Below are 144,179 nucleotides of genomic sequence, written 5' to 3' on the forward strand. Positions count from 1 at the left end.
ATTGCCTGTCACTTGTTCGCAATCCAAACTAAAGCTGTTACTGCTATGTGCCCATTATATATTTATCTTCTATATAGAGCTGTTCTATAGTTACATGTCCTATAGGGCTGTTATGGGGCTTCCCAGATGGTGCTGGTGGTAAAGAACCTGCCTGCCAGTGCAGGAGACATAAGAGATGTGGGTTCGATCCCTGGGTCAGGAAGATCCCCTGGAGGAACCCACTCCACTATTCTTGCCTGGAGAATTGCACGGACAGGGGAGCCTGGCAGGCCACAGTCCACAGGGTCGCAAAGAGTCAGACATGACTGAAGCAACTTTACACACACACACACACAGGGCTGTTACACAGTTACATGTTAGATGCATGCTAAGTTGCTCCAGTCATGTCCTATTTTTTGCAACCCTATGGACTATAGTCCACTAACCTGCAGATGGTGACTGCAGCCATGAAATTAAAAGACACTTGCTCCTTGGAAGAAAAGCTGCAACAAATCTAGACAGCATATAAAAAAGCAGCAAGATTAGTTTGCCAGCAAAGGTCCATATAGTCAAAGCTATGGTTTTTCCAGTAGTCATTTATGGATCTGAGTTGGACCACAGAGAAGGCTGAGCACTGAAGAAATTGATGCTTTTGAACTGTGTGTTGGAGAAGACTCTTGAGAGTCCCTTGAACTGCAAGATCAGTCAATCCTAAAGGAAATCAACCCTGAATATTCATTGGAATGACTGATGCTGAAGCTGAAACTCCAATACTTGGGCCACTTGGGGTGAAGAGCCGGCTCGTTTGAAAAGACCCTGATGCTGAGAAAGATTGAAGGTGGGAGGAGAAGGGGACGACAGAGGACAAGATGGTTGGATGACATCACTGACTCAATGGACACAAGTTTGAGCAAGCTCCGGGAGATGGTGATGGACAAGGAAGCCTGGTGTGCTGCAGTGCATGGGGTCACAAAGAGTTGGACACGACTGAGCGACTGAACCACATCGGTCAAGAATTACCCATGCGGAGGAGGTATTGGCAAAATGATGAACACCCAAGCCAAGTCTTCTGGTGACCCGAATGGCATGCCTTCTTTTAGAAACAAGTGTCTGGGGAAACCGAGGCACGTGTTTCCTCTTGGCTTTAAAGACCCGGTGTAGCCCATGTGCCTTGAAGACTGGGGACAGACAGACTCAGGTTTGAGTTTTAAGGTAATGAGGGAACTTGGGGGAGGACAAGGCAGAGATGGTGTTTGTCATCAGCAAGATGAAGACTTAGGTCTGAGGATTTCCTAGTTCTGTGCACACAACTACACCCCATGCAGGGCGGGATTCATTACTTGGAAGAAACAGAGAAAGCAGGAGGAATTCATCCTTAAGTCAGAGGTTCCCAAACTCTCTCAATACCTTCAGTGCTTCTGATTTTTTTCACTGCACCCCTCAGGCAAAATAAATAAGCCAACAATTCTGCACATTATAACAACTTATTGACCAGAGATGTATTAATATGTCTTTTATTACCCAAACATTACTGACTGGAGTGTTTCAGTATTCATTTACATAAAAAAATTGCTGGCCACAGGCATTAGTTTCTGCAAAAATCTCCCAATCAATAATGTGTTAAGTAGCATATGTTCAAACGACTTAATTATGATTTATATCTTAGCAGCTTAGGAGCTGCTTGGAAAAAATATATAAATTCAAAGAAAAAAATATTTTTATTTCATTCTTACATAACCACACTTAGTAGGATGTGTGTGCCTGCCTGTTGGGCACAACACAACGTTTTGAACTTTAGGAATCAGATTGGACACGCCACATTAATTGTGATGCAGTACTTGCTTTTCTTTCTGCAACAGCTAAAATCCTCAGCTTCACAAAGAAATTAACCTAATAGAGAGGAATGTGCTGCTGCCGCTGCTAAGTCGCTTCAGTCGTGTCCGACTCTGTGCGACCCCGTAGACGGCAGCCCACCAGGCGCCCCCCGTCCCTGGGATTCTCCAGGCAGGAACACTGGAGTGGGTTGCCATTTCCTTCTCCAGTGCATGAGAGTGAAAGTGAAGTTGCTCAGTCGTGTCCGACTCTCAGCGACCCCATGGACTGCAGCCTACCAGGCTCCTCCGTCCATGGGATTCTCCAGGCAAGAGTCCTGGAGTGGGTGCCATTGCCTTCTCCCAGAGAGGAATGTAGCACCATTGAATAATCGTGAACTACCTTGAGCTAGCAGTTCACGCTGTGTCCAGCAGATGTTGCTCTATTTCCCTCACAAGTTAAACCGATGCTCCGTGGTCACAGCGCACAAGTCTGGAACCACAGAGAAACACTTAACAAAAGGAGTAGATGAAATAAAAGCCCCGTGAAGTGACTGCTGTCTGTACCCAAAGGACCAGGAAAGAGGAAGCTGAGCAGGACACAGTGCTTTTGACAGCACCCGCCCTATTCCAGATACTGAGGCCAGAGGCGGATGGCTCTCCCCAGGGTAAAGCGATGGGAGATCCACTCTCTGCGGATGGAAACTGCAGGACAAGAAGAGCGGGACCCTTAAGGCGACGTGGCTGGGACCCGCCCAGACCACATCGTTCTTATTCTCAAAGTCAGGAGACCGCCCTGACCGCACATGCTCAGAAAAGGCTCCGTGAGCCTATTATACAGAGTGAAGTAAGCCGGAAAGAAAAACACCAGTACATTATACTAACGCATATATATGGAATTTAGAAAGATGGCAGCGATAACCCTGTATGCGAGACAGCAAGAGAGACACAGGTGTACTGAACAGTCTTTTGGACTCTGTGGGAGAGGGCGAGGGCGGGATGATATGGGAGAATGGCATTGAAACATGTAAAGTATCACATGTGAAACGAATCGCCAGTCCAGGTTTGATGCATGATACAGGATGCTCGGGGCTGGTGCACTGGGATGACCCAGAGGGATGGGATGGGGAGGGAGTTGGGAGGGGGGTTCAGGATGGGGAACACATGTACACCCATGGCAGATTCAAGTCAATGTATGGCAAAACCAATACAATGTTGTGAAGTAAAATAAATAAATAATTTAAATAAAAAATTTTAAAAAAAGAAAGAAAAGGCTCTGTGCAGGCCAAAGGGGAGTTACGTCAAGGGATGTTCTACCCAGACATCTTTTGGGTAAAATCCATCTTGGTTAAGAGGTGTGTGTGCACTTATGGGAGGATCCTGAAATATGCCAAATATGGACTGGGAACCAGGCAAATCAAAATGATTGGCCAAAGGAAACCCAGAAGAAATGCCCCATTAAAGTAATTCAAACCACTAGTCAAAGCTATGGTTTTTCCAGTAGTCATGTATGGATGTGAGAGTTGGACTATAAAGAAAGCTGAGCGCCAAAGAATTGGCACTCTTGAACTGTGGTGTTGGAGAAGACTCTTGAGAGTCCCTTGAACTGCAAGGAGATCCAACAGGTCCATCCTAAAGGAGATCAGTCCTGGGTGTTCACTGGAAAGACTGATGGTAAAGCTGAAACTCCAATACTTTGGCCACCTGATGCAAAGAACTGACTCATTTGAAAAGACCCTGATGCTGGGAAAGATTGAAGGTGGGAGGAGATGGGGATGACAGAGGACTAGATAGTTGGATGGCATCACCAACTGGATGGATGAGTTTGAGTAAACTTTTGGAGTTGGTGATGGGAGGTGACAGGGAGGCCTGGTTTGCTGCAGTCCATGGGGTTGCAAAGAATCAGATACGGCTGAGTGACTGAACTGAACTGAAACCACTACGAGGGCAAGACTCCGCAACTCTCTCCCTGACTCTGCCCATGTGTCTATCCACACATACTGTATTCTTTTTTTCCTCTTAATAAATAACTTGCTTCACTGCTTTCCGTCTTTGTGGGAATTCTTTTCTGCAGAGCCAAAGGGCCAGGGCCCTTGTCACTGACCACTGGACTAGTGGCTAGGATCTGGTGCTTTCTCCAGGATGACCCAGCCTCAAGCTCTGGCTGGGAACCCAAGCCCTGCTCGAAGCTGTTGCAGGCCAAGGCCACCTGAGATCAATACCACAAGTAAATCACACTGTTTCCTCTCTCCCCTGGGTCCCCTGCCAGTGTGGACTATGCCCTGTCCTCTAGTAAAGAGTGGACACGCCTCCCCCTCCCTACCAGCCCAGGGGTAAAGTGTCCACAGATTGAGGCTGGTGTCCAGACTTTCACCAAATGGGAAACTATTAATAACAGCCAAGGTAGAAGATTTAAAGAGGAACTAGGAAAAAAGTGTCCAGAATATATGAAAACATTACTCATCCCCCAAGAACCAGGAGCATGTCATCTCACTTCAGTGAGAAAAGACAAGAATCTGTGCAAGATTTTTTTTTTTTTATTGATTTGTTTTTTTTTTTTTCTTCCATTTATTTTTATTTGTTGGAGGCTAATTACTTTACAACATTGCAGTGGTTTTTGTCATACATTGAAATGAATTAGCCATGGATTTACATGTATTCCCCATCCCGGTCCCCCCTCCCACCTCCCTCTCCACCCCATCCCTCTGGGTCTTCCCAGTGCACCAGGCCTGAGCACTTGTCTCATGCATCCAACCTGGGCTGGTGATCTGTTTCACCCTAGATATACATGTTTCGATGCTGTTCTCTTGAAACATCCCACCCTCGCCTTCTCCCACAGAGTCCACAAGTCTGTTCTATACATCTGAGTCTCTTTTTCTTTTTTTGCATATGAGGTTATTGTTACCATATTTCTAAATTCCATATATATGTGTTAGTATACTGTAATGGTCTTTATCTTTCTGGCTTACTTCGCTCTGTATAATGGGTTCCAGTTTCACCCATCTCATTAGAACTGATTCAAATGAATTCTTTTTGATGGCTGAGTAATATTCCATGGTGTATATGTACCACAGCTTCCTCATCCATTCGTCTGCTGATGGGCATCTAGGTTGCTTCCATGACCTGGCTATTATAAACAGTGCTGCGATGAACATTGGGGTGCACGTGTCTGTTTCAGATCTGGTTTCCTCAGTGTGTATGCCTAGAAGTGGTATTGCTGGGTCATATGGCAGATCTATTTCCAGCTTTTTAAGGAATCTCCACACTGTTTTCAATAGTGGCTGTACTAATTTGCATTCCCACCAACAGTGTAAGAGGGTTCCCTTTTCTCCACACCCTCTCCAGCATTTATTGCTTGTAGACTTTTGGATAGCAGCCATCCTGACTGGTGTATAATGGTACCTCATTGTGGTTTTGATTTGCATTTCTCTGATAATGAGTGATGTTGAGCATCTTTTCCTGTGTTTTTTTGCCATCCGTATGTCTTCCTTGGAGAAATGTCTGTTTAGTTCTTTGTGCAAGATTTTAAAGCAGCCATCATAAAATTGCTCCAGTGAACAATTAGAAGCACTCTTGCAACAAATGAAAAAATGAAGACAGAAAAGAAATAGACGATAAAAAAATCATGAAAAATATTTTGCCGGAAAAATTCAATTAAAAAGCTCATTGAATGGGCTCAGTAGCAAAAAATGCAAATGACCAAAGAATCAGTGAGAAATTCCCAAACAGGATACACCCAAAGAAATTCATGCCAAGATACACCATCATAAAAATTTTGAAAACTAAAAACAGAAAAATATTGAAAGCACTCTCTGCTGTCCAAACCCTCCAATGAATCCCCATCTTATTCAAAGAAGGAAAAGGCCATACAACAACCTCCAAGGCCCTGCATGATCTGGCTGTCTACTAACCTTCCAAATTCATCTTATATTTCTCTTCCTTTGACTACACACTCTAGCCACGCTGGCCTCCTTTCTGTCCCTTGAATGTTCCAGATATGCATTCACCTAGGGCCCTTGCTCTATTTATTCCCCTTCTCGGAAATCTCCTTCCCCAAATATTTGTTGAATTAATTGAATGACTAGAGTGATAAAATGAGAATATCCACATGACACATTCTAAAAGGCATCCATTCTTTCACTAAAATATCCTACACTGGCTTCCCCAGTGCACAACTATGGAAAACAGTATGGAGCTTCCTCAGAAACTTAAAAATAGGAATACCATACAATCCAGCATTTCTACTTCTAGATATTTATCCATAGAAAATGAAAACACTCATTTGAAACTATGTTTGCTGCAGTATTGTTCACGATAGCCAAGACAGGGAAAGAACCTAAACGTCCATTGATGGATAAATGGGTAAAGAAAACGTGAGATATTTATACATATACATACATATATTTCAGTCATTAAAAAAAATGAAATCTTGCCATTTGTGACAACATGGATAGAACTTGAGGGTGTTATACTAAGTGAAATAAAAAGTGAAAGTAAAGTCACTCAGTTGTGTCTGATTCTTAGCGACCCCCATGGACTGTAGCCTGCCAGGCTCCTCCATCCATGGGGTTTTCCAGGCAAGAATACTAGAGTGGGTTGCCATTTCTTTCTCCTGGGATCTTCCTGACCCAGGGATCGAACCCGGGTCTGCCGCACTGCAGACAGACTCTACCATCTGAGCCACCAGGGAATCCCAAGTGAAATAAGTCAGATGGAAAAAGACACAAGTATATGATCTTACCCACAGGTGGAATCTAAAACCAAGCAAACAAACAGAAACCAGTCTTGGAGGCTGTCTGAGATATGAGATGGGGTGTGGATGAAATGGGCGAAAGGGGTCAAGAAAACTCCAAAAGGAGGAGGGGGTAGTTGGGGGAAAGCAATTCTGTTACTTGTAGCAAACAGTGATAACTTGGGGACTTCCCTGGTAGTCCAGTGGCTAAGACTCTGAGCTCCCAATGCGGGGGGCCCGGGTTTGATCCCTGTTCAGGGAACTGGATCCCACATGCTGCAACTAAGTTTGCATACTGCAACTAAAGATCCTGCGTGCCGCAGTGAAGACCCAGCACAGCCAGATCAATCAATCAATCAATAAAATGCTTTTTTTTTTTAAGTGATAGCTTGATACAACTTAAAGTTCCACTTCTTCTAAAATTCATAGTCCCCTTAAGGGAGAACATACTGACCACCAAATTTGTATATTTTCACTGACGTCATTTTAAGACTCAAAAATTTCATATATATTTGCTAGTTTAAAAAACTGTCAAAGGACTCTCTGATTTTTCTGCACAACGTATAAACCATCCCATGGCTTTCGCAGCAACTCAGATATTCCCTCTAAGTACACAGAAAAGCACAATACTATGTCTTTGCCAACTGATTAGTAGATTTAGAACATGCATTTCATCATAGGATTACAAGAATTATTACAAAATAAGCCATATCACTTCTCCTTGCTGACAAAAATAGACTGGAACTCTGGAAAGGAAAGTGTGCCCTTCATCCAAGAATCCCAACCGATTGTGAGTGCCTGCTCAGTAAATTTACCAGGACTCAGCATTGCTCTGTGTTCATCCAAAGTTAACATGTCATCAGTTCTTCAAAACTCACCTGTTGCTGCAATATCATTTTCCAAAGGGAGTAAATACGTTGCAGCGTACATTCTAAACACCATATAATACCATCCTGATGGACAACGCAGAGCCTTGTGACCAGACCACAAGTGACCATTTCATTAGGGAACTCCTGTTCCCATGGATATGGGAGAAAGTTCATCAGCCAACACCGATCAAGCACCAGGCACGCTTGATATACTTTATGTCATTTACTCTTCATGTGGACCCTAGCATTACCACTCCCATTTTATAGATGAGGAAACTGAGGTTCAAAATTTCACCAAAACTTGGCCAAAAAAGAAAAAGTGAACGTGTTACTCAGTCATGTCCGACTCTTTGCGACCCCATGGACTGTAGCCTGCCAGGTTCCTCTGTCCATGGGATTCTCTGGGCAAGAATACTGGAGTGGGTAGCCATTCCCTTCTCCAGGGGATCTTCCTGACCCAGAGAATGAACCTGGGTCTCTTGCATTGCAGGCAAATTCTTTACCATCTGAGCCATCGGGAAAGCCAAAGTCATCAATCAATGGGCAGCATCCGAGTTCTACCCCCAGTCTAATTCCAAAGCTTGATCTCTAATGCGTTGAATCTCCAATTCGTTAGAGAACAGGATACACAATTCACATTAGCTTTAAAGATCAGGTATGAGATTCCAAAAGCAGCTACTTGAGGCTGTGTTTCCAGACAGACACAAGGGCAGGCACTCTGGGAGCTTCAGTCTCCTCTTGGCCCCTCTTTGAACTTCCTCACGGTCTTGTTTTTCCAAAACCACTGTTCCTTCCTAGCTGGCCAGCTGAAGCAAATGGGAAAGTAGAAAGGCACAGAACTGCCAGCCAGGGGCCTTGGGGTCACACCCAACTCCGTTACTATGTCTGAACTTCCCTGGGTTTTTCTGTTGTAAAATCAGAGCTCTGTCCTAGGTTAGCAGTTTCCCTTATGTGAGCCTGAATAAAAGCTACTTGACATTTTGAGCTGGCAGAACCTCAGCTGTCTCCTCCTAACCTAAGATACCATGACGGGCGTGAATTCTCACCAAGCCCTTCTCGACAGCTCACGCCAGCCCACCGCGATCTCTTTCTTCTCTGAATTCATGGCTCATTACCTACCATGGACAATGCTGCCCTGACATTTACAGGTCCCAGGGCAAGAATGCAAGGCCCACATACCCTTTGTCTAAATACGTAAAAGTTATCAATCAAACTAACAAGCTGTGAGACAAAACATGTTCTAGCCTTCAAGGTAACAAATAAATCTTCATAAAGCCTGGGCTTAAATCTAGAATTCCCAGACTTCACGGGGATCTGCTTGGGAAAATGGAGAGGGGGCACTCTTGGCTCATGGCCCCTCAGCCCTCCTGTCCCCACTCGGCTCTGTTCTCACAAGGAAGAACAACATCACACTTGCGGGTGTGGACACAGCACAATGCAAGCTCTGTCAGCCTTCCCCAGCACACACACAAATACACAGAGTGGTCCCTTGCCCGCTGTTGCGTCCTGCCACGTGTGTTCATTCCCTGGAGAGGAGCCTTGGAAAAAAACACATCTGGACCTGAGGGTTGGCTCGGGACCGTGGGGAGGGGTATTCTGGAGTCCAGGGAACCCCCCCCACCGCACGTGCAGAAGGTGGGTGGGTAGCTCCCCTGCCACACAGCGGGCACGCCTTCCCTGAAAGGTGGGCTCTGGGTGCAAGAAAACCAGGCCCTCTGAGTCCTGGGTGCAGAGCAGGGGACTCTCTTGCTGGAGACTCGAAGGCTTGCTGCAGTTATTGATGGAGATGTCACCAATAACTTTGGGACATTCCTTTCATTCTTGCTTTATCTCCCCTTATCTTCCCCTTGTCAGATAAGATCTTTAGGCAGTTTTGCTTCCTGTGGGTCCCAGCCTTTTTTCTACCTACCAGGTATAGGTAAGAGAATTGGATCTTTTACTTCCAGACTACTAACAGGGTTTCCTTTGCAGAAAGCCTCTTCTCTTGCAAGGTTCCTTATTTCACACGTATACAGAATTCTAGAAATCCAGGCTACTACTGCTGGTGGCTCAGATGGTAAAAAATCTGCCTGCACTGCGGGAGACCCAGGTTCCATCCCTAGGTCAGGAAGATCCCCTGGAGAAGGGAATGGCAAACCACTCCAGTATTCTTGCCTGGAAAATTCCAAGGACAGAGGACCTGGTAGGCTATAATCCATGGGGTCCCAAAGAGTTGGGCATGACTGAGTGACTAACAATTTCACACTCGCTCTCAGGAACCCAGTGTATCCTCAGCCATTCAGATTTTCATAGTCTAAAAGTATTTCCTCTCCACTTCATCTTCAAGTTGACTTTCTAACTTAGATTGTTGTTTATTGTAGCCAGATTTCTCTAGTATATTCATCACAGGAATATTCATGACAATCTTTGAAACAATGTATGTCCACGTAGGGCTTCTCCAGTGGCTCACTGGAAAAGAATCCGCCTGCAATGCAGGAGACACGGGTTCGATCCCTGGGTTGGGAAGATCCCCTGGAGAAGGAAAAGAGCCTGACATGACTGAGTGACTGAGCACATGTCCACGTAGGTGTTTCTGTGGCTCCTGGATGTATGGCTCTTCAGCCAGATATGGGATCCTTGGAGTCCAGCCTTTTTTAGCAGCAGTTCATAAATACTATCTAACTGTCTCCCAGCCTCAAGTGATGACAAACGAGACAGTCAACACTGCTCCAGATCTCTTCTGTGGTAAGTTTCTTACACTTTAGCTCAGAAGCTTTTCTGATCTGTAAGGAAGGAGTCCAACAGAGGGTGAGGGGAAAACGGGCAAGGTCCTTGTACATCCGAATCCTGGCAGGTCCCAAGGGAAAATATGGAAGTCCAGTAGCCCAGCAGCTATTTTGCCCTGAAGTAGCTGAGCGAGGAAGAGAGGCACAGAGGTTGCCATCTTCCCAGAAAACCCACTACATTGACGGCACTTTTTTTGGCCTCGACGCACAGCAGGGGATCTTAGTTCCCCTACCAGGGGTTGAACCTGCGACCCCTGCAGTGGAAAAGGCCTAACCACTGAACTGCCAAGGAAGTTCTACAACACTTGTTAAAGTACCTATTAAATCTTGAAGGACTCTGACAGATCACCACCACGCCCCCCCCCCCCACCATGGTGCCATTCCCTAGTCATATACCATAAACAATATGGTAGTGTTCTTTTCATCCACAACTTCACAATTGTCAGATAACTGTCAAACTTTGAAATTTTTCCCATCTAATGAGTATGAAATGGTATCTCACTGTTATTGTTTAGATATCTTTATCAAGATAGCATTGAACACGATAAGTCACATATTCTTAAACTGTACAGTTTTTGAAGGTTGACACAATTTGATACCCATGAAACCATCACCACAAACAAAATAATGAACATAACCAACACTCCCCCAAAATTTCCTTCTGCTTTTAAAACAATCTCTCCATCCTGCCTTTCCTCACCCACTCCACACCTGTTTTGCAGGAACCCACTAACCTGCTTTCTGACAAGATAGATTAGTTTGCATCCTGTAGAATTATATGTAAATGAATTAATTAGTTTGAGATTCATCTGTGACGTTGCATGCATCCATTGCTCATTCCATCTTACTGCTAAGTAAGTACTCTGCCGAATGAATATACCATAATTTATTTATTCACCTATTGTTAAACATGAGAGTCATGCTTGGGGCTTCCCAGGTGGCGCTAATGGTAAATAATCCACCTGCCAATATAGGAGGTGCAAGAGACCCGGGTTCAATTCCTGGGTCAGGAAGATCCCCTGGAGTAGGGAATGGCAACACATTCCAGGACTCTGGCCTGAAGTATCTCATGGACAAAGGAACCTGGGGCACTACAGTCCATAGGGTCACAAAGAATCAGACACAGCACAGAATAGTATCTAGTTTTGGGCTACTCCAAATAAAATTGCTATGGGCATGAATGTAGAAATCTTTGTATAAATGTATTCCTTCATTCCACTTATGTGAACTCCTAAGCTGGATTTGATGTCAGACCTACGTTTGACATTTTAGTAAACTGTCGAGCTACCTGGGCTTGTTCTGGGTTCCCCCTCCCTCCTCTATTGCCTTGATGCAGATGTGGAAACTGAGGCTCAAAGTTTCAGTGCGTGTTTGTAGTCTCTCAGTTGTGTCTGACTCTTTGCAATCCTGTGGACTGTGGCCCACCAGGCTCCTCTGTCCGTGGGATCCTCCAGGCAAGAATACTGGAGTGGGTTGCCATTCCCGCCAGGGGATCTTCCCGACCCAGGGATGGAACCTGGGACTCCTGCGTTGCAGATGGATTCTTTACCATCTGAGCTATCAGGGAAGCCCATCAAAGTTTCAGTAACATGGCCAAAGTCACCAATTAATGGACACATCTGAATTCTATCCCCAGTTAATTCCAAAACCTCACTAGAGAATGGGATACGCAAGTCACGTTATTTTTAAAGACTGGGTATGAGATTTCAAAGGCAGTTACTTTAAATGGCAACCCACTCCAGTACTCTTGCCTGGAAAATTCCACGGACAGAGGAGCCTGGTAGACTACAGTCCGTGGGGTCGCAAAGAGTCAGACATGACCGAGCGACTTCCCTTTCTTTCCAGACACAGAGGGAAGGCACTCTGGGAGCTTCAGTCTCCTCTCGGCCCCTCTTTGAACTACCACACACTCCTGTTTTTCCAAAGCTGCTGTTCCTTCCCAGATGGGCAGCTGAAGCAAATGGGAAAGCAGAAAGGCACAGAACTGCGGCCAGGGACTAGTGACCAGCTCTGTCACTATCTGCCGAACCTCCCTGGGTTTTTTTCTATCACAAAATAAGAGCACTGTACTGGGTTAATGGTTCCCCCACGTGAGCCTAAAGAAAAGATTCCTTTTTGGCTGGCATAGTCTCATCTGTCTCCTCTTTTCTAAAATACCATGACCGGCAGTGAGTTCTCACCAAGCCTTTCTCGACAGCCTACACCAGCCCACCGCTCTCTCTCTCTCTCCTCTGAATTCATGGCTCCTTGTCTGCACTGACAAGGCTGCCCTGACGTTGACCGGGCCCGAGTGAATCGCAGGACTCACTGCTCTTGCTTTCCGCCTCTCTGGGATCGCTTCTTTTGTGGCCTGATGTTCAGAGTATTGGGAACCACTGTTTCCTACAGGTCACCCAGTTTTCTGTTGTTTCAGGCAGATGGGTAAATTCAATCCTCATTACTCCATCTTGACCAAATGCAGAAAAGTACCTTTTCCAAAGCCATACATTTGTCTCTTTTGCACTTGATCTTAGCCAAAAGGCTGAGAAGTGATATTTTTGTCACTCTTTTAAAAAATAATGAATACGTTTAAGGCTACAAGTTTTCCAGTGAATGTTTTTTTCAAAATCCTTCAGATTTTGGATGCTTAGTTCCTTTTCTGCTCATTTGAATGGTTTCTAATTTCTGCTTTGTTTTGTTACTTAACCTATTGTCTAAAACAGGGGTCCCCAGCCTCCAGGATGTAATGCCTGATGATCTGAGGTGGACCTGATGTAGTGATAGAAAAAAGTCACCCACAAACCATCCCCTACTCAGTCCGTGGAAAAACTGCCTTCCACAAATCAGTCCCTGGTGCCAAAAAGGTTGAGGACCACTAGACTAAAAGACTGGAGTGGGTTGTCATTTCCTCCCTCGGGGAATCTTGCCGACCCAGAGATCGAACCGGAGTCTCATGTCTCCTGCATTAGCAGGCAGGTTCTTTACCACTAGAACCACCTGGGAAGTCCATTATAAAACATGCCTCAAGTTTCAGAGAGCAGTGCAGTGAGTCTCTGGGTGCTGTTTCCCCAGATTCAGTAGTTATCAAGATTTTTCCACATTTATTTCATCTATGCATATCTGTTTTCCTTTGTTGTTGCTGTTAAAAGTATTTTCAAGAGAATCCTAAACAACATGTCATTTCCCTCCAGCATATTTTACTCCCTACAACAGAAAAACATTTTGTTCTTTAACCACAGTGTTATTATCACACCTAATAAAATTAATAGTAATTATTCAGAACCATTTTATGATCAAGGTCTCCTGATTATCTCAGAATATTTATACACATTGTTTATTTAAAACAGGATCAAGAGACTTCCTTCCTCCCGTGGTTGAGACGCCGCACTTCCAGTGCCTCTACTCCAGGGCACACTGGTTCGATTCCGGGTCAGGGAACTAAGATCCCACATGCCAAGCGTGACAGGGCCAAGAAAGAGGAAAAATAAATCTTTTGCAGACTGAATCAGAGTCCCTTCATTACATTTGGGGGTTGTGATTTTTAAGGCTCTTTTGATCAGACTGAACCCTCCCTCTTCCTCCTTTCCCCTGCTGTTGGCTTGTCCAATAAGCCAGTCTGGTTGTCCTGCAGAATGTCCCACATTCTGGTTTTATCTAACTTCTTTTCTATTTCCCTGTATGTCGTCTACTTCACTGTAGAGACTTGATTAGGTTCAGGCTGGACTTCTTTTTGGCATGTATGTGTTACGGTTGGTGCTGTGTGCCTCATATCACATTACATCTGGAGGCACCTAATGTCGGGTTTCTATTTTCAGAGATGCTAAGGTTGATCAAAGGATTTGGGTGGTGACAGCCTGATCGCTCCATTAGAGCTCCCCACCAATCACGGGTCAAGTGACATCCTTTGCTGACTGTTTTCTGACTCAACTATGAGGGGTGACAAAGCGTTCCTTTCCTATCATTTCTTACGTATGTGTTAGGTGGGAAGTGAAAGTGTCCGTCGGTCAGTCCTGTCTGACCCTCTGCAACCGCCTGGACTGTAGCCCGCCAGGCTCCTCGGTCCATGGGATTCTGCAGGCAAGAAGACTGGAGTGGGCAGTCATTCCCTTCTCCAGGGGATCTCCCCAACCCAGGGACTGAACCCGGGTCACCTGCATTGCAGGCAGATTCTTTACTCTCTGAGCCACCAAGGAAATTGGAATTCTAGTATTAGCTAGAATTCCTCTGTAAATAAAAACTGTCATTCTTCAGTTAGGGCTATCTGACTATCCAAAGGGTGAGGTAGGTGTGTAATTCTTTCCTTCTAATTGCCAATTTTCAGAGTAAGAAACTGGTGCCCTCAGACAAAACCCCAATTGCAAAAACTACATGCACCCCTACATTCACAGCAACACGGCTCACAATACCCGAGACAAGGAAGCAGCCTGAATGGCCACTGACAGATGAATGCATAAAGCAGATGTGGTGTATATACATGTGCACACACACACACAGCCATGAAACAGAAATGAAAAATGCCGTTTGCAGCGACATAGATGCACCTAGAGAGTATCACGCTAAGTGAGGTAAGTCAGACAGAGACAGGTAAATATCATATGTCACTTACATGTGAACATAAAATATGACACAAGTGAACTTATCTACAAAACAGAAACAGACTCACAAACACAGAGAACAGACTTCCGGTTGCCAAGGGGCTCAGATGGGCCGGGAGGTTGGGCTGAGCAGATGCAAACTATTACATACAGAACGGATGAGCAACACGCTCCTCCTGCACGGCACAGAGATCTCTAGTCAACATCCCATGACAGACCAGGATGGAAAACATGGAAAAGAATACGTATGTGTAACCGAGTCATTCTACAGCAGAAATTAACACAACATGATCGACCAGCTATTCTTCAGTTTAAACAAAAGCAAGAAGAGCAATGGGCGCCCTGGTACTTCCAATGATGTGCAGTGAGCTGGGTCTCCTTTCATTGTCTCTCTTCCATGGATCCATTCAACTGGTTGAATTGATTGAATATTTATTTCTTATTCATTCCCTGATTGTGCCCCTCCGTGAGTTGAGGGCCCCCTAGAGCCAACAGCTTCAGGGATGAGGTGGGGGTGAGGGGTAAAAATTCTGCCAAAGAGCCAGTGGCCACTTTGTCTCGGAAAGCTATGATGCTGCTGGGGCAAGTCCTTCGCAAGCAAACCTTGTTGGGCTCTCCCCACCTGCAGCCACTGAATTCCAGTTTACTGCCTTTGGATGGGAATATCAGCCTTGAGAGTCACCTGGTTTCCGTGAGAGCCCAAGAGCCCAGGAGCTGCTCTTCAAAAGGAGGGGTTGGGGGAGGGGGTTGCATCAAGGAGTGACAAGTTCAAAACCCCCGGGGGTGCCCCTGAGTAGGGGCTCCTCTCTTTGCCCAAGACTCCATTGCCAATAATCATTAGTCACAGAGACTTCTATTAATAGCTCCGCCCAGTCCAAAGGCCGTCCCCAAGGGAAGCAGTCTTCCTCTGAGTGGCCAGAATCATTCTCTCTGGCACTCATGGGATTGAAAGGGCAAGGACCTAACATGTCCAGATGTAAAAGCATCTATGCCAGCAACAGTCATTAACTTCATACCTTGTTAGAGACACATAAACTCAATATCCTTGCTGAAAGGGACCTTTGCAGGTATCCGTTTCTGCTTGGGTCAGGTCAGAGGAAAGAAACCACACATTAATTTAACAGGGCATGTTCAACGCAGAGAATTAATAGCTCTAACAGGAGATTGGGATAACGAGGCATTGGCTATTAAGAAAAGAGCAAAAAGCCTGTAGAAACAGCGAATACAGGGAGCAGCTGCTACCCTTAGGGCTGGGACGGGACCCCCTTTTCCCCACTTACCTCCATTGATGGGGCTGAAACCCACATCTTGTTGAGAGGGCAGGGCCCCAGCAAGCCTGGTGGGAGAGAAGTTGCTAGGGTTGGTGCTGGTCATATTCCTTGGAAGTCTGCCCTAGAGGGTGCCAGGGAAAGGTGCTTCCGGGGAAGCACTGAGCTACAAAGCTGTCCAAGGAGGTCGGCGGGGAGGGGGGCACACTGCTCCCCCTGGTGCTGCTGACTGCAGCGGCCCTCGCACAGAGCAGCAGAGGGGCTTTGAGCTCAGCAGAAGCTGGGGCCTGGGGAGGCCACGTGCGCTGAAGGAGCCAAACCGGGAGGTCCTCTGGGCGGAGCCAGCACACCTGGGCCAGGAGGCCGACCCTGTCCGCCTGCGCCGTCTACTGGCAAAGGGTAGCATTGTTCCCGCCGGCAAAGGAACTGCGTTTAAGGAACCCACAGCTATCTTCAAAGAGCAGGCAAAAAAAAAGGGTGCATTTCCCTGGTGGCTCGGATTGTAAGGCGTCTACCTGTAATGCGGGAGACCTAGGTTCGATCCCTGGGTCGGGAAGATCCCCTGGAGAAGGGGAATAGCAACCCATTCCGGTATTCTTGCCTGGAAAATTCCATGGATGCAGGAGCCTGGTAGGCTACGGTCCATGGCGTTGCAAAGAGTCAGACACAGACTGAGCAACTTCACTGGTTCACTGGGATGGAACTGAAAGGCAGGAAGCCTGTGATTGGCACAGTTCACCTGTTGAAAGGGACGGTTCCTTGTATCAATATTACGAAAAAACTCCAGAAACACATTCTTCCCAGGTGGTAAAGGACCCGCCTGCCCATGCAGGAGATACAAGAGATGCGGGTTCCATCCCTGGGATGGGAAGATCCCCTGGAGGAGGACATGGCAACCCACTCCAGTGTTCTTGCCTGGAGAATCCCAAGGACAGAGGAGCCTGGCAGGCTACAGTCCATAGGGTCGCAAAGAGTTGGACATGACTGAAGTGACTTAGCACGCACGGACGCCAGAAGCAAATACAATAAAAGGTTTTGTTAAAATTTTAAGTAGTGGGACTTTGGTATTTATTATATCTGTTTTATAACTTTCTAGATATTTTAAGCTTAGCAAAGAAAAGTCCTGGTGAGAAAAAGTGATTGATATACTACTTCAGCTTGAGAACCGTTGAGCTGGTAGATAAATCCCTCTGTACTCTGCTGTGCTAAGTCGCTTCAGTTGTGTTTGACTCTTTTCAACCTCATGGACTGTAGCCCACCAGACTCCTCTGTTCGAGGGGTTCTCCAAGCATAATCCCTCTACATTTAAAGAAACTGATGTACATCAACTTTGTAAACATGTAGGATCTGAATTCTGTTGAAGACACAAGAGATAACTTGTTCCCATCATTTATTCATTGTGTCATTTTCGCTTTGTCACTCAGTCATGTCTGATCTTTGCAACCCCATGGACTATAGCCTGCCAGACTCCTCTGTCCATGGGATTCTCCAGGCAAGAATATGGGAGTGGGTTGCCATGCCCTCCTCCAGGGGATCGAACCCAGGTCTCCTGCTTTGCAGGCAGATTCCTTATTAATTGAGCCACCAGGGAAGCCCATTACTTATTCATACTTTAATTTATTCCTTAAACCTTTAAGAGCATCTCTTCCATGATGATAATCATCCCAGCCCCCAGCCCTCAGTTTCCTCACAGTCGAGGGGGCAAGAGATAAAATCTTGGCTAGTTGAAGTGGACCAAAATGGAAGAGAATGCAAGAGAGGTTTATACTCAGAAAGAGTTTTGGAAGTTCTCCTGGTACCAGGATGCCTGAATGGTACTGAAGGAAATAATAAGAATTATCTAGGAGAGAATTGTTCAGAGAGAAAAGCAACTGTTTAAAAAAACAAAGAATCTAGCTCAGTATTTCACCTATAAGTTAATTAAACCAAGAGAGTGGAAAGATGTATACTCTAAATAAGAAGCATCCAAAATATAAAAATGAGATTGATATATTCTAAATAAAATGAGTGATAAGTTGGAGGGAGTTGAAGCAATTATAAATGGTCTATGATCCTACAGCTCTGACTGTGCCAGAACAATTAAGAGAAAGAGAGACAGAGAGAGAAGCTAAATTTGGGACACAATTTTCTGACCATCTGCAACGCCAGAGGTTTTTAAATGGTGGGGATAACTCAGCATGTGCTTTGGACTGGAACGAGCACATTCTGGGACAGCTAACACATACATCTTTCATGAAATGTGCATTTTATCACCTTCATCTTCTGAGTGAAAGAGAGCATTTGCATATTCTCTCCTGTCTATCTTGGGCTTCTCAAAGAGATACCACAAGATCAGATCGATGTTTTCCACATATGTGTAACTGAGTATTTCCGATCGTATTGTCTATGTGTTGAGGCATCCTGCAACTCCTTTCCTTTGGGAGTAGTCACTGTGTTGTTCCAATATCTAGAGTGATTCATATGTCTGGAATGAAAAGATGATCCCGGACCGGTTCCACTGATAATGCCACCCTACTGCTGTGCTGGGCAGATGACCAAGACTGTAACCGAATCAGCTGATCTCTTGACACATGTGTAAAGCACTTAAGCTGCCCTGCAATTCGGGGTTTCAACTTGCACCAACTTGATGATTGAATTCTGATTTCTGCTCAGGGTTTTCTATTAAGCATTGTGAGAAGGGATTAGCAAAAGATCGACTTGTGAAATTTTTTTCTCAAAGAAAACTAAAATGGAACCCACCCTGTATTGTCATTTAAGTCTCTTAACTGAAGTGTTAAATCTTGAGGGTTTTCATTGCCATTTTGGGCTTTAAATCAATAATTTTATTGTTTAGGGCCGTTGGAGGTTCACAGCATAGCTGAGGAGTAAGTGCAAAGAGTTCCCGTATGCCCCCCACGTGCACAGTCTCCATCAACATTCCCACCAGGATGGTCCCTTTGTGACAGATCTATGAACCTGCACCAAAACATCAGCCTCACCTAAAGTCCATAGTTTACGTTAGCATTCGTTCTTAGAGTTGTACGTTCCATCAATTTTGACAAATCCATGATGATGTGTACTCACCATGATAGCATCAAACAGAATAATTTCATGCCCTAAATACCCTATGTGCTTAATTCTTTTTCATTCCTACCTTTCCTTTAGCCCCTGACAGCCACTGATCTTTTTTACTATAGTTTTGCCTTTTCTAGAATGCTACATATTTGGAATCATACAGTACATAGACTTTTCAAATTGGCTTCATCCACCTAGTAATATGCATTTCAGATTCCTCTATGTCCTTTTTTTTTTTTTTAGCTCATTTCTTTTTAGCACTGAAGAATGTATTCCATTATTTGGATGGGTTACAATTTTTTTATCCATTCATCTCTTGCTTCCAAGTTCCGCAATTAAGAGTTTATGAGTAAAGCAACTATCAACATCCATGTGAAGTTTTTTTTTTTGTGTGTGTGTAGACATACATTTTCAAGTGCTTTGGGTAAACCAAAGAGCAAGGCTGTTGGATCCAATGGTAAGAGTACGTTTAGTTTTCTAAGAAAGCACCAAACGGTCTTCCAAAATGGCTGTACCATTTTGCATCGTCACCAGCAGTGACTGAGGATTCATGTGGCTTCACATTTCTACCAGCACTTGCTGTTGCCAGTGTTCTGGAATTTGGTCATTCTAACAGGGGGATAGAGGTATCTCAGTGTTGTTCTAATTAGCATTTCCCTGATGATGTCCTCAAACTACCCCACAATTGCACTCATCTCACACGCTAGTAAAGTAATGCTCAAAATTCTCCAAGCCAGGCTTCAGCAACACATGAATCGTGAACTTCCAGATGCTCAAGCTGGTTTTAGAAAAGGCAGAGGAACCAGAGATCAAATTGCCAACATCCGCTGGATCATCGAAAAAGCAAGAGAGTTCCAGAAAAACATCTATTTCTGCTTTATTGACTATGCCAAAGCATTTGACTGTGTGGATCACATAAACTGTGGAAAATTCTTCAAGAGACAGAAATACCAGACCACCTGACCTGCCTCTTGAGAAACCTGTATGCAGGTCAGGAAGCAACAGTTAGAACTGGACATGGAAAACCAGACTGGTTCCAAATAGGAAAAGGAGTACACCAAGGCTGTATATTGTCACACTGCTTATTTAACTTCTATGCAGAGTACATCATGAGAAATGCTGGGCTGGAAGAAGCACAAGCTGGAATCAAGATTGCTGGGAGAAATATCAATAACCTCAGATATGCAGATGATACCACCCTTATGGCAGAAAGTGAAGAAGAATTAAAGAGCCTCCTGATGAAAGTGAAAGAGGAGAGTGAAAAAGTTGACTACAAGCTCAGCATTCAGAAAACTAAGATCATGGTATCCAGTCCCATCACTTCATGGCAAATAGATGGGGAAACAGTAGAAACAGTGGCAGACTTTATCTTTTTGGGCTCCAAAATCACTGCAGATGGTGACTGAAGCCATGAAATTAAAAGATGCTTGCTCCTTGGAAGAAAAGTTATGACCAACCTAGACAGCTTATTAAAAAGCAGAGACATTACTTTGTCAACAAAGGTTCATCTAGTCAAAGCTATAGTTTTTCCAGTAGTTATGTATGGATGTGAGAGTTGGACTATAAAGAAAGCTGAGTGCCAAAGAATTGATGCTTTTGAACTGTGGTGTTGGAGAAGACTCTTGAGAGTCCCTTGGACTGCAAGGAGATCCAACCAGTCAATCCTAAAGGGAATCAGTCCTGGGTGTTCATTGGAAGGACTGATGCTGAAGCTGAAACTCCAAATACTTTGGCCACCTGATGCCAAGAGCTGACTCATTGGAAAAGACCCTGATGCTGGGAAAGATTGAAGGCAGGAGGAAAAGGGGACGACAAAGGATGAGATGGTTGGATGGCATCATCGACTTGATGGACATGGGTTTGGGTGGACTCCGGGAGCTGGTGATGGACAGGGAGGCCTGGTGTGCTTCGGTTCATGGGGTCACAAAGAGTCAGACACGACTGAACGACTGAACTGAACTGATGATGTACGATGTGGAACATCTTTTCATATGATTATTAGCCATCTGTGTACCTTCTTTGGTGAAGTGTCTGTGAAGGGCTTTGGCCCATTTTTAAATCAGGTTGCTCATTTTCTTACTGTTGAATTTTAAGAGTTCTTTGTACAGTTTAGATCACAGTCCTTTGTCAAATGTATCTTTTTTAGATATATCTTTTGCAATTATTTTCTCTCCATCTGTGGTCTGTCTTGTTCTCTGGATATATATTTGCCCTTTGCAGAGTGGAAGTTTTAATTTGAATGGGGTCCAGCTTATCAATTATTTCTTTCGTGGAGGAAGTTTTATTTGACCCATTGTTTTGCTTTTTACTCTGATAAATGTTGCTGTCCTATAAGTTTGCTGCTGCCCTTGAAAGAATGTTTAATGGAATTCCTCCTAGGCTACCATCCCCTGTTTTTGATGCTATTTTTGTGCATCTCACAAAATTGCTATGAGCATCAAATGAGATGAGGTGTATGAGTAGGTTTTGAAAACTGAAAATTGTACCTGTGTCAGGTGGTATTACTAGTCTCTTGGTAGCACACACATTTGTTTTCCTTTGGCCAATGGGTTATATACATGACACCAATTAAAAAGATACTGAGTTCTTATTACCATTGACAACACCATTTGGAATCTAAGAAATGAGCCAGTAAATACTTCCCAGATGGCGCTAGTGGTAAAGAATCCACCTGCGAAGGCAGGCGATAGATGTAAAGGATGCAGGTTCGATCCCTGGGTTGGGAAGATCCCCTGGAGGAGGAAATGGACACCCGCTCCAGGATTCTTGCCTGGAGAATCCCATGGACAGAGCAGCCTGGGGCGGCTAGAGTCTATGGGGTTGCAAAGAGCGGGACATGACTGAGCACACACTCAAATGTCATCTTTCATTCCAGAGATTGTCAGCGCTCACCCTCCTACTGAGAGAATGGGTCTGTTCCAGGGCCTTCTGTCTCTGAAGGCACCCAGAATTACTTTGTGATTTTGCGTGATTTTCCCCGTTTACTTTTTTTTTCCCCCGTTTACTTTCATTTTCTGCTTCTGGATTTTTCTTTCCATTTATTTTGATACAAGCAAATAAAAGTGTGGTACACTTTAACTGAGTAAGTGAAGACAAGAAAAGAAAATAGAGAATATGTGAAGCTCCTAAAGTTTCAGTTTTCTTGCTGAAATTCTAGTCACCAGCTGTAGAAAGAGCAGTGTCATTTTTGGCAAATGTCTTAACGAGGCGGTTTACCACAGCTCCTGTTTATGCCACTTAAATGGGAGCATTTATCTGGAGCTGGTTTTCCACTAACTATACGGAAAGATCTTGAAAGAGACGGTTTCCCAGAACATCTTCAAAAGGTTTATCCCTTGGTTCCTGATCATTTTTGTTATATTGTAAATGGCATATTTTAAAAAGTATGCTTTCTAAAATTTTGTGGTTAGCATATGACATGGTTTTTGTACATGGTCTTGCACAAACTTAAACTCTTTCAATAGTTCTAACAGTTTGTTGATAGAATGTATAGACTAATCCATATTGAAAATCCTTCTGTATGAAATTTCTTTCTTCCTTTCCAACCACAATGCCTCTGATTTCATTTCCTTGCTTTTATTGTACTGTGCAAACCAGGAGCACATGGCTGAACAGGAAAAGTGATTGCCGACACCTTTCTTATCTCCATCTTTGTCACTTCCCTCCATTTAATGTAATCTGTGCTGAGGGCAGAGGATCCATTTTATCATGTTCATGACGTTCCCTTGCTTTTGCGTGCGCGCTCAGGCACTTCAGTCGTGTTCGACTCTTTGCCGCCCCATCGACTGTAGCCCACCAGGCTCCTCTGTCCACCGGTTTTCCCAGGCAAGGAGACTGGAGTGGGTTGCCATGCCCTCCTCCAGGGGATCTTCCCACCCAGGGATCGAAGCCACATCTCCTGAGTCTCCTGCATTGTAGGCGGATTCCTCACTGCTGAGCCAGCGGGGAAGCCCAGTGAAATATTACTCAGTCATAAAGAAAAGAATGAAATAACACCATTCACAGCAGCTTGGATGAGCCTAGAGATTTTCACAGTAAGTGAAGTAAGTCAGACAGAAAAAGAGAAATGCTATATGATATCCCTTATGTGCAGAATCTGAAAGGACATAATGCAAATGAGCTTGTTTACAAAACAGAAACAAACTCACAGTGAACAAACATATGGTTCCCAAGGGAGAAGGACGGGGGAGTGGGCTACATAGGCAGTCTGGGAGGGACATGTACACACTGCTAGGTTTAAGGTGGATCACCAACAAGGACCTCCTGTAGAACGCAGGGAACTCTGCTCAGGGTCATGTGGCGCCTGGATGGGAGGGGAGTTTGGGGGAGAGCGGATCCAGGTATATGTATGGCTGAGTCCCTTCGCTGCTCACCTGACACTATCATAACATTGTTAATGGGCTACGTGTTCGTGCGTGTGTGCTCAGCCGCTTCAGTTGTGTCCAACCCTTTGTGACCCTGCAGACTGTGGCCCCTGGCTCCTCTGTCCATGGGATTCTCCAGGCAAGAATACTGGAGTGGGTTGCCATGCCTCCTTGTTAACTGGCTAGCAGTTCAGTTCAGTCGCTCAGTCGTGTCTGACTCTTTGCGACCCCTTGGAGCACGCCAGAGGGTCTGCAGCATGCCAGGCTTCCCTGTCCATTACCAACTCCTGAAGCCTGCTCAAACTCATGTCCATTGAGTCGGTAACGCTATCCAACCATCTTATCCTCTGTCATCCCCTCCTCCTCCTGCCTTCAATCTTTCCCAGCATCACAGTCTTTTCAGATGAGTCAGTTCTTCGCATCAGGTGGCCAAAGTATTGGAGTTTCAGCTTCAGCATCAGTCCTTCCAATGAATATTCAGGACTGATTTCCTTTAGGATGGACTGGTTGGATCTCCTTGCAGTCCGAGGGACTCTCAAGAGCCTTCTCCAACACCACAGTTCAAAAGCATCAGTTCTTCAGTGCTCAGCTTTCTTTATAGTTCAACTCTCAAAACTATAGCTTTGAGTAGACAGACTTTTGTCAGCAAAGTAATGTTTCAGGTTTTTAACATGCTGTCTAGGTGGGTCATAGCTTTTCTTCCAAGGAGCAAGTGTCTTTTAATTTCATGGCTGCAGTCACCATCTGCAGTGATTTTGGAGCCCCAAAAAACAAAGTCTGTCACTGTTCCCGCTGTTTCCCCATCTATTTGCCATGAAGTGATGGGACTGGATGCCAGCATCTTAGTTTTCTGAATGTTGAGTTTTAACATTTAACTGGCTATAAATTCATATTTATATTTTCCATTCAACTGGCTATACTCCAATATAAAATAAAAAGTTTAAAAAAGAGATTTTAGATCTGTTAAAAAAAATGTTCAGAGAGGTTTTCTTGATAGGGATCTATTATTTAGCAAGAAACCCACTCTGAGAGCAGGAGATTGCAGGGGCAAAGTATAAGAGCTGGGCTCTCACAACTAGTGAAAAGCAGAAGAAGGAAGCAACTTGCTCTCTGTTGTGATGGGTTCCTGGAAACTCACTCTCCTTCTAGGACAGAGCCCTCAGAGGCCGGCTTGTTCCAGGTTGGCCAGCCAGGAGGCTGGAAGCTCATCCCGCACGGGGTGAGCTTAAGTTGAGTTTTCTTCCTGGAGATCCAACCAATGAGTTTAAGAAGAAAGACCTTTATTGGCAGACGGCCTAACAAGGTGGTTTATGACAGCTCATGTTACCTCTATCCCACTGAAAGGGGAGTTTTGTTGAAGGTCAGAGTCAGCATTTGAGGGAAATTAGGACAGGTTAAACTTCAGTTACATGACTCAGATTTGGTGCAGGGCTGTCTTCAAGCTGGGGCCTCCGTTTTGTTTTTTCTTTACAATATCATTTCCAATATTTTTACTATCTCTCTCCATCTATGTATGGGTGAGTGTGTGAGTGTATGTGTGTTTGTGTGTGTGAGTGAGATATGTGTCCTTTCTCTCTCTGTCAGATACGTCCCCCTAATTTAAGTGGATTCATTTTCCCTCTGTCTGCATCTTGGAGTTCAAGCCCACAGATGCCTGGAGTTCAAGGACTTAAGCATAATTCTCCTACCAGTTAATAAAGAGGAAGGAGTAATATGAACACATTGGGAAAAAAGATTAAACTTCTTAGTGTTTAATATGAAATACTGACACTGGAGAAGATAAAAATAAAACTTAAAATTCACTACAGAAACAAGGGCATAGATCACAATCTTGTCAACAAGTAGCATCAATTCAAAGAATATTTACATCCAGCCTATTCATAAGAATAATTTAAGCGCCCCATAATCTTACAAGTCATGTGTGAAAGAAGTAAATTTGACAAACTAAAAATTCTCATTGGTTTCCCTTGTAGCTCAGTTGGTAAAGAATCTGCCTGCAATGCAGGAGACCTGGGTTCGATCCCTGGGTCAGGAAGATCCCCTGGAGAAGGAAATGGCAACCCATTCCAGTATTCTTGCCTGGGAAATCCCTTGGACAGAAGAACCTGGTGGGCTACAGTCCATGGGGTTGCAAGAGTTGGACATGACTTAGCAACTAAACCACCACCAAAAATTCACATATTATTAATAATGGGTTGTCAAGCTAAAGAAACTTTATCAATATATCTTAATTGAAATAAATTTAAATGAACCTTGACAGAAGAAAAAAACTTTGTTAATGTTTTACTTTCTCTAAGAAATATATTGGTATCATATAAAATGGTCAAAACATAGGCAGCCTAAAATTTAGGAAATATTTTCAAAGCATTGCAGTAAGTCAATTTTGTATTATACTAATACAAACATTTAATATATTCTTACATAGTTATTATATTATATAATACAGTTAGTTATTATAAAGTATACAATTATTACATTGTATAGTTGTAATTGTATAGTATGTGTTATATACTTATCATTTTATTTATTATATGTAGTAAATCATGATTATTACTACATTATTTTTAAAATATTCTATTTTTCATCTTAAAAAATTTTTTATTGAATGAAAGATTCTTTAAGTTCTATAGTGCTTTATAATTTTCAAAAGTTTGACATACATGGTTTCATATAATCCCATAATAACTCTTTTTTCCCCCTCGCTCTCTGTATGGTCCCTCCCTTCTCCCTCTCCCCACTGGTAACCACTAGTGTCTGTTCTCTATATCTGTGAGCCTGCTTACTTGTTTTACTCATTAGCTTGTTGTACTTTTCAGGTTTTACATATATAATAATTACTATATTCTATTGTTATAATTATGTATTACAGTAAATAGTTATAATAAGTATAGTTGGTATACATAGTAAATCATGAATGTTAATATATTATTTTTCACCTTTTAAGATTTTGTTAAGTTTGGTGCTTTCTTATTTTAAATAAATATTACTTTTGGACCCGATTTTGTATTCATAATTTTTTTTTTCGTTAAAGAGGATACTCCCCCCTGATTGCATAAACATCAGGGCCTGCCCCAAACCTGGATTCACCCTGGTCCCAGATCAACCATCCTGTCTTCCCAAGGTCATAACTCTGGCTTCCAAAAGCATCAAAACCCCAAAGGCTTTGGATTCCAGGCCTGCACCCAAGTCTAACACACCCCAGACTCTGGTGGCATGAATTCGTTCACTTCCTACTGTGGCTTTGAGTTCCCTCTTCGTTTATGGCATGGTTTTCTTTTCTTTCGTTCTTAGATATGCATTTCTAAAGCATCTTTGAAAATACTTCAGTGTTAGTCACGCAGTCGTGTCCGACTCTTTGCAACCCCATGGACTGTAGCCCACCAGGCTCCTCTGTCCGTGGGATTCTCCAGGCAAGAGTACTGGAGTGGGCTGCCATGCCCTCCTCCAGGGGATCGTCCCAACCCAGGGATCGAACCCCACGTCTCTTGTGTCTCCTGCATTGGCAGGCAGGTTCTTTACCACGAGCGCCACCTGGGAAGCCCAAAGCTTACAGAAGCCTTGTAATTTTCATAGCCGGTTTGTATCCTTTGTTTCCCTTGACTCCTTAAAGGACCTACAGGGTAAGTACTTAGGAGACGTTATCATCTCTAACAGAGGAAGAAAAGGGAGCCTGCGGGTGCGACTTCTCTGGGAGCACACAGCTGGCGAGAGGAAGGACTGGCTCCCACCGCGCTGCCTCTCTACTCCCTCACGCCCCTCTCACGCCTTTCACCTGGACCGATACTGAAATCATTCAGTACATCTTCCCAAACCCATGACCGCACGGCCCTCGATGAGCACCCGTGCCTCTCAAACTGAGTCAGCCTGAGAATGAGGGGAAAGATTGAGAGGAATGCTCCACGGCGGCTCGTCCCAGAATAGTCCCACCAGGTAAACATTCTTTCCTAGTCGAAATCTGTTGGGAAAAAATGATCTTTCTGAACACGGACGGGTCAACTGCTGTTGCTAAAACCGGAGCATGATGAGTTACCACTAAGCCCCTCTAAAAAGCACCATTTCCAAGCAGCTGATGGCGATACGGAAAGAACAGATGGCATTGGAGGCATCCGCTCCTGGCGGGGAGCTGGGACGTTGTTGCAGTCACTTCTGCTTCCTAGATCTGACAATAAACCTGGAACCCAGGGAACGTTTCCCATCCTTACTCTCAAAGTTGACTTACTGTGAGTGTTTATTTTTTTTTCAGACCAATAGATTCATTTGGTTCCATCTATCCTAGGACTAAGATAAACATCAAAAAGTTACGCTTTACTAAATTTTAAATTGAGAGTGATGTTACTAACAAACTGGGCTTCCCTGATAGCTCAGTGGTAAAGAATCTGCCTGCTAATGAAGGAGACACGGGTTCGATCCCTGGGTCAGGAAGATCCCCTGGAGAAGGAAATGGCAATCCCCTCCAGTATTCTTGACTGGAGAATTCCATGGACAGAGGAGCCTGGCGGGCTACAGTCCATGGGATTGCAAAAGCGATTGCACGGCTTAGCAACTAAACAACAATTAGCAAGCTCACTCTTATTTCACAGACATTTTGATGTCAGAATTTCTTATGTAAACTTATTTCACAAGTATGACATTCCTCCATGTGATGAATATCACAGGCTTACAGCTCAGCTCCAAAGCATTCTTGGCTATTTTGATGACATGAACCTTGGAGATGACCAACTGTGATTTATACATGGTGACAGTAGAAGATTCTTCTAAAATAATGATGACATTTCTTTGAGGGGACATCTGTCTTTAAGAACTGACTTGAGGAGAAAGTGAAAATAGAAACAAACAACCAAGTACATCTCCTCTCCAAAATGCATGGAACTCCATCAATACTACTATGGTTTCCTGTCAGAGCCATTTTATAAGGCGGATAATTTACAGGGAGCCAGCCCTTTCCGTGTGATTGAGTGTGGACTCAGATGCTTAGGACCAGGCTTGTGCTATTTTTAAAATGAAAAGACTGGAACTTCACTCGCTGTTTCCAAACATATTGGATTATTTCACTCGTAGTCTTTCTTCTCTCCTCACTGGTAGTGTTTGTCATTATATAAAGGGTATTTAAAATGAAATAGAAGCAAATGCTTCTATATCCACAAGCCTGACAAAATTTAAGTGTTACCTGAATGTTTTTTAAACTCCGACTTTAAAATTTCTGGTGGTAGTCTCTCTTTAACAAGACAAGGCATCCATCTTCTTTATGTTTCAGCCAAACCAAGACAAGAAGAATTCCACTGCAAGGTCCTGCTGGGCAGGTTTCCTATGTCTGATTCTCCACAGTGCTGACTGGTCTAGATCTTTACATTTCCCTGTAGCAGCATCAATGAACCCTTTCCCCTGGCACCCTCAAGGGCTCCCCCAGAAGTCTGGCAGGTGAAGGGGTATGCTGCAGCCCTAAATTATTGGGTTGGTCAAAAAGTTTGTATTTTTCCATAAGATGATATGGAAAAATATGAACCAATTTGTTGGCCAACCCAGTATTTGACATGAGTATCATGGACTTTGAGGCACTGTATTTCCAAATAATTAAGGGGTCAGAAATTCTGGATTTGCACTTCTCTGTGACCAATTATTATCTGCATAACACACTGAAAAGTCACACACTTTTTAAATGTTAGTGGTTACCAGGGTTTTGGAGGACATCTAGTTCTCCACCAAGACTCTCACTTCCCTGGAAGTGTATTCCTACCGCAGTTTCCCTTATAAGTAAGGATAGAGTGTGGTAGTCGCTCAGTCATGTCTGACTATTTGTGCCCCTATGGACTGCAGCCCGACAGCCTCCTCTGTCCATGGGATTCTCCAGGCAGGAATACTGGAGTGGGTTGCTATTCCCTTCTCCAGGGGATCTTCCCTACCCAGGGATTGAACCCAGGCCTCCCACATTGCAGGCAGATCCTTTATCATCTGAGCCACCAGGGAAGCCATGAGTAAGGATGGTGGACATATATTTGTCTGATCAGCGACTCTTCCTTGGTAGAACTTTTGGGGAAGTTTATGTGAAAAGCAGTGAGCCTCTTTTTCATATTCTGGGTTGGGACCAGTGGCTCATGGTAAGTGGTGATGAAACAGTTATTGTCTCTGGTCTCCTGGGAATGCCTGCCTATTGAGAGGGAAGCATGAAACTAGTGAAACAATGGCATCATCTAGAGGTTTCAAATTGAAGAACGGCTCCATTCTCTCTGGATGCAGTGGCCAGTGAAAAGTAAAGTGAAAGTCACTCAGTCGTGTCTGACTCTTTGTGACTCCATGGACTGTACAGCCCATGGAATTCTCCAGGCCAGAATACTGGAATGGGTAGCCTTTCCCTTCTTCAAGGGATCTTCCCAACCCAGGGATTGAACCCTGGTCTGCCACATTGCAGGCGGACTCTTTACCAGCTGAGTCACGAGGGAAGCCCAAGAATACTGGAGTGGGTAGCCTTTCCCTTCTCCAGGGGATCTTCCCAACCCAAGAATTGAACTGGGGTCTCCTGCATTGCAGGTGGATTCTTTACCAACTGAGCTATGAAGTTATCTTCCATTGTCGAGAAGATGGAGCCCCATTTTTAAATTGTGTTTATGAAAATACGAAAGTGGGTATGCACAGGATGGTGGGGAGAAGAGGAGGGCCACACACCAAATTGTTCATTTGGGGCTCAGCTTCCCTCTTGGAGTTGCCAGCCCTGCTCCTCATGATCCCACCAGATGCTTCTCTTACCCGGACCAGCCCTGTCTAGGAGGCAGAACTTATGACCAAGTTAGACCAGTCAGAATTGTGTCCCCCAGGTCCTGAATCTGCAGTTGCACAGGTGGAAGGTGACTGTGGTTGAGGCCCCCATCACACTGTTCAAAGAGGAGGCCATAAACGCCTGATGCTACTGAGCCTTCTAGGACTAGAGCTGCCCTGGGTCTGTTATTTCTGAAGCCGTGATGCTCAGCTTTTCCATTTGATTCAGAGAATGACCCAGAGCCCTTCCAAGCAAACTTCTAGTCCAGCCCATGACTTGGACGACATACAATTTAACACAAGATGTGTTATTGATGACCTTCTAGGCCACCAGATGCTGTGCCAGATTCTTTCCGATGTATAAAATTTCACTTCTAACCATAAGCAGAGAACTGAGACCATCTCACTATTCCTTAGACACATCTGAGCGCTGTAGCCTCTGTCTCTGTAGCTATGCCTACTTGTTGGTGTAAAGACAGCCCAGAAGCCCTCCAAACCTAGAGTAGACTAGTTCTGAGTATTTTGCCTCATTTCCAAGCCTTTTCCCATGTGATTAAGTTTGTGTTGTCCCCTGCAGTAGATACATGCGTGGGTGCCTGCTCAGTCATGTCCGATTCTTTGCGACCCTATGGACTGTAGCCCACCAGGCTCCTCTGTCTACGGGATTTCCCAGGCAAGAATACGGGAGTAGGTTGCCATTTCCTTCTCTAGGGGATCTTCCCAACCCAGGGACTGAACTGGCATCTCTCGTGTTTCCTGCACTGGCAGGAGGATTCTTTACTGCTGAGCGACCTGGGACGCCCCCCTATGGTAGACACCACTTCTAAACATCCTTCTCTGGATTATTCTCCTTTCCTTGTCCCCCTCCCCACCACCCCCCAAAATACTTTCTCTCAAATCCTTGTCTCTAGGTCTGGTCCTGTGAGAAACCAGAAAAAGCCAGGGGCTGCAATGCTGGGTCTCTGTGAGGCTGTGGCTCAGAATCCGGCGCGTATCGGCCAAGTGTGAACGCACCCATTTTATGGATGAAGACATCAGGAGGCAGGGATCAGCCTGCTGGTAGACGGTATTTGCAGGATGGCAATTAGAATTTACCCTGCGTGACAACTCCCGCCCATCGCCTAGACTAGGGTTCTCAGCCTGGGCCCTGCTGACCTTTCAGGTGGGATGGGTCTTTGCGGGGTGGTGAGAGTAGGGGGTTTGTCCTGTGTGACATAAAATGTCTAGCAGTATCCCCTCTCCCAGTTGGGACAAGCCAAAGTTGGCAGATGGTCTCCAAGTTGCCAAACTTTGCTGGGAGGAAAGGAGGGCTCCCCTGGGTCGAGGACCACTGGCCAAGAGAGTTGGAAGACAGCTCAGTGGTACCTCGGCATCCATGCTGATGCGGGAAGGCAGAGTGGCCCCATACACGCAGCTTTCTCACTGAGCCTGCGTAAACCTTTATCTGGGCTTCCCTGGTGGTTCAGCTGGTAAAGAATCTGCCCACAACTCAGGACATGGGGGTTGGATCCCTGGCTCCGGAAGATCTCCTAGAGGAGGAAATAGCAACCCACTCCAGTGTTCTTGCCTGGAGAATCCCATGGACAGAGAAGTTTTGGCAAGCGACAGTCCATGGGGTCACAAAGAGCAGGACACGACTGAGGCAACTAACACACACACAAACTTTTATCCAGTCTTGCATCTTCTGGCTCTAAATCTGGCCCACTTTCCATCATGCTAGGTTCCCCGTGATCAGTTGTTTCGGGGCTCGGCTTGTTACAGAATTCTTTCCGATTGTGCCCAAATCTGCCTCCTGGAAACTTACTTCACCAGTACGCCCCGTAGAGCCATGCAGAGGGCTAATCCCTCCCAGCCGGCTGGCACTTCAACTATGTGAAAACAACCCACTTGTCCCCTGCCCTGTCGATGGACAGCTACTGCCTGCCGGCTGCTATAGACAGGCTAGGAACAATTGTCAGGCAGGGGGTTCAAACTTCTAGGCTCTTTCTTGGACCAATGGCCAAGAATTCCCAGGAGCGGAGAGTCTGTGTTCTGTAAAGACTCCAGGTAGTTCCGATGTACCCCATCCACAGTTCAGCGTTTAGGAACCTTGGACCAACTTATTGCAGTTCCGGGCAGTAGACTTCTGATTTGTTTCCTAAAGCAGCTACCAAAAAGATGGATTCTGAAAGCAGTATTAAAAAGCAACTCATAAGATGATAGAATATTTCATAGTAGGTCAAAGAGACACATACTTCTATCCGGTTTCATTTTCAGTCAAACAGCTTTTATAAGGTTTATACAGAAAAAAAAAGCCTAGAAGTTGACATTAAAAAATGTTGACCAGGCTTCCTTTCCCAGATATGAGAATTAAAGTTATCCAAAACATCTTTTTTTCCCTTTGTCCTTTTCTTCATTGTAAGGCATGCAGAATAAATGTGTGTGCATGTAAACATGTACACCCACATAGTGGTATAACTTGCAATCAGTTTTGAAGAGTTACCTGTGGAAGTGTGATGATGGCCCTCTGACTGCTGTCTCTACAAGGGGTGATGATACCTGGTTGAAAGGAGTCACCAAAGTGCAGGATGCCACAGTCAGGACTGGACCATTTGGGGAAAAAGTGAGCATTCGAACCGAATGCCAGACTTGAAAAAGACTGCAGGTCACCTCCTTCGTTTACGGGGGGAGGAGAGAAGATAGTCAGGAGAGCAGAGCATGTCTAGATGAAGATCCAAAGTGAAAAGAAATGGACTGGAGGAAAAAAAGTGACAGCAGAGAAGAGGCTTCCAAATTAGGGTAACAAATAAATATAGGCTCAGATCTTTTCAAACTAAATCATTCACTCAGCTCATTGGTTAAGCGTGGTGCCTCGTATATGTGAAGGACTATTTAAATTCCTATTTGCCTAAGGCTTTAGTTGACAAACCCTATCTACTACTCTGAGCGTTTCCAGGCTACCTAATTTTCCTCTTTTTTAAATTGCCCTTTATTTCAATGAAATCAATGACAACAGCTTGCTTTTTTCTGGAAAGAGTTTTCTGACTTCTCATTCACTCCTGCCCCAGCTAACTTTACTCTTTATACGACTGTAAGCCTTTCACTCAAGCCCTTTCTTATGGATAGACATTCTCCAGTCCTCCTCTGGGCGGAGTCCTCTGTTATTTTTGGCTGCTGGAATCGGGGTCTAGGAGAGAGACCACTCCAGGCAGGCCGTTTCACTCCCCCACTGGAGCTGGGCTAATGAGCATCCAGTGTGCAGGTTTGTACGAAACCCCAACTGTCCACCCTCTACTTCTCTTCAAAGTGAAACGTTAAGTCTGCATTTCAGTCCACATCACAGCCACTGGATACCATACAGAAAAGGGTCTATTCTGTTGCTGTGATTTTCTTCATCTTTTTGAAAGTGATTCCTTCTCATGTTGAAAAAATTGTATGTGTGTATGTGTGTGTGTAAGAGAAAACTGAGAAAGTCACAGAGAGAAGGAGAAAATTCTAGCAAAACAATATGTCTGGGTACTGGTGGGTAATGCTACCCTAAATAACTTGGACTTCCACTGGCTGGCTTTTGTTCATAAAATGCTAATCCACTCAGGTGCAGACCTATATAAGACATTGGGGACTCAAGGCTGTATAGAAATCTCAACTCTCTTCTGCTACATAAGGTAAAGATCTATTTAAACTAACAGTCTGAAATCATTTTGAAGGTACTAACAAGAAGTCCTTTTCAGAACTTCTCTATTCAATACTAACATATGATATAGAGCCTACAGTGTGTTGAGCTAACAATGAACACTAGGTAGATTACTGTAGTTATTTTCAAGGTTGCTTTTTGGAGGAAAAGTTAATTTTTCATGTCAACTACAATAATGGGGAAGGGAGTCATCTCATGCCACAAGAAAAATTATTACTTGTTATTGAACTGAAAACAGATCTCCTTTCCTTGCATGCAAAATGAAGAAATGTCTTTAATTTGATGCTCGGGGTCCCATGGTGCTGGGAGGGTGTCTTGTAAAGAGCATTGTCTTGATTATTCTCTGGCTTTGGAGATGAGAGTAGCAGCTAATACTGTATGTGTGAGAGGCTTTGCAGAGATTACCTTGATTAATTCCTACAACCATCATCTGATATTAGAATCACCATTATCTGCATTTTCAACAAAGATAGTACATGGCAAAGGCAACATCCAAATGTGGGGTCCGTCCCCGAGTACTGAGACCCCTGTCCTGAAGATGCCCTAGGTACTTACCAACAACCAGTCAGCTATCTTTTAGGGGAACAATTAACTTCCTGGAGTTGGGGACAAGTTGAAAAGCTGAAGCAAGTAAGTATCTGCAAGAGAAAAAAACTTCTTGAGTCGGCAAACTGGGTAAATATTTGTTTGATTCTTTATTGTTGCTGTTCAGTCCCTCAGTCGTGTCCAACTCTCTTCTGCCCCATGGACTGCAGCGTGCCAGGCCTCCCTGTCCTTCACCATCTCCTGGAGCTTGCTCAAACACAAGTCCACGGAGTCGGTTGATCCCACCTAACCATCTCATCCTCTGTCGTCCCCTTCTCCTCCCACCTTCAATCTTTCCCAGCATCAGGATCTTTTCCAATGAATCAGTTCTTTGCACCAGGTGGTCAAAGTATTGGAGCATCAGCTTCAGCATCAGTCCTTCCAATGTATATTCAGGACTGATTTCCTTTAGGATGGACTGGTTGGATCTCCTTGCAGTCCAAGGGACTCTCAAGAGTCTTCTCCAGCACCACAGTTTGAAAGTTTGATTCTAGAGCAAGTGAAAATGCTAAATTACATTCACAGCAGCCTCCATGTTTGAAGCCCTACTGCACAGGAAGGGCACACAGCCCTTCCAGGTGCAGAATAATTAGTAACCATGTGGCCAGTGCGGCTGGCTGCTGTCCGAGGCTGGCCAGAAAAAAATATGATGGGGCAACAGTGGAGTGTAAAAGCCGATAAGGAAAATGATTTACATTTTGTTTAAAAAAAAAAAAAGTGGAAGACTAGAAAACATCCCTGTGACAACTAAGCGTTATGAGTCACTTTAGGGAAAAAATCAGCCAGAAAACCCATGGCTGAAATGAGACAACTTGGGCTGCGTCCCACCTCATGGTCAAGAATGTGGCTCCTGCAGTTGGACCTCCTGGACCGGATTCTTGGCTCTGCCTCTGGCCGGCTGCGTGATCCTGGGCTGCTTTCGAGTCTCTCTGTGCCCGAATTTCTCTCATCTGAGAAGAGGCGTAATAATAGCATCTGCTTCATAGGTTTGCTGTGAGGATGAGACGAATCGATACGCTCAAAGCACAAGAACAGAGCTTGGCAGCAACACATGGATTCCCGCAGGAATGCCACGCGTTCTTGTTTGGACGCTGAGCGATGATCCCCCCAGATAGGTCCTTTTTTTCCCCTCCGTGAATCGGTAGGGTTTTCCTGAGCTGCTTTTCACTTTTGCTCTCCTGTTTCCCACCACGGCTCTAGAAGGTAGGCAGGTATCATTATCCCTCCCTTTATGCTGATGAGGAAATGGCACGGAGGAGATTAAGTCACCAAGAGTCAAATTGGGAAGCCAACCGGCTTCCTGGCGCTCAGCCCCTAGAGCTTTCTACTGTCTTGCGCTAAAGCCTCAGATGGAAAGGGAGCAGTCTTGCCTTTGGGCCAAATGCATGATGTCATCAACCCTTGATCCACAAGATACCCTCAATCATATGTACGGCTGGGTCAGGCTTTCTTCGTCAACATGCAGTCCCCAAAGCTCTTAGAGATAGGCTTCAGACCGCAGCGAGGCAGCGCCTGTCTCGCTACCAGAGGCTGTTTCTGCCTTTCTCCAAGCACAGGAAAGTTGGGGTAATGTTTCCTGGTCTCCTTCCACTTTGCTCTGCGGCCCAGGATGGCAGCTCGGGGTGGCTGCTCTCTTCGTCCAAGGAACTAAGCTGAAAAGCAGGTGTTCTTTCCGGCTCAGCAGATGCTAAGGCGATAAGCTGCACCTTCTGGAGGCTCTGGGCAATTCAGACCCGGCAGAGCGCTCGACCTGGCCGGCTCTCTCCTCCCCAGCGGCCCCGTGATGGATGCGTGTCTGAGCTCCGAGCAGCAGCCCCGGCCCCTGGATGAGGCTCCGAGCCCCCCGGATGACGAGGCTCTGCACACAGATGGCACCAGCAGACCCCCGGGAGGTAACCTCCTTCCTCACCTCTCCACCCTCTCACTTCTTTTCCTGGGGATGGCATTTTCCAGTGAGCCTCAGGGGCCAGACGGTCCATTTCCTTTTAACTCTAGATCTTTTTCTGATCATGAAACGGTAGAAGAATGCCTTTATGCCAGCAGAAGCATGGCAGTAACGGTAATAATCCCTATGTTTTGTTATTTACCTATCCAGGCACACAACTTTGTCTTCTCCAAATTCTAGGAGAGTCAGATTTTGGTAACAAGAGCTTTAAGAAAAGAAATGAAATCTAGATTCCTTCCTGCTCTTGGCCAAAATGTATTCCTGGCAGCTGCAGTCTACAGTGAATCCTCACAAAGCCATTTTCCCATTAGGACAACATAACCATTCAGGCTTGCATTTCTGGACAGTGAATCAGTAGGAAATAAGTAACAGACATAACAAATGATGTCATAAGAGCCAAGTTATAACGTTCGAAACATGTACAGTCATTGATCATGGGACATTCTGTTTCAAATCTGCTAAACCAGGACGGTATTTATTTTTACTAAGTTGTTTACATAAAAATGCGACTCTGCCTATCTCCAAAAGCTGACCTCTCTAAATCTATCAGGTGAGCGTTTGTGTGTGTGTGGGTGTGTGTGTGAGTCGCTCAGTTGTGTCAAACTCTCAACAACCCCATGGACTATAGCCCGCCAGGCTCCTCTGTCCATGGGATTCTCCAGGCAAGAATCCTGGAGTGGGCTGCCATTCCCTTCTCCAGGGAATCTTCCTGAACCAGGGAATTGAACCCAGGTCTCCCACATTGCAGGCAGATTCTTTATGGTCCGAGGCACCAGGGAAGCTCCCACATGTGAGCATAGGTACAATAAATGAAAATCATGTGCAGTCAACATAGATTTCTTTATCTTCGTAGCAAGGAAAGGGGTCTTAGAGGAGGATGTTTTTATGCCCATGTTTCTTTACAATGTTGACCCAGAAAGGAAGACCATCAGCTTATTGTTTGTCATCCTGTGAAAGGATGAGCCATTTATAAATCAGCCCATTGATTTTTTCTACAGTCTTGAGAGAAAAGTTAGCTTCCATGTGGTGATCTGTGAGAAGGAGAGAAGGACCGGTCTGGCCAACGTGGAGGGGCTGGAGGCTGGCAGGAAGTGCCCTGGGTCCCTGATAGTCTGCCTGCTCCAGTGACCAGAGGCTGAGATGGAAGGAGGGCAGCCCAGGACTCCCTCCTCTTACCTGATGGCCTGGACCAGCTCCTGCATTTTGGGAATTTTTGCAAGCTGGTTTTTAAACATGGCCACTGTTAAAATTTAAGTCATATAAACATACAACAAAATGGATTACATAAAAGGGAAAGTTATATGAAAAAACTCAGGTAATAAATACTCATGTCTCATTATGAATTATCTTCCTACATGTTACGATGATCTGTGCTCTTGAGGCTGTTGGTGGATGTCGCATCCGTGGTAGAAACGCCCATGACGCTCAGCGGTGGCGTCTCTTCCCCAGGGACAGCCATTGGGAGCGTTGTCATAATGGTGACAACCAAACCCTACACATCAGTAGTTCCTCACAGCTCCCAGCCTGGTTGTTGGATCTTCCTGGGCACCACATGATCTGTTCCTCTGCCTTCTTGCTACCTCTGAAACCAGAACTCAGAGTCAGCCACTCAGCCTATGGGAGAAGATGGGTCCTCTTTGCCGGGTGATAAATTTGAGGTTCATGTTGTTAGATGTCAGTAGCTTCCCATATAAGAAGTTGGTGAGAATCATAGGCCCCCCTCTCTTCCCAGGGTCTCTCCAGGGCACATCACAGGAAAAGAGGATGTCTCAGGACTGACTTGGCCACTGTGCCTCAGCAGGTTCTTGCCAGCTTCGAGAAAGTCGGGGTTTCTTGTCTTTGTGGTCTGGACAGAGAATTCTCCTTCTGGGGCTGGAATAGTCTAGATTGGAACCCATGGCCGAGAGCTGCAGGCATCATTCCGCTAATTTGCAAACCGTCACTTGGCTCACACTACAATCAAAGACCATTTGAACACTTTTTTATAAAATGCAACACAAATGTTTTTCTGGAAAAACAACACGAAAAACCGTACAAAGGCATACATACCCAGTACAAGCTTCAGTTTTTCATAATCAGATTCAACAGGCATGGTCAAGTTTTTGCAAATGTTTCTAAGTGCTTACTCCACATGTCTAGACTCTTCTGACTGTGACCCTCTTAGAAGGGTTTGCACAGAAAGCTGCAACAGAGAATTGCTCTAGTGCCGCCAGAATTCAGTGAAACGTGAACTCCGAGGGGTGGACCCCCGGTTTGGCTCTTTCAAAGGCCCCCTGCCCCTCACCCTGCACTCGGCCTCCTCTTCCTGCCTGAATGTATATTTCTGGCTAGAGCCCTTCCCAAGCTCACTAACAGCTCCTTTCTGCTCTTCCATCCCTGGGTACCTGTCCCCAGGCACAGCTCAGGCAACAAAGACTGGTCTCATGCACGGTCCCCCCCCAAACTCCTCGCTACCAGCGTCTCCCTGGGGACACCCGCAGCGCCCCCTCTTCTGCACACGACCCCTGCGTGTGCTTAGCCTCCTCATTCTGACCTTTTTACTCACTTCTTTCTTTCATTTTTTTTAAAATGCTGAAGCCCTCTGGGAAACCTGTGACATTCTGGGCTTCCATGATGTCATCCCTGATCAGGTGCCCTCTTCCTCCCATCTTATATGATATCTGAGCGCCGCTCGCGTGGGTCATGAGTGTCAAGGAGTATTTAAAGGAAGAGTAATTTAATAGTCGGGGCTCATCTGACAGCCTCCCCCAGGGCTGTGGAGCTGGCTTGTCTTTGGGTGACCTGTACCTTTTGAGGAGCGGTGGTGGGAGGACTTAAGGAACGTGTTCCAGCCAGCATGTGGGATGTTACTTCACTTCAAGACCTAAAAATAGTCTGGTCCACGCCTGCCCAGGTCCTCCTTATTGCAGACGGCTCGGTCTTGCCATTCTGCTTGGTAGTGTAGCTTCCACCTCTTGCCAAAACAGAGCGAGGGGCGGATTCACACCGCTCTCTGTCCAAAATCGAGGGAGGGGCCCAGGGCATCTGCTAGCATTGTGTCATCTGATAAAATTCCCCATTGGACTGTTCCATCCTAGTCACCCCATGATATTCTGTCTGAGTTAATTTGTGGCCATTGTCACTGATAACATTACTCTCTCTGTTTCTAGAAGATGGCTCAATCGCTTCCCATTTGACTAATTGTACCATTAATTAGTGTATTTGCACTGGACCCACAAATCATGAGGGGCTTTCCTTGTGGCTCAGCTGGTAAATAATCCACCTGCAATGTGGGAGACCTGGGTTTGATCCCTGGGTTGGGAAGATCCCCTGGAGAAGGGAAAGGCTACCCACTCCAGTATTCTGGCCTGGAGAATTCCATGGACTGTATAGTCCATGGGGTCACAAAGAGTTGGACACAACTGAGCGACTTTCACTTTCGCAAATCATAAAACCTGTTATTTTTGGTCCCACAGATTTTAACGAGATAGAAGCATCGCTTCGAAGCCTCCAGAAATTTGTTCCTACGAATTATGCCAGCTACACCCAGGAGTATTATCAGTTTGTGGGCAAGAAGATTGTCATTCAAGAATCCATCGAGAGTTACGGAGCAGTGGTGTGGCCGGGGGTGAGGGAGCCGTGACATGAGGGTGTCACGGTTTCTGGGGATGGGAACAGCACTTTTGTACAACTGTGTTGCCCTAGGCGCCCAGTCAGGGCTTTAACATCTGTGCGTCTCAGATGGAGGGTCCCCGGATGCCCCCAGGGGTGTTGCTCGTGTGCTTAGAAGCTGCAAGAACACATCCTCTCTCCTAGAAACCATTTCTGCCACGCTGTGTTTCTTGAAACCCTCTTTTTTAACATTAACATAAACTTGAGCATATTGGGAAGTAGGATGAAAAATTCATATGAATTGTTAAGAAAGAAAATCAGAAGAAAAGTCTTTAGGGTTTAGATTTTGCGGTGGGCAAAATCTCTGGGCCAGGTCTAACAATCTTCAGGGGGTCCCTCGCCTTTTACAGTGTGGCTGAAAGTGAACATGTTAGTAGCTCAGTCGTGTCGGGACTCTGTGACCCCGTGGACTGTAGCCCGCCAGGCTCCTCCGTCCATGGGGTTCTCCAGGCAAGACCACTGGAGTGGTTGCCATTTCCTTCTCCAGGGGATCTTCCTGACCCAGGAATTAAACTGGGCTCTCTTGCGTTGCAGGTGGATTCTTTACCGTCTGAGCCTCCAGGGAAGCCCCGGGGAGGTGGAGGAGGGTTTGCCAAAAGGTGTAGCTGCTCCTTCGGGAGACCCGTCCCCAGGTGGCACCCACCAGGCCAGCTTCTCACAGGGCACGCCCCACAGGAAGGCCGCCTCCGCCACTGCTCCGAAGCCCTCAAATCACACATGAGCCTCGGTGGCCCTGGTGAAGCTCTTCCGAATGCTGAAACCCCCACTCTGCACAATGATCCTTTCTCAAGATCCAAAGGATGCCTCTCCTCAAAACGTCAGTCCCCAGCCGTGAGCTCTTGCCATGGGTTGGATGCTGGAGCCACCTCGCACCTGTGCCTCAGTTTCCATCCCCCCACTCCCGGCCGCGCCCTCCAAGTCCCTTGAGAGGAGCTGAGGATGAAATGGACAGACCCACGGCCTTGGGTCTGCCACCCGCCCTGGGGCAGGCCACCGTGAGTGCGGCCAGCGTGTCTCACCTGATGCTGGAGGCCCCGCATCCCTGCCACTCCAGCCTCGGCCCCAGATAGAAAGTGAGTCACAACGAGCCCCGAGCATCTGTTGGAAGACGAGGGCTAAAGGTGTGTGCACACTTGACTTTCACGCTGGTTCTTCAGCTTAGGACTCACGTTCCCAACCCGGGTCACGCCCTCACACTCACTCCCCCAGTCTCTGTGGCCCCCGGCATCACTAGCTGAACCCCGCGTTGGCTCACACAAAACACCTCCTGCATCCGCACACACCGAATTCCCTTCATCTCCTCACAGACAGGGTAGGCGGTGGGCAGAAAGCAGTGAAGAAAGAAGGAAAGGGACATTTGGTCTTCTGTCTAAAGTGGATCTAAATGTATTCACCTGGGTTTTTTATTTTTGGGTTTGTTTTTGTCTTGACTGTGCAAAGTATGCAATTTCTTGGCTACCACCCAAAGCGTGGTCCATGGGCTGGCTGATTAGAAAGGCAGACTTATTAAGAGTTGCAGTGCTGAGCGCCACCAGACCTACTGCCCGTGGCAGGGCGCCTTTAACCAGGCTCCCCAGTGATCCGAGCGAGCACTAGAGTCTGGGAAGCGCTGTCCTACCAGAGTGTCTCTTAGATGAGTCACTTAAAATAAAAATGACTGCCCCGCTGTCCAGTGTATCAGGCAAGGTCCGGGGGGGTGGGGAGAGGAGGGCAGCCTGCTGGCTGATGGGCTCAGGAGGGACGTGTTAGAGAGTTTAGAGCCCAGCGGTCTTCCAGCAGGTGGAGAACTGATGCAACTTGCCCAGGGCGAGGGGCTGCTGTCCTGCGGTCCCTCGACTCCTGCTTCTGGAAGACCTGAGCTGTTCTTCCTCCTGGGGGTTGATCAAGAGTCTTCGGAAACTGGCCCTTTAGCAAGTCGGTGTCTTGAGTTCCTTTGATGCAAGTTTTCACAGGTCAAAACCCGCCATGGCATGTGTGCTTTGATTCCTATGGACCCCTCAGAAAGCTGAAACTGTGTACATGTCTTCTAGTAGTTCACTGGTGGTGGGGACTGGGGTCTGGTTTTCAGCATCCAGTGACAAGTGTGAATGTTTTCCAGGCCATGGTGTTGTGCCAGTATTTGGAGGAACACACAGAGGAACTCAATCTTCGAGGTGCTAAGATACTGGAAATCGGTGCTGGACCAGGCCTCGTTTCCATTGTGGCCAGTATTCTAGGTGTGTCTGTCTATTCCCAACCTTGTTTCAAAAGATGCTTACCAGGACAACAGTAATAATACATGCTGACTGCATGATGGGCTGTGGTTTAGGTGCTTGGGTATGATTGCCCTCACTGAGTTCCCGCAAATATCCAGGCCAGAATGACTCCTGTTATCCCTGAGATAAAATAATTGCATCTTAGAGATGCTAACATCCAACCATTGCTTAGCACGTGAGAAAGCTGACATTTGGAGGGGTGACTCTCGAGTTGTAAACAGGTTGTAAACAGCTATGTTATGCTGTGTCCTGCTTTTCATTGCAACTATCATAACTAAGGTTTTGAAAAAAAAAAAAAAGTCAGTGAATCCAAGGTGAAGACAGATTTATATCCCAAATGCCAGCTGTGCGTCCTGGACTCTGCACAAGAAGTGGGTGTGTCTGGTCTACTTCTGCTTACGCGATTACACATCTATCAAAATCCATCTGGAAATATGGCGATCTACTTTGTGACCACTGATCACTTGCTTTAAAATGCTTTAAAAATTAATTTAATGCATTTAATAGGGGGAGAATCATACAAAATAGATCATCCCCTATGGAAAGGTGCTGATGCTCTCCAGAAGAGAAAACCAAAATCTTCAGATAAACACAGTTTCAGAAGGAAAACACCATGCATTATTATTGTAAAATGAAAGTGTTAGTTGCTTAGTCGTGACTCTTTGCGACACCACGGACGATAGCACACCAGGCCCCTCCGTCCATGGGATTCTCCAGGCAAGAATACTGGAGTGGGCTGCTCCGCCCTCCTCCAGGGGATCTTCCTGACCCAGGGATTAAGTTCTCCTGCATTGCAGGCAGATTCTTTACCCTCTGAGTCACCAGGGAAGCCCAAAACCTTGGTTTGTTCATTATTCTGAAATCTCCCAAAACTATACCACTGTTTTAGTTTTTGAAAATTTTTTTGAATTTTTTATTTTGTTGGAGTATTATTAACAATGTTGTGATATTTTCAGGTATACAGCAAAATGATTCAGTTATACGTATACAGTATCTATCCTTCAGATTCGTTTCCCATTTAGATTATTGCACAGTATTGAGCAGAGTTCCCCTGTGCCATGGTTTCAGTTTCTTAAAAGATGGAAATGTTATTCTATTTCAGTGGTTCTCAACCAGAGGTGGTGTCTGACCCATGAAGGACATTTGGCAATGTCAGGGGACATTTCTGAGCATCATGCCTTGGGGGTTGGGTGGGGAGGTGCTATTTGCATCTTGTGATGGGGACTAGGGATGCTGCTAAACATCTTACAGGGCACAGTGTGGGGTCTACCCCACGACAAAGATTCCAGCCTGGATGTCCACAGGGTCAAGGTGGGAAACCCAGCTCCATTTTCCCCGAGAGTATGTGTCCACTGGGCTGCCCAGGTGTTTCCAGGTACTTAAGACAGGTTTTCTTTCTCTCTTTAGGGGCTCAAGTCACAGCGACAGATCTGCCTGATGTGCTGGGGAACCTACAATATAATCTCCTAAAGAACACACTCAACTGTACCACGTATCTGCCGGAAGTGAAGGAGCTGGTGTGGGGGGAGGGCCTGGAGCAGAGCTTCCCCAAGTCCATGCTTTCCTATGATTATGTGCTGGCCTCCGACGTGGTCTACCACCATTACTTTCTGGACAAGCTGCTTGCCACCATGGCATACCTCTGCCAGCCAGGAACGGTGCTGCTCTGGGCCAACAAGTTCAGATTCAGCACTGACTATGAATTTTTAGATAAATTCAAGCAAGTTTTTGACACGACACTCTTGGCTGAATCTCAAGAGTCATCGATCAAACTCTTTAAAGGAATACGAAAATGGGACTGAACGAAACAAAATGCCTTTCAAAACATTAGTGGGTCTGCTGAACAGTGTTAGAAATTTTATAAGATGGCGAAGGTAGTGCGTAGAATCCATGTACCTACCTAGAATAAACCTGATTATTATGGCAACTCTCTAAAATAACCTATTTAGGATTATCTAGTTAATCTAAATATACACAGGAATAGCATGAAAACATGAAAGTAGCTTTGTTGGCTTCCTAGAGTTCTCAGTTAAGTGTTTAATAAATTTTACACAAACACATTAACAAGTGGGTGTCCCCTTGTTATTTCTGCTGGAGAGCATGGTCTTAAACTTGTCAATATACTTTCATCATGTGCTTTTTTAAACTGAGCTCAGCAGTGTCCATGTATTTTATTTCAAAGACTCTACTTACTACAGATTTTAGCTGTAGCAAAAGGAGAGGGTATAGAGTAATAGAAAAGTTATAGGCTTAACTTAGCAACTTTGGAAAACTCAGCAGTGGCCACAGAACTGGAAAAGGTCAGTTTTCATTCCAATCCCAAAGAAAGACAATGCCAAAGATTGTTCAAACTACTGCACAATTGCCCTCATCTCACACGCTAGCAAAGTAATGCTCAAAGTTCTCCAAGCCAGGCTTCAACAGTATGTGAACTGTGAACTTCCAGATGTTCAAGCTGGATTTAGAAAAGGCAGAGGAACCAGAGATCAAATTGCCAACATTCATTGGATCATCAAAAAAGCAAGAGTTCCAGAAAAACATCTACTTCTGTTTTATTAATTATGCAAAGCCTTTGACTGTGTGGATCACAACAAACTGGAAAATTCTTAAAAGAGATGAGAATACCACACCATCTTACCTGCCTCTTGAGAAATCTGTATGCAGGTCAAGAAGCAAGAGTTAGATCTGGATGTGGAACAACAGACTGGTTCCAAACAGGGAAAGGAATACATTAAGCTGTATATTGTCACCCTGCTTATTTAACTTATATGCAGAGTACATCATGAGAAACGCTGGGCTGGAGGAAGCACAAGCTGGAATCAAGATTGCTGGGAGAAATATCCATAACCTCAGATATGCGGATGATACCACCCTTATATAAGGCAGAAAGCCAAGAGGAACTCAAGAGCTTCTTGATGAAAGTGAAGGAGGAGAGTGAAAAAGTTGGCTTAAAACTCAACATTCAGAAAACTAAGATCATAGCATCCAGTCCCATCACTTCATGGCATAGATGGGGAAATGATGGAAACAGTGACAGACTTTATTTTTTTGGGCTCCAAAATCACTGCAGATGGTGATTGCAGCCATGGAATTAAAAGACGCTTGCTCCTTGGAAGAAAATCTATGACCAACCTAGACAACATATTAAAAAGCAAAGACATTGTTGACAAAGGACTATCTAGTCAAAGCTATGGTTTTTCCAGTAGTCATGTATGGATGTGAGAGCTGGAATATAAAGCTGAGCACTGAAGAACTGATGCTTTTGAACTGTGGTGTTGGAGAAGACTCTTGAGAGTCCCTTGGATTGCAAAGAGATCAACCAGTCCATCCTAAAGGAGATCAGTCCTGGGTGTTCATTGGAAGGACTGCTGCTGAAGCTGAAACTCCAATACTTTGGCCACTTGATTTGAAGAACTGACTCATTGGAAGACCCTGATGCTTGGAAAGATTGAAAGCAGGAGGAGAAGGGGACAACACAGGATGAGGTGATTGGATGGCATCACCGACTTGATGGACATGAGTCTGAGTAAGCTCCAGGAGTTGGTGATGGACAAGGAAGCCTGGCGTGCTGCAGTCCATGGGGTTGCAAAGAGTTGGATGGACATGACCAAGCAACTGAACTGAACTGACTGCTAGGCTTAACAGTGGCTGAAACTGAAAAATACACAAAATGGTGCTGGGACGAGGAAATGGGTGTTTTCTAAGGGCCTGGAAGTAGTGCTCAGCACACCGTGTACCAGCCCCGAGTGCTTCTTTCAGAAGGTGTTTATCCGCATCCAGCTCTTTCCACTGTTTACAATGGCGTGGTGTGGACACTGGCCACCAGCACCTCAGAGAGGAAAACGGTCTCAACTTGTAACAGCACTATTTTGCTAGTGTGATCATTTGAATCAACCATCAGCTGCTTTGCAGTATTTCTCTATGGGCTTATTAAGAGATGATAGACCCTGTATGCTGTTGGCTTGTAACTTAATTCTCACAACGAACCTTTCTTAAGTAAATTATTGGCAAAACAGTCTCTGAAACTGAAACAACCAGCAAACAATTTGCTGAAACAATTTATCTCCTCAGGAGATAAGTTATCCCTAACAAAATTTCGGTCAGAATCATGATCATCACTAGACTTGTTTTGTCCATTTCTGAACTTTATATAGATGAAATCTAACTGTGTGTATTCTTTTATGATATGCTTCTCCACTGAACACTGTATTTATGAGACTTATCATGTGTTAACTTGTAAAGCATTTTTTGAGGCTGATGTACATTTTCCAAATTAATTTAGTAATTCCCCATCTTTTTTAAGTCATGTTTTTTTTGAAGTAAATATGTATAAAAAATAAATGTACACACCATTAAATTACCATTTTAGGAATTCCCTGGTGGTCTGGTGGTTAGAACTCTGCACTTTCACTGATGAGGGTGTGGGTTTGATCCCTGGTCAGGGTCTAAGATCTCAATAAGCCATGTGGCATGATTAAAAAAAAAAAAATTTTCCTGTGATAACCACAATGGAAAAGACTATAAAGAATGTATGTATGTGTGTAACTGAACTTCAATAAAAATTTTTAGGAAGGTTATCACTTTACCTCAGGTATCAATCTCATAGAAATGTAATAGTTTTGCCAAGGATACCGTCTCCCGGGACGCATTTGGGTCTGGCTGTCAGCATGGAGGCACTGAGCGATCTCGACAGAAAGAGGGGCCAACAAGGCAGCTTCATATCACTGCCCGCGGGTAAAACTGAGGGACTGGTCTTCCTAGGATAAACAGCTCACAGCAGGTCCTGCCAGCCTGTGGACCTATCTCTAACTTCCACAGCGAACTTAAATTATCTGAGAATGACTTATATCTCATTGAAAGAGTAGTATTTGGATACAAAAGTCCTTGGTACGACAGAGAGCCAGACGTGACTCTTATTTAAATCTGTGTATGAATTTTGTGGTGTATCATAAATACATTCATGCTGTATCATACATTCTATTAAGAAGCGCTGTCATTCACCACCTCTCTCTGCAAACTGGTACCCCACCTGATTGCCCCTCACCACGTCAGGACCATGAGCACCAGAGGACCAGGCTCCTGTGGACCGGGCCTGTCATGAAGGCCTGGCGGCTCACTCACTGCACTTGGAACTCCACACTTTCTTTAAAAGTGCATCCAAAACCCACCATGGGCTTAGTTTTTCCTTCCACATTAAAAAATATAGCACAAAGACCAAAACCCAAATAATAAAGTGAGAAATCAGGGAACTCTCTAACAATGGTGATTTTACATAAAAAATATTTGAAGGATTCTAGGATTCACTATATCCTGACAGAACTCAGAAGGTAGTACTTCAAAATAAATCTATTACTAGGAAGTTTCCACTCTTAAAATTACATTAAAATTGGATACTAAAGTCATGTTCTTGAAAAAAAAAAGGTTTGACTTCAATGAAACGGTGTAACTTCTGTCAGTGAAAGGGTACCTCTGAAAATCATCTCCTCCATTAAGTTATGAGAAAACTGACAAAAATTCTCAGAAGCAACTTTTTCAAAACTCAATCATTTCTCAGAAAACACCATGTACAAGGCCACCTTGTACAGGACTCAGCTCTCTCACAGACCAAGAAGCCTTTTCCCAGGGCTGTTTGTTGAGATAATTAGAAGCAACTGTGTAATTCTGTAGCTGCCTGAGATGATGGACAACTGCTGGGACCAATTCAAAAGCTTAAAGGTAAATGAGATGCTCAGAGGGACTCTGAAAGCTGTCATATTCCTGGATGTCAGCCACACATGTTGCAGGGCTGAAAGCATCCTCACGAAGACCCGAGCAATACCCATGGCTGAGCCTGAGGCTGTGTGTGGCAGGAAGTTCTTTCGGAGGAAACAGAAAATTTGTAAAACACGTCCTCTAGTTAGCAGTCAGCCAGCAGCATGACCTTGGGGAGTCATCTACCCCTTCTGAACTTCTCAATTTCCTGACTGGATTGAACCTGTGTATGGGGGGGCCTGGATATGTTTAGGTGAAAGTGTGTGTGTGAGAAAACATGAATGTGGCTGTTCATGGATGAACTTTAGATGAACCAAGATGGCTCAGAAACTACAAAATGTCTGCATGCATATTTGCACTTTTTCATCAAGGGTCTAATGTTTTCATCAGATAGAGGAGTCAATTACTCAAAAAACCATTACGAATGATTAATAAGACCAGATCTCTGGTAGGCCTTTTACAGTAGTGAAATCTAAGGAAAGAAGATTTAGAAGCCACGTACACACATACACACACATGCACGCATGGGCACACACACACGTACTTGCTATAAGTGAGTAGAGGCCTTTTAATATTGTCTCTGTGTGTTTATTTCACAGAAGAAAGATGAAAGGATAGTAGCCAGAAAGATAAAAATAATAAAATTAAACATACACAAGTTAATCACATAAAAGATTTGGAAATATATTCAAATAATTGCAAGCCTATAATAAACATTATAAATTAAATTACTTCATATTGAATTTTTATCTGTAGGTTTAATATATTATTTCTGTTCTAACCCCAAATTTTATTCATGAAAAATTAAGACCAACTTTAAGAAGCTTCAATATTCACTTTTATTATTTATAAAAAAAATTAAGGTATCAGAGTGCATATGGTGTACTGCGATCTTGGTTTTGCACATTTATTCACGTTGTTTACATTATTTCAACTGTAATAAACAAACCATATGGGTATCTTTACAATACCTGATACAGATTTAAGCTGTCTGGCACTTATACATGTATTATTAGTTCATTCTGATGCTCTGCATGTCAAGAGATATTAAGAATGATTGGCCTGAAATAACTTCAAGATGAAGAGTGATTGAAGCAGTTATGCTCCAGCATTTGCCACGCATTTATTTGTGCCGGTTTTATTTTTTCCCCTTAATTGAATGTAAACGTTTGCCAAAAAAAAAAAAAAAAATCTGGAAATGAAGTTCTGTTACTTTTTAGTCCAATAAATAATTTTAGCTACGCTTAATGTAGCTTTTTTAAGGCCTTCATACAATTCAAAAAAATTAAAGTCAAGCATGTTAAAACCCTGTTCATTTATAAAATAAAAAATAGAATTTTACAGGTTTGCAGTTAAAAGTTACTGTTCAAATCCTCTCATGCATGTAAGAGCTGCAACCCAACTGAAAGTCCTTGGTGCTGGCACTCAGGGCACAGCCCGCTGCCAGCAATGTGAGGCATTAAGAAAACACCATGATGTCAGAGGTCTAGGTTTACATGTATTAAGCCACACGCCAGCAAATTCTCTGATAAATACACATCATTTTAATAATCAGTATTTGATAGCGGATGAAAACATGCATTAGACTAAAAATGCCACAGATTTGTTTTTATATCCATTCACTATAAAACTTTCTTTTTTAAAATGTAAAGTCTTGGTTCCTATTTTAGAATACACAATAATCAGGAGGATACATGATGGGGAGCCAGTTTTCAGTAAAAGACGCACAATGTGTCCATCCAAGCAGCTTCATCAGCTGTAATAAGACATGAAAATAATAAAACATATGAAAATACTATTTAAAAAATAGATGTTCCAAGCTCAGTATTTAGGGTAAATTCCAAGTTAAATATGCAGCAATAATAAAGAAGTAGCAGGTAGACCTTTTCATCCATCCAACCATCAACCAACCCACCCGCCAACCTTCCTTCCTACCAACCAGTGTTCTTCATGATCTACTAGTCACCCAGCTTTCCTACCAACCAACCTGAAAGTGAAAGTTGCTCAGTAGTGTCCGACTCTTTGCGACCCCATGGACTGCACAGTCCATGGAACACTCCAGGCCAGAATGCTGGAGTGGGCAGCCTATCCCTTCTCCAGGGGAATCTTCCCAACCCAGGAATCGAACCTGGGGTCTCCTGAATTGCAGGCGGATTCTTTACCAACTGAGCTACCAGGGAAGCCCCCCAACCAAACTACTTGGTGATAATCATCATCCCCGGAGACTTTCCTGCTTCCCTGCCATCAACATGACTCGACCTGCTCCTTTCCTCCCTCCTACCCTAGTTTTCTTTCCTGCAAGCTTTCTGAGTGCCTACTGTAGTCAAATCCTGCTCTAGGCGTTAGGAAAAGGCATTGAACAACTCACTTCTCACTTTTAAGAAACTTATGTTCTGTTCAGGAATCAAAAGCTATCAAACAGATGAATGCTGCTGCTGCTAAGTCACTTCAGTCGTGTCCGACTCTGTGCGACCCCACAGACGGCAGCCCACCAGGCTCCCCCATCCCTGGGATTCTCCAGGTAAGAACACTGGAGTGGGTTGCCATTTCCTTCTCCAAGGCATGAAAGTGAAAAGTGAAAGTGAAGTCGCTCAGTTGTGTCCCACTCTTCGCTACCCCATGGGCTGTAGCCCACCATGCCCCTCCACCCATGGGATTTTCCAGGCAAGAGCACTGGAGTGGGGTGCCCTTGCCTTCTCCAGAACAGATGAATAAATAAGTATATAATTAAGAATATATCAGGTATATAGTACAAACAAAATTTGCTCTAATACAGATTGGTAAGTGAGATGGTCAAGATCGAGATCTCTGAAGAGGTGACCTGTAAGCTGAAATCTCCATGACAATAAGAAATCTGCTCTGTGAAAATCTGGGGACGAGCTCTCCACACAGCCGGGTCCTCTGGGGGGAAGGGTGCAGCTGTGTCAGTCACACGGACAGGGGAAGCAGAGGGCGGACGCGAGAGACGTGTGACGTAAGCCGTGTGACGTGTGACGTGGGACGTGGGTGAGCTGCAGCTGGGGAGCGCGGCAGCAGCTAGACCCCACGGGCCTCACAAGCCTTGGAGAACGTGGATCGTCCTCTGAATGTGCCGGAGCTTCACCCCGAGGGTGTGAAGCTGTCCTTTCCAGCTGCTGTGTGGAGGGAGCCAGCCGGTGAGCGGACGGAGACAAGCTGTGGAACGTGCCCTGATGAGCGAGTCTTGGTGGACGGCTGGCTTCACAAGGACAAGGGCTCCGTTTACAGAGTCCGTGATGGGAGGACACCACCGGCTGTTCCAGGCAGAGCTCCCTCCACCTCCTCAGAGGGCTGAAGACGTGAGATCTTACGGGGCTGCCCTGGTGGCTCACAGGTAAACAATCCGCCTGCCAAGGCGGGAGACGCGGGATGGATTCCTGATCTGGGAGGACCCCACCTGCCTCGCAGCAGCTAAGCCGGTGCCGCAGAGCCCGGGAACTGCAGCTGCTGAGGCCTGCGCGCCCTGGGGCCTCTGCTCTGCGACAAGAGACGCCTACCACGATGAGAGGCCCGCTCGCCGCAACCAGAGAGGAGCCCTCGCTCGCCGCAACTCGAGAACAGCCCACGCAGCAATGAAGACCCCAAAGTAACAAAAGCATTTTTTTGATAAAACAGAGAATTTTAAAATGTTTTACAATCTGAACTGACTTGGTAAAGATACACAGAAGAGTCTAAGAGTAAAGATAAGCTATAGTTTAACTGGAGAAGGAAAGGGCAACCCACTCCAGTATTCTCGCCCGGAGAATTCCATGGACAGAGGAGTCTGGCGGTTTGCAGTCTATGGGGTTGTAAAAGTCAGATACAACTGAGTGACTAACACACATAGTTTAACTACCAAAAATGGCCACAGGTGAGCTTTTACTGCCACCTGAAATATGAAAATCAGGCCCCTGGCCGCCTTTGGCATGACCAGTTCTCCTCACCCATCATCTACCTTTTTGGCATAAACTAATCATGTCTGTACAAAGACCAGGCTAGGCTGAAACAATTTCTTCAGAATTCACTAGGTTTTTACACTTGACATTTAATTTGTGTAGTAAGCTCAACAGTAGAACTTGCTTGCATATAACACATGGTAAAAAAAAAATGGCCTATCATTTAAAATGACAAATCAAATCAAACAAACTAAAAGTACAACCACTTTGGCTCAGAGTCAACATGTATTTAAAAGAAATTATTTGTTTCCTTCATAAAAGAAACCTGTCTCCTAACTACACAAAATCTGCAACACATTTTGCTGTGTTGAAAACACTTCTAGACAGAAGTGAAAAAAAAAAAAAATGTAAACAGCTTACTATCTTTCATGCATTTATAGTATTGTTCACATCACGTTTAATTAGACTAATTAAAAGTCACGATGAAGTTGGTGTTATCCTATCACTCCCACGAGGCTTTCTAACTATCTTGTCACTAAATGATGCTGAAACGACACTCAATACTGCTGATTTAAATACTGAATACAATTTACTTACTTGAATACAGTTTTTCCAGTTTTCTTTTGTTGGTTTTTCTTCTACAAGTTTGGTTGCAAATTTAAGGCCTCTCCCATACATTTTATTCACTAATGCATGCTTGTATGCAAATGTCAAAACCTATAATATAAAACAAGTTACAGCTTATCTACAGATAGTTTACAATTTAAGCATATTGCTTTCATAATGAAAGAACTGAAGCATTAACAGAAGTGTAACTTTTCAAACGAACATATCACATCAAGTCAATTTTTAAAACTTTTTAAAAGAACCATCAGTGTCTTTAAAAGACTCCAGTGTTGCACAGAACAGATGACTGATTGGAGGGAGAAAGCTGTTATGTCATTAGCAGTTACTTGTAACCATTTGTTCTTTCCTCCCTCAGTAGGCCATTTTGTCAGGACCCTTCTCCATGACTCATCCATCTTGGGTGGCCCTGCATGGCATGGTTCGTGGCGTCATTCAGTGACACAAGCCCCTTCGCCACAAGGCTGTAATCCATGAAAAGGGTTCATATGCAATAGTCTCCACTTTTAGAATGTGGAGAATGTCCTCAAAGGAATCCCATCACATTTATTTGTATTCTAGAGTCAAGCAAAGGGTTCAATAACTGCTGCTACCAACACAGTAAACCAATAGGTAATAAAATGCAGAAGCGGCCCTGAATAACAGAAGCACTATGGCAAGAAGGGAATTACTTGTAACAGTTTTACTGTGATGCTCATCAAGTGTTTAGCCACTGGCTGTTGGACCAGGTTCTTACTCATCTTTTCCCAGCAGCAAGTGCAGTGTCTGGCACACAGCAGACCTGTGGTAACTGTTATAGTAACAGTGAGTATTGCTGATGCCCATCCAGGCTCTCAACACTCACTCCTGAGAGCCTGTGGGAGCCCACAGCCCACCTCAGAAGCCAGCCACCCGCCTCGGCTGGCATGGTCAGTGCTGCAGGGGCAAGCTTGGGGGTAGGCTTGGTTCAAGCTCTAGGCACTGATTTCAGATCTAAATTCTTAACCTATGGGGCTGACTCCGTCAGTCTCCAGAACATAACTGAGTTCCTTCTCTAAAAGCACTTCTGAATTCAGGTGGAAAAACCTGGTGGACAGGAAGAATTTTCTCCTACTTCTAACCAGAGGTCGTTACTACTAATTACCATAGCTGTTCTTGAAAACAAGCATCTGTCTGCTTAAAACAAACAACAACAAACAAAAATCAACAACACACCCAAGAGTTAGTGCTGGGTAAGACGCATTCCACTGACTTCATCTCCTTTATGTCCAGGAAAAAGGCAGACTGACAGCGACCTGCAGTTACATAATCTCTACTGTAAGAATTACAGCTGAGCACCAGAAGGGATTTAAAATCAAAATCCAAAAAGCTCATCCAGGTTGCTTTTTCTAAAACTAGGTTTTAAAAACTGACCAGCTATAAATCAAGGTGATAACTACTCAGCAGTTAGAGCCTGGAGGGAAATAACAAACACCTAAACTAACCAGAATACCCACGCCTCCAACCCTGACAAGTGAGCATGTGGACAGGTGTGGGAGGCAGAAGACAGCTCCCAGGTGCCTGAGTTTGGGCTCCTACATAAACAGTGTGACCCAAGCCTCCAACTCCATATACACCCTCCAACTCTTTCCAAACTAGCGTGGGCACCGGCCACTGTGCACACATACTGAACAACAGTCAAGTGGTTTTCAAAACCGGGAAGCCAGGGGGATACCTCGCTAGGACCGTGGCTTCTTCAGAGCCCAGCTCAGCTTCCACCCGTGTACCCTGTCCTCTCTGGTCCGCTCGCCGGGCCCTAGAGGGGCCTGGGATGTACCCCCAAGAGCTGTGCCGAAACAAAAAGCAGAAAGGATACCTTGTTGTCAAAAAGATCGGTCCATTTGGTCGTCTCCCAGAAGGTCTCCGTCAGAGAGTCCAGGGTGCTCTCTCCTTCCTCCTCTCGCCCCTCCGAGTCACTGGACACGGCACCGTCCTGTTCCTGGGCCTGGAGAAGGTGGTCAGCCAGGGCACAGCCCTTCCGGCAGAGCGCGTCTACCAGCGTCGACTTCTGCTTGTCCATGTCACTGCACACCAAGCCCAGAACAGTCCACAGGTCAGTAACACGGCGTTAAGAGCGAAGCCTTATCTGAGATTAAACTCATGCACCCTTCGCCTGAGTTTACAACGCAGGAATATCGTACAGCCCTGGACAGACGTTTGCTGGTATGACACAGGAGCCATGTATTCACAGGCACGGATTACATGAGTTAGGGTTGCTGTACTTGGTTGAAACAGCATGCCATACGCGTGAGAGGGGAAAGAGTGCTGGGTTCTCAATTCTGTCGGCTACAGAAGTCTTAGAACAGCATCTTCTAAGTGTTTAGGTGTCTCGTAAATATCACTTGTTACATATTTCTGTAGTCGTGAACTTCCGTACATGCACAGAAATGGAACGCTTATTCTGCATGTGCCAGCAAGTGTTTTTTAGTATTTTAATGTATTAACTCATCTATACTTAAAATAATTCTGTGAGTAAGTGACCACCAATCGCCCATTTTCCACAGGAGGAAACTGAGGCACAAAGAGATCAGGCAATCTGTTCAAGGCCCCAGTCAGGAAGGGGCAGGGCCGGGACTCAGCTCCACGGCTGGTCCTGCAACTGCTGCTCTTATTCCCAAGGCCCCCTGCTTTCCAGGCAGGTGTCTCTGTTTTTGGGTGTATTCCAAGTGCCCAGAATAATGCCTGCACGTAACACTCAATAAACTGTTGCTGAATGAAATGCAGTAACAGCCTACATTCTGGGGAACAGTGTGCACTTCAGAAAGCTTGCTTATTGGAGGCACCCTGTCCAACTTGTGCACAAACAAGGATTAAAGTGCTGAGATGATGACCAGGAGGCACTCAGAGACGGGATGGACAAGCTGTCTAACCGGAAGGAGGATTCTGAAGGATGCAGAGTGAAACGTGCCCCATATGAAATCCATAGGGACTATTAACAGTAACCAGTTCAAAAGACAACTAAAATGAGAAGGGAAAAAACCCACAAACAACGCAGTAACCTGCTACAACCTAAGTTACCCACCCCTTCATATATTTGCAAGGCAGATGAAATTAGGTCTAAAAGATGCCTAAGAGTTTATCAGCAAAGAGTTGTAACGTTTTAAAAGAGCCCACTCTTACTCTCTTCATGGAGAACGTTTCCGGAGACCTGATGCGCTTGGTCACTTTGGACTTGAGACTAGAAGGACGGATGGGGTTGGGGCAACTATGCAGTTTTTTATTTAATGGGGTCCCCTCACCCCCCACCTTGTACATGCCGGGCAGCATCTGAAACGTCTCAGGAGTACTTCACTTCTGCTCACGGTAACCCCAGGAGTCAGGCATAGGCACTGCGCCCACTCTGTGAAGAAGGGGGGCCGTGGAACAGGAAGGGCAGACACAGCTCGGTCTGGACATCCGGCTGTCCGTGGCATCCTAACCGACTGTGTCCACTGCCCCGAGAAGGGCTGAAGGACGCAGAGGGTGGAGGCCAGGCTGCGGGGTGGGTGTGCTGGACAAGCCGGGCCTGGACTAGATCACCTGTAAGACGCCCTGCTATTTCCACATTCTCTGATCCAACAGCCCAGATTCCATATATCTGGAATATTCTTTTCCTCCCCTCTTCTGAGAACTGACCTGCTCAAATTAAATACCTATCATTCCATGAGGTTTTGCCCTTCTCAAAAAAAATAAGTCTGCTCTCCTTCCCATAAGCCTTCACAATTTAACATACTTCTTCCAACTCTCAAGTCACATTCTATCTCACCATTTCATCTTCAGTATTAGACAGTACATTTTCTAAGAGTAGACACTGTCTGGTTCATTCTTTTTTTTTCCACATTCCTCTCAAGGGTGTCCCAAGCAGTGTTTGCTCAAAAAACATCTCTGAATCAAATTTAGTTAGGGACTGATCAAGGTGGTAATAGATACATTTGAGAAAGCAACTTCAATTAGACACTTTAGTGGCCAGAGTAAACTGCAGTTTAAATGTAATTAAAACTTAGTATTAGATCACCTAAAAAAATTAGGATTTTTAAGATTACAAAATGGCTGTCTTACAACTGTTGACACAAGTGACTTAAGTGAAAAAGCAGTTTTGCATGGAAATGAGAAATTAATGCTCCTAGGAATCCCTTGTACATAACTGGTGGCTACACTGTCCACTATTATAATTTTTTTTAACATCAAAAACATTCTATATTGGGATATAGTCAATTCTACTATAATTATTAACGATAACATAGCAATGTTTCAAGAAGGCTCCTTTGGAAAGTGTGGAAGGATGCTGACAATGGCCAACCACCTATTTTGCAAACATTTTATTCTGCTTGAAAACTGCTGCTTGTAAGATTCCTAAGACCTATATCAGCAGTATGCATGATGTAATGCCAAGAGTTCTAGCAGTTTACCATCAAGCATTTTGTATTAAAAACAAATCCTGACTATAGCAGGCAGAATCTTTAAAGGAAATGACCGTTCTTTCAGGCAGTCTGCACAGTTTCCGTTTATTAGTTATAGCAACTCTAAGAGAAGGTGGGAGTTAAGGACCCCGGGCCTGGAAATGAACCCAGGTGACAGAGGAAGAAGTGATCTTGGACGAGGCACCAGGAGTGGCGGCAGGAGCTCACGAAGCAGGGACCGTCACGGCAGCACGTGGAAAGCACACTCTCACGTGGAAGGACACTAAGAAACGTGCAAATCTGGCGTCACTTGTTCTACACACCACACTGGGGTTTAGTAAGGCTGAACTACAATCCCCCTTCTCAAGTATTACTGTCAACCCAGTTTCACAAAACTGAGGCTGCTAGATAACAGTTTTAACCTAATTTTCTTATCATTTTATTAAGCATTACAAGCTAAATTTGGAGTGTGTCATGCTATTATTGGTCAATAAATAGTTGAAAAATTAGTTTTATAGGCTGCTATGTGCTTCTCCGTATGTCCAGTTCACACAAACCCCCAAATGGCTGGACTGTGTGATCACAGTCACTCTAATCTCTTCACCACGACAGCACCTGATGGTGGAGAAAGCCAATGACTTCTCTTTTTCTTAAATGACTACAGAAAACTACCACCAAATATTTAAGGATGGAGTATCCCCAACTTGATAACTCCAATGATAAGGATATAAACAAATACCAGAAAAGGAGGATATTTTCAATAACCAAAAAAAGTAACTAAGAAATGAGATGCAAGAAAGAGTATTTACTGGTTAGGTACTTTTTTATAATAGCTGCATCGGGCCTGGGGTCAGTCTTCATGGCAATATAAACTGCTAGGGCTGTTTGATCTATATGAGAAATTACAGCATTTGCAGCTTCAACAATTTCATTCAGTCTTTTCATTCGTTCCTGGGGAGGAAAGAAAAGAAGACATAAGAAAAAGGAAGTATCGACGAGCATCCTGAGTGTGAGGAGCGACAACTGCGGTGCTGCAGGAGCAGGCAGGCTGTGCAGGCCAGGGGCCGGGTGCTACCCCCCGGTGTGACCTTCACGACCAACCAGCATCTCCAGAGAACCTGAGCGCAGATGGGAGAACACCTACCCCTACACTCCCTGCCAGCACTGAATAGTAAGACCAAGCGAGAGACCAAGTTCATAGAGACGTGGACTGTTCTGTCCAAGGCAACCCTTTCCCCGGCATCTTATCAAGAGTTTAGAAATGTGATTGGCCCTGTTACCCTAGGTGCACAGCACGTGAAAGCAGGAGTGAGAAAAGCACTAGCGGAGGAAACAAATTCTTTGTCGATTTACTACCGAAATCTCAAAAATGAGAGAAAGCAGGACTGGAAACGAGTCTCACTTTGGGGACCGCAGTGTGGTGGCCCCAGGAATCTGCTCCCCTTGGTACCTTCCAGCTCACGCTCAAGCATTCACGACTCTGAGCTGATCAGGGCCATAAGCACCTTTTGCAGCCACGGCTCCCAGTGGGAGCCGCTCCAGTCAAGACAGCTGGGAGCTAGGACAATCGTTAAACACCAAGGAGGAGCACTCCACTCCTGCTGCAGACGCTCAGGTTTCCAGGAGGCCAGGGCCACTGCCTTCTGCTTCCGCTGTTTTCAGGCCAAGGTCAACAGAGCAACCCTGAGGGTTTCCTATCTCCTCTTCCCCCCGCTGATGAACCAGAGCAGGCGAGGATGTTCAAGCAAATAATACTAAAGGCCAGGTCCAGAGCTTTGTGAAAACAGCTCAGTAGAACAGTCAAGGTGAGGAAACATGTTTCTAGTCACCAGGAATAGATGGTCAGGACTGGACCTTTGTTTCAAATGCAAACCTTATCTAATACTGCAAGCAAAGTAAAACACTCATAGTAAAAATGAGCATGCCCAACCTTTTCGGCATCCAACTGATGAAGTCGTGCAACATACAAAGGAAGGTAATTAGGGTATGTTTCCTTCAATTCATTATAAATGTCACTAGAATCCAGCCTATGGAAATAAGAAAGAAACAGTCATTATTTAGTTCTTTCAGAAAGAAAAGGATCTCTGTCACTCCTATTTAATACTGTTTTGATGCTCCAGTCAATAACCAAAGGCATTAGTCTGAAATATAATTATTGACAAAGATTTGCAGGCAGTATAAATACATGTATCTAGAAAAACCAGAAGAATAAAACTGAAAATTATTTCAATTATGAGTTCAGTAAGATGGCTGGATAAAAATAAGTATCAACAGCTTTCCTACATACCAGCTACAACTCAATTTATCAAAAGGAAAGGAAAAAAGAAATTCAAAAAGAGTTAAGATGAAAAGCTCTATAAAGGTCTAAGATCTAAAAAGAAGGAAAATTTACACTTTCTTGAAAAACCTGAAGTCTTGAATGAGTAAAGAGACAAATGTTGCACGTTCCCGGCTGGGGAAGCTGAGTAAACTATATTCTTGATGATTATATGGCAGGAGGGACAACAGCTGAGGTTGGGGGTTTGCCCTGCCGGATGTGACGTCACTGCTTCCCAGCGTGGGCAGGGCCTCTGGGTCTCAGCGGTAGCCAGCTGGGCAGACCCTCTGCTTCAAAAGCAGGGGCTGAGCAGGAGGGGGGCCCCGCCTCTCAACCAAATTCATCCAGGACTTGGCCTCAGCATCTGCTGTTCCTCTTCTGGCTGCATGTCCCTGGGGTCATTTCCAGATGCTTAAAAAGGTGGTTTTAAATTTGCTCATAACCAAACAGTAACTGGAAAACCAGGACACAATATTCACCCACCTGCTACGTGTATAAACACAGAGACAAATAATAATGGGACACTGATTATCTCTGGAGAGTGGGCAAACAGTGACATGTTTTCTTTGCACCTTCCAATAAAATTCCCTTCCAAGAGCCAATGAGGACAGGATTAAAATAAAAACTCTCATTACAAAAGGGAAATCAAAACTAAATGGAATTACAGGAAAAATTTAAAAGCACCTGCAATTCTATTCACTGCTGTCATTTCTGAATACAGTCTTTGCATATATACATAAGTGCTGTTGCAGCTAGGAAAAGAAAAGTAAACACTTGGAGGATTCAAAGCCATTTAGAACTTACTTTGTCATCCACTGAATTTTAAGATCTCGTAATGCTTCGGTAAACTCTTCTTTTAAATCCTTCTCTTTTTCCGAATCTTTTTCCTTGTCCTTGCTGCCGTTCTTAGTCTTTGTTGGTGGAGATATCAGGTAGTAATGAACAGGGATTACATCCTGTGGAGAGAGTCTTAGATTAATGTGTGATTATTTTACTTACTTAGAAATCTTCCCTAGCTGAACAGCACGTTAAGATGGGCTGCACCTGAGCAGGACTACATTGCACTTCGGATTCTAAGGGCCGCCATGCATCTCAAGTTCCAATCTGTGATCCAAGTCATTTTCTCCCAAACTTTAGAGGTGATGCTTCTACTATCTCCTTTAAAACAAAGGAAATAAGGACAAATTTTTCCCCGTGTATGTGTATTTGGTATTCTTGGTTTTCTGTGAAAGACTACAAAAAAAGTACTGAGCGATCACATTTTATTTATGAGGAGGAAAATCAATTAGAATTGAAAAGAGGAAAGATCCTCTTTTCTAAGTAAATTTAAAAAGAAATTTCTTTCTTCATTCGATCCTTAGAACTTGCTGAGCCCCCATGACGTGCAAAGTAATTGCTCTAAAACAAAGCAGACAAGGGCCTTTAGCGCTGCAGGAAGACAGCCAACACACGGGTGAGGAAATAAACCACTTGAGTAACGACACAGGATACCAAGAGGACAGACCAGGGTGAGGGCAGAGAGTGCGACAGGTGGGGAAGTGGTGGTGGGGAACCCGTGCAGACAGAGTTGTTAACAGAGACCCTCTACGGAGCTGATGTCTGAGCTCTAGAGCCTCAGTGACCTAAATCAAAGAAGCGCAACGAACCTAAATAACCGAGACGAGGAGAGGAGGGAACGCTTGCAGGGACAAGACCAGCACGGGCAAACTTCAGCAGGGGGCGGCAAGCGCAGGGCGAGCCGCTGAGACTCGGCGGCGACGCAGAGGAAGGTGAGCTGAACAGGACGCGGTTAGAGAGGATGGGGTTATTCCGAGCGCAACAGGAGGAGCCGGGCGCAAGGCAGTGGCATGAGCAAAGATCTGTGCTCTTGGCTGACTAACGCTGGATCCTGGGTGGATGGACCATTCTGGCTGGTGCTTAAGAACTCTTTGATAGGCTATCTGGAGACTGGATGATGGAGGGCCAAGTGGAGAGAAAGCGAAACAAGTTGGCAAGAAGCCCGGGTCTCCTGACACTGCTTGGAACTGCGGGACGGCTGAGAGAAGAAATGAGCAGAGCGGGGACGCCCCGTGAGCGCAGGGCTGATGGACTCTGCTGGGGGTGCTTAGGACGAGGGGCTGGACGGGACGAGGGTCAGTGTGTGCGTGGGCCACAGCGCTCCATCTCAGGGGGAGTCTGAGGCCACGGAACCCCTGGGCAAAGCTGGTGTGAAGACCGAGGGGCCGCTGGGGACAGCTGAGAGGGGGCGTCAGGCAGGAGAGGGAACCGTCAACCTGGCCGCACGGTGGGCATGGGCACCGGCCGTCCAGGGCTGCAGGGGAGGTGGGCGGGGGGCAGGGGTCCTGCAGTAAAGGCCGAGGGAGAGGAAGACGAGGAGAGAAGGGGAAGCAAGCAGGTAGAGATGGTTCTTCTGAGAAGTTCCTCTTTGACCAGAGCCCGTGTAACTACCTCCATCTGCAACTATTTTATTAGCATGTACATCTACACTTGAGAAAAGTTAACTCGGCATCTGGGAAGTGACATCCCATGCTATGCTTGCTAGGTCTGTTTTTGACCCAATAACCAGGTGGCCCTAATTACATCATTATTAAGACAACTTCTAAAATTCTATCTTCGGGTTTATAGTAAAAGTAGTGCTAAGCTAAAATCTTGTATGTGTTTTCATTAATAATGGAGCTGCTACAATTGGAACAAATGACACTGTTGATGATTTTAAGGCCCCAATCACGTAATTTCAGGAAAAAACTCTGCACAGGTTGAGTCACAAAACAGTACTGGCTTCATCTTTCCTAAAACAGGATTCTGAGGTGTGAATGTTACATAAAATATGCCCATTCTAACAGCTTCCACAATTAAAACTTTATCTGGGGATACTGTAATAGGAAGCGCAGGGAGCTACTGTGCAGAAGTGCTAATAAAATAATAACTGCTATTTCAGGAGGACTCACTGAAGGTGCAGAAAGCCACGGCTGGGGAAGAACCAGAGAAATCCACTCTTGGCCACTTTGGCGCCACGCAACCTCTGAGGTCAGAGGGCCAGAGCCAGCGGGCAAAGGGCTCCAGGGATATGTGAGCCCGCAGAGAGGAAAGGGTCCCTGCCACCACCCTGCTCACCCCTCCAGGCTCACTGTCCTGGGTGGGCGCTGGCCTGCGCTTGAGTCAAGTCAAAAGTGCCAGCACCCTGGAGTTGACGACTCATCGTCAAGTTCTCACGGGGGCAGACACTTCGTGTCCCCTGCTGAGCAGAGGCCGCACACCTAAGACTTGGAGGTGGAAGTGACTCCAGCCTCTGCTGTTGAAGAGCCCCACCCGTGTGAAGTCACGCTCCTGTGCGGTGCTGGACGTGCCCGGGGAGGGCACCGGGCAGCCAGCACTCCCTCTGACCTAACGTGTGCCCCCCTGGGGACCCCGCCTCCTCGCCCAAGCAGCGGGAGGGGCAAACGTCAGGAGGGGACCCCTCTCCGTCATGAGCCAATGCCTCCTGAGGCTCACAGGCAAGGCATTGGCTGAGATGTTTTAGTAAAGAGAGAAAACAGAGTTGAATTTAAAATGAACAATCCATTAAACTGAACTGATGATTAATAATGAACTCTAACAAAGATCTATATATAGATAGAAACCATATATAATAGCAACCATAAACTACACTGAAAATGAAAGAGAAGGGGGAAGTTAATGATGAAGGATCTTGATTATGTAATCAGCATTATATACATTAAATATATAGCAAATTAGCCATTATAAATGTTAACACTATCCCATAACGAAATTTCAAGACAAGCACTACTTTTTATTATTAAAAATTATGGACATGGCAGTTTTAATTCCCAATCAAAAAAAAAGAAGTCACTTTTCATTTATTTTATCATGGTCATTTGTTCTTTCTGTCAATACATATTTTTACAACTCAACTTCTAAAGGGCTTAGTATAGGGTCAATTTAACAGAAATGATTTTATACCATTAAATCAAAAGAAATCTTAATTATTATTTAAAAAGACAGTCAAAAAAGACTATTCAGAGCAGAAATGCTATAAGTTCTCTACAGCAGACACTTAACAGTGAGTGTTTTTTTAAAGAAAAAAATCACTCCAGCTATTCACAAAGAATTTCAGCAGTGTTTGAAGTGATCGACAGTTAGAAAATCAAACCTTATCTGCCAAACCAGTAACTATTCTTTGGACAATAAAACACATCACCATTTAAATTCTGGTTCAAAACATAATACCTTTATGTCTTAAATTATTTAAAAAATATAACTTCAAAATTTTAATATCTTCACACAAAGTAAAATAGCTATTTTAAAAATATCATATTTGAGTGCTATTTATGATGTTAACTATATTCTTTCACATTACAATGAACTTAAAAATGGGTAGCATACATTTTCAAATTAAAAGTCACTGAGACCCAGAGGACAAATCCATTGAAGATTATGTACAAAACGCTGGTATTTTGTTCAGGTGATAAATTATACCTATATCTATATAATTTTATAATGTGTAATCATATAATTAAAATACAAATTATATACTTATATAAATTAAAACAAAATTATTTTATATAAATTTATAATACATAATTATACAATATATATAATTTTATAATTGTAATGTGCTTAGAAAACTATAAAAACGATTATTTTTAAAATAAGAGTGTCACTTGCGCTGAAGATGGGAAGAAATGGAGGCGGGTACTCCAGTTGTGAGCTCCAGAAGCTTCCTAACCACAGGAATGAGGCTTCTATTCATATGGTAGTTTCTTATCTCAAGTAATCTAATACTAACAAAATTCACCAAAACTCCCAAAAGATGAACCAGACTACTCAACAGGAAGAAAACACCGCTCTGCCTTTGAGACGTCTTTTGAGTAGGCTTCGAGAATGCCTGCCCTCATTCTCTGAAGCAATGGCTTTCAGGCTGTTTTCAAAATGAATCAAAGATCAGCTACACACAAAATGAAATTACAACTTTGTGAGTCTGATGAACTGACATTTTGTTTCATTTTGCTTTTGTTTTAATGCTGGTTAAGTTCCACTGGGTGAATCTGCATGGCCTTCCAATGGGTCAAAATGCGCAGTTGAGGAAAGTGGTCTTCAGAGAAGACAATGTTCCTTTATCCCCCAGTGGTGCATTTTGTTTGAACAAAGGCTTTACCGTTATATAGTAATACAGAATTTCAGAAGTCCTTTTAATAAAGACATTTGATCTTTTATAAAATGGTGATCCCCATTTTCAGACCACTATGAGTTTTCTAGATCACTAGAAACAGCCTTATCTTTTGTTTCTATTTTGAAACACTAACTCTGGCCCTGCAATACTTCCTGCATGGGCCATAAATCTCTACAATGATGCATGATGCCGGCAGGTCCTCTCCAAAGAGCTCAGTGAGCATGTAACCTCTTGTCTGAAGTAGACTTGAAGAAGAGTTTTTCAAGTTAAATTTCGCTCCAGCAGTCAGTCAGAGACAGTCTTAACAAGCAGCAGGGCAGTGGATCAGACCACTCACTAGTTACGGTCTTACTCTCTGCTCCTGCTCAGTGGAAGGGTTAACTTCGGGCCAACACTTCTTACTGCTGTTCCTGCTACGTCCACTGCTCTTTTTGTCTCTGCCTTTCTAGAACTAAGATGCAAGGGCAGGAAATAAACTTCACTTTAAAGATTTTAATAATATTTTATTAATCAAATCATTTCACTTAAGAAAGGTCTTTAGACTTTATAAAAATAACTTTGTCATATATAGCTAAAAAAAACACCACATTCATCTCTCTATATGATTTTAGAAATGCAAAAGTTCAAGTATTATTCCTTTGTCATACGTAGAGTACAAAATGAAATAGTATTAGAATTTTCTCTATACACAAATAAACCAGGGGTCTTCAAGAAATTCATGGAAGGAAAAAAAATTTCAGAGAGCAGTATGTCAACATTGATAAGCTAAAAGCATTATACTGCAGAACTTAAAGAAAGGAAACTAAGGGAGAGATTTTTTAAAAAAGATAATAGTGACAGAAAAGGAAGTTTAACTAATATGCAAATAAGGCTTTAAGACATCTTTTTAAAGAACTGACAACCAGTACCTTTTTAAATTTTCCTTGTCGTTTTGCTGCAGACTGCCCCTGGGAGTTAGAAGGACATTCTGTAAGAAAACATGCAAAATCTACACAGGATGGTGATACCACCTCTGTCTGATTCTCTTCCAGCTTCCGTTCTACCTGGATGTGTCACAGAACTTAAAGGGTCAGGTCTGTCACCAAAATGGCAGGCTTTTAAAGAAAGCAATCCTGCCACTTGAAATTTTTTTTTTTAATAAAAGTGCACTCAAATATGTTATTCCTAAGGGTCAATGTATTTCAATAATTTGTAAAGCAAAATTCCATCAGTTATCAGAACAGTTTTGAAGACGTTAAAAGTTAGCTGACAGTTCAGAGCCGGATTTTCAAGGACATCACAGCAAGCATACACGTCCAGGCACTAGAACAGCATCATTCGAGGTGACTGGGAGCGTCAGAGAGGAGCAACATGAACCACAGTTACCTTCGCCACTGCCCAAAAGCATAAGAAACGCAGCCCCAGACTGAGGTCAGATGAAATAAACAATATGCTGCGAATGACAGTTAACTCTATAGCTTTAGGTTTCCTCAAGAAAATCTACCCTGGTAAGTAACAACTATAGTCAATCCTGTCTGTTTATAATTTAATTTCACAATGGCCTCTTAAAGAATACAACCAGGAAGCAGAGCTCTGAGTGGCTAAAAGCGTACTTCCACGATCACAATGCTCTCCTGCCTTACTCATCACAGGCAGCGGATGCTTCAGAAAGCTGGTCTGGATGAGAAGCCTCACTGGAGAAGCCCCATAGCAGAGGCAGAAATGTTTCCCCTACCGGAAAATGAAATCTCCCTAAAAAGACTATTAGGACTTCTCAAAATCAGTGCATCTATGAATTCCAGTAACTACTGATTCATTTCACATTACACTGAAATGTTTATAACTTATACTAAAGTACACATAAGCAAATAGTATGAACTGAAATAAGACTAAGACATGTTAGGGATAATGACTTCTAACGACAAAAGTCTTAAGTGATGATGCTTCTGTGTCAGCAAATAAGCCATCTCTGGTTCAACATTCATTTCTTAAAATGAATGAGCATACTTGTTAAGACATTTGAGATCTATTCATTTTGATAACAGCACTCATAAATTCCACAATTAAGTGGTAGATTTACTTTGTAAGGACTAAAGCTAAAGAGAAATATAAAATTGTAAGAACGACAACTTTTACTGGCATGGAGATGAAATGACTTTATGACAAAGGGAGATATACCTATATAAACACTGTTATCACAATAAATCTGTAATGAAAACAGATGGGAACCAAAACAGATACCATCAAATCTAAAATTTACCTCCAAAATATAACCACCAGGTAAGTTTTTAACAAGAGGCACAATTTTGAAACTACAACACCAAAAGAAGTATCTTGTAGTTATCTATACAATTACACAAAATTCCAATAAGAGAAAGATCTGTACAAGTGAAAACTACTGCTTATTAGCAATAATTGTTCTGACTGGTTTTTAGAAGTCACTCAAGAAGATCTGACTTTTCCCCTGTATCCACAATATTACATTCTTAAAACTCAAACAATTCTCTCATTTTAAACATCCCATTCACTTAAGACAAGTTTGATCTGGATCTATGTATTTCATGGGAAGTTCAAGTATAGTAACCGTGCAAGACAGGACAGGTTCGAGGCCCAAGAACTTAGACTTGGGAAAAAAGGATACTAAATATATAAAAATACAACCAAACATTAACCTTTATTAGTAACTTGGGAAAAAAACTATTAAATTTCATTTTCTGGAGAGATCTTCTCTTTTACTGAAATGTGGAATTAATTTCCATTTTTAAAGAAAATGAAATTTTGGAACAGGCAATTTCAATGTAAAAAGAAAAAAAAAAAACTACTTACAGCTTTCTTTCCAAGTTCAGTCTTTGACAAGGTTAAGGATCCCGCGAGGTAGCACCCAGGTCCGGCCCCTTTAGGTATTCTAATCAGAAGATTCAAAAGAGAAGAAAAGGAACAAAAGAGAAAGTTTCACAAGGATAATTGGGGGGAAAAACATCACAACAACTGCATTCTGAAATAATTCCCATAGCTAAGATTTCAAAAGCCAAAGGGAGAAATTAGTCTATAAGGTGAATGACAACACAGTATAAGTGTAGCCCCATGCAATAAACTAGCGCGTAAAAGACCAGGGAATAATACAGACACTGAGAGACAGCCATGTCATCACTTACTTGTCATCGGGCAAGGAAGTGACAAAGAAGGGCTGGTTGTATTTGGGCGGTAACGTCAAGTTACTTGATTTCTTCTTTCCTAGAAGTGCAAGGCTGTGATTCTCATGAATATCTAAGCTCAAGGTATTAGACAACCTATGAGAAACAATGAATGGAAGATCTTTCAGACGTTCCAGATCACTGATTTGCTCGTGACGGATCTGCAGTCGAATTGTATAATCTCCTTTCTCCAGTTTCAGGGAGTACTGAAAAAGAAGAGTATTTGGGAAAAGTGGAGTTGAGCCACATGAACCAAAGTTACAACGTAAGGGGACAGACAGTAGGAACGCCCCTTACACAGGGCTCAGTGTGTGACGCACCATGAAAGTTACAACACACACATTTACACGCACACAACATCCCGACTGTGCGGGTGAGGAAGGCTGAGGGTCAGAGTCGTCACACGACCCGGCCAAGGTCACGTGCACAGTAGAGAATAAGGGCGCTGAAGGTGGCTTTGGCTCTGGAGCCCTGTACCTCCGACAACAGGCTACTCTGACACTCTCAGCTGAATCTGTCTCCACTCATAAAGGCAATGACCTCCCCATGTTCATGGGTCTTCATCAGTCAGTTCAGTCGCTTAGTCATGTCCGACTGTTTGCGACCCCATGAATCGCAGCACGCAAGGCCTCCCTGTCCATCACCAGCTCCTGGAGTTTACTCAAACTCATGTCCATCGAGTCGGTGATGCCATCCAACCATCTCATCCTCTGTCGTCCCCTTCTCTTGCCCCCAATCCCTCCCAGCATCAGGGTCTTTTCCAATGAGTCAACTCTTCGCATGAGGTGGCCAAAGTATTGGTCTTCACATGAGGTGGCCAAAGTATTGGAGTTTCAGCTTCAGCATCAGTCCTTCCAATGAACACCCAGGACTGATTTCCTTTAGGATGGACTGGTTCGATCTCCTTGCAGTCCAAGGGACTCTCAAGAGTTTTCTCCAACAGCACAGTTCAAAAGCATCAATTCTTCAGCACTCAGCTTTCTTCACAGTTCAACTCTCATATCCATACATGACCACTGGAAAAACCATAGCCTTGACTAGACAGACTTTTGTTGACAAAGTAATGTCTCTGCTTTTTAATATGCTATCTAGGTTGGTCATAACTTTCCTTCCAAGGAGTGTCTTTTAATTTCATGGCTGAAATCACCGTCTGCAGTGATTTTGGAGCCCAAAAAAATAAAGTCTGACACTGTTTTCACTGTTTCTCCATCTGTTTGCCATGAAGTGATGGGACCAGATGCCATGATCTTAGTTCTCTGAATGCTGAGCTTTAAGCCAACTTTTTCACTCTCCTCTTTTACTTTCATCAAAAGGCTTTTTATTTCCTTTTCACTTTCTGCCATAAGGGTGGTATCATCTGCATATCTGAGGTTACTGATATCCCTCCCAGCAATCCTGATTCCAGCTTGTGCTTCCTCCAGCCCAGCGTTTCTCATGATGTACTCTGCATAGAAGTTAAATAAGCAGGGTGCCAATGTACAGCCTTGACATACTCCTTTTCCTATTTGGAACCAGTCTGTAGTTGCATGTCCAGTTCTAACTGTTGCTTCCTGACCTGCAGACAGGTTTCTCAAGAGGCAGGTCAGGTGGTCTGGTATTCCCATCTCTTTCAGAATTTTCCACAGTATATTGTGATCTACACAGGCAAAGGCTTTGGCATAATCAATAAAGCAGAAATAGATGTTTTTCTGGAACTCTCTAGCTTTTTTGACGATCCAGCGGATGTTGGCAATTTGATCTCTGGTTCCTCTGCCTTTTCTAAAACCAGCTTGAACATCTGGAAGTTCACGGTTCACGTATTGCTGAAGCCTAGCTTGGAGAATTTTGAGCATTACTTTACTAGCGTGTGAGATGAGTGCAATTGTGCGGTAGTTTGAGCATTCTTTGGGATTGCCTTTCTTAGGGAGTAAAATGAAAACTGACCTTTTCCAGTCCTGTGGCCACTGCTGAGTTTTCCAAATTTGCTGGCATATTGAGTGCAGCACTTTCACAGCATCATCTTTCAGGATTTGAAATAGCTCAACTGGAATTCCATCACCTCCACTAGCTTTGTTCGTAGTGATGCTTTCTAAGGCCCACTTGACTTCACATTCCAGGATGTCTGGCTCTAGGTGAGTGATCACACCATCGTGATTATCTGGGTCGTGAAGAGGGTTTTAGATGTAGCACTCGGGATCTCTAGGTGCAGTATGGAGGATCTACTTCCCTGACCAGGGATTGAACCCAGGCCCCATGCCTTGGGAGCATAGAGTCTTAGCCACTGGGCCACCAGGAAAGTCCCCCTTGGGTCTTCATAGGCACATATAAAACAATACAAGAATGAGCAAAACTGAACTGCCATGAAGTATCTAAGACAGACATACACACGTGTTTTCATACACACAACTGGTTGGATTACATCCAATGTGCCACCCCGCTTACTGCAGACAGGAAAGACAGGAGCCCGTGGACATGAAGGAATACGAATCTACTCAGTACTATGCTCCATCCAGTCAAGCTGCTCAAGAGGATAGAACACTGTCCTCTCTGTAGCAACAGGTTCTCCTGAAACTAAAGCAACCACAGGAACGGCTGCAATAATAACCCATCTGCACTGGGGACACGTGCCTGGCCTCGCTTTGATGAAAAAGGAAACCATTCCCTGAATGACTGAAAACCCGGGATAGGTTATTTTTACTATTTCCCATAGAATTATTAATGTTACAGGAAATACCTCATTTCTTGGTCACAATATTTCAATCAGGGATAAAATTTCTATAAATCCTAGGATTAAGGGACTGTTTTCCTTCTAAACAACAGTGCCAGGCACAGTGCCTGGCAGACAGTGAGGGCTCACTATTCAGCCCACTGAGAAGGAACGCATCTCAGAGTTCTAATAACCTGAGGACACCTGGCCCCGTCATCATGCTCTTGATCCAGTTCAGACCTGGGACCACTTTTCGGCACTCACATATCCTGATGGCTTGCTCTCAGCATTCAGAAGGCAGCGGGCACGGGGTCGGAAGGAGAAGAATCAAAGGCCCTGCCAGCCGGTGTCCGTGAGCATCCTTCTGGGACCCCCTTGACCCAAAGCCAGACGGAGCCCGAAGGTGCGGCTGAGCAGCTACAGCAGACGCCCTCATGTCACTGAACACCGGCTGAACCACACGGCATCACTGAACACTGAACCACACGGCATCACAAAGCAGGGACATCAGAGCAAGAATCCAGGGCTCATCGGCTCAGGAAACGGCTTCTGTGAACTCTCAAAATCACTGCCCACTTCCTACCTGGTGAGGATACGCGTCACCGGAGCCCATCTGTCTCTTGTTCTGGTCAAATATAATCCAGAGCTGACTGTCGAATTCTGACTCATACAATAACTCACAGAGCAGCGGGCAACTGGGGGTTACTTCCCCGCTTTTGGGCTGTTAAAAAAAAAAAAAAAAAGATTACTTGACACGGCTTATATGATTTGTAATGTAGATCTGTAATACTGTTATTGAAACTACATTTAAAGTATTAAAAACCTAGCTAATTGCATTTATTTATAAAGCAATACATATTCTTTAGGACATTTAATTCATTGGTTTTTAATAAAACAAATATATTTGTAAGGTTGAAATTAGACAATCCACCAGTATCAAACATCTCCCCAGCGGTAGCTCATATTATGCTTCAGTAAGAGTTTTACTAAAATCTTACTGATTCTCCATAAACTTCAATCTGACATTTATGCGCGTCTCAACTACCTTTACCACCCACTCAACCGAAGAGGCATTCTGCAGTCTCAATGTGTCAACACAGAGAGCAAAGAGGCCCAGTTCCATAATCAGAAGGCAGCTGGCTTCAATAAGACACTGAACCAGTGGACAGGTAGCAATGGATAGGTATTGGGAGGACAGATGCCAGTGATTACAAAAACTAAGACTCAAAGGTCAGGTCGCCACTAAGTAAGAATTTGTGACTTCAGATCTGAATGGTGCTTGCATCATTATATAAATAATTTCCCAAAGAGTAATTCTAAATTAGCCAGTGTGACTTATTTGGTTCTATTTCATATACATGTATGTATACACACACCCCCTTCCATTTTTTATTTTATGATTTATAAAGACACAGAAATTTGTTGCGAGGGTGTGCCTGGTCACACACACACTTACTTGATGAAAGCTGTAAGTCAGGATCATCTCATAAAGTTGTCGATTATTTGGCAAAACGTCTCTTGATCCTAAAGGCTTTGTTTTTGCACTCATCGGGCTGTAATTAGATAATTGCATAAGAGTCAAGGGTTCACTTAAACGAGAGAAAACTATGATCAGTAAAAACTGATAAACGAGCATTCCTGGACGCTGCCCTTTGCAATGTATTTTATAACATTTTAATCATTAATTTACATAATTCTTTACTGACCAAACCATAACAACACACACAGTTAAAATTCTGCAGTATTACAAAGGTAACAATCTTTTCATGATAAAAACATTTTCAACTGCCCACTAAGAGTCCTAATGTAATCAGATCCCAGTCTAGGGTGACGATCCTTAACAGGGCTGAAGGACAGGTTTGAACGCAGACAGTCCTGCCCTGTCACAGGGTGGGTCCTGGCAGGTGCCCCCAAGGGCTCCAGGTACATGCCACTTAAGGCAGAAGCTACTCTGGGGCTGCCTCCCAGAGACCTGTCCAGTTTTTTAGGCTGGAAAGTCGTGCAGTGAATTTTCATTGCCAGCCTTCATGTGACTTAAGGAAAAAAAAAAAGGACCCTTTCCAAAGAGTGAAGAGGGCCCCCCAACCATCCCCCTGAAACATTTACGATACCGCAGGGTTTGGACCCAGCTCTTCAGAGTTATGCAGGGGGCCAGGTCTTCATACTTCAGGGAGGACTGGACATCAAAACGGTTAATTCCTTCCGATGCATGCTACAAAGGGTATTCATCAAATCAGTTTCTCCAACTTACTGCAAATGAACTGCATTTTAAAATACTTAAACCTCAAATAAATGTGTCAAATACAAAGTTTATAAGCACCCATGAAACAAAGACTATTGCTGTTTCCTGAACATAGGTAATGTCTCCATTAAAATTTAAATACAACCACTGACACTATTTCACAGTAACACGTGTAACTGACCTTGAAAATGATGGAAAGGTGAACTTACAATGTTTAACTGAGGCGCAGTGCATACGATCCCATGGAAAGAGACAGTGTAGTCGATGTTGACGTCGCTAAGGCTCGCCCACCAGCGAGCGATGCAGAACTCGATAGCTTTCCCACCCTGCAGAGAAAGATGAAACTACTGTGAATGCATGAACCACAAAACACAAACAGCTGTCTCAAAGCAGTTCCACGGTTTCAAACTCTTCCTATTTGTACAGAGAGAAAACTCAAAGGATCTTGTTATTAGCTATGCATGGAGTAACCCAAATCGGCTGTGGGGACAGAGCGCAGGTATTTAAATACACAGCTATCTACCCGTAATCCTACACTGCTTGTCGTAAGAGATCTGAGGCGGTTTCCAAGTACATATAATAAATTAACAGTGAAAACAAGCAGAATAAAAACAGGACCAAAGGAAAAATCATAAGAACAATGGCAAGAGAAGGGGTGTGACTGCTGTGTAGGCATTTTCGTAGTCACAGGTAGTAGTCTTGGGCTCAGAGCTCACTGTCAACCAAAGTCAAATGAAATTATGGTCCCTCCCTTTGTTCTTATTAAAAAAATTTAAAAAAAAGCTGTTCCTTGAATACTGAGTTTTAAATTTTCTAGTAATTGGTGTACTCAGTTCAGTCACTGAGTCATATTTGACTCTTTGCTACCCCATGGACTGCAGCACGCCAGCCCTCCCTGTCCATCACCAATACCCGGAGTTTGCTCAAACTCGTGTCCATTGAGTCAGTGATGCCATCCAACCATCTCATCCTCTGTCGTCCCCTTCTCCTCCTGCCCCCAATCCCTCCCAGCATCAGGGTCTTTTCCAATGAGTCAACTCTTCGCATGAGGCGGCCAAAGTATTGGTCTTCACATGAGGTGGCCAAAGTATTGGAGTTTCAGCTTCAGCATCAGTCCTTCCAATGAACACCCAGGACTGATCTCCTTTAGGATGGACTGGTTCGATCTCCTTGCAGTCCAAGGGACTCTCAAGAGTCTTTCCCAACACCACAGTTCAAAAGCATCAATTCTTTGGTGCTCAGCTTTCTTTATGGTCTCTCACATCCATACATGACCACTGGAAAAACCATAGCCTTGACCAGATGGACCTTTGTTGACAAAGTAATATCTCTGCTTTTTAATATGCTGTCTAGGTTGATCAAAGCTTCTCTTCCAAGGAGCAAGCGTCTTTTAATTTCATGGCTGCAGTCACCATCTGCAATGATTTTGGAACCCAAGAAAATAAAGTCTCTCACTGTTTCCATTGTTTCCCCATTTATTTTCCATGCAGCGATGGGACCAGATCTTAGTTTTCTGAATGTTGAGTTTTAAGCCAACCATTTCACTCTCCTCTTTCATCAAGAGGCTCTTTAGTTCTTCTTCACTTTCTGCCATAAGAGTGGTGTCATCTGCATATCTGAAGTTATTGATATTTCTCCTGGCAATCTTGATTCCAGCTTGTGCTTCATCAGCTCGGCATTTCACATGATGTACTCTGCATATAAGTTAAATAAGCATGATGACAATACACAGCCTTGACGTACTCCTTTCCCAATTTGGAACCAGTCTATTGTTCCATGTCTGGTTCTAACTGTTGCTTCTTGACCTGTATACAGATTTCTTAAGAGGCAGGTAAGGTGGTCTGATATTCCCATCTCTTGAAGAATTTTCCAGTTTGTTGTGATCCACACAGTCAAAGGCTTTGGTGTAGTCAGTTAAGCAGAAGTAGATGTTTTTCTGGAACTCTCTTGCTTTTTTGATGATCCAACACATGTTGGCAATTTGATCTCTGGTTCTACTGCCTTTTCTAAATCCAGCTTGAGCATCTGGACGTTCATGGTTCACGTACTGTTGAAGCCTGGCTTGGAGAATTTTGGGCATTACTTTGGAGAATGTGAGATGAGTGCAACTGTGTGGTAGTTTGAACATTCTTTGCACTACAAACTTTAAAGATGAATCATATTACTGTAACACATACAAGAACACAAGTGAAAGTTCATCTTCTGAGAAGGGATAAAGGGAAGACAAGGGATCCAACTGAAAACAGTAAGTGGCAAGCATAAAGAAGGTCATCAGTGTTTCACCTTCTAGAAGGAAGCCCCCATTTCTCACACTACAGGTAAGCCATGCTGAAGTAATCTGTAGGAAGGAGCGGCAGTCTTCACCTATACAGCAAATTAACCTCATGGGTTCTTAACAACAGGGCAGTAATAATATGCCTAAAGTAAATAGAAAAGTCTTAAATATGGAAACAGTCTACCATACAATGAGAAAAAAATCTCAACCAGGGTCCACTTTGTGAGCGTCAGCATCTAGCTTACCAGAACTTTCTTTTGACTAAATTATTCAAGAGTTAAAGAGACTAATGTTTATCTCACTTGGTCTTAAGTGTCTTAGTAAGATGACCTATCTTCTGACATTACTCAGCATTAGTAAAACACACAGGCCCAGTGTGCTTTGAATACAAACTATAAAATCAAATCAAAACACTTAAGTCTTAGCCCACACCAAGGGCTTCCCAGGTGGCTCAGTGGTCAAGAATCCGCCTGCCAAGGAGGAGACCTGGGTTCGATCCCTGGGTCTGGGTCAGGAAGAGTCCCTGGAGGAGGGCGTGGCAACCCACTCCAGTACTCTCTTGCCTGGGAAACCCCACTGATACAGGAGCCTGCTGGGCTATAGTCCTTGCATCACAAAGAGTCGGACACGACTTAGCGACTGAACAGCCCACGTGAAAGACAAATGGAAACATTTAGGATTTCAGGCTGCTAATTAAAACTTACTAAGACCGGAAAAGCTTCAGTGAGTGTTCCTTTCTCTGGAAGGGAACAAAATTTGTAGAATTCGTGACTTCTGTACGCTCTCTGCTTCACAAGCTGCACTGCGTGGAGGACAAACTTGGCAGACACCTCGGAAGAGCAGGAGCACACGGTGACCTCTGAGGTAAGAAGGCAAGAGGCAACATTTTCACTGCTGAGATTTCAAACGGACACAAGATGGTTTCCATTAATGCCTACCTGAGGGGAATCAGCTATCAAGAATAGAATGATACATTCAAACAAACCTGCATATCTCCTTAAAAACAATGAGTTGTCAAAATAGTAATTAAGATGAGAGGGTAGAAAAGTTAGCTGTGGAAAATAAACAGATCAGGATTTAAGTGAGCAGCCACTACGCTGCAAAGAGCATGAAACAGCAGCGGTCCGCGGAGGGACAACTATCCTAGTTGGGGGATTTTTAAAATCTCTTCCTCCTCTGCTGCCAAGTTCAGCCTTTCCTCTTGCTTTAGCTAAAAACCAATCAGCTTCTGATAAAGAGGACTTTAATTTTAGAAACGTCTCTTCACTACCATGCCTAAGTTCCATTAGTATCCCTTTATTCAACTTCACTGGTAAGTTTTCCTAATCTCTCCCCCTTGGTTCATCTGCTCTGGTCTTCGGAGCAGAGAGAGAATCCACATAAAGACAAGGGGGTGAGTGGGCGTTGGGAGGGAGTTTCAAGAGGGCGGGGACATGTGTATTTCTGACTCATTCATGCTGTTGTATGGCAGAAACCAACACACACTGTAAAACAATTATCCTCCAATTAAAGGAAAAAAAAGAGAGAAGTGGGCAAGACAGACTTTAATTTTACTTACCAGCCCATGTTGCACCCTCAGGAACCTCAATAAAATGTCTTCGAATCTGACCAGGTTTAAAATGTACATCTGTCAAGGCTAGGTCATAATGTGTTGATTCATTTACTCTGAAAATTAATAAAAATTAATGATTAAACATGATACTTTCATTAAAAAGGGCTTCATATTGTAAACCCACCAGCACTCTAGATTTCAATAGCTCCTGAGAAATGAACACAGGAAGTTAAAGGTGGGGAACAAAACAGTATGCACAGAATCATCTCATCTTTGCAACATCTTAGCAGAGAGAAACTGGGGGGAGCCCAGTACAGAGGATTCTTCTGCTTTTTGCTTGTTTTATAAGCTGTGTGTCTATAAGACACACAGACACACAGTTGTTTTTTGTTGTTGTTGTTAACGGAATTCTACAACATCCACAGAATTTTCCAATTACCAGAATCTGGACTATTTTGAGTCTAAAATGTTGAAATCAAAGGCAACGTTTTGTGACTCTGATACTGTCTTATCCCTCTGAAACTGCTATTAAATTTAATCCCTTTTGTAGCTTCAAAATGCACCCATGCCAGAAATGACTCTATGAAGGAAAACTACTTTCATAGGATTTTTGTAAAGGATCAGTGAAACACAAAGGTCAAATGTATCCTTATCCACGCTGGAAAGCGAAAGCAGGTACTAAGGATTAAGTCTACTCAGTGTGACAAGCATTTAATGAGTGCCTACTACATCGCTGGCACAGCTATTAGAAGCTACAGACACAACAATGATGTACTGTTTTCCTTTTCCTTGGCCAGTCCTGTGGGGACAGAAAACCCAGCAGAGATGCTGAACGTGGCGTGCTCTGGGAGAAGGGGAGTGTTCGTGGGAAAGACACACAGTGTTTCGTTTGTGCGGAGTGGTCCCGGAGAGCTTCCATCAGGAGAAGAGGTCTTAGCCGATTCCTGAATCTTACACGTTACCTTGTCTAACAGGTTCCTATTGGACTTCCAGGGAAAATGCGGCTGAGAATTTAATCATTCTGACATTTTTTCACTTGTGTCACTAGTTATCTCAATTTCATTCTATGTTTCATATAGGCTGAGATCTACTGCATATTAAGTATTACTGTGCAACTAACTCAACACAGAGTGCTAACTCAGAATTTCCCACTGTTTGCAGAACTCTCATCTCAGTCTTGTCCTTCATGTACTGGACCATTTGTTGTGTCTGTTCTGTACAGTAGGGTCCATGTGGGAATAAGTGAGATACAGGCCTTGAGTCTTCTGTGGGCTCACAGTCAAAGGGGGTAAATTAAAAATGACAGTACACTGCTAAAGCCTGAACCACAGGCGTGTAAAAGTGAGAAGCAGCAGAAAGGAGGGACTCCCTTCAGCCGGGAATGACTGGCAACCTGCCTGGTCATTGGGTTAGGAGACAGGGGACCGAGGCAAAGAATCAGCTGTGCAAATGGGCCCGTCCCAAAGACAGCGGGAGGGTCAGCTCTGGTGAGCTCACGGAACGTAGAAAGGGGTGATGGGGCTGCAGGAGACACGGGCTCTGCAAGCAGAGCAGGGTCCTTGGGTGAGACGCCAAAGGACCTTATGTGGAAGCAGTATGAGCAGACCTGGTCCTTCAGTCCGGAGTGGAAGACAAGATGGAAAGGGCAGAGTCTGGAAACAGAGGGGACCAGAGACACGGAAGAACCAGGAGACGATGTGATTCTAGAGATGGAGGCGGCGGCGGTGAGGTTGGGGTGGGAGGGGACAAGTCACTGTCAAGACAACGCAGAGGCTTCAGGCCTCTGGACCGGGCAGTCGGGAAGGCACCGTGACCCTGGTGGAGGGCAGGGGGCAGAAGCCATTAGTCCTCCTCCCTGTGAACAAGGAACAGCTAACCGACCATGGGCCACCTTGCACGCTGAGCAAGGAGCAGAACTAAAACCCAGTTCCTTGGTTCTGGCCTGTGGATCCTTTACAGGCTCAGCCCATTTCCATGAACAGCTGCCTCATAATTACACGAACAGCTTGCTGGTGGTGACTGGGCACTTACTTTGCTGCGATGACCGCAGTGATGGGGACTCTGAACAGAGGACCTGCGTTGGGTGATGCTATGTCGTAGCCACATACCTTGAAAAAAGAGTTAGGTGTCAGTATCCACAAACAAAGCTTCTCTAAAAAGAAGGAAAGAGGGTGGACCTACTCACAGAAACAACTCATCTCATAGTAAAGGTGAAAGGTCCTAAGTAAAAGCATTAATTTTCTGATGTCATGTCACATACCAATGGCAAACAGCCTGAACAACTATATGCAGGCCAACCCTTGACTTACTCAGACTAATGGGCAAAGAGTCTGCCACACAAACACTCTTACACAGTACAAAGAAAGCAGAAATTAAGACAGACAAGTGAGTACCTCTGTATAATGCAGTCCTTCCCTTAAGCCCCTGGGGTCCACACGGATGTTTATGTGTCTGCACTGATTCATGAGTTCCAAATGGCTGGGACACTGAACCCACGATGAATTCGAAGTTAAGGCTAAATGAAGCTGGAGGGATATTTTCTCAGAGTTTTCTGGCATTAAAAAAACCAAGAGGTGAAGATTAGCTCTCTTTTCCTCTTCTTCCACTTTAAAACACTCTGTCTTCTCTCAAGAACACTCAGCAGCAGGACAGCACGGCTGGCTGTAAAATGCAGTAGGCACAGGCTCCCAAGTGTAACCCACACACATCAGTCACACAGTCTCCCACGCGTATTTCAGCATGCTCGCGGTCCATCCACGGGCTCACCCAGCGTGGCCACAACCTTAACACAAGGCGCTCAGTGCCGATTTTCCATGCTGCGTGCAGTTAACAGAATTCAAGAGACTCCTAGTTGACAGTGATGACAATTGTGTTTACGTTCGCTGAGCTGGGGTTCTCCCTGGTTGCTTCTCATTTCCCCACTCTCCAACCAGAATCTGGGTCTTATACTCAAGCAGTAACAGTGGGAAAGAAAAGGCACTGATGCTCTATGATCCACAATTTAGCAAGAGCTCTAGGTGACTGGAGGCCCACTCTACTATTTTCTTGTAGTCATGCTGCTAACTCAACTGCCATTGTATCAGGGTCCCCAGTTGCCATCAGTTTCCCCTGTGCTCTGAAATTTACAATAATATTAACACTGTTGACCCCTATCTCCTCTCTAAAACATGAGCCTAAACAGCACTTCTCTATTACAGTACACTTCAAATCAAAAACGTGAGCATGTGAGCTTACTGTCTGGCTATCACCCACCAGTATTCTCTGGAAATACAGGTTCAATGCCAACGCCATGATCCGAAGGTGCGGCCACCTGAACAGGATCTCGGAGGTAGATGCCACGGTTAGTTCCCACAGTAACAGTGAAACCTAATTTATTAGCAAACGATGTGTTCTGAACGAGGTAGTCATAGGCTTTATCGACCTAATTAAAAGGATACAAACAGTAAGATACACATAGCTGGGTCAAAAAAATTTTCTATTGCAAATCACCCATTTCATTTTGGTTGTAGCAAAGTACAAGCAAGAAGCCAGCTTCAACATTTGCCTCTCTGAACTACATGATGACGCTAGGAACCCTCCACGTGCCATTGTGCCTGTTCAACTTTCACCTGCTGCCCTCTGCCATCTGTCTATATGTCCTACATCAATTAAATTTCTCTATCTTAGCACCAGAAATTCAACTATAAAATCTCTTTTCATATCTTCTTCGCTAATAGTTCAGAGAACTACTCTGGCCATATAGTCTACAATTAAAAAGTCAATCATCACTATGATAGGGATATTATCCAATAACAGTTAAAATATTATCCTATTGATCTACAACCTGCTTCTCAAACAAACAGCAATACCTGAATAATACCATGTCCTTGGGCAAATACTTCTATGTTGTCAGCCTTCACTGCAGTGTTTTCAAGAGCTCTTCTGACCGAATGAACTGTATAGTTAACATCATTAGCTTTCAGACCTAAAATCAAAAAATGCAATCAAGAAACTAGTGTTTATTACAGAAGATAGTTACTTGAAACTCTTCCCCGGCCTCCCCCTGCCCCAGGGTATGGATAATGTGTACGTTTTCTGCTTTTAATGTTTTTACGTCTGAACACTCCTTTTCCAAGCTTTTTTTTTTCTTCCCTTAAAAATGTGACAAACAGTATGACTCATAACACAAAGACTTCATTCAATGAAAACTTTCGCATGCCCACTATGATACAGCATGAAGGTGGGCTCGGCAGAGGGACCAAAAGGCATTCCAGTGAGGTTTTCCTTAAGACACTGCTGGTCAATCAACATGGTCACTGGCAGAAGGTCTCAACCAGGGCACACAGGATAAACACCAGGGGTACATAAATAAGCCAGAAAGATGCCCAGGCCGCACGCAACTAAATCAGCACCTTGGCGACCGGATCCCAGGCACTGGCGCTGATGACAAACCTCCTGGTCGACACCAGGGGACAAGGAGGCTTGGGGGTGACTGTCTAGACGATGTGGAGGCCACCCAGCCGTCCTCTTCAGAACTGAACATGCAAATATACTGGTGAAGAGTGTAGAACGTGAACCAAATAAACATGGGAACACGACGGCACTGCAGGAGCCAACCGAGAAAGCCAACGATGTTGTCAGGGAGCATCCTGGAGAGGGCGATGCTCCAGCAGAAGAGATGCTGGGTCGGCTCTCAGGGAATACACAGGCGTTCACAGGGCCAGGACCCGGCGGGAAAGGAGCTCCAGGCAGAGAAAACAGTGTGCCACAGACAAGAGGCACCAGCGAGCCCGAGACACTTGGAGAGGCGGCACAGTGGGCGGCGGGGGGGAGCCCCAGGCAGTGCCGAGGGCCCCATCCTCCCGTCAGCGCAGCCGCATCCCCGCGGCCCACTCCGCCGGTGGCACAGTGAGGGGGGTGGGGGGGGGAGCCCCGGGCAGTGCCGAGGGCCCCATCCCCCCGTCAGTGCAGCCGGCTCCCTGCGGCCCACTCCGCCGGTGGCACAGTGAGGGGGGCGGGGGGGAGCCCCGGGCAGTGCCGAGGACCCCATCCCCTCGTCAGCACAGGCACCTCCTCGCAGCCCACTCCACTGGCTCCACGGCAGCGTTCCCTACCCTCTACTGTGTCACAGAAACGAGTTTTCACTTTGTTCATAGTCTGCTCCTCCTCCAACTTTAATATCAACACCACATGGGCAGGTCTGTTTGATGTTTTGTTCCCTACTTTAGCCTCAGAGCCAAAATAAAGCTTAATAGTAACAGCCAATAAATACGCTTGCTGACTGAATGCACGTTCAAACCATTACAATCACATAAATGATTCTCCACCCGACACTTTACTTTGGGCCAGGTCATTACCGATTCGACCACATGTTCTTGTCCTGAGAACTTTAGAGAACAAAAATATCTGTCGGCAAGAAGAGAAAGGTACTCAATTACTTTTTACGGCTACAACCTGACTTGACTTTATGCCATCAACTTTATTTTATGAAACTGTCTAGACACCTCACACCTACTTGACCAAGCTTATAAACAAACAAGCCGTGGATTCTAGAACCGGGACAGAGGTGAAGCGCTCGCAAGGACAGAGGAGCCTGGCAGGCTGCAGTTCACGGGCTCACAGACACACCAGCCAGTGACCGAACAGCAGCAAGGTGAAGTGTGAAATGACGCTCTGAAAATCCTATCTCATTAAGAGTACTTAAACTGTGACTGAAACGCGGGGAAGAGCCGGCGACCCATGGCTCCAGCAGGAGAGTCCGCAGCGGGGCGAGCTGAGCCGGGGACCTGCGCCTCACCTGACAGAACCAGCGCGATGCCCCCACAGGCGTTGGGAGACGACATGGATGTCCCGTTCATGAGCTGGGTGCCCCGCAGCGTCCAGTTGGGGACAGAGGCGATGGCGCCGCCCGGGGCGCTGACGCTCACTCCGAGGGCCCCGTCAGCGCTAGAGGAGAGCAAGGCAGAGTCTGCTTAGGGAGGTGGGCGCTGGGCCAACGGGCAGATGAACTCAGGGCAAAGCCCTGCGCCTCCCCCCACAGCAGTCGGACAGAAGGGTCGTGACAGTCCCATGTTGGGAAGAACCCTGCAGAAGGGAAGGGCTACGCACACCACTGTACCGGCCTGGAGAATTCCACGGGCTGTGTAGTCCATGGGGTCACAAAGAGTCGGACACGGCTGAGTGACTTTCACTCCACTTCACTTCCACGGGCAACCTACCTGGGGCCTCGAGAAGACCACGTGTACTGATTTGCAGGTAACTTCTCCCTCAGAGAGTACTCGGCGACCATCATATCAGGAGAAACGTAGGCGCCCACACCTGGGGGGCGGGGGTGGGGTGGGGATGTGGTCATTGACAAAAGGATACAGAACACCGGTCCGACGCAAAACCCACTGCTCCCCCGGCCGTGGGATCCTGGCGAAGCACCCTCTCTCACAAAATGGAAAGGTGTAAAAATTCAACGACCCAGGCAAGGTTATTCTGTACCAGACACTACATGAGGTGCTGTGCTTTGTATATGAAAATACCTACCAGGACTGTTAATGTGGACTAAACAGGATAATGTAGCTAAAAGTGTGTGTATGTGTAAAAGAGAAAAAGTGTTTCAAACTGTAAAAACATAACTTCAGAAAAACAAAGGAATTAGCTGACTGATCTTCACTTTTAAGTGACCATGGTACAGAAAATTCCACTCATGAAATTGGCAGTAGCCCTCCCCTGCAAAATGGCTGCAGTAAGCCAATAACAAACATGTGACATGCTGCAGTCTCCCAGATAAATGTGCAGAGGCAAACTAGTTAGACTCTGAAATCACAGAATTCAGAGATCCAAGTCAGGTCCTTCATTCCAGGGATGTGGAAACAGGGTCGAGAGAGGTTAAAAAATGTACTAGACATAATGACCAGCAGAGACAAGACTCAGAATCCAAGTCTATCAGCTCCTCGTTCTCCTTCACAACACACACATCTCCTGGGTAGAAGGCTGGACAGAATGAGTGAACTAAGAGGACTTAGGTTAACAATGCCGCCACATGAAACTGTAGTCATTTTGTAGAATTTAGGTTAAAATGTTCTGCGAATCTGGGGATGAGAAAATGACAAAACACTGCACACTGCAGTGGAGCAGTGCGTTTTGATCACTGGGTACCTCCCAGGTTTATTTTCATTTCGTGTCCTTAAAAGTATCCAGAGATCTGGAACACACAATGCATGAATCAGTGGCAGGCACTGCTGTCTTAACACACCATTTAACAGAATTATGTAATCAAGAGATTTCAGGTTACTGAAAGCAAGCTACACCATGCTTAAAATTTACAAGCCACGAATACAATCATGTCCCATAAATATAAGACCACTGATGTTTTAAAACAAAAATATTTTTAAAAGGACCAGTTTCTATTCTAAACTTTAATGCCCACATATTGTTGTTTATTATAACATCTATATAATACCTACGCAACTATATAGTAACTCCTATGATATGTATGTATCTGTGCAGTTAACGATGGATACACCAGGAAAACTGTTTGGGACCAGTTTTTATAGTCACATATTCAATCACAAACATTAAGAGGTGTTTTGAGCCCAGATTTAAAAATAAACCAAAAATCTTCAGGTCTCACTATTTAAGGGACCTCAATTCACCCTTCCTCATTCATGCCTCACATTAAAAAAACCAAGGGGTGGGTTTCATGTTTTGTGGGTTTTTGTTTTCTGCACAAGATGGCAACTACTGTAGTATAATGGAAACTGATTTTATTATTTTCATATTATGACTGCAAATAATTTGATCTCTTACAACTTTCGTTGACAGGCATTAATTTTTCCCGTTGGATTCCAGTGAAACAGACAATACTGTATCAGATCCTGAACACCAAGGCCACATTCACACAATAAACGTGTTTCAATTGCTTTTCTCAATAACGAAGCTCCCTTCCTCTATCTCTAGGGCTTCCTGCGTGCTCCCAGAGAAACTCAAGGAGGAAACTCTGCTATAAATACACAACTGTACACTATAAATAAGAAGTGAAGCAAGTGTCTTCATTTACGCTGCTCACTTAGCCTGGAAAGCCCGTCCCCTGCTTGTGACTACCTACTGAAATCCTTGTTCTCACACTTCTTCAAGAAAGCCCTGCCCAGACTCTCAAATCAGAGGGAACTGCACTTTTTGTGATCCACAGCCTGATCTGGGACTGCAAGGAGATCCACCCAGTCCATCCCAAAGGAAATCAACCCTGAATATTCATTGGAAGGACTGATGCTGAAAGTGAAGCGCCAGGACTTTGGCCACCTGATGTGAAGAACTGACTCACTGGAAAAGACCCCGATGCTGGGAAAGACTGAAGGCAGGAGAAGAAGGGGACGACAGAGGATGAGACGGTTGGATGGCATCACTGACTCGATGGACATGAGTTTGAGCAAGCTCAGGGAGACAGTGAATGAAGCCTGGTGTGCTGTAGTCCATGGGGTCACAAAGAATTGAACATGACTTAGCGACTAAACAACAGGCCTGATCTATACTTCCGCTGTACATGATCTGTATGTCCCCACTTACTCCAGTCTGCTGGAGATGAAATTCTACATCAGTGGGTCCCTACTAGAGTTCACTTTCCTGAGGGTCTAGAGTCCTACGTGTAGGAGATACAGTTAACACTGGAGGGACTGAGTCTTTTCATCTGCTTGTTTTTAAGTTCATTTCTAAAACAGGAACTCACCTATCACACTGGACGTGGTTCCTCCTGGACACCCGACTGTAGACAGGCAGGGGCCGTTATTCCCAGCACTTGAGACATAAATTATATTGTGCTTCCACACGGCTTCACTGATTACTTCACAGATTCTCCTGAAAGAAGGAGGATTCCTTTGAACATATCAAATGTCCACTTTTCAAGAAATGGATTACCGTAATGTGAAAATATTTTCAAACATGGTTTATATGAACAAAAAAAACAAAACACCCAGAACATGGGTTGCGAGCAGAAGTAGAACAGTGGTCAGGTCAGGAGGGGCGCTTAGAATCACTCAAGGACACTCTCACTTGCATTCTGCAAGTGCGCTGCTTCTACTCACAAAGTGCTTATAAAACTAAAACACACTCAAACACAAGGTCAGGCAAAGTCCAGCGGACATGCCAAGAGACATACCCTAGTTGGGTTTCAGTGGAGGGAGTTAGGAGGCCCCGTTTTTAGCGGGGAATGTGCTAAAAACAAAACTGTATATACATGAGGAAAATAAACTGCAAAAGGGCCCAGAGCAAAGACTGCACCATTAGCAGAGACTGGGTCAGGGGCCTCGGGGGTCCACCCCACCCCACACTTGAAGTATGGAGAACCAACTCCTCACACAGCTGTGACAAGAGGCAAAGGTGAAGGGGAAATAAGGCACTAGGGAGATTTAAAATAAAAGAGATCTGGTCACAGTTTGACAGCAAGGAAGAAAAATACACTGGTAGTAATTACAGGAGGTAAAGTTAGACCACGAGGAAAAATAATGAGGTCGAAGTAAAATAGGTAAAGGGCCAAGGATACTCCAAAATCATAAAAGTGAAGGAAAAAGAACATTAGAGTAAGAAGACTGTAAAAGAAGCAAGGTCCCAGGAGAAAGATATACACTGTGGTAATGAAAGCAGGAGAAGCGAGGTTACGTTCACGACCGATGCTGACAGCGCACTCGTTACCAGGTCCGGAAATGAGCATCTGTTACACGAGGAACCCAGTACCAGTCAGCTGAGGAAATGGTGGGTTTTAAAATTTTTATTTCTTAAATCAACATATGGTAGGACCGACCTTCTCTTTGGTGCCTAGTTCTGAGACTTCATGTATGTACAGACTGTGAAACCACCACCGTTAAGTACAGGAATGGTTTCAGCATCGCAATAAACCGTCTCCCGGGTTATCTGGCCATCTGTAGGTGCAGGGTCCCTTCTGCACGCTGGAGCCCAGGGATCGTTCTTGAGCCCTGCCACTGTGTCTCTTTCAACATGTCACCTAAATACAACCCTGAGACACAGAGCCACGGAAACTGGCTCTTTCCATCTGGCAAAAGCATTTATGATGCACCCATGAAAACTAAGTCACTGCTGACAGCCAACCACAGGCTCCAGTTTGGGGACACTTGCGTTTCGGCAGAAAATGCACAGTGGGTGCATCTGGATGGGGTGTTGGGAGGAAACTCTCCAGAGAGGGTCACTGTCGAGTTAGCACTATGAAGACAGAAAGGCTGAGGTAACATGAGATCAAGGCTAAGTCAGAGGGCTCGGCAGCTGGAAGACCCTTACAGCCCCGGGAGGGGAGTGGGCAATGAGACCCGTCCAGGGGAAACAGTGAACACACCTGTCTAGGTTTTGCTGGAAAAGTAAGCGAAGGCCATGGGAGACGAGGAGGCTTGTTATTAGTTAGTTTTAAAGCTAGTGGATACTTGAGCACGTCTGTCTAACAGCGAAGAGAGCCAGGAAAGGAGAGGTTCGGTGCTGGAGGGCATCTCCAAGGCTGGAGGGGACCAGAGCCAGGCTCTTGGTCCCGGGCACGCTTCATGAGAGAAGAAGGGCCAGCAGCAGGTGGGGTCAGGCGGGTCACAGGAGGCACCGGAGCCCCCCTGAGCGCTTTTATCTGCTCCGGGAAGGACAGCAGTGAGACAGCAGCTGCGGACTGACGGGGAGGTGGCCGGGAGCTCCAAGGGGAAGGTGTGAAACGGCCGTCCAGGAGGCCAGAGACAGCGCTGACCCCACACGGGCGGCGTGCGGCCTCCGCGAGCCCGGAAGCTGAGGGGCGCCGTCTCGACAGGGCCTGCGGGGCTTCCGCCAGCCGGGTTCTGTCAGGCAAGCACGCCCGAGAGGTCGCGCTGCCTGCAGACGGGGGTCCGGGGGCCGTTGAGTCGAGCAGCCAGGAGGGGACCCCGACGTCAAAGACGTGACCGTGGATGAAGGGTCTCAGGGACGCACAGTCAGGGTTGACCCACCAAGCCCACCCTCTCTCAGCTGTGGCGCTCGACCCAGTTACCCAGAAACGCTCACTGCTCTGTCACCTAAGCTCCCACGGCTGACGCGCAGCAAAGAACACTCACCCGGAATTCGGCCAGTGAGTCGCTTCCCCGTAGCTGTAGTTGACAAGATCACATTTATGATTTATAACTTCTATCATCTATTGAAAAGATAAAGAGTCCAGCTTAGGCAGCCATTTATAAAAACAGATAAGCTAGCACAATAAAGGCAAGGAATCCCACAGTTCCGTGACCAATCATGTTCCAATTCACACCTAAATTCATAAGTTACTGCCAGACATATGGCCGACAAACCTAAAAAAAGGTGTGTGTGTGTCTGGGGCAGGTGCTGATACACAGCACAGGAAGGAGTCCGTAAAAAACCAACCAGCAGCTGCGGAATTGAGCTGGAGAGACAAAGGGGGTCTCTTTAAAGTCTAAATTCACTCAAGTGAAATAGAATTCATATGTTAAAATGACGAATAAATCCTTAACACTGATGGAACAGGCTGGCTGAGACATCTTCCTGTCTTTTTTCATGCTTTTAAAAGTATCTCAAAATAGTTTGCTAAGGGATTTACTACAAGTGAGAAGTATAATGTAAACGTTTTCCTATTTCCCCAAATCCCTTTAACCCTAACAATTTCTAATAAAAATATTTTTTAAATGAGTTAAGCATTTTGGGCTTTGAAAACAAAGTCCTATACACTGAATGCAGTTCCATGTGTTTTTGGGAAAGCAAGAGCAGCTTGCTCATCCCTGACCATGAACCATGCGTCCGGGACACGGGCAGCTCAGGAGCACTCACAGCTCTGATGAGGCCTGTGCCTGTCTCCATCGTGCTCAGTCTTGTGTCTCCAATCTTGATGGAAAGGATCTGAGCACCAGGAGCAACGCCATTCCGTTCAGGCTCTTCGGGAAAATGCCCAGCAGCGATACTAGCTACGTGTGTTCCGTGGGCTCCTAGAGGCAAAAAGGGGAGAAAGTGAGGAAACACCCTCACAGGCTCAGAGTTTTAACTGCAAGATTCAATCTGCGTATTAGTAATCAGAATAAAAACACACTTATCTTAATGCGTAAGGGGGTATTGTTCTGTCTCTTCATAATAATTCACAAAAAATGACTGTGAATTACATACGCTATTCTGCCACCCTGGATTCTACGCTGTTAAGTCACAAAGGTGAGAAAGTATTCGCACACATATAACTGACAAAGCGCTTATATCTGGAACATAATCTTTCAAATAAAAAAAAAAAAAGACAAAACCCAAAAGAAAAATGGGTAAAGAGCGTTGTATGAAAAACATTTCCCAAAAGAGGATAAGCAAATGGCAAATAAATGCATGAAAACAGGAGTCACCTGGGAGATGCAAATGAAGGCCACACGGAGCCACGCCCTGCTGAAGAGCTGAGGGGAGGGCGGCCACCTAAGGCGGGCGGGGACGCGCACTCAGGCCCTGCTGGAGAGCTGAGGCGACGGCGGCCACCGCGGGCGGGCGGGGACGCCCACTCACGCTCTGCGGCGGGTGTGACACTCCCACTGCCAAGGGGAGCAGCTTGGAGGGTCTTCAATGCTGTGTGGACCTACCACAGCCAACTAGCTCTCCCAGACATGGGTTCAAGATAAACAAAAACGAACTTCCACACAGACCTGTACACAGTTGTTCAAAAAACCCAAATGTGCATCAGGAGCTGAGTGGATAAAGAAACCGTGGTGGACGCACACGATGAAGCAGAACTTGACAGTAAGGAACAGGCTACCTGTAATCACAACACGGATTCAGGCCGACAGGCTGAAATGGGCAGGCAAAAAAAACCCCTGTTTTTTAAAAATTCCATTTATGTAAAATTCTATCAAATGTACAGTAATCTAGGGTGGACAGAAAGCCATTCGGCGGCTCCCAGAGGATGTGAGTGGAGACAGCTGGATTATAAAGGAAGAACAAGCCAGCCTTTGAGGGTGGTGGTGGTGGAGACATTTGTTATTTCGGCTGTGGGGATGGTTTCCTGGGTGTGCGCACACATCAAAACTCGCCACGCTGTGAGCGTGCGTGTGCAGCTTCCTGTACCTGAGCTCTGCCTCTGCGGACGGGGGGCCCCTGGGGGGCGCGGCTGCCCCCACCTCACCCTCCTTGCTCCCTCCAGGAGTAACCACTGCACTGCAGCTGGGGCACACCTTCTTCGCACCTGTATTTTTATATTTTTACCACACACACACACACCCATAAACATGACACAGTACTGTTCAGCATGTTTAAAATTTTCACACAAATTTTTTAAACATCAATATATTTTTTTCAGTAAGATTTACATATCTGAGATTTATATATATAGTTATATGCAGATTTTTTCATTTTGATTACTATATAACATATTCCACAGGATAAATCATGTAATTTAAAAAAAATTCTTTTCTCGATGGGTATTTAGAAAGTTTATAACTTTTTTGAAATTACATTGAAAGCTGTGGTGAGGATCCTTTTATCTGACTCTTCACAATCATGGTGAATTTTCAAGAGTCAGTATTTGAAGGTGAAATTATTGTTCATTGAATGAACTATGTTTATGTTATTTTTTGTTGTTGGACCATGCTCACACTCCTGGAATGGATCCTACATGGTTGTGGCCTTAAAAAAAAATAATACTTTTCCAGGAATCAAATCACATCCATGACTCCAGACCTAGTTCTGTCATAGGGATCGGTCAATTCTCCTTAAGGCTGTTCTTGGGTAGAGGAATTTATCCTCCTGGTATTTTGTATGTTTAGCTCTAGTTAGCAAACCTGAAACAGAATACCTCCACTGGTCACTATGGAGAGCAGGTTTCCGTCGTCGTATATATTGACGGAGTAATTCAGCATCTCAGCGGTGCCGAAAGAGCCGTACTCTTGGGCCTCTTTGTAGTTTCTCAGAACAGTTGACTTACTAAGATCCCCGTCTTCATTTGAATCAATGCAGGCTCTGTGAAAGGAAAATTAAGAGTAGGTAATGCAATTCATCTTCTTTTTCTGCCTTTCTAAAAATCACGCAATACAGTTTCTCAGCTATCTTTCTCAGCACACTATCTCTGTTTACCACCACAAACGTGGCAGCTGCCTCTGTCAGAGGCCTCAGTAAAGACTGGGTGAGGTGACTTAAGCAACCAGCCCTTAAATGAAGTCAGGCACAAGGGGCTCTAGGAGCTGTCCTTCACAGACCTCCAGGAAGAAAACCACCCACTCGCTTAAGAAATCAGATCAACTTAGCATCTAGATCTCCAGTGGTAAATCTTTATCCCACTTTCCTCCTCTGCCCTTAAAACATTTATAGTAGATACTCTGCCCAGCTTCAATCAGGAACATTTCTACGATCAACCTGCTGTTGTCTATTTAATGACTACTGTCTGGTTAAGGAGGTTAAGATTCTTTAAAAGAGATAAGAGTCAGCTTTCATGCCTAACATACTAAGAAGTTCAAAAGGTTTTATCCAAAACTACTCAAAAGCCAACCCAGCTCTCGAGGAGCTTTGCTTAGATATAATTAATGTCTTGTAAACCAAATCTCCAGGCAGTTTTGAGGGTTTAATGTTCTTTAGAGCAAGACCATTTTTAAATGAAGATGCATAAAATGCATATGACTTACCTCCAAGTCTCACCATCAAACCACACCAAGCAGTCATACACAGGGCCAGGATCACTGTATTTTTTCTCAAAAGAGTTTAGCAATTCCACTTGACTCTGAAGCTCCTCCTTGATTAATTTATTTGCCTAATCAATTAGAACACACGTTAATGTTAGCACATTTTGTGCTCGTGACAAGTGACATTAACAGACAACCAAAGACAACGTGACCTAGCAGTAAAGTCACTTTACCCTGGAAAAATGCAAGGAAACTTTCTATCTGTACAGTTTGAAATTCAATTTAGTGGCAGATATCAATTAAAATATTAAATAATTTTTAAAAAATACTTCTTTCACTATCATAGTCCGTCACTCATTATACCTGCTTTGGGAAAGACAGGGTGCTGCGTGGTGGTTATCTCATTTGGCCAAGGGTGTCAGTCACATACCTGTGGTTCCAAAAGTAATGCTAAAATCGCTACATGTTAGTTTATCTATCTTTAGATTTTTATATCCAGGAACATTTTCATTTCAAATCTGTTTCTTAAGAGCCCAAATAAATAATAGGAATTATGAATAGTCTCACCTCTGTTGAATTTGCTGAGTTAAATACATACTGTATTTATGACCAAGTACATATACGCTGCTATTCAACCATTCTGAGCTATAAAAATGGAAAATTTGTATGCTTCAACCTAACCACTTTTTAAAACTACATACTATACGAGATGGACCTACATATGCCTGAATAGTCCAAGTGAATAAAAATTTAGGTTTCACATGTTCCCAAAATGTTAAGTTATGCTTCATTTTTCCTTATTCAATATATCCAATGTTTACTCTTCCTCAAGGAAAAAGACAAGTATATAAACATTTTTGGCATACAAAATAAAATGGTTAATTAAATTCAGATCCCTCTTCTATAGTTAGTTCTCTGTATGTAGTACCTGAAACACTACATTTCATGTCTCCAATGGGAGGTTGAAGAACCAAAAGTGATCTAACCGAAAATTACACAGCTGTTAAAAATGAACACAGATAAAGTAAACAGAAGTGTGTGTGTGTAGATCTATAAGGCTGGTGGGCCTTGACCTGAGCTGCATGTTAATAAAATCTCCTGAAAAGTTTTTTAAATACCTGCCTCCTCTGTAAGGTTCTGACTTATTTCCTCTCTAGGACACAAACACAGAGTTTTTAAAGCTCCTCGTGTGATCCTACCATGCAGCCAGGGCTCAGAATCACCAATACAATCCCATTTCTGATTAAGAAATGCATGCCCTAGAAGCCTAAATAGGCGCTTCCTCCAGAAAAGACACACATGTGGCCAACAGGCACAGGAAAAGATATTCAACGTCACTTATTGTTAGAGAAATGCAAATCAAAACTACAATGAAGCCATCACCTCACGTTGGTCAGAATGGCCATCCTCAAGATGTCTACAAATAACAAATGCTGGAGAGGGTACGGAGAAAGGGAATCCACCTACACTGTTGGTGGGAACATAAACTGGTACAGCCACTGTTTCAAAAACAGCGTGGGGATTCCTTAGAAAACTAAGAATAGAGTTACCACATGATCCAGCAATCCCACTCCAGGGCATAAACTTGGAAAAGATAAAAACTTCAATTCGAAAAGATAGCATGCACCCCAGTGTTCACAGCGGCACTGTTTACAATAGCCAAGACAAGGAAGCAACCTGCACGTCCATCAACAGGTGGCTGGATAAACAAAATGTGGCACACACATACACACAATGGAGTATTACTCAGCCAGAAAAAGAACAAAATGTCACCTGCAGCAACACGGACGGATATAGAGATTATCATACTAAATGAAGTAAATCAGAAGGAGAAAGGCAAATACCATGGTATCATTTATATGTGGAATCTAAAAAAGAATGACGCAAATGAATTTCCTGACAGGACAGAAAAGACCCACAGACACAAACAGACCAGAGGGGGAGGGAGGGAGAGGGTAAGTTAGGAATGTGGGCGTGACAGGTACACACTACTACATATTAAATAAATAAACAAAGACCTACTGTATAGCACAGGGAATTATATTCAATATCTTGTAATAATCTATAATGGAAAAGAATCTGAAAAAGAATATATATATATATATGCATGTATAACTGAATCACGTTGCTGTACACCTAAAACACTGTATATATCAACTATACTTCGATTAAAAAATTCATTTAAAAAGTGGCATGCATTAACAGAAAAATTCAGAAGGATGAACATCAAGTTGCTGTTAGCATCCCTGGGTGGTGACATTCCAGAGACTTTCACCTGCTAAACCTTACATACCTCTGGTGCTTCAGTTTCTGCAATGAGCACTTACTGCTTTTATAATAAACTGAGATGCTATTTTCATCTCATAGACTGATTCACAAAACATGCAATGGCAAGAATGTAGAAGAATGGGAACTCTCGTACGCTTCCTGTGGAATTGGTACGGTCACTTTAAAACCCACCAGAAGACAGGCACGAGAACTTTCAAAACAGGATTTTCATCCTGGCCAAAAACTGGAAATGAAGCAAGGATCAGTCTGTGGAATGGACACATACATTGTGGTCCAGCCCTCACAGAGCAACGAGTGAACTACTGCAACAACCCGCACGTCGAGGGATTTCGCAGAAAACGTCGGATGAAAGCATCAACGTGTAAAAGAACAGACTCTGTATGATTCCCTTTTACAAAATTCAAAACGGGTGAAGTCACTCGACAGTGTCAGCCATCAAGGGTGGCGGCTGCTTCTGGGCGGAGGCAGCGGTGAGCAGCCAGAGGCATGAGAGGCGCTGGGGTGCTGTGCACTCGGGGTGCTCCTGTTGTGACGATTCATGACATCACAACTAGGATGTGTGCACTTTTCAGTGTGGGTATTCTATGTCCATTAAGAACTTTTAAACAGTCAGCCGATATATAAATTGATTTCAGGACAAATGAGGAAAGGAAAAGATAAAATTAGACGAGTTAAAACATGGGGAACAAACAAGCTTGGGGAAAAAGTCTACTGATTCTCTAGGAAGTGTTAATTCTCTAAGAACACGGTAACGTTTAAATAAAAGCGACTGGCACCAACTTGGGAAGGACAGTTGTTGGCAACGTCGAATTCTTCCTGCTTCCGGCAGGCCTCCGCGAGGGCTACTCTGTGGACAGGGTCCCAGATTTTTTCCTTCCGTTCTTTCTGCAAAGACAGAGAAATGGCCTTCCAATGAGGTATGCAGGTAAACCGGGACAGGAATTTAAGAGCTGTTATCAGCTGCAATGCTATACAATGCTCATACAGCGGTTAAAAAAAAATTCATTTATAATCAAGTTGATAAAGCAATGGATCAGTTATAAAAAACTTGATTACTTAACTCACCATGCCCAGGCTCTAAGAGCACAAGTTTACCAAGGCACAACCAAATGTATTTTTAACACATCACAGGCCCCCATTTAAATCCTCCAAGAAGAGGTTAATACCACGTCAGGTAACAGCCCGAAATCCCATCATTTGAGGAAAAAGAAATGCCTTCAGCCAAGAGCAAGCAGAAGACAGGGGTAAGCCTGCAGCTGCCCTCTGGTGGACGTCCTCAGCCTCCTACCTCTCTGGCCTGTTCTTTTTTCCCACCCTCACTGACTTGATGGGGTTCTTTGTTGCTGAGACTGGTCTTCCTGCCATCCTGAGTGTCTTGAACCACACTGCCTCCCAGTGGAAGTTGGCTAGTTAAGGAAAGCCTCTCCAGTAAAAGAATCAACTCCATGGACTAAGGAAGGGGGTCTGCTTGAACCTAATCTGTACCTAAATGTGGCTGATTAAATTTAATATAATGCATAAAAATACTGTGCATTTTAGCCTGAAATATTAAAATAAAATAGTATCTAATAGAAGTTGAGTTACGTGCATTTATTTTCTGAATTTTTTTTTTTCTTCCCAGAATGACTGGAATCTGACAAGTAAAGGTTTATATGTAAAATATTGAGTAACTTCTTACTGGCTCACTGACCCCTGGAGAAGCAAATCACAACCCTAGACTACAGGGCCCATGGGTCTCACCCTGAAGGCCCATTTGCAAGGATCACATCTCATTTTACTGCTTTAAAATCTTACATAAAATTAAAACTTCATTTCCTTAGTCATACTAACCACATTTCAAGTTCTCAATAGCTACTTGTGGCTCATGGCTACTATAATAGATGGATAATGAACATTTCAAACTCGCCCGTAACTACTGAAAGGTCGACAGTGCTATTATAAAGCAGGCTCCATCTCACTGGTTTTACAATTCTTAGCTCTCCAAAGACAGACTGTGTTTCCCGTCCTTCAGCTGCTTTAGGTCTGAGTTACTTCCTTCCCTAGTACTGAATCATCACTAACTGCAATCAAGAAAGCAAGACAAAGACTAGAAAAATGGGATAAATTACCATAGAAATGATAGGAACAGGAATAAATAAGGCAGTCTAGGCTTTAAATCGATTGTCCAATGAAAGCATATCCATTCTCCCAGAAAAACACAAATACACAAAATGTGAAAGAAATTTCAAGGTGTTCAGATTCCCTAAACTTATCCATGTATCTCAGATTAGGAAGTACGAATGGGTAACATTTCACTGGATAGTGTCTTTCTTGAAGCAGTCATCATTTGAAAGTCTCCAGATCCCCTTAATCATCAGGTTAGTGAGAGCTAAGGAAGCCTCTTTCTTCAGTTTGAATAGAATCTGAAGAAGTCATCGATACCAGATTGTCCGTTACCTGAATTCTTTCCTTGAGAGCCTTTGGATAGAAATCGTAGCCATTTTTTATGCCAATGTGGTATCTGCCTGAGGGATTTGTCCAGGTCACAGGAATCTATGGGAAAAAAGAACATTTCTCACTCACTAAATGCTTCCCAATCCCGATGGTACAGTCCTGGGGGAAACCCTATCCTTGGGGCTCAACCTTCGAAGGGGCTCCCGCCTTCGAGCGGTATCTTTACTACTCTACGTTGCCATTTAACCTCACTCTGGCTCCTTCTGTCTCAACAGTGAGATAGCTTAACTATAGTACCTTTCATTTACACAATGCTTTACAGTTTATGCAGGGCTTTCAACCCACACTAAACTGCTAGGACCTTCAGTTTCCAAGCACTCAAGACAACTCATTTCCTCATAACCCAGCTGCCCATCAACCAGGGGAGGGAAGCAACTTACAGGACCTCTCCGCCCTCAGATGTCCCCTTAAGAAAAAAAACCTCACTCTCCTCCAAGATACTACAGGGATGGGCCCAGAGCCTATAAAAAGAGCTCTTTGTGTTCTTAAGAAAAAAGCTCTATAAAAATCATGATAATTACATACAACATCTTATAATAGTCTTTCCTGCTCTCTCAAAGTATTTAAAAATAACACTTCAAGCTTTTAATTTACATAAAATACAAAGAGCATGCCCAGTTTACCAATGAAGAAAGCAGAGAAGCAAAGAGAAATTAAGCTTCTGGCCCAAACAGGAGGGTTAAAAAGAAAGCTGGAATCTAGTCCTATCAAGAGACAAAAACCTGGTGTAAAGGAAACAGAATTTAAAGCCACACAAACCTGGCTATGGCCCAAACTCTGCCACTCACCAGGTGGGAGCCACGGGCTTCCACTTCCTCACGTGCAAAAGGAAGAAAATAATCTTTACTTCACAATTCACATGATTAAGAATTTGTGTGAACATCAACCAACTTGAAATGTCAATCAAGACCATGGGGACCCTTCATATTCTATCATCTCAGGACCCATGATCACTAAAAATAGCTTTTAAAGGTGTACAGATTATGAAGCTTAACTATCAACCACTAAAAGTTGTGGACTGACTCACAATTCTCACTTGTGCAGGACCTCGAATCCTCAAGTCCCTCTTTATCAAATTGTTCCCCAGGCAGGAAGCCTGTGGAGGAAATCTTCTCACAACTAGAGGAAGACAATTGTGCACAGAAATTCCAAGATCTACTGACCTTCAAAAGCCTGCAAATACTGTAAAGCAATTATCCTTCAATTAAAAAGAAATTTAAAAAAACGTCTGTACATCAGTAATCATTTCTGAATCAAGGATGTCTGGAGTTTGTGAAATTTTAAATACGCTGGCATACAAACTAGTGCTTTTCATTCAAAACTGACCAGCCTTCTTTAGATAATAGGGATTCTCAACTTGCTCTTGCAACACCCGTGACACACAATAACAACGTGCTGCAACAATAAAAGAGCAAACAGTCACTGGCTTATTTAATCACAGGTGTCCCACCACCCAGCTGGCTCTGTTCCCGTGTGCTACTGACAGCTTCTTTGTACAGAGATTACGAAAAGCTGTGAAATGCATAAGGATTAAACGAAATAACTGATCAAAGTAACTGCAAAATAATCAGGTGTTGAGACAATCACAATCACTTAAACTATGTATGTAATACAATAAAAATAATCGAGTAGACATAATTTACGTTTAATTAAAGTGAGACTAAATTCTGCAAGGTCCATAAACCAGATATTTCTCAAGTCGCTACCATGCATTTTCTTCACAATACAGGTGGACCAGTTACAAAAATGTAACTAAAATAATAATAATAAGAAGAAGAATTATGCATAATCACGGTTTTACTAGTCAACCTTAACCAGGTTACAGCTAGATCTGTTGTTTGTTGTTCAGCTGCTCAGCTGAGTCCGACTCTTTGTGACCCCATCGACCGCAGCACGCCAGGCTTCCCTGTCCATCACCATCTCCTGCAGCTTGTTCAAACTCATGTCCATTGAGTTGGTGATGCCAACCAACCATCTCATCCTCTGTTGTCCCCTTCTCCTCCAGCCCTCAATCTTTCCCAGCATCAGGGTCTTTTCAAATGAGTGGGCTCTTCACATTGGGTGGCCAATGTATTGGAGCTTCAGTTTCAGCATCAGTCCTTCCAGTGAATATTAAGGTTGATTTCCTTTAGGATTGCCTAGTCTGATCTCCTTGCAGACCAAGGGACTCTCAAGAATCTTCTCCAACATCACAGTTCAAAAGCCTCAGTTCTATGTTCAGCTATCTTTACTCTTAGGCCATTAGAGAATACGTCATTTTACAAATTTGAGTATTCCATACAAATGAAGTTACTGTGGGTCTCTCTTAAAATCAAAGCACTCTATTTATTTATTACCATTTTAAGCTGCTCTCTTTAAAAGAGTTTTAATTACATAGTAACTACAATGTGGTAAGACTGATTCTCAAAGAAAAAACAGAATTTAATTACTAATTACACCTCATTTTACGGACTCTTTTAAAGAAAGGCTGTTTAATGAATTGAAGGTTTTCTCAATGAGACAAGTGTCACCGTGAGTTGTTGACGTTCCGTGCAAGAAAATCATGTTGAGTTTTTTGCCTCAAAACTGTACTTCAGACTTGTCAGGCTCATGATCGGGTTGGACATAAGGACCCTCTCCCTTTTAGCTATCACTACATCTAAATTCGATGTTAAGTCTGGCTGAGGCATTCAGTCTCTCAACTAGCCTAAACTAGGCTAAAAAGTGATGATTTGGAAAATGACTTCAAGTTAAATGAGGCAGAACTTTAAAAGGCACTGTGCTTCCTTCCAAATGCTGCTAAAATTAGAATAAGGAAAAGGGAAAAAACAAAAACCCTAACGACAAAAAATGGGCAATGAGGCTTTAGAAGCCAAAAGTCACCACATTTTGAAGGCTGCAAAGTGAACAGCAGCACTGAAAATTGGTGGGCAAACTACGGACTTTTACCACATGTGGTGGGACAAGTGGGTATTCAGATGGAAGAAAAGAATATAGGGACTCCTATTTTAAACAAAGCGTTAAATCAAGTCCAGGTGAATTCTAGAACAAACAAGAAAAGAAAAATGATGGATGCTTTTAGAAAATAAAAATGGGAGAATATCCTCATGATTTCAGGTCAGGAAGGACTTCTTTTTTTTTTCTTTTACTATCAAGTATGATTTTAAAAAACTCAAAGCAGGTGATCATATGTACTCAAGACCTTTAAGGTTTCTTCTGCTTGTCCTTCATTTCTGCTGTTCCATGCTTTCCTTTGAAAAGTCTTTTTTTTTTTTTTTTACTATTTTAAAAAAGTGTATCTGCTGGCTATAAATACTCTTAGTTTCACTTTGTCTAGGAATGTCTTTATTTCACCCTTTTCCCCTGAATGTATTTTCACTGCATAAAGAATCCGTGATCAACAGATCCTTTCTTTCTGCACTGGAAAAATGTCATGCCACACCTTTCGGGCCCCTAGGGTTCTGATGAGAAGGCTGTCAATCAAGTTTCCTTCCCATCTATATAGTGGGTCACTTTTTCCTGGCTATTTTCAAGATTTTTTTTTTTTGGGGGGGGGTCTTTCATTTTTGGCAATCTGATTGGATGTTTCTGGGCATGAATTCCTTTTGGTTTATCTTATTTGGGGTTCACTCAGCTTCTGGAATTAGTAGGTTTATATCTTTGCCAGACGGGAGAATCTCCCAAATTTTTTGAGAATTTTTTTTTTTCCAGCAGCACACTCCTTTCCCCTCTTTCCTAGGGTCTGATGATGCAAATATCTGACCGTTCATTATTGACCGACAAGCTCCTCAAGCTAAGGAGGAGTGTTTTCCCAGCGTTTTTCTCTTCATTATTCAGAATGGTTATTTTCTATTGGTTGATCTTAAAGTTTGCTCAGACTCTTCTGTCATCTTTCTGCTACTGCATCCTTCCAGTGATGTTTTCTTAAAAAAAATATTTCAGCTATCGTAAAAATTTCAGTTCTAAAATGTCCATCTGGGTGTTTTTTACAGCTTCTATATCTTTTGCTGAGTCTATTAGTTACTGCTGTGTTACGAATTACACAAACGCTGTGACTTAAAAGAACACACATCTCCTGTCTCACACACTCTGTCAATCAGAAGCTGGCACCACTGGGCTGGATCCTTCACTTGGCTTCAACCGAGGTGCCGGCCAGGGCCCTACTCTTGTCTGCGGCTGGTCTGGTGGCAGGTCTGGTGGTGTTCGCTTCCCTCTGTCTGTGAGGTTCAGGGCCGGTGCTTCTCACTCATTGTCAGCGGAGGAAGGATTTCATAAGACACAAAAAGCCCTAACCAAAAATGCAAAAGGCTGATTTCCAACCACAACAGACTTGATGTCCTACCCGTGAAAAGACATCACCTGGAAGGAGAAAATACGAGTACAGAGGGGGAGAAGACACCCGAAACACACGTAACCCAAGGACAGGTCACCCCACACACGAGTAAGAAAACAACAGATGACTCAGGATTCAAAACAACCAGCAGAGGCGCACTTCACAAAAGAGAAGATCCAAACGCCTGAGCAACACATGAGAAGGTACTCAATCTGAATAGGCATCCCGAGAAACACAAATTCAAACTACAAAGTGATACAGCTAAATTCTAATCTATTCACAACAATTAAAAAGACTGAAAACAGCAACTGGTAGCAGCGCGCCTGCTACAAGTCCTACATGTGGTTAGTAGCAATGCATTTTAGTGCAACAGCTGGAAAAACTGGTGAAGCTGTGTCACCCAGGAAAGGTCTATCTCTGACTCAGCAATTTCACTCTCAGGCACATATCCTAGAGCCACCTGCACACGGGTGCACAGAGTACGTCTGCAAGGATGTTTTCTAAAGACTGCAACACTCCCAAAGCAGAAACAACTCTTCCCAGCAGAACGGACACCACGTGGTACAACCAACCATGTCCCAGACACAGCAATGAAACCGAAGACATCACTGCTCCATGCAAACCATGGCTCAATTTCATGAATCTCACAAACACCCAGGAAAAGAGGACATGAAATGACACATCAATGAGGTCATTCATATAAAGCTCACAAATAGGCAAAAATAACAATATATTTCATGTATCTGCACAGAGGTGGTAAAACCACAAAGGAAAGCAAATAACTGATTTCACAGAAGTCAAAATATGTTGTGATCTGGAGAACACAGTGAAGTCCTGAGGTTTGGCAATGTTCTGTCTTATCTATAGCAGGTAAAGCGGTGTTCACTTAAATTACTCATTCAACTGTACATATGCATCTTGTGCATTTTTCTTTTTGCCTGTACAATTAACTATGAAAGGCGTTATGCTTCTATTCACTTTTCCGCTTTTATCCGTTCCGATAACTACCACTGGCCGTAAGTAACTGACCACCAGTTACTCAAGACTGCTTAGCAGTAGCATCCTTACAGAAGGAGAGGGCAAGAATCTTCAAAGCACCTAACCAGTAGCTGATCTAACAGGAGCAGAAGAATTAGATGTCAACCAGCAGCAGTTTATGTGCTATTTGGAAGAAGCAGAAGTAGAATATAGGTAACTTAACCAGAGCACAGTTAAGTCAAAGACACTTGAAGACTTTACTGTGTTGCTTTTCTGACTCACAGAAGCCGTAAACATTGGTTGCTTGAAAGCATGACGTCTCAGGGTGATCTATGATATAGCAACAGGTAACGAACATCATACCATGGAATGTAAGGTAAAAACATAAGATGCTTTGAGGTGAGAGCACAAAAAAATAAAGAGAAAAATTCAGTGAAAAGATAAAAACACTCCAACCTTGAGCACCCTTCCTGAAAGACCAACAATTTCACCATCCTTCGGCTCCACCACTGTGGCCGTGTTCACGTCGCCGCTTCCCGTTGTGTCAATGATATCGATGATTTTCGGTTTCCCGTCAGTTGTAACCTGAAGATTAAGAGACCATTAAAACATGAATTATAGAATCCAGCTTTTATCCTGAAAGCAAAGCCAGCCAATCCCCAAATGTGTGTCTGTGCGTGCACACGTCCCCGTATACAAAATATCCTATAAAATCTGCATTCATTTAAAAAAGGGAACTGAGCTGTTTTAAGCCAAAAGCTTGACAAATACTCTCAAGAAAGTGTAGTCATATATTCAGGTAAATACTTCCTGAGCACTTACCATAGGCCACACTCCACTAAGTGTGGGGAATATACAGCAAGGACCAGTACAGAAAACTCTTGACCTCACAGACTTTGTTTTACATGGACTCAATAAACCAACAAATACATAACATGTCAGTCGGCAGTCACGACAACCAAGAAAGTCGAGCAGGCAAAGGAGACAGGTGGTACGGGGCGCTCAGCGCCTGGGCAAAGGCTGGGCAAGAAAGGTCTCACTGAGAACGTCAACATTTGGAGAGAGATCTGAAGAAGGTGAGTTTGGGGCTGGACGAGTACAAAGCTTGAAGGGAAAAATGCTTACTAACATTTCATTACTGGAGGCTACACTAGCCCTCCAACTGAAGTCAGGTTCAGACTCACCACTCACAGCCACCCCCTCACCCCAAGCCTTGCCAGCCTGGGAAGCCAACACCCACCTGGGTGCTCAAGCCAGAAATGCAAGAAGTCCTCGGCCTCTCTTGTTTAGTGCTCACAGCCAGCTTCCCCAGAGGTCCTTCGTTCTACCTCTTTAGTGCGGTTCAGACCCACCTTCTCTGGATGCCCACTACCGGCATCCTGAGCTTCTCCACCACCGTCACCTCCTGCCTTCCTAACGGGACGCCGCCCCCGGGAAGCCCTCCAGGATCAACAGGAGCACCCTCCTGACCCCGACCTCTTGGTCTCCTTTCCACTCCTCGGCCATGGCTGCCACCCTCCTGCATCAGGCCCTTCTGCTGAGAACTTTTTGTCCCTTCAGTTGTCCACAAGGGTCCCGGTCTCGACTCAGGGACCCCGTTTTCTAGAGAACGCTGCCCCTTCACAGAGACCTCCCTGCTGGCCTCGTCTAAGCGTGCATCACCCTAAACCCGATCATTCCTCCTCACGGTACCGTGGGGCCTTCGCAGAACTCCACTCGCTTCGTAATCACGCCTGGGGCTCTTCCCCGACTCGCACTAGTGGAAGGGAGGCACCACTGGGGCAGGGGCCGTGTCTGTTTTATTCCCCACATTAGTCCAAACCTGGCAGCGTCTGTTAGGCACGCGAGGCTCCTGGCTTGTTGGACAGCCTGGCACTCCTTACTCGGCATTAGGATGGATTTTCCTCAGCTGTGGGGTCGCAGCCAGCCCCACCCTTTCAAAGCTGAGACCTCCGACTGCTGCAGCCCACGGTAACACTGAACACCCCACTGCCTTTGTGGGGGGCAAAAAAAAACCCCATTCTGGGGCTCTTTCTGGGCTAGTTTCGTCAAGGGGATTTGTTGCATTCAAGAGACACGTGTTGAGTGAGCAGCGGGAATCAGGTGCGCAGACCTGAAAAGGACAGGAAAAAAGAAGACCCCTGCCCTCATGAGCGAAAGAGGAACAGAGAGCTGGTGGGAATTTGCTGGATGAGGCAGGGAGCTCAAACCTGGCACTCTGCGCCCACCTCGAGGGGTGGGAGGGAGGTTCAAGAGAAAGGGGACCGATGTGTGCCCGTGGCTGACTCACGCTCATGCGTAGCAGACACCAACACAACACTGTAAAGCAATTATCCTCCAATTAAAACAAATTAATTAAAGAAGAGAGAAAGAGGAACGTAAAAAAAAAAAGCCTACCGGGGGCCAAGAGCCCAGCCCTCAGATTCCCCTTCCACCCGAGAACTCACCCTCTGAGATGAAGCGCAGGGTCCATCCCTAGGAGTCTCTCCTGTCACCCCCCACCCCCTGCCGCAGGGCACTCAGAACTCTGCAGTTAGGGTGCAGAGGAGGAGGGGGGAGTTCACTGTGGGGGGGAAATGCACACACACCTTCTTTACAAGGGAAAGTGAGGGGGTGGGCTGGGGGATCTCAGATCTCACCTCAATCATCAACCAGTCGGGGGCTGAGAGTTCTGTCCGGGGGGCACCGCTGTTAGTTTTAGGTGATGTAATTCTTAAACTGGGTGATTATTTCTTGGGGGCTGTCTATATTAGGAATAAGTATTCTAATAGACTCAGAAGGCTCCAAATCATAATTAAAAGGCACCGCAGAAATCATAGCCAAACCCCTAAGATTATGACAAAAACAAATCAGACACTGATTTTGAAAGTACTGGCTAAGTACCTTCAAACATGGAATGAAGAAAAATGTAAGAGAATCTAACAAGATAAAAACAGAAACCACTAGGAGGAAGCTCGAACTCTCCTATAAACTCTCCTATAAGACTAGTTAGATCATGTATTAAGACCAGAAGCAAATAATCTACTTGAAAACGTATTCCAAATAAGTGTGTAATCTGAAAGCTGCACCACAGCACTAACACAAACCATTTGCCTTCATCTTCTCATTCGCTCAGCCAACAGCATCAGTACCTTGAGATCAAGAATCACAAGAGATCGCTAGTAAGTCTGACACGGATCCCTCTCTTTAGGAACCTCATTCATCAGTGTGTGAGCTAAGGAGGAGAGCCTAAGGGGATTTCGTGGCTTATTCAGCATCTGCTACTGTGATCAGCTTTACTCACTAGCACCTCTCTTACCCGTGAAAAGTTCTCATATGTACAGTTTTCTCTCTGTGTACTTCTCCCTTCCACATGAGGTGAAGGGACCTACTCCACTAGAGAGAAGACACAAGAGGGAATTTAAGGGCAGGAAGGTTTTAGAAAGGCAAACCGGCTGAGAATTCTGCAAGGAGCTCTGGGAGGAAGACAGGCCACTGCCCTGCTAGCCTGAGCCCGCTGTCCCTCCAGCGTGGGGGCCGGACGGTCACAGGAGCCTGTGACAAGAGCAGAGGTGATCAGCCCTGCGGACAGAGTGAAGACTGAGAGGGGCTTACTGGGCGATGCCGGTGGAACGGAACAAAAATTGCCCAAAGGTTCTTCCCCAACATCAAGAACCTCAGCTACTTTTTATCTCCAGAGAAACACTTAGTGTGGCAAAGTTGGCCAGGGTTTACAGAAGATCAGAATCAGAGTGGGAAGCTCGCCAATTTTTCTGCACAAACCGCAGTGAAGGAACAAGCGCTTACTTGAAATTTCAGGGATGATACTGAAAACACTCCTTTAAGCAAAGCATGGTATGTTGCAAACAAACACTATGAAATGACTCTTATTCTAAGAGCATAGTGATAAAATGAGTAAGACAGGCTTTGCTTTCAGAAAGCTTACAATCCAGCTGGAAAGACAAATGAAACAAGAGAACAGTGACACAGGACAATGAATAACAAACGTGAAGGACAGTGTCTAGGAAGGCATGTAAGAACACACAACTCGGCTTGCAGGAAATCAGGAAAGGCAAATTGAAAGGCAAACTTAAAACTGGCAGCGCCTACCATTAGTAACTAAGTACACATCCATGATAATTTCCTCACTGTACTCTTATCTTGTTGTGTCTGACCATGATCCCATAGTAGCCCGCCAGCTTCTTCTGTCCATGTGATTTCTCCAGGCAAGAATATTGAAGCAAACTGCCATTTCCTCCTCCAGGGGAGGACCCAGGGATCTAACTCACGTCTTCCGCATTGGCAGGTGGATTCTTCACCACTGAGTCACCAGGGAAGCCCCCTCTATTATATTTTAGTGAATATGAAATTAGAAAGGCATTTACAGGACTACTTGTAACCTCTGCCCCTAAATTATATTTTTTTCCCATGAGGAAATTACAGATATTATCACACACACATATATATTTTCCCACTCAACACAAGCACATTTCACAGAAAATGAATCTGGATAGGTACTTTCAAGGAATTTTAACTTAACCAGGAAAAAGGTATGAAAAGCAAGAGACCAAAATGAAACGCTAAGTGCTATAGGAGGATATGAATAAACCGCTATGAGAGCAAAGAGGGAAAAGGAACTGTCAGCAGGGACTGGGCCCTACCCCTCTTTGAAGTCCCAGGTCCTGACACAGCGGTTGGCATATACACAAAATACACAGTATACGCATTGGGAGATGGCTGAAGTAAATCAGCAGATATCCCCAAAGGTAACAGGCAAGGGCCCAGCCAGCTCTTATGGGATTAAATAGGCCTTTACAGGTGCCTGTAGAAAGTCTGCAGGCAGATTAAACCTCACGTGTAGGGGCATGTGCTGGGGACAGACCTGGAAGATCTGGGGAAAGGGTGGAATGTTGTTGGTGGAAGCCCAGGGTCAGGGGCGGGGGACGGAAGTGCTGAGATGTGAACAAAGGTTATGCAAGGAGCTGGAATCAGGTGGCAACCGGCTGTGCAAAGTTCAGGACACAGAAAAAGAGACACAGGTGAATAGAACAGACTTTTGGACTCTGTGGGAGAAGGCGAGGGTGGGATGTTTCAAGAGAACAGCATCGAAACATGTATATTATCTAGGGTGAAACAGATCACCAGCCCAGGTTGGATGCATGAGACAAGTGCTCGGACCTGGTGCACTGGAAGACCCAGAAGGATCGGGTGGAGAGGGAGGTGGGAGGGGGGATCGGGATGGGGAATACATGTATATCCATGGCTGATTCATGTCAATGTATGACAAAAACCACTACAATAGTGTAAAGTAATTAGCCTCCAACTAAAAAAAAAAAAAAAGTTCAGGACTGGGGGTTTTCAGGCAAAGACAACTGGAAGGCCCAAATTGGTTGGTTTGATATTAAGCAAGGGTGTGATGGCAGGGTTTTTTCTTTTTTTTTTTAAAAAAAGGGTACTCTGGCAATGCGGAGGATGACCAGTGGTGGCCGGGAGGCCCCTGAATTCCAGGTCCTGTCCAAGCTCTGCCTCTCCTCCATGAAGCCTGGCTGGCCCCCTGATCAATCTGTTAACAGTTACAGTCTGCACGACTCCAGAATCTTTTAATGCAAAACCTCAGATGCCTGAATATCTGCTGCGGAAAAGACTTAACCACTTATTTAATTTTACTCCTCTCATCCTGCCACCCTCTGCATTTAGCAAGCCTACACGCTGTCACAAAAGAGAACTGAGCCTGAGGCCATCTCCAAAGAACGGGCCTCTCCACTGTGTTCCTCAAAGTTCTCCTCCTGTGTCTGGTCCTCTGCTTAAGACTTCACTGCCTTTTCAGATGTCCAGTCCAACCACCTCTTCCTATTTCACTTGCTCCTTCCATTTTATCTACCTTCTTACCTTAATGATGTATACACAGATCTACAAAACACATTTGTTACAGCTAAGGAGGGGGAAAAAATACCTTAAAAATTCACTCGTGTTTGCAAGTCACCTTACTGAATTCTTTTTGGATGGCCATGTTTAGGTCAATCTCTCCAAGTTGTTAGAAGATAGGAGTTAAATTTTCATTTCCCTTCAAATACACTGTTGTGCAAACATTTGTTGCTACATGCACACATCTAAGGGCTTCCCAGGTGGTGCTAGTGGTAAAGAACCTGCCTGCCAGAACAGGAGAGGTAAGAGATGAGGGTTCAATCCCAGGGTGGGGAAGATCTCCTGGAGGAGGGCATGGCAACTCACTCCAGTGTTCTTGCCTGGAGAATCCCATGGACAGAGGAGCCTGGCGGGCTACAGTCCGTGGGGTCACAAAGAATTGGACACGACTGAAGGGACTGAGCACACACACACATCTAACGCACATTTATCCTTCAGAGAGCTGGCGATTTAAGATCCAGCGTAAACTCCCTCAAGGTTATTTAAGCCTTGCTTAAAAACATGAGTTTCTTGAACGGTTTTCTTGAGCTCTTTAAACAGTCACAGGTAACTAATTGTCTCAATTTTCAGAGCAGCGTGGTGGGATGAGAGTCACTGCTACTTTATAGAGGGAGGAACAGAATGATGGGATGAGCAGGTCTGGGAGATTCTACAAAAGCCTCTTTTCCCCAGACAGTACTCCTCCAAACTCTTCCAATCCCCTTATTATCCTGACAAAGGAGCCAGTGAACCACGGCCTCCAGCTGTTCTCCTCCCACTTATCCCTATAAAAGGGAACACACACCACCCCGGAATGAAACCATCACTACCCAGGAATAAAGTCTCGAGGAGGTGATGGCTGTCACTGCTGTGAGTCTCCAGAGTTATTATCATGACTGGACCATTCAGCGCAGGAGGGAAGGCATCACCTGCTTCTCTTCTGAGGCTCCAGAGCTGCCCCGCAGGGCCAGGGGCAGGTGAGTGGCACTCCGCCCCGCTGCTCAAGAACTAAGGGGAGGAAGCAAGATACCCCTCAGAAGGGCTTCTCTACAGACCTGACAGTTTCCTCTTCCCCATGAATTACATCCTAACTTCCCAAATGCTATCCCGCTTGTAAGAGAGCACAATCAAGGATTTGAGAGGGCAGAGGCAGGCGGGAGAAGAGAATCCCTCAACCTCAGGGTTTTAAGACATACAGGTGAAGGGCTGACACAGGGAAAGAGAGCAGCAATCAGCCAGGTTAGACGTTGGAGAGATGGGACCTTGAGCAATGGTGAAGTTCTGCTGACTACTGGGTTTCCCTGCAAGTCTAAGGCTAAATTTACAAAAGCCAAACTTTGAAAACTTTAATCAGAAGGCTTTCAACAGAGATCAACCTTTTAAAAAAATTACCTACAAGGGTACCTTGATTCAGCGATTCCAAAGGTGCCGAAGGCCAAACAAAATCGTCTTTTAAAAAATGATAAAGTACGTGGTCTTACATTTTGAGGTTGAAAAATCAAAAAAAAAAAAAAAGAAAGAAAGAAAGCATAATTGAATGCACCCTGGAAGAATTCGTAAAAAAAAACCAAAAACCAACAACAAACTCAATCGGGTTCTTCTTTACGTAAAAGCCTAAAAAGCCCTGCGTTTCAGTTGACCCTAAACAAGTACACTGCAGAAGACGGTTTAAAAATAGCACATAGAAAACTACCGGAGCAAACAACTCCGGAAGTTGACTTATCTTCTTGAAACCGGCGGCTTTCGTTGTTTCGAGATTTAAAAAAAAATCATTCCACCCCAAATCAAATTACCCGAACGACAGTGAGAAAACACACACACACACAAAACACGAAAAGTTCTGATTTGCCTCTTCTCTGAAGCCTCCCCCCCACCACCACACCACCCTCCCCAGAATAATAAAATGGTAAATAACGGGCACTGGCCGCTCGGGTCCACGAGGCAGCCGCGGCGGCGGAGGAGGGCGCTGGGCTGGGCAGGAGGGAGCCCGCGGGCTCCGGGGCCTGGCGGCGGCCAGGCTGGAAGGGGCTTCCCGGGGGCGGGGGGGCGGCGATTAGCGCCCCGACCGGCCGCGCCGGCCCCCGCCGCTTTGTCTGGGCCGGGATCGGGGCCCAGCCCGGGCGCCCCGGGCCCCGCGCCTCCCAGCCCGAGGCTTCCTCCCGGCGCCCGGCTCGCCCTCGGCCGCACACTGGGACTCCGAGGCCCGCGTCCCCCCGCCGCCCCCGAACCCGCGCTGGGGCCCTCGGCGGCCGCTGCACCTGCATGCCCGGGGCCCCGGGGTCGACCCCCGTGTCCAGGACGGCGATAAGCACCCCTCGCCCGTCATACTCCGGGTAGCGGCACAGGAAGGCCGCGGCCCCGGTCTCCTTCTTCGGGAGGAGGCCGTGGAAGGGGAAGGGCTCCTCGGTCGCGGCGGTGGCCATGGACGCAGGCTGCAAGGCGGCGGGGCGGCAAACGGCCGGGCTGCGCGCGGATGAGCGGCGGCGCGAGGACAACCCGGGCGGCCGCGGGCCTGGGCTGGGAGAGGAGGCGCGGACGGGGTGGGCGGGGCCGGCCGCCGGCCAATCCTCGGGCCGCCCGGGAGGGCCGGCCAGTCCCGCGCCTCTACGTCAGAGCCGACGGCGCCGCTCTCCGGAAGCCGAGCCCGAGAGGTGCCCGGGGCCGCAGAGAAGGGGGCGGAGCCTGAGGCGTGGCCGGAGGGGTTCTGGGGCTGGAGTCCCCCGGGGGGTCTTAAACTAGAGGGACGAGCGGGGCGAGGATTTTTTTTTTTAGGGGGCGGGCCGGCTTCTAAGCAGAGGGTCCGTTTATCCCCGCCCCACCGGGGGGACAGAGAAGGAAGTGGGGGCTTGGCGTCTGGAGAAGCGGGAAGACCCTCTCTGACAGTCGATGGTTTCTGAAAGTGCAGGTGTAATTGAATGAAACTTTGCGCTCAGCCGCGGCGGAACCCCCCGGGTGGACCTGGAGCAAGGGGAGCCCACGCGAGCTCGCTTAAACCCCTTAGGCGTGTCGGATATTGGCGAAAAGCCGGGAGATCAATTTTTTGATTTGGGAGCGTGGGAGTGATTTTTCTGATTGGGAGTTCTTTGATTCAGTGGTGTCGGGCTGGTGTTCCGCTCTCTCGAAGGTGTGTCCCTTTGAAGAATGGTGGTGGTGGTGGGGACGGGCCAGGGCTGCAGTCTGCAGTCAACAGGAAACGGGCCGCTGGCCATTCCATCGGCCTCTGTCGCCAGTAACGAAGTAGCATCCCGAAGTGGGCCCCTCCTATCCTCCTGTTTTACCCTGGGCTTCCGGGATTTCTAAAAAAAACAATTTTTATTTTTTCTTCCCGCCCCCACCCCGACTCTGTCTTTAAGTTGGTGTTCCTGGTTGGTCCTCAGGGTTCTTCACTCAACTGAAAGTGAAAGTCACTCAGTCTTGTCCACTGTTTTCGAACTATGGACTGGATGTAGCCTGCCAGGCTCCTCTGTACATGGAATTCTCCAGGCAAGAATACTGGAGTGGGCTGCCATTCCCTTCTCTGGGGGGATCTTCCTTGACCCAGGCATTGAATCTAGGTCTCCTGCATTGAAGGCAATTTCTCTACCACCTGAGCCACCAGGGGAACCTGATAGAGCCATAATTGGCAGTTTTCCAGATTAAGAGTGGCTGCTGTCAATTGCTCCATGCTGCCCCAGTGGCCCTTTAATGATTTTTCTGTCTGTATTCATGCCAGGGTAATCTCAGTCTTTGTGAGGATGTGCCAAGGATGGGTGCCTTTGGCAATCTGGTCAGCCTTAAGATCAGCTTCTCAGAACAATTTTAAACTCATAAAATATAATACAGAGAATTACAAAAGAAATTATGTTGAAATAGTTATCAAAATATGAAAACCAACTTTGTTATACAGAAATAGTTTTATATATGTGTGTATGTAGTTATACATATGCCTCTTTGCATAAAGTAAACAGGAGCTAGTGCCAAATCTAATAAGCACCCATAATTGCACAATAGTAAAGAGCATAAATGATATTTTGAGACCTGTACTATGACAAGAAACTAATTTTTATGGGTGACATAGGAACAAACAGTAATGCTAACACCACTCCGGTTATTACCTGCAGCTATAATTGAAGGAAATACTTAACTAAAAGGTTAGTGGAAGTTAAGCTGTATTTCTCTTTTTCTACTCAAGTTTTTGAACCCCTCAGATTCTATCATGGACTCCAGGTTATGAATGCATGGTGTCAAGGGAAATCCTATGTACACCAGTTTCCACTTCACGGGATTGGGGGATTCTTCATGAAGTCTCAAAAATTACTGTAAAGGCTGTGCAGGTTTTTTAATTGATTACTTGTCCATTCATTCTACTCTGTAAGTCTTAGAGAAGCACATTCTCTTTAGTGAAGAGGAAACAGGATAGTTAAAGTTTTCCTTCCTACTCCCAACTGTGTTTATGTTACCTCGAAAAGGACTTACAGTGATTGAGAAAGAAAAGAGAAGGACAAACTCAGAAGACATTCAAGAAAAACATATAGTGACAGAGTGGAATAACTTCCAGGTTCAACTGTTCAACTGTTGTCCAGTCGTTTCATTTTACAGATGAGGAGCAAAGAGACAGGTTTACTGACTGCCACCGGTTACAAAATGAATTGATGAAAAAGCTGGATCTCTATTCTGTCTGTCTCTGATGTTTTCTACCACACCAGTCGAGCTCAGCTGGAATGTCACCCAATGAATGGATGGGGAATGAACTGTTCACTATGAAACCAAAGAGGCAGGCTTTTTATTAGACTCCTGTAACAGTGTTTAAAAAATTTCTTCTGCTTATGTATCCCATAAAAATGTTTTAGAAAGATTATGTACCCTCATATAGTTTTAATATAACTTAGAATTTGTCATCATACTCTGAAGGAATAAAGGATGTAATATCTGACATTTTATAAATATTGATATTCTTTAAGCTTCTATGTCATTCATTTAAATGTAGCTGGTTGAATGTTACTCTTTGATACTCTGTTGTTGTTTGACACTTAGCATTGTACATTTATATACCTGAACATATTCCATTTAAATTCTATTCAGACATTTGACATTGCTCTTTCTTCTTGAAATTTTATCATTCTACACAGAATTTTATCCTAATGTAATTTATATTTATAATAGAAAGTCCTACTGATCATTTATTATCTGCAACAAAAATATGTTAATATTTTAAAATTTTTCCTGGGATCAAAGTGTTAATATTTTTCTTTTGGATTATCTTTCACTTATTGGCAGGTTGATCAAAACAACAAACATCCTAAGCTTTACTATTTGATTAAGATAAAAATTACAGAACAAAAAGAAAATTCTTATTGAAAATGCAGGTCTTAAAAAGATGCATGAGACGCATGCTTTGGGGCTGTGATTTTGCTGACAGTTTTTCAAATCATCCGTTTATTTGATGTCCAAGAAACTGTTTCACCTGCAGGAGATGCACCATAGTAAGATACCTTTTTACCTTTAAGGTGGGAGACCCAGCTGTGAAGCAGGTGGAAAGGCAGTATGTCCTTCCATCACAGGCACATCTTCAGGCAGGTCAATTTGGAAAGGAGGAGATAGGACATTTAAGCCTCTGGAAACTGATTGGACTGAAGTTATCCAGGACTTTGTCCCACAGTTTGAAGACCACTGCTTTTTAAAACCTCTGTAATCACTTGAGCTCAGGACGAAGTCATTTACGCTTTGTCTTGGAGCCCCAGTGTTCTTCACTCTGTGTTTTCACCCTGGCTGCTCTCTGGATTTAATGACATTCCCAGCTAAGGTAACCCGTTCAGTGCCCAGTCCGTTTGCGCAACCGGACAAACAGCTCAAGGCTTCATCCATCATTGGCTCTCCGAAGGAAACAATGAAGATACAGATAAACACAACCAGGGCTTAGGAATGGGGAGGAGGAGGAAGGGGAGGACGGGACACCGCGGGGTCAGGAGGGCAAGGCCTGGTATCCGGAGTGAAGTGCCAGACAGGACGCCCACACCTTCCCACGCAGCACTGTCGGAGCGGGAAGCGCTGAGCCGGGTGTCCCCAGGCCCACCTCCCTTCCGTATCACCTGCGGGGCGGAGGGGGCAGCGTGCCAAGGCAGATGCGGGCAACAGCAATCTCTTCCCCTGACTCACCTGCTTTGTAAGTATTGTGGCACCGTATTATTTACAGAAAATCCTTTGATCAGGCATCCCAGGCCGCGCCGTGGTTGGGAAAGCATCCCAGGTGTCCAGATGCCTGGCTTGGCAATCCAGCGCCGTTTGCCAGCGAGGCCCCTCCTCCCGTGGGCGGCCCCCCAGGCGGTGACCCCGGGGAGAAGGGACGGGAGGGACGCTCGGGTCCTGCGAGATGAGCAACTTCCCTGACAGCCGACTGGGGCTGGAGGACTCCCCCGGCGGCTTTGCCAAGCCTTCCGCTAGGCTGCGGGGCACCCAGCGCTGGCTTTTCTCGTCTTTACTCAGGGGTCGGGGTCGCATCCCGCCCTCAAGGCTCTCCCAAACCTTTGGTGGGCTTTTGACCGTTTTCCCTCGCCCAGGCATTTCCCCCGATAGCATCCTTGCTCCTTGAAGCCGGGCTTGGCATCTGCTTTTCGGAAGATGCGGATTCCAACAGCTCACAGCAGAGAAAGAGAGATTCAGGTGTTTCAGACTTGAGCACTGTCGCCCCCCGGAGGCAAAGACCGTCCTTGCCCAGCGCACAAGCCCACTGCCTGGACCATCTCCAGGGCACAGTTGGATGGACTAAGGTGTTCCACAAAGTTTAAGGCCCAGGGCTGCGCTTAGCTGTAAAGGAGGCTGGGAGATTAAGTTCTGACTTCTTGTATGGGCAGGCAGAACTGATAATCTGGGAAAGTCTATAAACATAGAAAGGCCTTTCCAAAGATGCCTAAGTTCAAAAGATTTGTTCATCATACCAAACATTCACTATGCCAACATATAAATAATATCTATTCGTTTAGTCTTAAGATTTACATAATTCTAAATAACTCTGATACTTGCTACTCTATTTCTATTCTTTTACTGTTTCTATTCGTTCTACCTCTGAACTCAATTAAACGAGGTAACACAGGTCCAGCTCCAAGAAACTTCAATAAGAGGAATAATAAACTAGGCAATTTGGATCAAGACTCCTGCTGGGACTATGGAGGGAAAACTGGATGACATATGAAAAATACCTGCTTGTAGGCCTCCTAGGGCTAGCAGTAGGGTGAAGAATTTCTGGAGCAGATATAAACTCAGAGCCTGGAGACAAACATTTAGGACAGTTTTGCCTTTCAGGGCAAAGGGAAGTGGGGGAGAAAAATCCTGGAAAAATTGAAAAGTTGAAGATCATGTGCCTCTGGGATGGGCCATGTTAGAGGGCCATTCATGTCTCCCCTGTGCAGAAATTGGTACTGGGAAGTGGATGTGAGCTGCTGAAGCTGGAACTCCAATACTCTGGCCATCTGAGGTGAAGAGCTAACTCATTGGAAAAGACCCTAATGCTAGGAAAGATTGAAGGTGGGAGGAGAAGGGGACGACCGAGGATGAGATGGTTGGATGGCATCACCGACTCAATGGACATGAGTTTGAGTTAACTCTGGGAGATGGTGATGGACAGGGAGGCCTGGTGTGCTGCAGTCTATGGGGTCGCAAAGAGTCGGACATGACTGAGCGATTGAACTGAACTGGGAGGTGGCTTTAGGAATCTGGAGACCTGAACTTTAGTCCTAGCTCATTGCTTTGTCATTTTAACAAGACAGTGAACCTCTCTGGACTTCAGTTTACATGTTTGCATGGGAAAGAGTTAACGGAGCCCCTTTCCTTTGTAGTTATGGGGGGAAATTTTTGAATCAATTTCAAAACAGCACATTTTATTGTCAGTTAATCTAAGAAAGTTTAAACATGTCCCCCAGGGCATGTGCTTTTAGCATACTAAGGCTAGAGTTGTCAGTTTCTGAGAAATAGAGTCGATGTTATATAAATAGGACAAGTGTGAGTTTTTCACGTAGAAGAGAGAGGTGCCTTTTTGGAAGGAAATAAATGCTGGGAGAGATGAGATGCGTTTAACCACAGATGTTTAGTGCATATAAACAAGTGCATGCCACAGTGTGAGTCTCCATTTTCCTCTCCTTTCTGGGACCAGCTCGGCCCTTTACCCCTCTGACCAGCCTTCCCTGGGACCAGAGACCACCCCTTCCTTCTGCAGAATCAGTAGAACGTGGGCAGAATAGCAAATCCATTGGCTCCCAGAGGACTTTTGGAGCCGGTAGACTTAACGGACACACAAAATACACGCAGTGGATTGGGGTTGATTATTTGTGGAGATCGCGATGGTGTGTCCTCATTTAAGAAGCGGGGGGAGGGCTTAGGCTTCCCTCCATAAGGGCACACGGTCCCCGCTCTGTGGGCAGGAAGGATGCCCCCAAGTTCTTTCTGGCTGTAGGTGAAGGGACTAAGAGTCGTCCTGTGCTCAGGCGATGAAAGAAGCAGTGGGCGTGTAGTGTGTGATGGAGGGTTGGAGCGAGGTTCTTGAAAGCTGGCTCTCGGGCCCCGCTGCTGGGCGGCTGAGAACACTCCATCCTCCAGAACTGTCATATTCTCAGAAAAGCCCTAGCCCACTGGGCTGCTGCTTTCGGTTTGATTATGGTGAACTCCCCATGTTTCTGTTTAGTCACTAAGTCATGTGCAACTCTCTGTGACCCCCTGGCCTGTTGCCCACCAGGCTCCTCTGTCCATGAGATTTCCCAGGCAAGAATACTGGAGTGGGTTGCCTCTTCCTTCTCCAGGGGATCTTCCCGGACCAAGGATCAAACCCTCATTTCCTGCATCGGCAGGTGGATTCTCTACCACTGAGCCACCCTCCTTATATTAAATACTTTTATTTCATAGTCTTTGGAATTTTGTTTTACTTAATCAAAAGAGCTTTACCTAGAACAGAGCATGTGGTATTTATTTTGTTCCACCCTCGCTCGTTATGTGTATCAGTTAGCAAACACATTGCTCCCATTGAATCCCAGGGCAGTAAATCACGCTTATGTGGGCAGACATGAATTACGTTGTGCAATGCAGGAACCACCCGCGGACAGTTCCTGCCCTCTGAGGCGGCACTGCAGGAGGCATCTCAGAGCTGTGGGCCTCCCTCGACAGGACAGGCACAGGCTGGACCAGCCCAACCAGTGCAGCTCTTGACATTTGCACGCCTGCATGGGATTTCTGAAGTCCCATCCATCTGCCAAAACTCGGAGTGCCCGGAAAACTTGTTAGGTTCAGGTTCCAATTAAAGGCCAGTCCTAATGATGGCCCCAGGCCTTCCCTGGTAGCTCAGCTGGTGAAGACTCCGCCTGCAATGCGGGAGACCTGAGTTCGATCCCTGGGTCGGGAAGATCCCCGGGAGGAGGGCATGGCAACCCACTGCAGTATTCTTGCCTGGACAATCCCCATGGACAGAGGAACCTGGTGGGCTATAGTCCAGGGTCACAAAAAGTCAGACATGACTGCGCGGCTAAGCATAGACAGTGTAATGATGAGCCCAAGTGTCCTGACTCGATGGAGAGAAGCCAAGAATATGTGAGTAAAAGCACTTAGAAGCTAAGGGGTCTTGCCTCTGGGGACTGGCTCTGCCACTCATTAGCTTCATGATCGTTATCAAGGCCTCAGTATCCTCAATTACAAATCTGAAGGTTTTATCAGGGTTAAATGAGAAAAAGTACCTTCCACAGCGACAATAAATAATCAAATAATCACAATTATTACAGCTGGGCTCGGATGCCATAGCGACTCAGTTTGGGGGGGCCAGTCATATCATTTGGCATCCTGCCACCTAAAGTTAAGACTTCCAGAGAACAGGCAATTCAGTTTTTTTTTTTTAAAGAATTATTTAGTTTGTAAGAAATGGTCTGTAAAAATCAACTGAGGCTGGGCTTCCCTGGTGGTGCAGTGATTAAGAGTTGGCCTTACAATGCAAGGGATACCAGTTCCATTCCTGGCCCGGGAAGATCCCACGTGCTATAGAGCTACTGAAGCTCACATGCCTGGAGCCCATGCTCACTGAATCAAAGAAAAGCAAAAGTCACGGCAAAGAGGAGCCCGCACACCGCAACGAAGCAGCAACTAGAGAAAGCCCACATGCCGCAATGAAGACCCAGCTCAGCCCGAAAGAAAATAACTAAATATAAAAAAAAAAATCAACTGAGGCATGGAGTAAAGAGACCTTAAAAACCTGTTTTCTTGAGGTAAAGAGATCAAACAGTTTGCTCCATTGTTTGTGAGACGTAACATGGACACATAGGTTTTTTTTTTACTATTTCTAGAATTTAGAATTCTAAAAATTAATTTGCTTTAGGTAAAGATATCTCCAATCTCAAAGAATCACAGTGTCGGGTGTGACTGAGCGACTAAAAGCACGACAGCATGTATTTGCTAACTTTTCTTTATCCATTTGTCTGTTGATGAATGTTTCGGTTGTTTCCACGTCCTGGTTATTATGCATAATTCTGTAAAGATCGTGGGAATATAGATGTCCCGTCAAGATCCTGATTTCAATTCTTTGAATATATACCCAGAAGTGGGATTCCTGGAGCATCTGGTGGTTCTGTTTTTGAGTGACCTTCATACTGTTTCTCATAGCAGCTGTGTCATTTAACATTCCCATCAAGAGTGTACAAGGGTTCCAATTTTGCCATATCCTTGCCAACACTTCTCTTTTTTATTTTTTTATAATAGCCTGACAGGTGTGAGGTGATACCTCATTGCACTTTTGATTATAATTAAAAGCATTGTAATTCCACTGCTCTGAAATAGAGACCAATAGCCAAAATTAGACTTTTACTATGGATTAGAATTTCATATACAAACTTTTCACTTAGCATTGCATTATTCTCATTTTCAGAGTTTAAAACATTTATATCCATGATCTCTATATAGTTCAAAGAATATACCAAATTTTTAAAAACATTCCCAATTTTTAACACTTCAATTGTTTCTAAGTAATTAAATGATTGTGATGTTCAAAACTGAGGACTTACTATAGAAGAAAGTAAACTGCAAAGCTACACGTTGTAGGAAAACATGCTGCAGTGATCACAAGGTTAAAATATGTGTCTAGTTCTACAATTACAAGTCCATTATAATTATTGTTAACGGGGGTAAAAATGTCATATACAAGCTTTAATTCAATTTTGGCGTCTGTGCGTGTAAATTCTGGACAATGTTACTTATCAAAACAAGTTCCTGTGGGTTTATCCATTCAGCTTTGCCTTTGCAACAGCGCCACCATCTGGTTAGAATTTGCCTTTACAGGCTGGTGTCCCACCTTGCTGGGTCAATTGTGATTCTGTTCCAGGGAGTGAATTCTGGTGAATCAGTCTCAGCAGAGGACCACCCTAAAGATGCTGGTCTGATAGGCGCTAGAGGACAAAAAGCATAGGGGATGCTGGAAACATAAGAAACTAGGAAGTTATGTCAAGTTTATAAACAAGAGAAACTGAAAGTGTTAGTCGCTCAGTCCTGTCCGACTCTTTGCAACCCCATGGATTGTAGCCTGCCAGGCTCCTCTGTCCATGGGATTCTCCAGGCAAGAATAGTGGAGTGGGGTGCCATTCTCTTCTCCAGGGGAATCTTCCCGACCCAGGAATCAAACCTAGGTCTCCTGCACTGCAGGCGGATTCTTTACCATCTGAGCTACCAGGGAAACAAAACCGACCATGTAAACTTGGGATGCGTCTTTACTTCTAATTGGCCCATTCTCTTTTAGAAAGATGTACTGGGACTGGTTTTTTTTTTTTAGTTGGAGCAGAGGGGAGACACTGAGCGTCAGGAACAGCTGGACAAATTGCCCTTGAACCACAGAAGGACGACTGAGCAAGGACATTTGCATGTAGAACTCCGGCACGTGTCCCTTTGTGGACGGTCATGCACAGTTCCTGGATCGTTTCCACCTTCTACAGCCCTTCCTTCCTGAGGGGCCACCCCCCGCCCCCCAGATCTGACATTTCAGTGAATTCCCCACGATGCACAGCCTTCTTAGTTGAGGACTGAGGGAGGTACCCAAACTGGTGGGTCCAGGTGGTGTGCCAGACTTCCTGGCAGCTAGGCAAAGCCAGGCACTGCGTTAAGAGCTAAGTCACTTGCAAGAAGTCTTTGATACAGTAGCCTCTTGGGTTTTCTGAGCAATGTGTCTCGTGCACAGTAGGTACCTCGTAACTATTTAGGATTAATGGTTTCTAGGACTGGCATTATGGATGTCATCTTTGCAGCCCACCATTCTGCCTGCATGTATGTGTATGTGCTCCGTCGTGTCCGATGCTTTTGAGACCCCTTGGACTTCAGCCTGCCAGGCTCCTCTGTCGAATTTTCCAGGCAAGTATACTAGAATGGATTGCCACTTCCAGTAGTCCAGATCTCCAGGGGATCTTCCCGACCCAGGGATCAAACCCAGGTCTCCTGCGTCTCCTGCACTGGCAGGCGGGTTCTTTACCACTGCGCCTCTGGGAAGCACACCATTCTGGCTACAGAGATGAAAATTTTGAAACAACAAGCCATCCCTGTGTTTCTAAGTACGAGTCTGTCGAAGGAAACAATCGAATATCGTCAATTTCCTACCAGAGTGCAGTTTCCCATTGTTTACGCTGAATCCTGTTGAGCATACGTACATGATGACTGCTCAGACGATTCCCCGTGGCACCCCCTCAAACGGGGAGGCATCTGTTTGGTCTCAGCTGGGAAAGCATGCTAAAAACGTCCTCACTTTGTCATTGAATCAGTTTTTTTGGAACGTGTATGCTCCAAACGAGATGCTGCTTACATTTCTTTTTTAGTAAGGTATTTCACATTTACCGTCTATTTCTGGAGGATGCAGGGTCTTTAAATACAAGTTGAGGATTTGTTTTTGCTAGCTAAAAATAGTCACTGTTTTACTTACAGTGTGAAATGATCAAAGAGGAGAGTTTCTTCACCAAATATCTGAAAAGATTTACTCCTGAGATAATAACTGATGTGGACACATGGAAATATTAGCTCAGCAGAAAAATCACTTTCCACTCTAAGACAAAAAAATAGGCTAACAAAGCTGAATCCCAAAAGGGGTTTTTCATAGCTGGTTTTTGAGGATAAGCTGAAAATTTACTTCTGAACAATGGTTGGGGGGAGTGGGATAGGAGGGTGGGGGTGAGGGTGACGGGTGGGCAATCAGGTTATATAGAAGCTTATAATAAGGGGCAGGTAGTCTGAACACCAGAAGATTACTGTTAATTAAGGAAAACCAGGAAATATCAAGTTAAGGAATATATAGCACTGTTGTGCTATATCTATGTATGAGAAGATGCAAGAATCTGGGCTTCCTGAAATCATTCGTTTAGTGAGTATCTCAGCTATCTGGGACCAGCATCCTGTGATCTGATTTTTCACATGCTTAGCTCCTCCTCATAGTGGGGAGTGGTGGCAGGCTGAGACCTATCAGATCACAGGCATTGTTTTTTTCCCGGGCTCCCCGTGGGTTCAGAAATTCACATTTGGAGGGCTGGAGTGGCTGATGGCTGTGGCATCCTTGTTTATTGCTGTGACAGGAAATAGTCCATTTCATAGGGCTGACATGCGGAGGCTGCCTGTGACCTCCCTGCCAGCAGCTGGGGCCCAGTGCTTCCTGCAGTGGGATCTTGGCGGCGTCTCTTTGAGTTCACTACAACCCCGTGGCTTCCACATCTGTATTCAACTTCCCCTAGGTCTTCAAAAATGTCTCCACATTAAAAGTTCTTTCTGATTTTAACTTTTGTTTATAGTCTGAACTTTTAGTCTGAACCAAATTGTTTGGTTCAGTGCAGGAGACACAGGATACTCGGGTTTGGGTTCGGGTTCGATCCCTGGGTTGGGAAGATCCCCTGGAGAAGAAAACGGTAACCGACCCCAGTGTTCCTGCCTGGAAAATCCCACGGACAGAGGAGCCTGGCGGGCTACAGTCCATGGGGTTGCAAAGGGTTGGACATGAATGAGCGTGAGGCTTCCCCCTATTACAGACATTTTCATAAACTTCTATGGAAGATATATTACAAATCTCTGTATGAAGCTCAGAAAGACAGAGCTTAAGACAGTATGTCTGTTTGGCATGGATACTGCTGATTAAAAAAAAAAAAAAAAAAAGCCCAGTGTCAGAGACGAGAGTTAAGTTTTATTTCAGCCCGCGAGACGGCATTTCAGGTAGCTCTGAGAAACTTCTCCAAGCTGTTCCTGCAAGGGGAGGAGCTAGGAAATGTAGGAGTTTTGCAGCAAAGGGCAGGTACTTGGGAACATCAAAAGATACTGCTAATTAAAGAAATGGGGTATGTCAAGGGATTTGGGGCTTTTCTCTGGTTGAGAAGAGGCAAGAGCCAGGGCTGTCTGAAATCATTCCTGTGATATGCACCTCATCTCTGGGGCCAGTATCCCGTGTTTTCACATCCCGACTTTCCTGAGTGTTCAGAGCAGGGAGTGGCTGTATTCCGATGGCTGCTAGAAGGCAGGTGTTCTTTTCAGCCCTGAGTTCCCTCAGGGCTCCAGGTGGAGGGCTGCAAAGGCTGATGCTTGTGACACCCTTGTTTACTGCTCTAGCAGAAAATATTCCGTTGCTCAATACCTACAGCATCACCACTATGCAATTCTTCAGGCAACGAGGCAGAGATGATTGCAATTAAAGTAAGTCTAAGAACACATCCGGTGCTATTCTTTGTACTGCCCACCTGATGAAGATGAACTTATGACCGAACAACCACGTGGTAAAGAATTCACCTGTCAAGCAAGAGATGCAGGTTCAATCTCTGGGTCAGGAGAAGGAAATGCTGACCCACTCCAGTACTCTTGCCTGGGAAATCCCATGGAAAGAGGAGCCTCGTGGGCTACAGTCCACAGGGGTACCCAACTTAGTGACTAACCAACAACAGATAGGAACCATGTTAGAACCAGTGAGTTCTAAGCTACCCCTTTAAACAAGCTAATTTCCCCTTAAACTCATTTTGGGCTTTTTGCCTAGAGAATCCTCAGCTGTTGCTTCTGACTGTCTTGGCTCCATCCTTACCAGCCGACATCTGTCCTAAAATCGATTTCCCTTCTCTTCCAGACTCGTCGGATCCCATCTTTGTCTCTCCATCACAAGCATCCATCTGTTTGCTGTTCATCTCCTCCCCGCTCCCTCCTGCGACTCTTTCTGCTTTCCCAGCCCTGGAACTGCAGGGCTCTTGTCACAGCCAGCTCGAGCAACTGCTTCTAGCTCTTAAGGGAAAGAATGCACCTCGGAGGGGTAGATCCAGTGTCCATGTCACTCGGCTTGCCTGGGGGACACTGTCTTTGTGCAAGGTAGGATGCAGTCCTGACCTTGGATGACGTGGATTTGGCTGGAGGAGCATCAGTACATGTGTGAACTGGCAAAGGATTCCACACGACCAGTCCCTCTGTGTGGGATTACGAAGTGGGGCTCAGGTCAGGCACAGAGAGACCTAAGTCAACCGCACTTAGGAGAAAAGCATTTACAGCGAAGCTCTCAAGTTGGTGGCCATGTGACTCTCCAAGCATAAATCCCGAATACATCCGATGATAGAGACAAAGGTTGTTTTCAACCTCCACTGTCTCCTTTTTCTGCCCACCTGATTTACACATGCTTTTCTAACTGAATATTAGAAGTATGACTTAATATGCAGAGTTCCTGAAACCAACACAGATTATAAGTTGCTATTAGAGACTTCTGGTAATTAAACTACTCATGCTATAAGATGATGCTTTTGAATTGCGGTGCCAGAGAAGACTCTTGAGAATCCCCTGGACTCCAAGGAAATCAAGACAGTCCACCTTAAAGGAAATTAACCCTGAATTTTCGTTGGAAGGACTGATGCTGAAGCTGAAGTTCCAATACTTTGGCCACCTGATGTGAAGAGCTGACTCATTAGAAAAGATCCTGATGCTGGGGAAGGCAGGAGGAGAAGGGGACAACAGAGGATGAGATGGTTGGATGGCATCACCGACTCAATGGACATGAATCTGAGCAAACTCTGGGAGGTGGTGAAGGACAGAGGAGCTTGGCCAGCTACAGTCCATGTGGTCTCAAAGAGTTGGACATAATGTAGCAACTGAATAACAACAGGAAGAGTCTGGGCCCCACACTCCTTTCCTTCTGCCTGTTACTTTAAGAAGAGTTCCATTGGGCACAGATTTTTGTCTACAGGCTTTCACTTCTACTACATGCAAGGGTTAATTCTTTTTTCTTTGACCGAATCTTGGGGTCATGTGGGATCTTAATTCCCCAACCAGGGATCAAGTCTGTGTCACCTGCATTGGAAGTTTTAACTACTGGACCCCCAGGGTTAATGCCAAGGGTTAATTCTGATGGAGGTTACCCTCCTCTGGCCTATTGTTGAGTAAGACAAGACCATACCATAGCTTTTCTTAAATAATTGAAATAAGCAGAGAGCATAGAGGGTTGGACCATAAAGAAAGCTGAGCATGGAGAATTGATGCTTTTGAACTGTGGTGTTGGAGAAGACTCTTCAGGGTCCCTTGGACTGCAAGGAGATCCAACCAGTCCATCCTAAAGGAAATCAGTCCTGAATATTCATTGGAAGGACTGATGCTGAAACTGAAGCTCCAATACTCTGGCCACCTGATACGGAGAGCTGACTCATTAGAAAAGACCCTGATGCTGGGAAAGATTGAAGGCAGGAGGAGAAGGGGGTGACAGAGGATGAGATGGTTGGATGGCATCACTGACTTGGACATGAGTTTGAGCAAACTCTGGGAGCTGGTGATAGACAGGGAAGCCTGGTGTGCTGCAGTCCTTGTGGTCACAAAGAGTCGGACACGACTGAGCGACTGAACTGATAGAGCCCCTTAGGCATGCTTCACTGTTATTAAACACTAGTATCTACAGAGAAATAAGGGCAAAAGTGACAAAAGAAAAAACTCAGAAGCTGCTAAGACTCCCCAAAGAAGTTGCCGCTGATGTTCATTGGAGCAAAACTCACCTTTTCTTTCCTTTGCTACAAGCTCCTCTCCTTGTTGACAAGCTCCATACAACCTTCTTTCCTTTTTTCTTCCAGAATCAGTGGGCTCGGGTCTCCCTTTCTTATAAAATAAGGCCAACCCTATGTCTTCACTTCTCAGTTGTTGGACTCCTGAACTTAAATGAGTCATCCTTTTTATTTTGGAATTTTTTTTTTATTAACCTCTTGGGGGCAGCAATCCCTCAGTTCTTTAGGATATTTACCCAGACTAGATGATGTTAAATTTCAAGTGAATCAGTGTTGGCTTATTTGTTTTGTTTTCCCCGTTCGAGTTTGTTATGATGTCACTCTGTTAATGTCTGCCTCATTCCATTAACTAAAATAGTAAACCTATGAATCAAATTCTGATGTCTTTATAACTGAACAGAGAACAAATTTGCATGTTCAATGAAGAAGCAGCTGATAAATTGACTTTCAGTTTCATTTGGCTCATTTTCATCCTTCTGAAAACCTATAGTGAAAAATTCACCTTTCCCTCATTAAGCAGCCCAAAGAGTTGGATTATTATTCTTGAATTGTTTTATGTGTTTGTTTCCATAGCTGATTGTAACCTCCATGAGATCAAGGAGTACAAACTACAGTTCCATTTATTTTGTAATTAGCCTGGTACTCATAAATGTATTTATGTAGGCAGTGAATAGTGAGAACACATTGGCTTGAATTGAATTATATTATTTTAATGGATATTTGTGTCCATTTTAGAAAAGGCACAATGCTAGGTAATTAGAACACAAAGATAAATAAGATATAACCCCCATCACTCTCAAGGACCTCACACATTCTTTTTTTTTTCATTTATTTTTATTAGTTGGAGGCTAATTACTTCGCAACATTGCAGTGGGTTTTGTCATACATTGACATGAATCAGCCATGGAGTTACATGTATTCCCCATCCCGATCCCCCCTCCCCCCTCCCTCTCCACCCGATTCCTCTGGGTCTTCCCAGTGCACCAGGCCCAAGCACTTGTCTCATGCATCCCACCTGGGCTGGTGATCTGTTTCACTATAGATAATATACATGCTGTTCTTTAGAAACATCCCACCCTCGCCTTCTCCCACAGAGTCCAAAAGTCTGTTCTGTCTGTGTCTCTTTTTCTGTTTTGCATATAGGGTTATCATTACCATCTTTCTAAATTCCATATATATGTGTTAGTATGCTGTAATGTTCTTTATCTTTCTGGCTTACTTTGCTCTGTATAATGGGCTCCAGTTTCATCCATCTCATTAGAACTGATTCAAATGAATTCTTTTTAATGGTTGAGTAATATTCCATGGTGTATATGTACCACAGCTTCCTTATCCATTCGTCTGCTGATGGGCATCTAGGTTGCTTCCATGTCCTGGCTATTATAAACAGTGCTGCGATGAACATTGGGGTGCACATGTCTCTTTCAGATCTGGTTTCCTCAGTGTGTATGCCCAGAAGTGGGATTGCTGGGTCATATGGCAGTTCTATTTCCAGTTTTCTAAGAAATCTCCACACTGTTTTCCATAGCGGCTGTACTAGTTTGCATTCCCACCAACAGTGTAAGAGGGTTCCCTTTTCTCCACACCCTCTCCAGCATTTATTGCTTCTAGACTTTTGGATAGCAGCCATACTGACTGGCGGACCTCACACATTCTTACCTTTGTTTCCTAAGTCTCTGTGCTTTGTTTTGAGTGGGTAAATAGAGACACATGGTTCCCAATGGAAACGAGATATTGAGATTTGCGGGCGCTTCTCAAGTCGTTCAGTGGCAAAGGATCCACCTGCCAATGCAGGAGATACAAGAGATGCAGGTTCAAACCCTGGGTCAGGAAGATCCCCTGGAGTAGGAAAATGGCAGCCCACTCCAGTGTTCTTGCCTGAAACATTCCACGGACAGAGGAGCCTGGCAGGCTGCAGTCCATGGGCTCTCAGAGTTGGACACACAGCTTAGCAACTGAACAGCAATGACAATACTGTAGGTAGTTTCATGTGAGAAGGTGATTCAAAAATACCTTGGAGCTTATGGAGACAACATCTTATTACTGTGTCACAAAGCTTTGATAGTCATTGCATGAAAGAACCTCACTGCTTAGTTTACAAATCTGGAAAATTTCCTCTGTGCAACTGTTGACATGTTTTCGTATATAACATATATATAAAACATATACACACATATAAACTGTAGATAATATATATACACATATACTAAATATAGATATACACATACACACACATGTATACACATATATACTATACATAATAGGGCTTCCCCAGAGTAGCTCAACAGTAAAGAATCTGCCTGCAATGCAGGAGACTCAGGAGACAAGGGTTTAAACCCTGTGTTGGGAAGATCCCCTGGAGTAGGAAATGGCAACCCACTCCAGTATTTTTGCCTGGAAAATCCCATGGACAGAGGTGCCTGGCAGCTATAGTCTGTGGGGTTGCAAAGAGTTGGACAAGACTGAGTATGCACAACTATTACTACTACTATGCATAATGTATACACTTACATATACTATATGTATACAGAGTATTTGTCTTGTGTATTATAGATATATGTGTATATGTGTATACTAGTATATACATACATAATATATACACATATATAAAATATATAGTACATACATTGTATACATAGACAGACAGATATCTTTATATATAAGTATTATATATAGTATCTGTACAAACGTATACTATGTATGCATGTATAGAAATGTATATGTAGTGATCTATGTATTCATACATAGGGTATGGGCTTCCCTGGTGGCCCAGACAGTAAAGATTCTGCCTGCCAATGCAGGAGACCTGGATTCGGTCCCTGGATTGGGAAGATTCCCTGGAGAAGGGAATGGCAACCCACTCCATTGTTCTTGCCCAGAGAATTCCACGGACAGAGAAGCCTTGTGGACTATACAGTCCATGGGATCACAGAGAGCTGGACAGAATTGAGCAGCTTTCACTCTCACATGTGTTCATCTATAGAATATATCTGTATTGCATATGTAGGTGTATGGTTCTGTTAGAATGTCAGTAGGACTCTGTGTTCTCATGTGTGTGAAATGGTATTTCCTCTCTCACAAAGCTCTCTTGCTGATGCCGGTTTTCTGCTTTGTGAATATTTCTGGAACTGCTCCTCCTGTTGCTTCTGGTTCAAAATCGCCTCGACTCCAAGGCCCCCTTTGAACTCTATCCTGAGCCTGTCATGGTCTTTCTTGTCCTGTTTATTATAAAAGGAGATGGAAGAGGTGGCTACATCTCACCCAGAAACAGTGCTAGAATGCCAGGCAGCATTAACATGGAACTGAAGAGATATGAAAGGAAATCATATTTCAGGATATTATTTTGCCTAAATTTGTTAGCAGCTCCCAATTATTCTCCATTTTCCCATAGAGGGCTTACTTAATCACAATAATTGAGATTTTCATTTCTAGGGCAACTTAAAGTGTTTTATGAAGGTTTCACACTGACTCATTATTATTAACCCCGGGGAACAGAGAAATGTAGAGAAAACAGTGTGCAGAGAGAGTGAGCTCTTGAGAGGCTGAGAGTCTAAACACAGGAGAATATCTGCTATTTAAAAAAACAAGGCATTTAATAGAAACCACTTTGGGAGATTCATAAACACGGAAGCTTAACACATAGCAAATGCTGACTTGAGCTTTAAATATTAAAAGGGTAAAATTAAGGTGTTTAAACATGCCTCGGGTTTTAGGCTGTTTTTAAATCACTTTAGGTGTAATTAGCCTTCTTAAAATATGAATTAGCCGTTCCAGTACATAAGCGACTCCCCTTTGTAATCACTGCAGGGAAAGCCTCACAGTTAATGATACAGTTTTTATCTTATGCCACTCATCTTCCGGATCTCCACATCCGCACTCAAATCTAACTCCCCTCCACCATTTTCGGGGCCTTCAGCTCTATTCTTAAAGCTCTTGGGGCAATTTTGTGTATAGTCCTAGTCCACAGCTACAGTGATTGGTGACGTCTCTATGTTTCCTAATGGCGCATGAAATGTTTGGAGACAAAGGCTGTACCTGATTCAGCTTTTATGCCCATTATCGTGAACAGCTTGCGACACACGGTATTGAGGAAATAAAATCAAGGAAGGCATCACCTGTTTTTCCCAACTCACTTTTCCTTTTAAAAATCTCCATGGTTGTCACTGAAATATTGGGCTGGCCAAAACGTTCCTTTGGGTTTTCTGTACCATCATGTGGAAAAACCCGAACAGGCTTTTTGGCCAACCCAATATTTACATGTTAAACAGTACCAGGATTTCCGTGTCACTTCAGCGCAAGGCCTGTGGCTGGCTCTTTCTTGTTGAATTTCCGTGTTGGCCAAGAGACTGATTGATGGCACACAGCGCCTCTCAGGCAGTCTGCAGCCTTGGTGGGAAGTAGGCGAGCAAGGGAAGTGTGTGCATGGTTTGAGACAGAAACATATTTTTCCGAGATATTCAGACAGTGGAGTCTGAGTATTTCAAGCTGTTATGGGGAGATGTTATAGGGCTTCCCTGATAGCTCAGTTGGTAAAGAATCTGCCTGCAATGCAGGAGACCTTGGTTTGATTCCTGAGGCAGGAAGATCCCCTGGAGAAGGGATAGGCTGCCCACTCCAGTATTCTTGGGCTTTCCTTGTGGCTCAGTTGGTAAGGAATCTGCCTGCAGTGTGGGAGACCTGGGTTTGATCCCTGGGTTGGGAAGATCCCCTGGAGAAGGGAAAGGCTACCCACTTCAGTATTCTGTCCTGGAGAATTCCATAGTCCACGGGGTCACAAAGAGTCGAACATGACTGAACAACTTTCACTTCACTTCGTGGAGAGATGTAAACAAAATATGATTTGTTTAGGTTGAAAGTGAAGTTGTTCAGTTGTGTCCGACTCTTTGCAACCCCATGGACTATAGTCTGCCAGGTTCCTCCGTCCATGGGATTCTCCAGGCAAGAAGAGTGGAGTGGGTTGCCATTTCCTTCTCCAGGGGATCTTCCCAACCCAGGGATTGAACCTGAGTCTCCCACACTGCTGGCAGACTCTTTACCATCTTGAAGACAGCACAAATGGCCAATTTAAGATAAAATCCACCTTAGGTTTTTGCAGTGGCCAGATTTTTTTTTATAGTTATCAAATAATTGCCAAGTCTGTTTTTTCTTTCCTATGATGAAACAGCGGAAGTGGTAGTTCATTTGAGTCACCCAGATACTTGTCCTAGGTTTCCTTTCCTGATTGATAAGTTTCAGGGGATGAGATCCCCTTCCTTTGATTACTTGATGGTCATTATGAAACCAATTTTTCAACAGAAGAACTGTAAGGGGAGAACCTACAATAGATATTTCAGGAGAAAAAAGAAAGTGAAAGTGTTAGTCGCTCAGCCGTGTTTGACTCTTTTATGACCCCCTGGACTGTACCCCACCAGGCTACTGACCTTGGAATACTCCAGGCAAGAGTACTGGAGTGGGTTGCCATTTCCTTCTCCAGAGGATCTTCCTGACCCGGGGATCGAACTCTGGTCTCCTGCACTGTAGGTGGATTCTTCACTGTCTGAACCACCAGGGAAGCCCTCACAATAGATATTTCAGGAGAAGAAGGAGGCGTTGAGCTACTGGGTGGTTATTATGGCTGCGAGACTGGGCCCCACACTATCATCGGGCATGTCCTACCAGCAGGGCTTTGTTCACGAGTCTCTTTGGCTCTTCAAAGTGGTTTGAGGCTCAGGTCTGTGTGAACCAGGCCCCAGCCTGGTGGGGCAGGGGGTAGGGTCGGGGGGCGGCACTGCTGAAGGAAGAAGCTAGGGGGCTGGGGCTTGAAGCGCTTCCTTTCTTGGGTGATGAGCTGAGAGAGTAGCGTTGATGTACACACGCTACCACGGGTGAACTAGATCGCCAGTAGGAAGCGGCTGTCTATCACAGGGAGCTCAGCTCCATGCTCTGTGATGACCTAGACGGGTGGGATAGGGGGTGGGAGGGAGGGCCAAGAGGCAGGGGATACATGTACACATATCGCTGATTCACTTTGTCATGCAGCAGACACTAACACAACATTGTAAAGCAGTTATATTCCAACATAAAAAAAGACTGCCGTGAAAACGCATTTATTTTGCAAAGCTACCATTTGATTGAATTACCCATTGTGCGTGTACATCCTAGTTAAATAGAATATAGAGTGAGCTTATTTCAAAGAAATAATTTTGCAAATTTTCACGGCTTCACCCTTGAGTCATTTTGCTATTTTTCACATAAAAACATTCAATTAATCATAAGACATTTCTCCTGGGCCATTACCCTTTCAATCATTTAAAAGTATACAGGCTATAATTACATAATTATTGGCTGTTAAAATGTCAATGCTGAGTTTTTAAAATGCTAACTTAGATTTCAAAAGGATGATATGCAACAGAAAAGTATTTGTTGTATTTCAATTAGCACCATTACAGTAAGAGAATTTCTAGTCACATTACATAAACATCACTTTTTTTCTCTGTTAAAGTGGAAGAAATAAGCAACTGTTCCTTCATCAATTAGTCTCATAATAACTTCAACCATTATTTTGCCAACAAAGGTCCGTATAGTCAAAGCTATGGTTTTTCCAGTAGTCATGTACAAATGTGAGAGTTGGGCCATAAAGAAAGCTGAGCGTCAAAGAATTGATGCTTTCTAATTTTGGTGCTGGAGAAGACTCCTGAGAGTCTCTTGGTCTGCAAGGAGATCAAACCAGTCAATCCTAAAGGAAATCAACCCTGAATATGCATTGGAAGGACTGACGCTGATGCTGAAGCTCCAATACTTTGACCACCTGATTCGAAGAGGCAACTCATTGGGAAAGACTCTGATTGTGGGAAAGAGTGAGGGTAAGAGAAGAGGGGGGTGACAGAGGATGAGATGGTTGCATGGCATCACCGACTCGATGGACATGAGTTTGAGCAAGCTCTGGGAGATGGTGAAGGACAGAGAAGTCTGGCGTGCTGCAGTCTGTGGGGTAGTAAGGAGTTGGACACGACTTAGTGACCGAACAACAATAATAAAACCCAGGAAGCAATGAAAAAGAACTTTTATTCCGAAACAGACCTGCTCTATCTTCTGAAAACCTCTATGAAAAGTTCACCTCCCAGGACTTCAGAATTTCTCTCCCTCTCTCAGAGAGAGCACTTTAAATCCATTATAAAATATGATTCTCTCCATAATTCTGAGAGAGAGACTTATTCATGCCATCTCTTGATCTGGTCTGCTAACTCTAGTAGTGGTAGGCAAGAAAAAAAAAAAACCTAGAGTATTGTCTTTCCTGTATCATAAGAGGAATTTGAAGGTCTAATACATTTTAAGATTTCATGAAGAGCCATGGGAGATAAGAAGTAGGAGGTATTTTCCTGTCAGCAGCATGAGTGCTTTTTGTTTAAATAATATACAAGGGCCATGTGTTAATAGTGGAAACCTCATTTGGGTGTCCAGAAAGATGTTGCATATTGACCTGCAGGCTGTGGATCAATCTCTGATAGCTTAGTTGGTAAGGAATCTGCTTGCAATGCAGGAGACCCCAGTTCGATTCCTGGGTCAGGAAGATCTGCTAGAAAAGGGATAGGCTACCCACTCCAGTATTCTTGGGCTTCCCTGGTGGCTTAGCTGGTAAAGAATCTGCCTGCATATGCAGGAGACCCTGGATTCCATCCCTGGGTTGGGAAGAACCCCTGGAGAAGGGAAAGGCTACCCATTCCAGTATTCTGACCTGGAGCATTCCATGGACTGTATAGTCCATGGGGTTGCAAAGAGTCAGACATGACAGAGCTACTTTCACATTCACTGTGGATCAAGACAATCTTTGCTTGTTTTCATTATTCATTGTTTGGTGATGAAATCTTTTAAATAGCAAGCATCCTTGTTAGGGACATACTTTTTGACTTCACAAGTGGTTTAGACAGGGCGTTTTCAAAGGGTGCTCTTGAACCACCACCAGCAGCATCACCTGGGAATTGGTTGTTCAGTCGCCCAGTCGTGTCCGATTCTTTGCAGCCCCATGGACCGCAGCAGGCCAGGCCTCCCTGTCCTTCACCATCTCCCAGAGGCTGCTCAAACTCATGTCCACTCAGTGGGTGATGCCATCCAACCATCTCATCCTCTGTCGTCCCCTTCAATCTTTTCCAGCATCAGAGTCTTTTCCAACGAGTTGGCTCTTTGCATCAGGTGGCCAAAGTATTGGAGAACTTGTTAGCGATGCAAATATTCAGGTCTCACATCAGACCTATTGAATCAGAAACTCAGGGGTTGGGGCAGGGCCACCTGAGGTTTAAGAAGCACTCCAGGTGTTCTGATGGAGTTTTAGTTAAACTAAAGCAGGCATTCTCTACAAGAGTGGTTTTACTCGCCAACCTGTCCCTAAGGCATTTAGCTATGTTGATGACCTTTTGGGTTGTCCTAACTTGAGGTGATGATGATGAGTTAGTGATGGACAGGGAGGCCCAGCGTGCTGCCGTCCATGGGGCTGCGAAGAGTCGGACAACGACTGAGCGACCGAACAGAACGGGAGGTAGGAGTGCTACTGCCATCTAGCGGTGAGAGGTCAGCGGTGCGGGTCAACTTCTTACAATGTATGAGACTGTCCGCCCTGCGGCAACGAACAGCTCCCCAGAGCTCACCTGCCCAAAGCGTCCAGAGCGTCGAGACTGAGAGATTCTGCACTAGATCCTTTAGGAGGAACGTCTTGAATGTCGGTAACTTGAGTCTACAGAAAGGCAGAATGAATTAGGGAATGAGCCAAAGTCTAGAATTCAGGTTCTGACTCTGCTAATTGAGTAGTGTAATTTCACGTTGCATATTAAAAAGCAGAGACATTACTTTGTCCACAAAGGTCCACCTAGTCAAGGCTATGGATTTTCCAGTAGTCATGTATGGATGTGAGAGTTGGACTATAAAGAAAGCTGAGCACAGAAGAATTGATGCTTTTGAACTGTGGTGTTGGAGAAGACTCTTGAGAGTCCCTTGGGCTGCAAGGAGATCCAACCAGTCCATCCTAAAGGAGACCAGTCCTGGGTGTTCATTGGAAGGACTGATGTTGAAGCTGAAACTCCAGTACTTTGGCCACCTGATGTGAAGAGCTGACTCATTTGAAAAGACCCTGATGCTGGGAAAGATTGAGGGCAGGAGGAGAAGGGGATGACAGAGGATGAGATGGTTGGATGGCATCACCGACTCGATGGACGTGGGTTTGGGTGGACTCTGGGAGTTGGTGATGGACAGGGAGGCCTGGCGTGCTTCGGTTCATGGGGTCACAAAGAGACACGACTGATCGACTGAACGGAACTGAACTGGATTTCACATTGGTCTCTTTATATCTCTGTTTCAGTTGTCTCACTTATAAAATGGGAATGATCCTCTTGTGTGGATTACTACGAAGATCAAATGAGATAATGTGTATGAATCCACTTTGTAAACTGTCATGCTAATTAAAATGAACTGAAGAATTTTTCCAGTGGGAGAAAGACACAGACCAGAGGTGGGCGTAGGATGCTATAAAAGGTTAAAGCATCTGATTCAGCTTTCTGAAAATAGCCAGATTCCTTAGTGTAAATGTGATGTGTGTTGGAGAATTTTTTCCCCCTTTGTGCTTCTTAACCCTTTCCCATAACTACTTGAGTTTAGCTTTTTTTTTTTTTTTTTTTAACACTCAGTCATTGCAAGGAGATCAAACCAGTCACTCCTAAAGGAAATCAACTCTGATGGAAGGACTGATGCTGAAGCTGAAACCCCAGTATTTTGGCCACCTGATGTGAAGAACTGGCTGTTTAGAAAAGACCCTGATGCTGAAAAAGATTGAAGAGAGGAGGAGAAGGGGACAACAGAGGATGAGATGGTTGGATGGCATCACCGATTCGATGGACATGAGTTTGAACAAGCTGCAGGAGTTGCTGATGGACAGGGAAGCCTGGCATGTTGCAGTCCATGTGGTTGCAAAGAGTCGGACTTGACTGAGTGATTGATAAACAACAATTGCGCGATAAGGAAATAACTGGCTCCTGACTTCCCTCTATGGTTCAGTTCAGTTTAGTCACTCAGTCATGTTCGATATTCTTTGTGACCCCATGGACTGCAACACGCTAGGCTTCCCTGTCCTTCACAATCTCCCAGAGCTTGCTCAAACTCATGTCCATCAAGTCAGTGATGCCATCCAACCATCTCATCCTCTGTTGTCCCCTTCTCCTCCTGTCTTCAATCTTTTCCAGCATCAGGGTCTTTTCCAATGAGTCAGTTCTTCACATCAGGTGGCTAAAGTATTGGAGTTTCAGCTTCAGCATCAGTCCTTCTGAAGAATATTCAGGACTTATTTCCTTTAGGATGGACTGGTTGGATCTCCTTGCAGTCCAAGGGACTCTCAAGAGTCTTCTCCAACACCATAGTTCAAAAGCATCAATTCTTCTGCGCTCAGCCTTCTTTATAGTCCAACTCTCACATCCATACATGACCACTGGAAAAACCATAGCTTTGACTAGACAGACCTTTGTCAGCAAAGTAATGTCTCTGCTTTTTAATATACTGTCTAGGTTTAGGGGTTTTCAAAGTTTTGCCTGCATTGGAATCACCAGGGGATTCTTACTTTATATTAGTAATTACACTTAAAATGAGATCTACTGTGAACAAAATTTTAAGTGTGCATTTCCATACATGGTTGACTATAGGTTATACAATGTTGTACAACAGATTTCTAGAGTTTATATGTTTTACTGAACTGAAACATTATGGGTATTGATTAGTAATTCACATTTCTTCTCCCCCACCAACTCCTAGAAGCTACCATCTATTCTCTGCTTTCTGTGACTTTCCTTCCTTTAGATACCTCCTGTAAGTGGAATCACACAGTATTTGTCCTTCTTCAACTGGTTTATTTCACTGAGCATAATGTCCTCAAGTTTCATTCATGGTGTTGCTGGCTGTTATGCGTAATTCTGCAATGAACATGAGAATGCTGATAACTTCTCGAAATCCTGATTCCACTGTTTTTGGATATATACCCAGGTGTGAGATTGTGGGATCCTATGTTGTTTTTTTTGAGTAAACTCCACACTGTTTTCCATAGTGGCTTCGCCATTATAATATTCCCAATAGGTTCCAATTTCTCCACTTCCTCACCAGCTCTCATAGTCTTAACCAGAAGGTTCTTGTTAACCTACAGATTGCTGGGCTTACTCTCTAAGAGTTTCTCACTCGCTGGGACTGGGAGGGGTTTAAGATGTTACTTTTTTTCTTTTTACTAGAATCCCAGGTAGTGCTGGGGTAAGAGGATGAGATGGTTGGATAGCATCACCGATTCACGGGACAAACTTGAGCAAACTCCAGAAGATAGTGAGGGACGGGGAGACCTGGCGTGCTGCGGTCACAGGGTCACAAAGAGTCGGACACAACTGCATAACAACAATAGGTGATGCTGCTGGACTTGCCCTGGGGACCACACTCTGGAGAAGCTACCCTATTGTGAGACACTGGCTGGAACTGCTCATTTCTAATTGTCACTGACAAGCTTTGACGTCCAGCTTCTTTGCCAGGCCTCTTTTGACATAAGGAATAGTTTTTATTTTCTTGGCAAGTGAATCCATTCCCTTATTAATTCCTTGCCTGAAAAGACCCATTTATTTCTCTTTCCTCGTCCCAGTGATGTTAACAGTTTCAGCCATCTAGTTCTGATAATAGCTTTGGCTTGTTCTCAGTTAATTGAGGCCACTCTACTTTAGCAATCATCATTAATGACAGAGGATGCAGTCTAAAGACAGGCTGTCCTAATGTATTTTAGATTAGGGGTTGTTTTGTTACTCGGTGTTTGTTTATAATTGGGGGATTTTGGTACTATCGAACAGGCAAAAACACGAAGACGAAGGGACAGATCTGACTTGAAGTCTCTGTGTTTGAAATGCTTTTCTGCAGTGTGGATCACAGACTATTGCCCTCAGAGTAAATTGGGACATTTGCTTAAAAGGCAGTTTGATAGGCCCCACTCCAGCATTGCGTGTGGGCTGGAATGTTAGTTGCTGTAGACGGATCCTGAGAAGGGGCTGCTCAGGGCTCTAGATGGTGACAGTGACATCAGCAAAATGGCAGAATAGTCCCTCCAAGAACGCTGATGAACCTACGTGGACACGAGATTCTGCCCTGACAGTCCATCATTTATATTGGGGTTCACTCTTCATGTTGTAGGCTCTGTGAATTCAGACACATGTGAAAAGACCTGTATCCATCATGATGGGATCATTCAGAACATTTTCATGGCCTTAAAAATCCTGTGTTGGTTTCATTCTTTGGTCCCTACTGTGCTGTGTAGGTTATGACATAATACAAACTTGTTGAATAAATACTGGGTTGGCCAAAAAGTTAGTTTGGATTTTTCTATAAGACGTTATTCACATTTTGGTCAACCTGGTGTCTGCACTATATTGAAGTATGCTATCAGTTCAGTTCAGCCTCTCAGTCATTTCCAACTCTTTGCGACCCCATGGACTGCAGCATGCCAGGCTTCCCTGTCCTTCACCATCTGCCAGAGTCTGCTCAAACTCTTCTCCATTGAGTGGGTGATGCCATCCAACCAACTCATCCTCTGTCGTCCCCTTCTCCTCCTGCCCTCAATCTTTCCCAGCATCAGGGTCTTTTCCAATGAGTCAGTTCTTCACATCAGGTGGCCAGAGTAATGGGCGTTTCAGCTTCAGCATCAGTCCTTCCCATGAATATTCAGGACTGATTTCCTTTAGGATTGACTGGTTGGATCTTAATATTCAGGTATATTTTTTACATGAATGGCTTTTAAATCATTGAGTTTTTCACCCAGAAAAGAGTCTTGGAGGTTATTTACCTTCCTTTGTTTCTATTGTTGTTGAGGTCCAAGATGGTTGGGGTGCTTAAGGTCCCACGTCAAAATTTCTGTTCTAAGGTGTTTTTCCATCACTAAGGGCTTTTAACAATTGCTTTTTTTTTTGGCTAACCACTTACCTCTTTTTGTTTTCTGGCCATAGCACACTGCTCACTTCCAGTCCCCAAATGAAAGAAGTATTTCCACACCTCTGTGCCTTTGCTGATGCCATTCCTGATTCCGGGAACGTCCTTCCTTCCTCCTGCTCAATGTTTAAATCCCAGCTCAGTAGTGACGTGCTGACGTAAACCAGCGGATCACTTAGTTTTCCTCTGAGTTCTGGCAACATTCCAAGTATAACCGGTCAAACTCTATGCAAGATGCTGTCTCCTCTCATCTCTTATTGACTGATGATCTAGGGATAATTCGAGCTCTTGAAGGAGAAAGATGTACAAATAATACAGGACCCTGATGTTTATTCTGAATCCTTCTTATGTTGAATCAAAACCAAAGAATTTATCCAAAGAAAATAGAGTCTCTCTTTGTATCGACTTGTAATGTATTCAGGCCAAGGGGCCTTTTTGGTCTGGGCACAATGTATTTTATACTGAATTCTGACCCACTGAAGCCTGCTGTTCATTTCTGATTTGGGGGCTTAGAAAGATGTCTTTCTCATATGAGTGGCAAAAGAGATGACTTACTGTTTCCTGTGAAATTTTACCTTTCACGAACTGTTCATCTTTCTGCCCACACAGCTACCCGCACAGTATAACAAGATCTTGTGAATTCAAGAATTACAGCACGTAAGAACCACACATGTATGGAGTGGTTACAAGCTACCCTCTCATCAACTAGCAGACTCTCAGTAAATATTGACTGAATAAATATATCAAGGAATAAAGGACAATAACCTGTAATTTCATATGGTTGTTAGTGTTGTTGAGTTGCTCAGTCAAGTCTGACAGCTTGTGACCTGACTGAATAAATATATCAAGGAATAAAGGACAATAACCTGTAATTTCATATGGTTGTTATTGTTGTTGAGTTGCTCAGTCAAGTCTGACACCTTGTGACCCCATGGACTGCGGCTCTCCAGGCTCCTCTGTCCATGGATTTCTCCAGGCAAGAACACTGGAGTGGGTTGCCGTTTCCTCCTCCAGATCTTCCCGACCCAGGTTTCAAAACCATGTCTCCTGCATTGGCAGGCAGATTCTTTACCACTTCACGGTAGTGAAATGAAAATATCTTTTCCTCTAGGCAGCAAGACCCACTCAGTATTATTTTAACACCTTAGAAGAGGTAAAAGCTTGCCCTTCTCAAGTGTAGAAGTAACACTATTTAATTATAATAGCAATGAAGTTTTGAACGTCCTCCCAATCCACTACTTGGTCTCTAGTCACAGCCTACATCAACCCAGGTTGCATATATTTCTTTATTCTTATACTTAAATTTCTTTATAATACATGCAACATATATTTATTATGCTCTATGTTTCCTTATTCTTACACTGAAATGATTGAAAACAAATGGGAGTAATTTGTATTTTTGTGTGAAAAATCAGGTTTTTGTCAGCTGGAGAAATTAGTCAGCTGGGGTCTAAGGTCATCTCACCTTTGGTGAATGAGCTTCTTATGACCCCTCAAGAGTCCTCAACTATGTGATGCTTCCATTGGTCACACTTCCTTCTGGGTCTTCTGTCAGTATTAATCAATAACTGTAAAGAGTAGGTCTTAGTCTGTATTAATAGAAGGCATGTAGCTTTCAGGACTAGTATAAACCTTTCAACCTCACTAGGATAGAGTGTGTAGTCCAAAAAAAAATCTCTGTTGTTATATTAATGTGTTTGGAAAACTCTCAAGAAAACTTTACTGGTCATTCATTAATTTATCGATGCCAAGCAATTATTTTCCAAAAAAATCTGTTTGCAAGGCTGAGATAATGCTCTCTTCATCTTTTGACTCATCTATCCAGCCAAATATTTATTGACCTCCTATAACTTACAAATTTCTGAGCTTGATGAGGAGACCATAACAACAAAAATATTGGCTTCCCCAGTGGCTAAGCGGTAAAGAATCGGCTTATAATGCAGGAGACACAGGAGACGCAGGTTTGATCCCTGGGTTGGGAAGATTCCCTGGAGAAGGGAATGGCGATCCACGCCAGTCTCTTGCCTGGGAGATGCCGTGGACAGAGGGGGGGCATTACAGTCCATGGGGTCACAAAAGAGTCAGTTATAACTTGATGACTAAACAACAATAACAAAAAATAGTGACTGATCGATGCCCTACTTGGCACCTGCACTCACTGTACTGAGTGACGTATGTGGTCTTTAGTGAATACACCATGAAGAATTGTATAGTTTTAATTCTGCTTACCCTACTTAAGAAATTAAAGTCATTGATCTGTGTGCTGTTTGCAAATAGATTGAAAAGCAAACCACATATTTGATGCTCATTTCCACAAAAGGATGGACACATTACTGAGGACCTAGGAAGTATGAGGCAGGAAAGAAGGATATGTATAATGACCATAGAGGGCTTATGTAATCTGGTTATTAAGTGATACAACTACAAAAACACGCATGTTATAGAGTGCCTTAAAGTGCTATCGGGTTTCCCTGGTAGCTCAGATGGTGAAGCGTCTGCCTGCAATGCAGGAGACCCGGGTTTGATCCCTGGGTCAGGAAGATCCCCTGGAGAAGGAAATGGCAACCTGCTCCAGTATTCTTGTCTGGAAAATCCCATGGTCAGAGGAGCCTGATAGGTTACAGTCCACGGGGTTGCAAAGAGTCAGACACGACTAAGCGACTTCACTTTCACTTTCTTTCACTTTAAAGTGCTATATGTGCAGTTATTGAAAGAATTCAACGAAAGGAATATGCATCCAGGATTAGGCAACTGGATTGACTATCCTCATTGATTTTGACTGGCAGGTGCTGAAATCGCAAAGCTGTAATGTGGTTGAGGCTTAGCTTCAGCAATCTGAAGAAAATATGAACAAGCATCACTCCGATTTCTAGTTTGGGTCTTTGAAGCCTTACTTTTTATCAACTGGCCTACCAGGCTTGCTTTAGCATCAGACAGAAGCTGAAGACCGGAAAGAATCCAGGTGGCAAATGTTTGCTTCTAACTCGCAGGGGGGAAGAAATCAACAAGGAACGACTCTCATTTCCCTGCAGAAACGCGGAGCAGCTGCTCTGTGCGGGGAGAGCAGTGGCTTCTTAGACCGTTGTACACAGCGTGCGTGGTGCGCACGCCCGAAGTTCTGGAACCTTATAATCTGTGTGTCTGTGGCTCCGATCAGCCTCCTTGCTGAATGAGTCACCACGGAGCTGTCATGGGGCAAAGACAGAAAGATGAATCAGATAAACCTGCTCTTTCCAGAACCTGTATTTCCACCCACAAGCGTGTCAGACGTGGCAGCCCTCCTTTCTGGAAGCTTCTTCTTGGAAGGAATTCTTGCGATTCTGCAGCGGCTCATGGCACAAAGGTCACTGCAGGGTGTTTTTATTTATTTATTTGCTGTGCCACGTCTTAGTTGTGGCATGCGGGATCTAGCTCCCCAACCAGGGATCAAACCTGGGCCCCGGCATTGTGAGCGCCGAGTCTTAGCCATTGGACCACCAGGGAAAATTTTTTTTTTTTCAATGTAGAGTTTTTGAAGAGAGTTTTGAGCCTGGACAGCCCATGTTTTCCTGGGAGATAAGATGATGTTTTTGAGAAAGTGAATGAATGAAATGAAAATAAAAGTTTTCTTGCCCCTAAAATTAGACAAATGTCATAGTCAAGTAAAGGGGGGGAAAACTAGTGATCATCTTCAAACCATTTTTGCTAAAATAAGCTAAGTGAATTAAATTTTTTTTATATTCTTTTGTCTCATGGTAATTTGATATATTATGCCCAATGAAAAGAAGCTTCTTCAAATCCTAATATATTCTAAAATTGCTCACTACAAAAGTGTTCTTCTCTTTGTTGACTGGTTTTTATTTCATTATTACATTATCCATCAGAGATTAGGGAAACCCTGCTATGTGCGTGAGCACTCAGTCATGTCCGACTCTTTGCGACCCCATGGACTGTAGCCCACCAGGCTCCTCTGTCCGTGGGATTCTCCAGGCAAGAATACTGGAGTGGGTTGCTATGCCCTCCTGCAGGGGATGTTCCCGACCCAGGGATCAAACCCGAGTCTCTTACATCTCCTGCATTTGCTGGCGAATTCTTTACCACTAGCATCACCTGGGAAGTCCTGAAACCCTGCTACTTAGATTAAAGTTTAAATCATTTTTATTTCTTGTAAGTTTAATTTTGTAACAAATTCTGATATAATGAGATTCCCTTTGCAAATAGTTTCAAACTATTCTGTGGCAGAAGATAAATATATATGATATAATATTATGTGAAATAATATAATAAATGTCTATATATTTAAAAATCTGAGTGCATATGTGTAAAGTCACTTCAGTTGTGTCCAACTCTGTGTGACCCAATGGACTGTAGCCCACCAGGTTCCTCTGTCCATGGGATTCTTCAGGCAAGAACACTGGAGTAGGCTGCCATGCCCTCCTCCAGGAGAATCCTCCCAACCAGGGATCGAACCTGAGTCTCTTGAGTCTCTTAAGTTGGCAGGTGGGTTCTTTAACACTAGTGCCACTTGGGAAGTCCAAAGATCTGAGTGGCTCCTGGAAATTCATAGATAACATGACTGTTAACCTGAGGTCCGTGGATCACCTGCAATTTGAGGCACAATTTTGTGTGAACGTATTATTTCCTGAAAATTAGGTCCAGAATTTTCATCGTCTCCCTCAAAGGATCTGTGATACAAAAAAGATTATAATTTCCTATATTAAATAAATAATACACCTTAGTTTATATATTGACAAGTGTTTAAATGCCTTGAGACCCACCAGACAATGCTAACAGGGATTACTGTAATTAAGAAAAATGTATTTTTCCTGGTACTGAAATAAGAGTGTCTTTCCCTAAAGTCTGCATTGAAGTAAACACTTACACAATAAAGAAATCTTCCTGGACATTTTCATCCTTTTATTCCTTCAGTTATGGTACCTCTGCATGTTCTTGATGTGTGACTGGTGTTTCATAAGTTAAGACTTGGGGTTTCATAGCTCAAGATTTCATCTAGAACAGGCTGGGATTGGATTCACACATTTCATATCTTTGATTCCACAAATTCCTGGTAGATTCCTTGTTATTTAAGTGTATTAAATAATACAGTCATAGATCTCTGAAAAATTTGTCAGAGATAGACGTAATTGTCAGAGTGTAGATGTAATTAGCCTGGTTCTGTCATTTACATTGCCAGAACTGGAAGACTGGCAATTTTTTCCCCTTCAAAATAGGTTTTCTTAATACATAGACTATAGAAATGATTTCTCTGAAAAACATTTTTTCCTCCAAGAGAGTTTCTTAGTAGAGTAGACATTTGTAGAATATACTGATCCATTCTGACATTTAAAAGGAGTCACAGGGAAGTAACATTTCTTTGTTTCAAAACGTTGAAATCCTCAGATTTTAGTTGCTCAAAATTCGAGTTCCTAGTGTATCAGGCACTGTAATAGGCACTGTATTCTAGTCTAGTGGAAATTAAAAGGCTTCATAGTCCAAACCATTCATTTTATGCATGAATAAACCACGCCTATTCTGATGGTTCCTATATTCGCCAAGGGAATCAGAAACCACATTTGATTCTCTTCTATCTAGGTTTTCTTACTAGGTTTTCTCTTTTATCTGGGTCCCTCAGTACGATAGGTCTGAAGACTCCCAGGCACTGCGGAATAAACAGAAAGAGCCTGATGTTCTGTTGGTGCTAACAGTGGAGCAGGCCGCACCCAGGCCAGCCCATACTTCCTGACCCTTTGCTATAAAGCGGGGTATGCTCATTTGCCAGCAGCCTTCCCCTTTGCAGGGTCCAAGCCGTTCAGGTGTCTACAATGGACCTAGCCCAGCACCTCCTTCACCCCAGCCCCGCTGTGACTCAAGTGAAAGCAAAGTCAGAAACTAAACCCTTAGATACTGTTGATTAGGAGTTGAGGGTACTGATTACTGGAGTTTCTAAGTTCAACTCAATGAAAACAATGTCAAACATATCATATGTAACTAGAGATGTTACGAGGCTTATTTTAGAAAACATTGAGGCTTATCAAGTGTGTGTGTGTGCATGTGTGTGTGTGCGTGCTCAGTTGTGTCCAGCTCTTAGTGAATCCATGGACCATAGCCTACCAGGCTCCTCTGTCCATAGATCTCCCAGGCAAGAATACTGGAGTGGGTTGCCATTTCCTTCTCCAGGGGATCTTCCTGACCCGGGAATTGAAACCATGTCTCTTGCATCTCCTGCATTGGCAAGTGGGTTCTTTACCAGCAGCACCACCCATACTTCACTGCTTTTCAAAGTACAGATTTAAGACAACTGCCTCACAGGATGGAATGTAAAGCTATCCACCATGAGAAGGAAGGCAGTCTCTCAGACAGCAGCAGTTCTGAAGTTGTTCAGGAATAGATTAGATCCACTGAGGGCCTGTTTCGTCCTTGGTCAAATTGCTTACCAAGTTGAACCTCAGTTTCTTTATCAGGTAAACAGAAACACGTGGGGATGAGTGGTATTTACATCAAATGGCTCTTGTGAGTGTCATTATTACATGCTATTTAGAAGACATATAGGTCGTGTGTGTGTGTGTGTGTGTGTGTGTGTGTGTGTGCTCAGTCATGCTTGATTCTTCGTGACCCCGTGGACTGTAGACCACCAGGCTCTTCTGTCCGTGCGATTCTCCAGGCAAGAACACTGGAGTGGGTTGCCATTTCCTTCTCCTGGGGGTCTTCCTGACCCGGGGATTGAACCCACATCTCCTGCATTGGCAGGCAGGTTCTTTACCACTGTGCTAACTGGGAAGCCCGTAGGGCATACTCATGGCATTCAATATATACTTATTAGAGCTTATCCCATATGCCCAACAGTCATGGCTCTTCCTAGGATAAGGAAAAAAGTCTTTTAAAAATGTGTTTATGTGTCAGAAATTAAAATCCAAACTGGAAAGGCAGAGCAGACTGGTACTGGGTTGGTAGTTAAGAGGATCATTACAAGTAAAACATCATTTGGACATCATTAAATACACATCTTTTTTGTATTTCCTGGCAGTCTGGTGGTCAGGACCCTGCACTTTCACTGCTGGGGGCCCAGGTTCAATCGGTAGGCAGGGAACCAAGATCCACAATCCATGTGGCTCGGCCAAAAAACAAAACAACAACCTACTCCATTTTCCTAGCTTTTTTTTAAGGTTAACTTTGATTTTTTATCTTGCTTGGAGCTAATAATTAATAGTAGCACTAAAACAACTCATTTTGGTGGTGGGGGCAGTTAACTAATATAAATGTCTTTCTCTAAACTTTGAAATTCATTTAGATGCAAACGAAATGAGTTTTTATAACTACAGCTCAACCAGTAAATAAGGACATTTGCAGAAACATCATTGTAAGTATTTTTTAAAAGACAAGCTATACACGCTAG

The 144,179-nt window shown here is 44.4% G+C and overlaps 2 protein-coding genes across 6 annotated transcripts; one reads left to right on the plus strand and one right to left on the minus strand.

Moving 5' to 3' along the window:
* Positions 1-34,150: 34,150 nt before the first annotated feature.
* On the plus strand, positions 34,151-46,647 carry METTL21C (methyltransferase 21C, AARS1 lysine). Its single transcript, XM_020881950.2, has 4 exons — positions 34,151-36,316; positions 39,825-39,976; positions 42,119-42,236; positions 43,683-46,647. The coding sequence occupies exons 1-4, from the start codon at positions 36,208-36,210 to the stop codon at positions 44,075-44,077; spliced, it is 774 nt and encodes a 257-aa protein (XP_020737609.1). The 5' UTR covers positions 34,151-36,207; the 3' UTR covers positions 44,078-46,647.
* A 2,194-nt stretch (positions 46,648-48,841) lies between these two features.
* On the minus strand, positions 48,842-109,396 carry TPP2 (tripeptidyl peptidase 2). Of its 5 annotated transcripts, XM_070471434.1 has the most exons (31): positions 109,139-109,394; positions 101,454-101,582; positions 95,651-95,746; positions 93,995-94,099; positions 92,948-93,004; positions 90,929-91,053; positions 90,106-90,269; positions 88,119-88,273; positions 87,395-87,471; positions 85,048-85,175; positions 82,553-82,652; positions 82,132-82,280; positions 80,204-80,319; positions 79,608-79,776; positions 78,749-78,906; positions 78,387-78,463; positions 76,362-76,468; positions 75,508-75,662; positions 72,738-72,854; positions 72,398-72,498; positions 71,743-71,839; positions 70,870-71,007; positions 67,562-67,806; positions 67,233-67,311; positions 65,336-65,374; positions 60,062-60,213; positions 58,871-58,967; positions 57,761-57,891; positions 54,378-54,585; positions 52,517-52,636; positions 48,842-49,782 (listed from the first exon to the last, which is right to left on the minus strand). In XM_070471434.1, the coding sequence occupies exons 1-31, from the start codon at positions 109,301-109,303 to the stop codon at positions 49,693-49,695; spliced, it is 3,846 nt and encodes a 1,281-aa protein (XP_070327535.1). In that variant the 5' UTR covers positions 109,304-109,394; the 3' UTR covers positions 48,842-49,692. The 5 variants fall into 5 exon arrangements, with proteins under 5 accessions (XP_070327535.1, XP_020737598.1, XP_070327536.1 ...); XM_020881939.2 differs by lacking the exon at positions 92,948-93,004 and having other exon boundaries at positions 109,139-109,393; XM_070471435.1 differs by lacking the exon at positions 65,336-65,374 and having other exon boundaries at positions 109,139-109,393.
* Between the last annotated feature and the right edge of the window lie 34,783 nt (positions 109,397-144,179).

Source organism: Odocoileus virginianus, chromosome 8 (genome assembly GCF_023699985.2).
Source record: "Odocoileus virginianus isolate 20LAN1187 ecotype Illinois chromosome 8, Ovbor_1.2, whole genome shotgun sequence".
In the NCBI taxonomy this organism is placed as follows: domain Eukaryota; kingdom Metazoa; phylum Chordata; class Mammalia; order Artiodactyla; family Cervidae; genus Odocoileus; species Odocoileus virginianus.

Excerpts from the sequence above, each read along its gene's own strand:
- METTL21C (XM_020881950.2), top strand. The coding sequence starts at position 36,208 with ATGGATGCGTGTCTGAGCTCCGAGCAGCAGCCCCGGCCCCTGGATGAG. Across the intron at positions 36,317-39,824 it reads CACCAGCAGACCCCCGGGAG|ATTTTAACGAGATAGAAGCA; the intron begins GTAACCTCCTTC and ends TTGGTCCCACAG. Across the intron at positions 39,977-42,118 it reads GAGCAGTGGTGTGGCCGGGG|GCCATGGTGTTGTGCCAGTA; the intron begins GTGAGGGAGCCG and ends AATGTTTTCCAG.
- TPP2 (XM_070471434.1), bottom strand. The coding sequence starts at position 109,303 with ATGGCCACCGCCGCGACCGAGGAGCCCTTCCCCTTCCACGGCCTCCTC. Across the intron at positions 82,653-85,047 it reads AACCACGTCCAGTGTGATAG|GTGTGGGCGCCTACGTTTCT; the intron begins GTGAGTTCCTGT and ends CCCGCCCCCCAG. Across the intron at positions 67,312-67,561 it reads ACTTCCTTGCCCGATGACAA|AATACCTAAAGGGGCCGGAC; the intron begins GTAAGTGATGAC and ends TCTTCTGATTAG.